This window comes from Pholis gunnellus, assembly GCF_910591455.1.
Source record: "Pholis gunnellus genome assembly, chromosome: 18".
Classification (NCBI taxonomy): Eukaryota; Metazoa; Chordata; class Actinopteri; order Perciformes; family Pholidae; genus Pholis; species Pholis gunnellus.
Genome location: NC_136545.1, coordinates 9,641,060 through 9,767,640, shown reverse-complemented (window position 1 = coordinate 9,767,640; position 126,581 = coordinate 9,641,060). Strand labels below are relative to the sequence as shown.

Sequence of the window (126,581 nt, the reverse complement as noted above, 5' to 3'; positions counted from 1 at the left end):
CTGGCTCCTGACAGCCTTCATGTCGTGGCTGGGCTGGAGCAACTGAATCCATCATCCCTCTCCAACTCTGCTGCTGCGGCTCTCTGATCAATGATACCACTAATAATAACTGCCACGCTGTCACCTCTGTCTCATCATCCCAACTGGCACTGCCAGGGGCAGCTCTCTGCAGATTGCCTCTACAGATTAGGACTCCATTAGAGAAGCTATTTACCCACCTTTCCTCCCCTCGGGCTCCCCTTCACATTGTTTGCCCACCAAAAGACCCCATACAGGACATGATAACCTTTTTCACAGTGAGAAATAGCTGCTTTGTGTATATTGCTCCAGAGGTCTTATAAAATCTTGACTCTGGAGTTCTGTTTCAAGGTACCGCTACAGTGAGGATCGTATTAAAGTATCAACTTTGGGGCTTATGGCACCCGGCATTTCTCTCTGTGAGCGCCATTCATCATTTTGCCATCACACACCTCCATGGCATCACCCACGCGCTCAGTTAAAGGTTAGCTTGGAACAAGGCCTCCCAGCTCCCTTTTCTCTCTGCGATAAATATTCAGAATCACCCTTTGGTTTTCAGGACATTTTAATATACATAGATATAGATCTTGGGTAAATAAATATTTTTTTCTTAAAGGTATTACGAAATAATGGCTGAACTCACCCCTCCAGGCTTCTCCAATGTCATGACGACCGGAGGGAGTCCCGTAAATCACCGGCCCCGGCACCACAGCCCATTACAGCACTCACTTAAACCAATCATTAGAAAAAGAAGACCCATTGCAGCCTTGCCCTCCTCTGCCATTACCTCCCCCATATTAATCATCCACTTCTCTGCAGAAGGAGCAAAGAAGAACAAAGGTCCTCATTTACCCCCAAAACAACAGAACAGAGATGTTTTGGCCTTTTATCTGCATGAGTAAGCAAGTTGGAGCCGTGGAGCTGCAAAGCACTGCTGCTCAGAATATAAACTGATGTATTATGTTACTGTGGAACCTAAATATGAGCGGACATATGTAACTTTGGGAACGATGAAGGCTCCCACTGGCTGCTTTAATTAAGCGCAATGAGCCTTGTAAATCCAATATTCATCCAATAGGGAATGATTTGTGGAAGAATGGCTTCCATTACACAATAGAGAAATAGGTATTTAAGCAGAGGCACATGATCTATTATGATAATGTTACTCCCCTGTCTCTCAAATTTCTCAAAAGGGAGGAAAAGTTTTCAATGCCAATCTGCCCTTACGAGCAGAGAGAAATTACTAGAGTGAATCTCGTCTCTGGCAGTCCATTATCGGACCAGCTTCTCTCCAGGTAATTTCACTGGCAAGCGACTACTCCCGATAGACGGAATGGAAAAGAAAAATGTCATATTTCCTCCACCACTCTTTAATTCATGAGTCCTCTGCCTTATCAGACGACTGGAGTCCTGACCTGTTTTACTTTCTGCTGGCGTCCATTGTGTGTGTGGGTGTCCTTCCCCCCCAAAGACTTCCATTTTTCCCTTCCCCAACACTGTGCAGGCCAAAGTTCCCTTGCTTCCCCCAAGGGACTGATAACACTTCACATATACTGAGTCAAGGGGATGGGGTGGGATAAGGCTTTCAGAATTCAGAATTGGCTTTCCTAAAATTTGATTAGCATTTCATGGTGCTCCATTTTCTCGCTGTGCACCAAGGGCAAGCAGTGGGATTATGCAGTCTGCTTCACACGTGCCAGATGTGCATAAAAATAGCATTAAGAAAAATACTTAGCATTCATTTTAAACTGATGTGGGCCCTGTAAGGTGGTGTCATCCACACCAGACCACATAAGGAGTACTAGACCGCTTGACTTAAAAGGAAATTTCGGTTTATTACGACTTGATCTCAATTGCGCATGTTTTGGTCGTCATTTCTATTGGCAATAAAAACATTGTACATCTTGTACAGTTTAGTCTGCGGGGAAAGAAACAATAGCAGTCAGACCATCATGTAGGTTTAAATGATCATGGGGAGCCAACGATATTTGGAACAGAAGCATGATAAAATACAACCCAAACTGTACTTTGTAAACATCCATGCCATTGCTGTGCCGTACCGTCAGATTTTCTGACTTCTCTGTCCTACATAATGTCTCCAATCACCCAAATGACACAAAGCGGGTTTGTGTTAATGAATCTCCATGTAAAGATATTATCCCTGTCTTTGATTGGGTTAATTGCACTGTGATTGAACCTAATCAAATAAGAGCAGAGCCGTTGAAAGATAATTAAGAAGAGGATTAGATTGTGGATGGGCTTTTAGTTAAACCCATAAGTCACGAAATTGATCAGGGAGGAAGAGAAAAGACGCCGACTGCCAAGGAAAGGAATGATAGATCACAGGTCTGACTGATCACTCTGTGTTGCAGTCATATCCACTTCAATGCAATCAAAACTTGTGGACTTGTCATTACTTTTGACATGTTGGTAAATGGATCTAGTTGTCAATGTGAATCAGTAGAGGAGCGAGAACCTTCAGTTTACATCAGTTTTAATATAGAGGGAGCAATATTACAATTTGTGTTATTCATTCTGACAGAAACATGCAGTCGAATTGTGCAGGTAGGGCAGGTTAGATATCTCACCATAATCGATTACTGCTTGTGTGGAATATGGCACGAGTGGGGTATTACCTGAATACAGCTATCCATCTATTATAGCAGGCAGACTAATGTTTTAAATATAGGGAGGCACAGCTGACAATACTGCACCCATCTGTCTTGTCCTTCCTTACGGTCGTTCTCTATTAGCATTGATTGGCTACAGAAAATGAATGCGAGCGGTGAGAGGAAGGATTTACGAAAACAAATAGTGAAAAAAGATTGAGATTGTGTGTTTGTGTGTGAGGGGGTAAAGGAGAGATGGGGAAGAGACAAAGGCAGACAGAGGTTAGAAAAACGAGAGCTCGCAGTAATAGAGGGGAAAGACAGACAAGCAAAGGCATGTCAGGATTGGGAAAAAAACAAAAGAGAAAGACAAAGTCAGAGTTTCGGAGTGAAAGAGAAACAAACACGCACTTGCAGCCAGATAATGATCCAGGTTAAGCACAGGTTTGGCCCTCGTCCAGCAGCTCCTGGTCACAGGGAGGTCAAGCAGGCCACATCCATCAGGAAGGAAGCTCAGGATAGACTCTGAAATGACTTGGTTCCTCCCCTTCCAGCCACTACAGAGTGATGACGGCCTTGTCTGAGATAAAGGCCGATCCATTGGTCTGATTTGTGGCCAGTGGGGCAATTTCAATACCCGTCTTTGGCCTGATAGATGAGGCCCCTGCTTGATAAAGGGCCAATTTGCTACGGGGCCAATAGGGATAAAATTGCAGCAGTCGCCTTTATTTTGTCCTCTCCTCAATCCAGAGCAAAACAGTTCTGGAGGGAAAGAACCCCATAATGCAAAGCAGGCACAGTGAAAACAGCTGGGTGGAATATTGCTCTTCAGACTAGTGGCAGAGACTGAGGCTGTCTTTGGTCATGAGCATGCATCCTGTTTCTTTGAAGAGCAGCAGTCGGATTTTAGCAATGTTAGAAAATAACAAATCTTTGGCGGAAGGACCAGGCAGCTCAACAGTACACATGGAATATTAACTATCCCGATCGATAGGCCCAATTCCGCTGCAGAAAAGCACCAGGAAAGGAAAAACACAAATAAGAACCACCTCAGCCGCCTGTCGATCCTCCCTCCAGACTGAAGCTCACACAGGATAACTGTTCATAACAAATGGGGAGAAGCGTCACACTCAGGCTGCCAATCAGAAATCTGCAGATTTGATGTCTAGTCCATTGGAATTGTAAGGTGCGTGATGGAGAGGGTACCCGCCATTACTGCTGAAGTACATGGATCAAGCTCCCTGATTCTGAACTTCACAAAAGGCACCGGCACACCGGCTGGAATCTCTGGAGAAATATACTTCAGAGGCTGCGTATGTATCTTTTCAATTTCAAGAAGTCAAGCACCCAAAATTGCCAAAAAGCCTTCGGGAGCACTATCTTCTTCTTTGCGCAGTCCCAGAACGTCTTCATAGTAATTAGGACCATGTGTGCTTTAGCTGGCAGAATTGAGGACAAGGAAAACCTAGCAAACCGTAAAGTAAAAACTTTCTCTCACCTTTTGAGTTTTTCTTTTTTTTGCTCCACCTACGCCACATCAAAATATGTAAATCATATTTTGGTGCATGCATTCATCTTGCTCTTGATGGTACAAAGATATAGGCTGTCAAGGTTTTGAAATGTGAGTTAGTGTACACACTTGATGTGGGGGACAGGGTTCATGTGGAGTCTCTGCCTGCATTAAAAACACAAAGTTGTCGATACCCAGGAAGCGTATTCTAGACTCAGGGAAATTTGTGACTTTGCAGGTGATATATGATGATTGGTTTTAATGGGAAAAGAGGGAAGCAAACAGGTTAGTTAATTGATTTTTCGATAAAAAAAAACGCACCTCTTGGAGTTGCTGAAGTTGAATGTTTCAACCATTTATCCATTACTTGAAGCTAACTCTTCCAACTGTTTATTCATTCATTTTACGTATACATGAACCATAACTTTTGGCTAAATACTTCCACTGTTTATCCATACACTTTTAGCCACGCTACCTCTAATTATTTTATCTCATTGAATCATGTATCCATTGCTTCCACTGCTCCTTTGCTATCTTCTTGTCACGCACTCTTTGTGTCCAGGTGTTGTAGCTGACTCAATGTGTGGACATATTGTTTTGATCAAATCATAGTTTTATCAAATAAGTTGATCTACTTTACAATCTTTCCCACGTACCCGCTGGCAACTACATAAGTACCCCCTGTTTAGGGATCACTGTTTTACATGATTTGGGATTAACCACACCAAAAGATGGGATTAAAATGATTGGATAAATTGCATATAAAAGGCAAATGTAATGACTGTGTGTGAACAACCACACATCTTAGAATACAGTGAAAGGCCACAGAGATATAAAAGGCATGTGAGAAGTATCAAAAACAGTACAGGTGTCAAATGGGAATAGAAATTTCTAGTTTACTTTCGATATAAAAATGTGTGATTTTCGTCGGATTTGGACAAACCTTGAGAATACATTGAATACAGACATATTGCAAGAGGCAAAAACGCAATTACACCAACCATTGTTCTGATTGCACCACCTGTGTTCACTGCAGTCATGTCGCGGAGCAATAAATCAAAATTCTGCTCCTCAGACAGAGGTCATCAGTAACCTTGTTTCTGCCTCTTGTGTCTCATTGTACTTGAGAATTCCGCTTGTGTGCACCCACAAAACATCGATGGTAAATTCATTTTAGGAGTTGGTCATTGAGCCTATTTGGAAGCAAATAACTCTTTAGGACACGCAGAGAATGGCTTTGCACCAAAGAAAACAAAATACATTGAAGTGCTTCGGAGCAATCATTACCCACTGAGACAAATGTCTACTAAACGTCCTATATCATCTTCTCCGTTAACAGGGATTTGATTTAAAACACTGGAGCTGGAAGAAATTGTACTCCCATTCAAAAACAATGGCACTTGAATGTGCACGTCAGATCAAAAGCTTTCCTCCTCAAAACCAGATGTGATCTCAAATAATCACACTTTCCCCAAAAGTAGATTAAAGTGTAATGGAGGGTATTAAAACTAATTTTACACAGCCAGCCTGTTTGCGTGCATGAGTGATCTCTGCTGGATGTTGCGTTATCCAGGCCAATCTTGTTTTCGTCCTGTAATCTTGTTAATCAATTCTGTTTTCCTCTGTGTCATGGCTTGTTGTGTTATCCGTATATGTGAAGAAATAGGAACATTGATGAACATTGAACACATGAAGCCTCTTGTTCACGGCCACCAACTGAGAGGACAATCAGGACAGCTATTCCTGGTCATGAGCCTGAGGGGGCCCTCTGCCTATTACTTTACTAACTAGACTCGGTGATAGGGCAATTGGTTTTTATAAGCACAAAGCAGGATGTATTGTCCCAGTTTTCCACTCTATGTACTTACAGTGGCGGTTTTAAAGGTCCTGCACTGAAATGTCAACAGGCAACAAAAAAAACACAGCAGAGGTCTAATTTGCATACAAAGTGTATTCATTTGTTTTCCCCGGGTATTGTGTGTCATATTTACCTATAATCGATCATTTATCTTAAATCAAAAAGTCAAACATCAGATATGATTTTTATTTCTTCACAAGCTAGACTCAGCAGAAATGGTGTACAATGTTTGGCTGGTAACAGCTTAAAATGAAGCTCAGGTCACATTCAATCCTACTCAGATTGGTTCAATGGAAGAGACCAAAAGATTTTCGCAAGAAAAATGTGGCGATTTTCGTAACAGAAGTCTTTTGTCTTACCCCTTTGGGTAAAAAAACAATCTTGCCTCTGACAGATGCTTTTCTTTGAAGATATTTGTGAATATTAGGGAAACCATTGCACACATCGTTTATAACTCTGCCCTTATACGAACAGGCAGGGGGATGTTGGAACCCCGACTGGGTTGTGTCAGCTCTACATTGACAAAATCAGATTTACTTACCAGCTATTTATTAATCATTTTGACCGGCCCACTAATTTCCGGCAGAACCAGGGGACTTCAGTGATGTTTGTGAGGGATGAGTGCATTTAAATCAAAGCAGGATGTAATCAGCCATGCAGGGTGTTGAACTGTCCCCGGGGGATTTAATACTCCATTATTTAAAGCAGGGCGTATCAATGTGCAAATAAAACACACACTGGCAAAAAACTGTCAAAACATTAAAACTAAAGTCTCTGAATTTGTGATTTCACCAATTCTGTTGAGGTTCGTTTCAATTGTCTCGTTCAAACACTTTGTTTTAGATATTGTCCTATAGGTACAACTAGAAATCAATAATTTCATCATAAAAATGATTGTCCTTCCAAACTTTTCGTTTTCTCTTATCTCAAAATGCATCTTTTACTCACTGATCCTTTTTATGAATGCCTTTTCTAAAGCTGTGACAACAGAATTTACCCAGAAAACTGCACATTTTCACAGTTTCAGCCTAAAGAAAGGCTGTACGCATAGACATCCAGTCTAAAACTCTGCTGTTGCTCCCTCTAGAGTTGCCATACACATAGTGAATAATTGTTGTCTGTCGGAAGATAATGAGCCTGTAAGCCCTGACCTTTGGTGAATCATCCTAATGTACGTTTTCAGAATAACGGGAGAGTCTATGTCCTGGAAAAGCCATTGTGCAACTGCAAGATAGCTGGTGCAGGTCCCCAGATGATCAGGAAGGATGTTAGACTGGCAAAGTGATGTTCTTATCTTACACATTTACTTTACAGGAATCACTGCTGCTCTCTGGTGCATTTGTCTTGCAAGATTGTAGAGAAAATTGCATGCTCAGCAACTTTCTCTGGATAGAAAAAAATAGATAAATAGGTAAACTGTCAAAAAACAAACAAACAAGTCAAACCACCAAAGTTGCAGGATGTAATCTTAAACTCATCCACATTTGAAGCCTTCTATTTAAAATGTGGGTCACACTGCCATCTATTGAAAGGTAACGTCTACCTACAGTGCATATGCTGCACTGGACCTTTTGAAGTGAAAATGAATCTATTTGTCGTTCAACTCCTCATTCTCTTGTTCTTCTTATTCGTCTATATATAATGGCAATTCTACATACAACAGTATAATTTGTATTAATCACCCTTTTCTTTTGAAGTCAATTCTGAGGCAACTACAGATATGATTATAAAAAAAACATGACCGTTGCTTATTCCCAGACATATTTATTTTCTTTGCTGGCAGTTGAGTGGCGAGATGGGCTACATGCAGTCCCCTATAATCAATGCAATAATGAATTTGACATTTGCAGTATTTCTAATTTCCCATAAGGAAATTAAATTCCTCAAATCAGCCCACTTTAGAAACTAGAAACAGCAAATGAGCCAATTTGCTGTTGTTGGAGACATGTGTTTTATTAATATTTCATAAAGATGATGGTGTGTACAGCTGGATTAATGGATGCTATATTTGTAGCTCTAATAAAGTCTATATGTAGCTTATATTATATTAAGTATTATGTTAAATAAGATCTCTTGGGAATGATGAAAATAATTTGGTAATACTTTTATATTAATACGACTTTTTGTCAATATCATGTTCACTAGTTTTTCTAAACATTTCACGATTATAATACCTTTTTTTGGATAGATGTGAAATCGACTGTACGCCCGTCAGTTATTGAGTGAAATAATGATATTTCATGAGCGTATTGTATTGATTGTATATTATAGAAAATAAAGTGAAAGAGGAGGTCGTTAAGTCAAAGCTGCATGTCTCTCTCCATGGTGCTGAACCATTCAAACACTTCTGCAGTATACATTGAAATAGTTCAGGTTCAAATTCAAGCATTTGCATTCTAAACAGAGGCCACTGGTTCAATATAGTCTGTTAAATTTAGCTAAATTTCATGAACAATGGCAGAGGAAATAGTCTACATTAATCACCTTATTCTAGAAATGTAGCTTTATGGATACTGAAACATACTTTAATCACGTTGTTCTCATTGGCTGGCCAGAAACGGCCAAGCCATTAATTGGGACTCCTGAGCAAAGAAATTGCAGCACTTGTGGACGTACTTAACAAACACTGCTCGAGGAAAAAGTCAAAGAGTCACTCAAATCAATAGTTTTCATTCTGCTGCTGCTTGAATGTGTGCTGCAAATTGCATGGCGATAGTTCTGACATAATGTGCGTCACGGATTGAAAGAAAACCAAAACAGATAGAGATGAGCGTACAATCTCTTTTCCTCTGAGGTTTTAATCTATTAATTACTTCACTTGGTTTCTTAAATAATAAGGTGCACAAAGAAAAAAAAACACTGTTGATGCCAGGCTGCAAATAGTTGTGACCCTTTTTACAACTGTCACAGTCCCAAGAGAGCCAATAAGCCCACTAGCTCTCAGTTCAATGGTAACAACTTTCTGCTAATTGCTTTAGCACCATGACAATAGCTTTCTACCACCTTGCTATTTTGCAGTTTCATGACTAGCAGAACATATCGCCAATATAAATCATCAAACATTATAGTATCAGCTGAAGCAATAGCATCTTTCCACACACCCAGATTCCACACATACATCAAATCAACACCTTGAGCAACAGACTGCGTTAAACAAGAGTTTGCAGGACAAGAAGGAATGAGTATGTATGACTGACTGCTGTCGGCATGAACAAACTTAACTTGAAACAAGCCATCGGGCGCATGTGGACAGGGTTTTGTTAATTAAATTCACTCTAAAACAAAGCAGACACGGTCAAATGCACAGGTGAGACCATAGTTTCTGCACAACCTTGAGAATGTAGTTAAGCTCTGATCAGGTTTTCACATTGAGTAGCAAATGAGTCAGCGAATGCTGGTCCACCTGGACTATATTTTATAAACAGCAGTGCCCAAGGCTCAAACTTGTGTTGGCCTTAAATTCCTTACAACATTACAGCATTACTCGCTGAGTTCAGAGAGCCCAGCTCTCCACGAGCATCAGACTATAGGTGAAAAGAAGACATACCGATTGTAGAGGTCTGGGATCATAACAGCATTAAGTAGTCTGTGTGATAAGTCCAATACCCAAGCATATAGGAGAGTATGTGAAATGTAGCTCCATGCTGTTCAAGTTACACATGCCTAACCAAAATGTTGTTGTTTTTTTAGCTAGTAATGAATGACCCTATAGTTCTGACAAGAGCTATCTTTAACCAGGTTGAAACAAACATTAATAATTCATTTGATTTCTCAGTCACAATCTCCCACTTGATCTTTTTTCTCATCAGCCCTTTATGACATTTTAGAGAAAATACGGTGATTACATATCTCATTTCCAGGTTTCTGGCTTCTAAAGGTGCAATTCAATCACAGGTTAGTGTGCACTTTTTCAAGACACTTTCTGAAGGGGTCTAATCTTCCATTTCATGGTTAATTCTGAAGGAAAGAGTTGCGTGTCAGACTTATTCCCTTTCTCATCTTAAAGAGTATCAATCGCATACTCCAATGTGGTTTCGACCTCAGAATGGCAATGAGACAGCTCTAATCAATGGAACAAATTACCTGCTTTTAGCCACTGGCCAGGGCTCTGTATCTTTTTCCTTCTCTGGGTTTCAGTGCTTTAGTCACACAGAGGCAAATGCATGCAGCTTTTTTAAACATCAATGTGCTACTGCACTGCTTAATGATTTACGCAGCATTTAATAGCATCATTGCGTTGTACAAATGAGACACCCCAGGGTCTCCTACTAGTTGAACGTGCCTGTAAAACCGCCAAAGCGAAGGTGACCAGAACTGCTCGATGCCACCTCAACTTCCTGTGGATGTCTGAGCTTCTTACCCTATTTCTAAGGGGGAGGCCAGCCACCCTCCTGAAGAAACTAATTTAACCTGCTTGTATCCGCAATCTCATTCTTCCGGTTACTACCCAAAGCTCATGGCCAAAGGTAAAGGTTTGTAACCTCCCCTCCCGAAGATAAATATGTGTTTTTAATGTGTTTTCATTAGCATTTTGCTTATCGCTCCATCTGACAATTTGTAAAAGCTTTGGTTCTGTTAACATTTTATAGATAGTGTCAACTACTGTGTATGCCTCATGTTTACCAAATAGAAGATTGTATACACCTACGTTTGTCCTCTTTCAAATGTTGACAGTTTCTGTAGTCTGCAGGGATGGAAGATGATGGGGGCGACGTGGCAAGGATCATATGCAAAGAAGGCTTTTTGAGAAACGTCGGGTGACAGCAGGATCTGTCACCCTACCCTGCTGTGCGTGGAAATACCACCCTCAAGACCCAAGTAGAAACTCCCCCTGATACATATTTGATTAGAACACTCTCTTTTCTCCACATTTATCATGAGTGCCTGTGGGCAAAAAACAACGTCAGTCAGTAAAAGACCTGAGGTGACTGCAATGCCGGTTGAAGCAACAGAGAAGTTCCCCGGAGGAGTCGGAGGCGTAGTAGAGGAGTTACACAGATATATATGAAGGAAATGCAGACGGCTTTGTCAGGGGACATAAGAAGAGGCACGTGATGACGTCAGTGAGGATACAAATGAGTTCAAGACGATGACACAGTGTGGGTATGTTATCTACATTGCAGAAATTAAAAGATCTGTTGATATTTCTGAGGATGAACTGGTTCTTTTACAGTGTTGTTGCACCGTGTTATGGAGGAAGGTAACTTGTGATAATGCAGATGGTGAAATGAATAACATCCAGACAGCTGCGAGAATATCCAGTAGAATACATAGTGGTAAGAGGTTAAGAAAGGTGGCCGGAAAACTATAATTTAATATCTTACATTGTTGGTGGCTGTAAAACGTGAGTAGTTAAAGCATTGTTGGTTAAAGATGGGTATTAAAATACAAGTATTATAAGATGGGGAGAAAACTAACATATTTCCAGGAAAGTCTGAACTCGTGGGGATATATTAAGGGCTGAGGAGGAGGAGGAGTAAAATGCCTGATAAATTAGGAAAGCTCCAAACCATTGCTGGAGAAACAGAATGGGTCAATATGAAGCTGGATCATTAAAGTAAAAACGACCTTAAACAATGGGATGTTTGAGAGACTGGATGATGTAGTGTTCAATGTCAAGGGGATACATTGCAATTTTTACCATTTTAAAACCAGGAAAGGATGTCACATGAGCTGGCAACTGTTATGTTTAAGCTCATGCAGAGGGTAGTGAATGTTTACAAGCTGGAGAAGCAGGTTGGATCGGAAAGATTATGTGCGGTTTAATTTCTCCACCAGTATGTGTTGAAACATGCAGGAGACCGGACAAGCTATAAAAGACAGATGTGAGAGTATAAAACACCAATATGTGACTCCTATGCCATTCACAAAGACCATAAGCCTGCATGTTATATATTTGAAGTACTATTAAGGCATATGAGAACAGGTGTAAGGAGTCAAGATGTACAACATGAGCCTGAGGTTCACCGAGAGAAACCAAAAATAAAGAAGAAAAGGGCAGCTCTGTGAGCACAACATGTACTGTACTGTGTATACAGGTATTTTCTTCAGCAGATGCACTGACAGCACTGCTAGGGGATGATCTTTGGACAAGTCTGCATCGATTTAGAGCTTTTGTATTTTTCGAGATTGGAGCACGAGTAGGCTATGATGTTGTGGATGTGGCAGGTGAAGAATAGAGTGAGATGATGTGGCTTTGAAGCTGCCTTAGAGAGATCTGAAAGCAGTAAATACGGAGATGGCAGATGGAGTGAGGGAAGGAGAGTATAGGGCATGCTGGTGTTTCAGCAGGGGACACATTTCTGTAGGCAATAAAGATCATTAAGACTCAGACACTGTTTTATAAGCTGCATAGAGTTGAGCTCAGGGATTTGCTCCCATTTAGCCACAAGAGCAGTGTGAGCTCAAGCACTGCTGTTGGTCAATAACACCTGGGTTTTAGTTGGCTTTCCAATTCATAACAAAGTTGTTTGGTAGAGTTGAAGTCAGATCTCTCAGCCATAGCCATACATTTCTAAAAAAATTGATTTTGCATTCATTTGATTTATTCAGTTTACTGTTCAACATATTTTCTGTAAGGTTCATTTCCCATCATGAGGATGCAAAGGCTGTTAAAGCCCACTTCACCATGACAGAGTTATAACTGAGGTGGGGAAAAACGGAATAATTTCACAATATTTTTAACTTCTGGTCCCTTGGTGTTGCATCTTCTATACAGGGGTGCAAAACGAGAACATGTAGTATTCATTACAAACGGTTAGAGGCAGTAATGCACCAATGGAAGCATTGTCTGCTGCTAAAACACACGAAGAAGAACATTTAACACAAGCGTATAATAATGCCCTGAGTTTTACCTGAGAGGCGACACATTGTACGCTGTGTGAGCAATAACTTCTAAATCATTTGCCAAAATGAACTGCTGTGTGTATCATCCATGACCCTTTGTGTAATATTAAGTCAAAATGAATAAGTGAAACTCATAGAGGACCGAACAAACCCTGGAAGAAAGGCCTGCCTGACAGGTTATACAAAGGGGAAAAAAATCCCTATTGCTATATCACCATTTTTATTTTTTGTGGCTCCTGTTATTTATTGGTCTTGACCACAGAGGCAATAGAGAAAACGTGGACGGTGTTAGCTACATTCTCTCCCCAATGTTGAATTCAACCGTGTTGACGGTTTGACAGTTAGTTGGCGTTGATCGATACAAGTGACGGAGTCGGGAAATATAACGTTGTAGCTATAAAATGACGGAACGGTCCTCGTTGTTGTTACGTAAACAATTAGCAGGTAAGTTCGCTAACTGTCGCTACCGGACCGTATTTCAACTGTACATGACGTTACAGTCCCACCATTAGTTCGTTAGTGAACGTGTTGTTTGATTAGCTTGTGTTCTTACGTACATATACAGCTGGTGGCACGCAGGTGTAACGTTACAGACAGCTGTTAGAGAGGATCTGACTAAGGCTAGTTGTTGCTCAATAACCAGGGAAGGGATTTCAAAATCACCACACACACGCACTACGCACTACTGCGCGTGCTTGGATACTCGGCTACCAGCTAAGCATTGCTAGGTGTCTTTTCAGTATATCAGCTAATTTGATCAACGTACTCCTCGTGTTGATAAACCTTGATGTCAAACCTGTTTAAGATAACATTACATCAGACTAATTGTGACTTTACATTTCCAGAGCTCAACAAGAACCCAGTGGAAGGCTTTTCTGCGGGTCTCATAGATGATGATGACATCTATCAGTGGGAAGTGGTGGTCATTGGACCTCAAGACACGTTATTGTGAGCGAAATCATTAACCAGTGGACTTACTTTCCCCTCATAATCTCTATTCATGATATTAACACCATCCTCTTTGTGATCTGTAGTGAAGGAGGTTTCTTCAAAGTCGCCTTAACCTTCCCCCGTGACTATCCTCTGAGGCCTCCCAAGATGAAGTTCGTCACAGAAATCTGGCATCCAAATGGTAAAAACTAACTAGAAATATAGGCGTAAATGGCCTCATTTCAGGGGAATGGACTGCATACTCTGTGTTGGTATTTTAATATTTAGACAGGCTACTAGTTGCTGTGAGTGTATTAGTGGTAATGGTGTTACGATATTATTTATGGTAAAGATGCCTCGACAAGAGCCTCTTACTGTAACTGTAATTCAATCTGTTGGGTTTGACTTTTGCCGAGTGCAGAGCTGCAGCATGGAACCTGATCTTCTGCTTTAGTACAAGCGTGTCAGTAAGGCCGGGCAATATGGCCAAAATCTACAATCCTGTTATCGGTATTTTCAAATTGAATTAAGAACTAAATAAATCCAGAGTAATCAGATGAAGACAATAGTTTTGATTTAACTACACTGGGGTATTCTTGTGATCCTGATCGATTCAGGTTTTCATAAAAATGTGCTTGTTATCAATTTAGAAGACGGAATTGTGTACCACGGCATCTCCTGTATTGATTTCATCACGACATGAGTCCATTGAAAGACGATCAAATGGTCAAATTTGAATTATCGTGCAGCCCGACGTGTCTGTAATCTCTGTGTGTGTTCCCGTTTTTCTACCAGTGGCAAAAAATGGAGACGTCTGCATCTCCATCCTGCACGAACCTGGCGAGGACAAGTACGGCTATGAGAAGCCCGAGGAGCGCTGGCTGCCCATCCACACAGTTGAGACCATCATGATCAGCGTTATCTCCATGTTGGCGGACCCCAATGGAGACTCTCCTGCCAACGTAGACGCAGCTGTAAGTGCCCACTGTCTCCCCTAAGAGCGCTCTCGAGCTGGGGTCAGTTTGCAGTTGTGCTTACTGTACTTTCCAGACTTGATTTGAACCCGAGTAGTCACAGCCTGACGAGGCCAAGTGGAGTCTTTGTTGGTTTAAAAGGTGTTCTCTCTTCATTCAGAGGGGCTGCCTTGAGACAGAAACAGGCAGCAGTTCAAACTCGAGTAAAAATATTTGATGTTCAGCTGTTTTGGGACCTTTTTTGTGCAAAATGTTGTGGCCAAGAATTAGGTAGAAAGAAAGGACAAGGGGAAGTCACGGTCAATTGTTGATGAGTTTGTGTTGTATCCTGCAGAAAGAGTGGCGGGAGGATCCTAAAGGAGTTTTTAAGAAAAAGGTGGCACGCTGTGTGCGGAGGAGTCAAGAGATGGCTTACGACTAGGGCCTTTCTGCAGCCATCAACACAGTAAGTACCACCAGCTGTCGGCATTCATCGCACTGCGATCGCACACAGTTGCGTTATTATGTGCCGCAGGTTTACACAACATTAACGCAACAGTGACGACCAAACCTAGATGTTCATTTCTGTTTCAGATTGGAACTGCACAGGGGATTTGACAACTGGTGAAGTGGGCTAGATGACCGCGGGGCCCTCGGCTAGTCACCCAAACAAGAACAAGACCCATATTTCTCTACTAATTTGTTTTCTTGCCGTTTGAGGGTTGATATTTATTAATTATGCTGAACGGCAGAGGCTGCCAAAAGTAAAACATTTCCACCATCAATTGCACCAGACACATTCTGGTCAAGCATCCACAATTCACTCAGAGGAAGATTGATGATACAGCCGGAGACTCTCTCTAATGTACATACTCGTCAGATTTGAGGAGAAATCCCCTTTTGATAAATGCATGTTCTTTAGTTTACATTTATATTGACCTATTTATTTAGAGTGAGGCTGTTTTAAGATAGCATATCATCCGTTTATGGAGTTTTTTTTTTCTTTTCTTTTTTCAACCTGCCACACTGAGCCATCCAGTCCACAGCTATTTTAATCAAATATGCAATTTTGCAGTATTTGCGGTCACACTGGCTCTCATATCCCTGCACACCCTAAGTGTTCTGCAGAGAAAGTGGTCCTTCTCTCCCTGACGGGCAAACTCATCACCCAGCGCTGCCTTAACGTTGACTGCCAGCAAAGGAAACGCATCTTCAACAAGGACTGCAACTGAAGGCCTGTTTAGAATCCAAAGAGAATACACCAATAAATATATATATTTTAACAAACATGCTGCTTTTTTTTATTTTTTTTACTCGTGTAAATACAAACGGTGTTTGTCCTTGTTTTGATAAACTGTCAATACGCTTTTGAACACTGCATGTGTAGAGAAAATGCATTCACCTTGCCTAAGGGAGAGGTGGTATGTTGGTGTACAGTAGTGCTTAAACATTGACCTTTTTACAGAAGACATTGAGATGCACAGGTGTATATAATGAAATGAATAGTGGCTGAATTCCATTCAGCTGCTCTAGTTTCAGGGTCCACTCAATTTCACTGTAGATTTATATTTTTTTAGAGGCACTTGAACAAAGTTTAGCCACTTCAATGTCAGTAACATTCTATTAAGTCAGGATGTCTACTGTAGTAAAGGCTTATACCAACAACATGATCTGCTGATCAAGTGACTTAATAGAGCTAAACAGTAATAACCGCACTTTGTATGCTTAGTATGGCCATCACTTGAACAACAGGTATGCAGTGGCACCAACTTAATGAACTTTACATTGTGAAAACTAGTGATAAACCTTATTGTGGACATGTGAGTGATTGGTGAAATTCTTCTACGTCTTCATCTTAAATGAACAGATTTATCTACAGGGTCACTAAAATCTAACTTTTCAGATAACTTCACTTCATTCAGAGCTACTGTTAATCACGACTCTGAATATGGGCACCGTTTTAAATGTGAGGTGCAATATAAAGAGAACACAGTACCACATCATTATCCAATCTCCATGATTGCTTTATTGAATTAAGCACCAGCTCAATATGGTCAACATCCAAACAAGTGATATCCTTAAACTCGAAGATTATAAAATCATTTTAGTAACAGAAGCAGACCCCCCCCCCCCCCCTCAAAGAAAAACCCTTCCATCTTGCAGGTGTAGAATAGAAACGGAGTCCTGAGTCGCTCACTGTCCAGGAGCAGACAGACTTTTGTTCATGAACTGCCTTTTGACAAAGCACACCCACCACTGGAAAGAAAGAAGAAAAACACATGTTAAGAAAGGTATCTGAAGCTTCTCCACTCAAAGTACCTGGAGAAATCCATTAGTCACAAAACAACAGGCTACAGATATATTGATAAACGCTCCATCAACCACATCTGGACGTACTCACAGGCTGCTGTTGAGCCTTGAGGAACAGCTATAGCTTTCCTATATTATCCCCCCCCCTCGTATAACGATGTGCATTTAAAGCTGTACTGTAATACTGGACTCACCTTGCTGGGTTTGTCTGTCTGGGGATCGAACACGCGATCACATAGCCTCAAGCCGGTCTCCTGGCGGATCTGCTGGAGGTACGCCCTCATAGTCTCTGGAAAAGGTTGCGCAGACAGTATTATCATCACACTACTACTACGGAGAAATGTCACGATAACAAAGCATTTCATTTGTTACTGCTACATCTAAACTGGGAAAGAGGACCGTAGGATGTAATTGTTGACCTCCCACCTTTAATATTTTAATATCGTAACAGAAAAAACAAGCCAGTGTTTATATTCAGGAGTAAAGGGTAAAATAGTTGTGACGATGCTCAATGCAAAGTCAGCATGGAAGTTGTGTTGATACAGCATTTAAACCTCAGATCTTTAAAGATGACGGGGCTCTGGTCAACATTGCTATTATATTACTTCAGACTGGGTGTTAAATTAAATATGAGAAGGGTACAAAGATGCGGTCTCTGTACTGGAGAACAGGGAAGTGAAACAACAGAAGAGCTGCTTGATGGTGCTGGTTTCTTACCGTCCTCTTGCTTGTTTGCAGGTTTAACATACATAGCATTGAGAGGGAAGCCAGGTTCTCCAGGAATGGGGAAGTTAGTGATGCCCAGAGTGTACATCTCCTTCTCTCCCTGGCTCCTGGAGCTGCACTGTAAACCACAGCCAAACACACCAATGCAAAGGGTTAGATAGGTCACCTGTCTGAAGGAAGTAACACCCATTTCAACAGGCATTCAAGCAGCTAATTCCTCCTCCCTGTGTGTAAGGAAAACAATACACATTATACTACTTTAATGACCCCTTAAAATCCCTTTGGTAGATCTTTAGCCTTTGGTTGAGAACCCTGAGTAACACAAAATATGCAATTTACCTTCTGTAGCCTCTTCAGGCATTCAGAGATGTACAGTGTGACATAGATCAGCGTCCTGTCTGCTTCATTCTGAAAACAACAACAGCACACACACAAACAAAATAAGTATCTTTTCTAAAGCATGAATGTTATTAAAATTAGTACAGCTCCAGCCAGGTCAGAACAGTAAAAAGGTAACTCAGTTTAAATCCAGAGCAAATATGCATTGCTGAAGGGGAACGGGAAGAAGCAAGTTGGGGCATGTTGAAGAATCAACATGCACAGCTGGTACGAGGCCGAGAGAGACGGAAGAGAGAACACAGGAACAGCCGTACTAAAACAATTTTAAACTTTGTGGTTTGATTTAGCTCTGTCGAATATCTGCAAGCAACACGGTTCTGAAGTTTTGTGTACACAAATGTTAACGTTTGACATATTTGTTTACCTTAAATGAGGGGTAAATACAAGTGACAGTACATGACTTACCTTGATTTCGTAGTTCTTAAAGAAAACATTGGCCTTGAAGTAGTAGATGGCCTCGTCAATGATGTCAGAATCTATACCTGAAATGGAAAAAAGGGGTTTCAGTGACTAAAAAGGCTCTCAAATCAATTCATAATGATGAAGTGTTGTCAAGCTGTTTATCAATGCAGACAGTCTCTTCCTGTTTCGGGCAGCACATTTCCTTTTTTGTTACGTGGTTAAGCTCTATTTTGGATTTGTGATGACAAACTACTTTAAGAAACAAAGAATTTCCTGACAAATGGCATAACTTGGCACTTATAATTTCTCTATGGTGAACATCAATTCATGAGCCCACCACAGACACTGACGAGCTGGAAACGGACCGTCAGAAGACACGAATGAAGAAGTTGAACTCTTCAGGCCATATATGGAGGTGAAGCTGATCGTCTCACAACAAGGTAACACACTCAATAACGCCAATAACGTTCAAACTAAACGTAGCGTGTGTGTTTCTGTAATCTTTGTGTTGATTAGCCTTACCGTCTCCTCTAGCAGGTCCCTTGAACTGGGTTTTAAGAGGAAGCAAAGCCATGTTCCCCACCAGCCTGGTGTCGGGGACCATCAGCCCTGAGTGATACGCCTTTTAAAAAAAAAAAAAAGAGAGAAGAAGAAGTTGCTTTAGTAATATTTACCAGGTAACGTTACATTTCTGGCAGTTAGCATGAGTGACATTTCAACTACAGCACCATCCGCTCGGACGACGATGCTATCACAATACCAGTGTGTTTTATAGACACTAAACAACGATTTTGCAGAAAAGTCACAACGGGGAATTTAAGATTTCTGACATGTAAAAAAAACATCACTTCATCGCGAGCAAATGCTAACACAGCTAGCTCACGAGACTCGTCATCACAGCTAACGTTCCCTCGGAGGCCCTTGTGTCAACCAGTGGAGTTTATATGCATTTATGTTTGCTCGACGCCGCACATTGGAAGCTTCAGCTTGTCAATAATCGTGTAGAATGTACTCACCGGCATGTTGAGTGATAAATATCAGTCCAACTGCACTGCGAGAGAAAAATACTAGCACGGCAGGACCCAGCTTCCGCCTGTCCCACCCTTCAGCTTTACAGGAAGTGGCCACGTGTAATGTAGCGTACCATCCACAAGGCGGCACTAGAACACCAGTTTATTTTCACACAGGAAGTCAAGTTTTATGTAATATTTTATTTAAAAAAATATAGCATTAATAAAGGTATTTACCATCGACTCTTAAAAATTAAACATGACCCAGAAATAATGAAACATGTATGGGTTAAAATCCCAAATATCTTCAAAAAGGACAAAAACGTATGAGCATAAACGATACAAGGTATTCATGATCTTCTGTCAGTCTTTTCTCCACATGTCCATTTTTTGTCGTCCTTGCAGTTCCATGCTATTCTCCATCTGGAGTTGATAAAGTCTATCCTGATTTTTTTTTCCAGCTCAAGTCTGTTTTTTGCAGAATTCCTTGAGTCACTCTACTCCTTAGCCGTCTTGAAAAGCCTCATCGTAATTTAGGTTATCAGGATCTTCATCAACCTCCTGTAGAAAAGGTAAGGATGGGAATAACAACAAATGAATAGTAAATCATATTACAATAATGGCTACATGCATTGTAATTACACCACATTTTTTAATTATATTTCATTGTGTTTTTTTTGTTTCTTCACCTTTGGCTCCTTAAATTCCAGGTCCTCTCCATACTGTATTGAGAAGTCAATATTTTGCAGTACTATGTTCATACCTTCCTCATCTGTGCGGTCAAAAGGCAGGAATCTCACCATACTGTAGTCATCAACCTGGACACACACACACACACACACACACACACACACACACACACACACACACACACACACACACACACACACACACACACACACACACACACACACACACACACACACACACACACTTTAAAAATCTGATCCAAAATTAAATGCAGTATCAAATGAAGGCCTTCACCTACCAGACCACAGATGGCTTTAGTCAGATTCTTGAACTTTTTGCTTCTGATGTTATCCGAGTTGTCTTCCATCATTGAGTACATGTCTGGGTCCAGGTATCTAGTGGAAGAACAAAGCAAAACACAATGAATGCTGCTTCCACGTGAAAAACTTGTAAACCTTTATTTTTTTACTAGCTTTAGGTTTTGAAAAAATTAGGTTCGGACAATTCTGTAAAAGTAACATTGAAGTCACAGCAACCCTTAATATATTTGTGCCTTAGTTCCAACATTAAGGGTGATGATTAGTGAAGTTTCACGTGAACTGAAGACACAGCATAGCAGTGTTGTTTTGTACTCCGATAGCACTTACTTCTCAATCTCCTTCTTGGCTTTGGGACTAAGCAGGTCCATTTTCGTCATGATGTTGATTTGAGGGATCTCTAATAACACCATGGCACTCAGGGCAGCCATGACTCCTGAGATGAACTGTATGTGGAGAGGAGGGAAGCTGTGAGACTCCATGTTTGCTTTCATTACCACATTAAGTGCACCCCAGTGCAGACATAAGGTGTGTTCAGGCACAAACAGGAACCAAATGAACAGATGAAGCCACTCAAAGAGATTGTCTGTTACCTTAAAAGACTCCACCATGAACTGGGAGTCTACCAGAAAGACCCCACACACCCGAAACTCCCGCTGCTGGAGCTGCTCCACCAGCTGCTTCATTACAGGGAGGTGTGTGTAAAGTTCAATCTGACCTGCGAAAGAAGCCACATGTCAAAACTGTGCTAGAGCTGTAAAAATAGCTGCAATACTGTATCTATACAGTGCTGACAGTAATTCATAATCACATGCTGTAAAGGAAACCATGACAAATCTCATTTTAGTATATCCCGTTCCCTTTTTTTATTGTTACTGTAGTTATTACAATGTCCGTTAACAGAACACATGTCATCCCATCTCACCACCATTTCCTTTCAACTCTTAACATACTGGGCCGGCACAAGCAAAGTGGGTGAATCCGCCTTGCTCTGGCTTCAGCGGGCGTCTTGCCAAGAGGTTTACCTGGGCAGTCGAACAGTATGTAGTCATCCTCTACATGACCCAGGCTCTCGTCTAGCCAGTCAAAGTTGTTGGCGAAGTACTCCATGCAGAAGACCAGGCCTCCGTTCGGGCCAAATCTGAGAGACGGGTCCTCCATGACGTCATCCACCTGGATGAGCTCTCGGATGTCTGCGGACACAGAAACAGTGAGATTGTCGTGTCGAACGAAAGAGCACCTGCTGTAAGTGTACTAAATATAATAGCAAGTAACAAATATTAGCATGTGAATCACAACACATATGTCGTAACATTGAGCTGTGGTATTGTTTTGTACTTCTTTTGTCTTGTTAAAATTGACCATTATTAAGCCACATCTCAATGTTTTCACTGTAAAGCTTGGTTAGCCCTAAAACACTATCTAAACCCAATATAGGCATGTAATAAATCAACACAACTCTTGAATCTCTTCTTACAATTGTGTCTTTATTGTGTAACCCCTTTGTTCTGGGTTACATACGGCTAAGATGTTCTCTTTGTAATGTAATAATGTTATACAACATGCTGTATTCACCTGCCATGACAGGGTAGTCAAAGTGCTCAGCTGCTGGGTCCAGATTGACCACATGAGCTGAGCGGTTAAGGGACCCCAAATGCTGGACCATGGTGGAGCAGTAGGTACTCTGAAATGAAAAATAAAACTCCAACAATGAAAAAATTAAAAGGCAGACACGACTTCAACGTCATCTATGTGGATGTGGTGATAACACAGCCTCATGCCTTAGCACATCGCTTTAGCCGCGTAGCATAACAAGGCATTTCAGCACGTGTGACCAAAGGACTGATGGCTTACCTTACCGCTCCCCGCCGGGCCCATCACTAGCTGCGCGTAACGAGGCATTTTGCCTCAATGAGAATGTGTTGTGGTCAAGTTAAATAGCTTTTTTTCGCTAACTATGGCTAGCTATGTTGTGTACTGATGCCGAAGTACTTCTTCTTCTTCAGGGACATTCACGCCGGTCGTGAGACTCACTACTGCCACCTACTGGCTCTAGACAGTACGACTAGAGGCGTTGATAAGAGCAGAAACAGAACAGCAGAAGAAGAACAGGGCGAAGAGGAGGAGGAAGCAACAAACTGACACCAGCGTGCAGGACTGCTGCAAACTTGCTTCTTATATACAAACCGAAACTGCTGCAAAACTAAACTCGTTACCAAACCGTCTTCTTATACACCGCAGTCACGGCAACGGTGCTGCTACTAGCTAGCTAAAAGACAATGTCTCGAGGCTGAATGGAGTTGGCATAACAGGACTCATTGGTAGGTCCTCGTCACACTCCGTGTTGCACTCATATATTGCACCCTCGCAGGTCACGTAGACTATATTTGCTCGATTGTGCTCTTGAGTTCTGTACTTTGACTCTTTAGCTGCTAACCGCAGTGTTTAGACCCAAGTTAAGCATCGGTTTAACCAGGCAGCAGAGTAGCGTTAAGCTATGATTATGATTTAACTACGAGCGACACTTGACAGGTTGAGCTCGGATTTAGAAGACCAGCCATTTGTCTTTCATTGGTGTGTAACAATAACTATCTGACGCTACTGTCCAGCTGTGGGTGTGCTTTCAAACGTTGGCTATCAGCGTTAGCAATATTTATTTATTTCAACGTGTTACGAGCAAATCATGGCTACTCTACGCTAACGCTAAACTTAGCTAGCAGTGCGACTACAGTGACTTAATTCTAAGCTTAAGGCAGACAGTGCTATCTGATAATCTCAGGAAAGTGAACAACAGCTTCCCTAGATAAACAAAGTTACTACTACTACTTAACATTAGACATCGTGATACTTCAATAACGTTGTATTATTAATGCACAATGTTTTCTTTTACTCTTAGATAGATAAGGATCAGAAACAGAAGACTGTCCAGAGAAATGCTAACCTCTTTTTGTTGTTGTGCCTCTCTTTGTTTTGTAGTGTGTAGTGTGGCTATGAGTGTGGGTGATGGAGGACAGTCAATGTGAGGACTTGGACTACCTGATCCAAGATGAGGATACTCTCATTGAAGGCATTAGCAACCAGGTCTTATTTGTTGTGGTGCTAAGCATCACCTTCCTTGCAGGCCTCCTCACTTTGCTCTGCAGGTAAATTCAAGTAGTTCAAATGAAAGTGGCCTGTACGGCAAGCTTTAGTTTAGCCTTTTCTTTGCCAGGTGTGTCACCTTTCCAAATAATTCAAGTGAAACTTGTCCCGTCAGTGTGCATAGCTTCATGTGCTGTTATGTGTCTATAATGTCTGCCTTTTCCACCTTCTCGCAGACAAGATTCGCAGAACATTCATCCTGAGAATCAGGAGCACGTTCGAGCCGTCCGACAACAGCTCCAAACCGAGCAGGTACGCAGGCAGACGCAACACTAGCCTCTCCGCCAATATATGGTTAACAAAGCAGACAGACATTAAAATGTATGAGATACACTTCTTATTTAACCATGAACACGTTCTACAAATTTCAAAGACATTTGTACTCGCCTGATTGATGACCGGTTTTTATTTTTCATACATTTGTTTAATGTATTTTTTTTCAATCAGGAGATACATTTCAAAATTGTGTGCTCCACGATGACTCACATATTCAACTTTCATACGTGTTTTTGATTTTTATGCATTTTTCTTTGTCAGGATGAAAATCCTCAGGCGGAGGCCAGGCAGCAGTACTACACAGACATGTCTTGTCCTGTGTGTTTACAGCAGGCTGTTCTGCCTGTGGAAACCAACTGTGGACATCTTTTCTGTGGTAGGACAGTTTCTAGTAATGTAAACTGAGCAAAACTTTACATTAGAGAGAAAAAAATGAAGCAAATCTGTCATTTGTACTACTTGTTTACTTAGCTGTATTCTGTTAGCACATGCTGACATATCTTTAGATAATACGCAGAAGTACCAATGACTATAGAATCCAGTTGCAGAAGTTAAAAAGAATAGTTTTAGTTACATTATTTGTGTTTATGCTATTCATGTTGTAAAGCCATGTCTTTTTTTCCTGCATAGGATCCTGCATTGTAGCCTACTGGAGGTATGGCACATGGCTGGGTGCTATTAACTGCCCCATCTGCAGACAAATGGTGAGACGTAATACATGTTGGATGTAGAATGATTTAACCTGAGCGATCAAATTACAATTTCTAGATACCAGACTTGCAGGTAGCTGTTAACATTGCTATCTTCCAAATGTACCCATAGAGATGAATGCTAAATTCTAATCTCTTAAGACTTGTACTCGCGTTTGTCTCCGGTTTAAATATTTAATTTTCAATCTAATTGTTTTCTGTTAGTTATTGTCAAAATCACGGGTACACAGTGTTGCTCTCAACTCAGTCAAATATTTGTATTCATGTAGGTGACACACAGATTGGCATCAGTATTGCCATGTGCTAAGTGTTCCTCCCCCTTTGCCCCAGGTGACGTTGCTGTTCCCACTGTTTCATGAGCACACCACTCCTGAGAGGGTCCAGGATGGGGCGGCAGAGCCTCAGCTGATACTAACGGACATCATCGATTACAACCGCAGGTTCTCAGGCCAGCCGAGATCTGTGAGTATAGCACAGCGACAATACCCGTATGAGATACTAGTACGCATATGACCTTCTCATAACATATTTTGTCTCCTCTGTTGTCTCAGTATATGGACAGGCTGCGAGATGTGCCCACCCTGCTTCGTCATGCCTTCAGGGAGATGTTCTCTGTGGGTGGCCTCTTCTGGATGTTCAGGATTCGGATTCTTCTCTGCCTCGTGGGAGCAATCACCTACCTGGCCTCGCCGCTCGACATCCTCCCCGAGGCTCTTTTCGGTCTGCTGGGATTCATGGACGATTTCTTTGTGATCCTGCTCCTCTTTGTGTACATCTCTATCATGTACAGGGAGGTGGTTACACAGAGACTTAACGGCTAGAGGTTCACTCATAAGAGGCTTGCATCACTGGGGGCTCGGGGAGGAGCGAGCGCAGCATCCGAGGTGGACATTGTAAAGACGGAATGAATGAACGAACACAGTCGAGAGGTTTATTTTGAAGCCTGGGATCTTAGTTCGTCACTGGAGAGGGGTCAGCAAAAGAATGAGCTGTGAATATTCACTCTGGAGATGGAATTCACCATTAATGGTTCATAGATTGAATGAGATCAAGGGGAACAACAATACTGCATAAGACCTATTAGACTCTGCGGTAAGCCAGGGAAATCGTTTTGGTCCATTAAATGACTTGACGGGCAACCCCCCTAACTGAACACTTAACAGCCAACTCTGTGTCAGCATTGCCAGTTATTTGGTTAATGTGCATGAACTTAATGAAGACAACTGTGTAACATAACGTGATCTTGAATGTACTCTATAAACGGCACTGTCTTGATTATATGCATTTAAAGTTGGCTGTCTGCGTTGAGATTGAGTGTTGAAACCGTCTTCTTGTGACTATTGCAGCCGGTTTGGTCAATTAAACATGACGATGCATTTATTTAATTAACCTGTGACTATGCATATTCATGATGACAGCTTTTCGTGCTTGTGAGAAAATCATTTTTGCTTCCAACAGTTTACATTTATTGCTCAGATCTGAACCTCTCTGCATGTATCCACGTGAACTGAGGATGCACGGGACAACCAGACTGTTGTATAATAACTTTTCAATTGGCAGATTTTCAGTCTTTTGATCATCAGAAGAAGGCAAACCAAAGGTATCGGGGATTAATGATACGTCACGTTGAATGTTAGCCTTGCCACATAAAGATAATTGTGTGTTGAGAGTCGGTGGGTGAACCACAAAGCTTTTCAGATTCAGCACTAAATGTTTTGGAACAATCGGTGTCCTAATTTGTAACCTGTTAGTAAATTAAAAAAGTTTATCAAATATTTCAAAGTGAAATTAACATGCTATATGTGATTCATTTATTGTTTTTGGTAAATATTTTGCCATGGATTGCTGGACTTCTGCTGGCTCCCTAAAATGTAGTTCTCGTTCTCAACCTTTTTTACCTTGTGGCCCCTTAAATTCGTATAAATATGTATTTTTCTGTTCCTGTTGAGCTTTGCTTGGCACCCTAAAGTCACTGCGAGTCCAATCCTGATCCTCTGAAAACGGCGGCTTCAGAGTGGCGACTGAAACTATCCAGGCCATTTGCTGAGCAAGCACTGGCCTTCATGTTCATGAAAAGAAGAAGAAATATACTGCGGTTAGGGCTAATGTGGCGGAATAACCGTGAAATGTAAAACACATTCATTGTATTTGACAGCTTAAGTTCCCTCTTGGAAATGTCATGGTTTAAGGTGTGGCACATGCCGAGCTTTGTCATTCCTTTCCCCGGCCCTTACTGATGAGCATGTCTACCCGTTTGTCTCTGGGGTGTTTGAGCAACCTCCACCCTTCTTGTTTTTGACAGCCAAACAGAAGCAGCATGTGTTGTAAAAGCTGCTGCTCATCTCCAGCAGAGAACCGGTTAGGGGAGTGTCTAAGGTGGGAAAATACTGTAGCTGCTGGAGGAGTCAGTGCTTCGGCGCAAACTGCATCACAATTTCCCCCCAAAAAATATAATAATAAATATCACACATACAAGTAATTTCTATCTTACACACACAAACTCTCTTCGCCTTCTTCAAGATCAACGGTTTTCCATTTAAAATGCTCCAGTGTGACTGAGACTATGAAACAATATCATCGTCCTCTTCGATGGATTCCATAACGAAGTGTCAGTCAGGATACTTGCCATGACAATCACCATTTATTGAGTTTGGTGGTAATATGATGCTCCAGACCATTCTGTCCAAGCGTTACACAGACTTGTCTCCGAGCACAGCCCCCAATATTCCTTCAGAAGGGAGGGGGGGAGAGACGAGACAGCTATTAATACCATAGGCCACTTCCGTTCTTTGCTATAAGTCTATGATGTTATTTTAGAAACCTGAAGAGGTAAAATTATCCAGTAATTCTTTGGCTATGGTTTTTTGCTTTCCTATGTTGGTAATCCTCTCACAACCATCCCTATTTAGCTTGGTTGGGAACCACCACCTGACATTACCAGTTTTGCACCCACTGAATGCATTTTCTTTGACAAGCAAGGCTGGGTTACCTACAGGGCCTTGGGCCAAAGGTGTCTGCATGGCAATTACTTTATGCATATTCAATACATTACAAATGTGTTTGGTATTGCACCAGTAAAGCACAATAAACCGAAACTGGCCCAAAGGTAATTTCCACATTTTACCAAAACTTTAGCCAATAGCTAATTTTTGCTCGGGGTCCCAGCAGGTTCATCCCAAAAAAAGCTAAAAAGTCCTTGTTTTTGACTTTGAAAGTGGCCGTAAATGCAACTTCAACACACAGCTTCATATTTGTGTTACCAAGCTTCAAATTGTTGGGCTCCATGCCATTGCCATTCCTGTCCCAAAGCAACATTTCAATATTTTAGTGTTTTTTTTCTTGATATGCACTGGAGACTCCGCCCACCCAGCCCTCCCCCGGCAGACGCCGGACTTGCGAAGCAGCGAACCCAACTATTGGCCGACGTGACTGAGAGGTATCGGGAGTAACGTTACATGAAGCCGACTGTTAACTTCAGGCTCTGTACACCACGCAAAGTCGGTTTACGTTAGTTAACGATGACTACATCGGGGTCCTTGGATCGAATGGAGCTCTGTGAAAGCCTCTTGACATGGGTAGGTGATCAAACATGAAGTTCGGGGGTTTATTTCCACTGACAGACTACTCTGTCTGCTAGCTAGCATACGAGGCTACCCCTAGCTCGATGAGCTAGCGGCGGTAACGTTAGCAGGCTAGAGGAAAATGACACACAGGCTCACGTTGGTTACGTATGCAGGCCAGCTGTTTGCTGCTTTAGCTGCTGATGTGTTGTCTGCTAGCTGCCAGGAATACCTTCTACCCAGCCATGAACATACCTTTGGTTCTAGCCCTGTACAGTTGGGTGTTTAGCTAGCTCAACTTTATAATGCTCTGTCTGTGTGTTGTAACGGGGTGGATTTAACGTCAGAAACGTTGGCCTTGTTATGGTTTATCGCTTTCTTAGCAACGTCTTTTTCCTCTGGATGGAGAACACAACGTAACAGCTCGGTGTCTGAATTCCTGCCATTGTTGACCAATGTATAATTATGTCCGATCTCCCTTCCCCGTTGCTCCTGATACAAAATGTGAAATACAGGCTCGCATCCCGGGCTTGGCTTTGTAACGATACCCTAAATCTTTGTACGGATTTGTAAGCAACCAAGTGGAAAAGGGGCATCAGATCAGGATCACATTATACGGATTGTTAGCATGTTTGCATTGTTGACACAACACACACGCATCTGAAGAAAAGTCCACATTATCTTAACTGTAATGTTGACTGTTGGACAGGGAAAAGGCAATACTAACACTGCCTACAGCCTTTGTGATGCTTCAACCTTCATCACACACATTACCCAGATGTGCACAGAACTGTGAATGGATCGGCTGACATATCATTTGATGGTGTTTTCCACCATACACTACTGGCTCAAATGACAGTAGTGCATGCTGAAAACATGCATGTAGGGCTGGTTTTAGTTAGAGCTCAGTACACACAAGTCATGTTGTCCCATAATCATACTTGAAATCAATTTGTGAGATTGAGACATCAGAGCTTGTGGGTTTATTGAATGCGACATGTACATTCATCTCTGTTGCCTCCGCCTCTTGTCGTCATAGCTTGTCTTAGATGTAGCAACTCAGAGTTTCCTTTCTTCATGCTCCTCGTGGTGATGTCGCTGGCAAACATTCCTCACGTACCTGTTAACTGTGAAGTCACAGCACAGAGTGTGACCGATTGTTGCTGACGCGCGTGATGCTGTACCTCCTTTACGAAATAGCAGTGGAGAGATGTCAAGGCAACTGTCTCTGCTCTGGGGTTCCCCTCAAGTATTTACCGTGGTACCAGTGTGGAAAATATAACCAGATGTCAGCCAAGTGACGGTTTATCTTTGACTTTAGTGTCTGCTGTCAGCCATGCTATTCAGCTGATGGCTCTTGTCTGTCAAATAAACCGGTTTGTCTTATGAGATAATGTTAGTCAAGTGATAAAATGATCTCTCGTGACATTGTAGTCACTTGGCAAAACATGATGCCTCATTTTTTCCCTTTTTTTTACCACATAAACCTCTGTGGAATATATGTATATTCGGTAAAGAAAATGTATTTCAATTAAGCAGAGCTCTTCATGTGGCCCTAGCTGCATCAGATATCTTGTAATTTCAGTTATCAATACACATGCTAATGTTTTTCACCAGATGTATTAATAACTGTATTTAAGCATTACCTACAAATGTGCCCTATAACTTTAGCAACCAGATAGAGTAAAGCAGCACTGCTGAAAAAAGAATCATGTCTGACATTTACACAGAAATGATGCACTGGATCGCACATCACCAAAGAAACTAAGTGCCTTGCTTGTATTTTATTGTCTCTTGGCTGTTAAACCCCCTTCAACTGGCACCACAGGCACGTTCGTTTACTGTTACCGTCAAAATTGTCCATAGTTGGCATGTGTGGCGTTTGTATGCTAGTCTTCCTTTTGGACGCATTAAAATCAAAACAAAAGAGCTGACTGATATGCTGTATGATGAGACCTAATGTGGACATTATAGTTGAGAGGGGAAAGTATCTGCTTCCCTTTGATCACTCGTCCTAGTCATGTGACACAGTTTTCCAAAACTAGACTCTTTTCCAACTGTTTCTAATAGATAAGAAATTCAGTTATGTTCCCCATGTTTATTTTCTATGTCATGGCCCTTTTGCGTGCTACCACGAAGTTGTTGTCATTACAGCAGTTATTGTGCATGTGACTCAGAAAGCTGAAAGGGTATTATAGGAAATGCGGCTTTTGGTGAAGCTTTTCCTGTGTGAAATTGTTTAGGTCTCATACACTGTCAGACATGAACTTCTTTCAGCTAAACTCAACTTAGCCCTCTTATCTTCCCTTTTAAGCAGATTGCTATGGATGATGTGATCAAAGCGGACTGGATGTAATCTGGGAACATGAACCAGAACCTCAAAATCCCCTCCGATCACACGACGCTTTGTATCCAAATTCATTGGTTTTCAATCATCACATTGCAGCTCACACACAAAGAGTGTGCATTAACAGGACCCTAAGACACCGTGCAGATAAAACAATACAATATGTTATGTGGTGTATGCTGCTTTATAATTGAAACAGAGCTGGCAAAAGGGGGCTTCTTTCACAGATAGCCGGTGCCGGCACAATGTCCTACACACAGCATAAAGGAAGTCACCAGCACTGCTCCACTGTGGCTTTTCAGGAGACATCACATGGGCATACATTCTGTTTAAAGGCTTTGTATTCCAGTACAGCATGTACAGCACAGGTTTGTTGACCGAACATGCAGTCAAGCATGGGGGGGAGCTGTGGCAATGCGAACCTATTTCTGCTTGGGACAATAGTGTAGGGTGTAAAAATAGAGCTCTGTCAAAGGGGGATGCAATACTGTTAGTATGCAACAGATCTGGATGTGTTGGACCTCAACACATGCCTCGGTTTGATTTAATTTAATTTAACAGTGTTGCTTACTTATTATTGTGTTAGTATCCAGGAAGTCAGCATGTAACCCACTCTACAAGACAACTTAGCACCACAGGAAGGGTGTAGACTTGAGTGTGATGTGCCGTAATACATTTTAGATTGTAGTTTTAATTCGGCCGGGTAATTGGAGTGGGTCAGGTTTTCTTCAGACTCTCATTGGTAACCCGTGTTATGTAATCGGGGGGGATTGTTTTGTGTTGGCTTTAGCCGCTAGCTGTCTACTGATACACAGAGAAGCTATCTTATTGCTGCTTGGCTACCTGGAAAAAAAAAACAGTGATAGCTAGTTAGTGGAAATATGAATAATAATACAGATGTTTTTAGATCAGGTGCACGAGGGTGTCCTCTTGTTGACGAGTCAGTCATTTGAAAGCTCTCACAGTCATTCAGGAGCAGTACAACTCTGAGAGGAGGTTCCTAGGAGTCGATCTTAACCACTTTAGGATATTTTAAACGTTTTTGTTGTTGTTGGGTCAGTTTACTCCGTGGTTAAAAGTGGAAGGGCAACATTTCTTAAGGTTCACAGCTAAGCACTTGATGCCCAGTGGAGAATCTAAATGAAACATTTAGGTTGTCTGAACTCATCAACTGATTGTGTGTATTGTTTTGTGTCATGTTGACCTCATGCCATGTGAAGTGTGTCCTTGATTGTATACATACAGTGTCGAATGTCTTCGTGTTTACAGACCTCTGGCTCTGCTAATAAGGGATATTATCGGGCACTCTGAAGTGTTGCTGCTCAGATTACGGCCACACAGTCATTGGAGACGTTCTTGCATCATCTTTTATTTCAAGAAGACATGTTCTACAGCCAGTAGTTTAATATTAGTGGACACAACACCAAGCAAATGGCCTACCCAACGCTTGCAGCTGCTTTTCACAGTGAAATATTTCTACTAGTTTAACAATGACGAGCTGAAAATGTGTCCGGATGCATTAACGTCCAGCTTGAGTCTCGCTTAAAGCCCTCTGCTCAGTTCATTTCCACCCAATCGTCAGGGTTCAACCTGTGTTGATCTGTGTTGATCTCTCAGACAGTTTTGGGCTGAAGGCCTTGTTTGTCGCCCTCTGCTCTCGGTGAGTCTGTGACTCGGGGCTCGAGAGCTGCATGTTGAGCCACGTAATGAAAAGTGAGACCGACGGAACGACGTGCAGGCAGAATTGAAACCTCGTCATTTTCCTTCTGTCAGAATTCCAACATTCCTGCTCTCAATTTCCCCTCCTTTTGGCACGTGGACAGAAAAATATGAACTTGTGTGTCTGGGCAACAGACTTTAAGCCTGGAGGAAAAGTGACGAAGAAGGACATAAAGGACGGAAAGGGAACAATGACTTGCCAAGCGAGAATAAAAGGATCGGGGAAAAAAAGAGATGGAAATGGAGCAAGAAGGACAGGCAAAGTTGTGAGAAATTTAGCAGGACCCAGCACTCAACACGCGTTTGTCTGTTTGTTGTTTAGATCCAGACTTTTGGAGTGGAGGCTCCATGCAAGACAGTAGACGACTTGACGGGCGGTATCGTCATGGCCCAAGCTCTGCAGAAAATGTAAGTTCGGTGAATGAGAAAATGCATCTTTCTCAAAAATACTTCTCTTTTTGTGGTATTTTACATTGTCGGTGGCATGTTGTGTCATTGCTGAGCAGACTGAATTATATGTGAAAAGAACATATACCAGAATGTGCAGTAAACATAATAAACGTATTGAAACATTCAGTAAGAGTCTGTCACTCTCAGCCCTTTTTCTCACTCAACTTCCCTTAAGCCCTGTTCTCTTGTCCATCTGAATTTTATAGAGATGTAGTGTATTTCAACGACGCTTGGATTAGTAGAATCAAACCAGAGGTTGGGGACAACTGGAGGTTAAAGGTAAGAATACGTTTTAGTAGTGTGTGTGTGTGTGTGTGTGTGTGTGTGTGTGTGTGTGTGTGTGTGTGTGTGTGTGTGTGTGTGTGTGTGTGTGTGTGTGTGTGTGTGTGTGTGTGTGTGTGTGTGTGTGTGTGTGGGTGGTTTATGTTTTGTGAGGCCAGTTTCTTCTTTTCCCCATCAGCGAATGACATAGCAGACTTTTCCAAGTTTAAATGAAACGTCTACATAAGCTCTCTCTTGTTTCAGATCAGCAATCTCAAGAAAGTTCTGAAAGGCGTCCTAGACTATAACCAGGAGGTAAGAACAACCTACTGTATTCATTGTGATTTGATCAGTACCCAGCATTACATAAGCCCATGTGTTGCTAGTCGGGACTAGTTGTGACTGCAGGCACTCCCCTTAAAACCTTTAGCACAACACAGGCCATAATAATCCAGTTCTGATTGTTTAAATGCCTTTTTGTCTCCTGTCTAGATCTTAGGCCAGCACATCAACGACTTCACGCTACCAGATGTCAACCTTATTGGGGAGCACGCTGACGCGGCGGAGCTTGGGAGGATGCTTCAGCTTATTCTGGGCTGTGCTGTCAACTGTGAGCAGAAACAAGGTGCGCGTCCCGTCAGCGATGTGTGCGATATGTCGTTTAGAAAACAATGTTCGGCGATATCACAATGCATCACCAACTGACTCGGAGGCTTGAATTTCTCCCCCACAATTATTTTGTCCTATTTCCCTAGAATACATCCAGACCATAATGATGATGGAGGAGTCGGTGCAGCATGTTGTCATGACGGCCATCCAAGAGGTGAACTATCACGCTTTATGGGATGGCAGACTGTACTCCTGCGGGTGTCGGCAGGCTGGTTGTCATCATTACTGAACCGAAGGCGTAGCAAGTTTGCTGCTGTGTACACGTAACTTCTTCCGACCCGTAACCTGTTTCTGTGTGTTCCTGCAGCTGATGAGTAACGAGACTCCAGTGATGGGAGGAAATGACTCGTATGTGGATCTAGACAGACAGGTATGGAGACTATAAAACCTCACCGTGGTGCTTTTTATCGCACGTCTGTTTTCTAACGGGGCCATCAAAATGCTCTCAGATTAGACAGATTACAAAGTTTGAATGTAACTTTCAAGGTAAAATATTGAACATTCACACGTCAAAGTCTTTAAACTCGCACACAGACTCCCTCCAGTATCTGGATTTTCCACTGAAACCTCAACACCAATGCCATTACACACTACCGATGTTGTCCCCCTCCTCCTTTTTGGCCACAGACCTGTAAAACAGCTGGGTGTTTCAACAAGCCATCCTCAGCAGAAGCAGTCTGCTGTTGTGCAATCATTACTGCCTAAATGTTTGTTTAGTCCTTGATCCAACATCTCCTTGAGGTTATACATGTTTGTTCCTGTAGTCTCATCCAAGTAGACAATGCATTGTGTGTGCAAATGAAACACAATCTGCAGGGTTTTTATTGTTTTGTTTTTCTTCTTTCGTTTCTCAGCTGAAGAAGACGGCAGAGGAGCTGAATGACGCTTTGTCTACCAAGGAAGAGATCGCCCAGAGGTGTCGTGAGCTTGACATGCAGGTTGGTGTGTTAAAAATATTGGTATTGTTAGGAAAATACAGCTGTGGTGAAGCGTTTCATTATAGCTGTTGACTGTCAGGCTTTACTCATTAGCCTTGACCAATTATAACCGTGCAATGATGATGCAATGTGAAACTGAAAAGATGAATGAGCGCTTGTGTTCAGTAACTGTGTATTTAGCAGGAACATACTCAAAGTATACATACAAATAACTAACTTTAAATCACATTTCTTTGCTTTATTTTGTTACTCTTTTTACGATCTAACTGATTGTTCATACTTAACAGCTATTTTTTGGTTGCACTTTAAAAGCAGCTCCCTTTTTTTTGCATGATTACACTGTAACACATGTTTCCTCTACTTACGTGATAACATGTTGCAAAAAGAGATTAACTCACTTTATGTCTCTGTCTTCATAGCAGATGATCATAACGAACATATTTATGTCCATTTACTTACTAAAGACACATATTGCAGGAAGAATGGAGCTGCGCTTTAAAGGGTTACCTGCTCTCCTGTCTTGAATCGGTTTCCTCTGATTTCCTCACTATTTCATCACTGTGTGCCTTGCTTTAAAGGCCCTCCGTGTCCAAGAGGAGCGTGATAGACTGAGGTTAGAGTGTAATGAGCTAGAAGAGAGGGTAAATCCAAACTTTCTTTTCTTTCTGTTTCTTTTTTCCATCCATGATGATGATGATGTGGGTGTGTGTGTGTGGTGTGTCTAATAGTCCTGGTTTTTTTCAGTCTGCTTGCGACAGCATCCCCCTGTGGACTCCAGATCCCCGTCCTACTAATTATCTGTGCATGTGTGTGTGTGTGTGTGTGTGTGTGTGTGCACACATATACACATGGTTCTCATGGGGCACACCAGCCACAACTGCAGTTTGGTGTGGGTGTGTCAGTTGTCCCCCCTTCACTAATTATCCTTTGTCTTCTTACCCTTGTGTGTTTCATTGCTCTCCCACAGCAATAGTAGACAGCGGGGGGGAAACCCAGGAAGGAGTCTTTTCTTGTCAAATATGTCAAATATTACAAATATCACACATACTGTATATTATTGTTATGTGACGTTACCATTTTTTCCCCCCGAATTCAAAAAAGTGCACATCAAGAACCTTTTTATCAAAATAAAAAAAAGGACTGTTGTTGACTTGACCCTGATTATTTATACCAGGTTGAGAAATTAAAATATGTGGTAATTGCTTAATCTTTTCATGGCCAGGCAATTAACATTGAAAATAGCAAATATGTTTCTATTGCCTCTTAACAAAAACATTAAGATCAGTTCCTGTGTTTTGAGATGCAACAGGCTTAGTCATGAATTTCTATCATTCGTGGCACATTTAAAATCACAGATCAGCTTCTGCTTTGCTTCGTGTGGAGTTTGATGCCCTGTCTGATCACGCTGAGAAGGCAACATCAAACCATCTGTAGCCCTCTTTGGAGTCTGTTGGTTTGCCCCCGTTGAAGTGTTTTTTGGTGTGTGCTTGCGTTATTACCAGAAGCGATGCTGCAGTATAATAACCTAATGGATTGAATGCCGTAAAGAAAATGCTGCGTTCACATATAAAGTAGTTTGAGAGACACAATTTGAAGAACTAACTTATTTCCCTTCTCTGCTTCTCTTCTCTTCAACATTCCATCCCTCTATCCTCCATTCCACCCCTTTTTTTTCACCTTTCCTGTTATCCAAATCCCTGTCTATCTCACTACTGGACTCATGTCTTTCTGCCCTTTCTGGTTTCTCTTTTTGCATTCCCATTCCTTGCCCTCCTTTTTCGCTCGCGTCCTTTCCACAGGTGGCAGCCCTGCAAGAGGAGAAGAGCAGTTTACTCGCAGAAAACCAGGTCATGATGGAGAGACTTAACCAGTCCGACTCCATAGAGGACATAAACAGCCCTGCGGGACGCAGACACCTCCAGCTGCAGACACAACTGGAGCAACTACAGGAAGAAACGTTCAGGTGTGGAGTTGATGGAAGGAGGGAGAGAGAGAGAGAGAGAGAGTTGAATTGACTGATGCTGGCGTCAAAATCTGATTTTTAAAGATGATTGCCGCTAATTCTGTGTAGGTTGGAGGCATCAAAAGACGATTACCGGATCCGTTGTGAAGAGCTTGAAAAGGAACTTGTGGATGTGAAGTCACAGAATGAAGAGCTTGCGTCTCTGGCTGATGAAGCGCAGTCTCTCAAGGACGAGATGGATGTCCTCAGGTAAGAAGGGGAAGCAAACTCCTGGCTGAAGAAAGACAAACCCTGTTATTTCAGACTTGTCTCCTTTCTTTCTAAATGTAACATCGCAAAATGAAAGAGCCTGTTGTTTCCCTCCCCAGGCATTCATCGGACAAAGTGTCAAAGCTGGAGGGCACGGTGGAACACTACAAGAAGAAGCTGGAGGACATGGGACTTCTCAGGAGACAGGTACACAGACGGCAGCAATAACTTAATGCCTCTCACTCAGTGTCCATATCGTATTTCTTTTACTAATCGCCGAGTGTTGTTCCGACAACTGGCAGCATTTCTAAGTCCGAGTTACAAACAAATACAGTTTACGCGGCTGTCGCTCTTTTCCAGAATAAGCTTTTGGAGGAGAAGAACACGGTGCTGATGCAGAGCAACGTCGGTTTGGAAGAAGAGCTACGAAAGGCGAACGCCACCAAGGGCCAGCTGGAGACATACAAGAGACAGGTAAGCAACCAGCGGCCACGTGGACTCGCGTGGAATAATCGGTACTTGCATGGCCTCCGGCTTGGCGATGTACCCCAACTTGTGAAGCTGTTATTATATAATACTCACACGTGTATATTTTAAGAGATAATGTGTTTCCATTGTCTGCCCTTTTCTCTGCACAGGTGGTTGAACTTCAGAACAGACTGTCAGAAGAGTCTAAAAAGGCCGACAAGTTGGAGTTTGAATACAAACGCGTCAAAGAGAAAGTGGACTCTCTACAAAAAGAAAAAGATGTACGTACAATTCATTGTATTAATATAATCTTTTGGCTTCATTGCACACCCTGCACTATTTCTCATCATATTTTCTGCATAACGTCTTCCCACGTGTTTCTCTCCGTCTGTAGCGTATGCGTACGGAGAGAGACTCTCTGAAGGAGACTATTGAGGAGCTCCATTGTGTCCAAGCCCAGGAGGGACAGCTCACATCAGGTAAAATGAAATGTGGCTAAATATGAATAGCTGAGCTGAGCTATGATGTGCGAGGTCAAGCCTAAATATTTGGTCTCACCCTGTACTCATCTGTTTGTTACAGGCTTGTTCCCGTTGGTCGGCAACGACGGCTCGGACTCACTGGCTGCTGAGATCACCACCCCAGAGATCCGGTATGCCACTGAAGTGATTTTAAATGGAGATGGTGGTGCTATAGAAATGTTGACGGGAGTACAAATATCAGATCATGTCATGCATTTATATTCAGTAGGTCACAGAGGAAGAAATATGACATCAAAGTATTTGTATTTGCTCTATTAAGAAATGTATTTAAAACGTTTTTGGAAACAGTTTATGGCACCCAGTGTTGCAACTTGCGTGCTAGACACACATCAGACTGTGTGTGTGTGTGTGTGTGTGTTTGTGTGTGTGTGTGTTCACTCTGTAGCCAGATGGTTTCTGGGCGGCTCTCTCTTTAGCTCTCTCTGCTGTTTTTAAGTGGATGATTTTGGCTTTAAGAGAACCGTCTCTGTAGCGAGTTATGTAATAGTTGTGTGTGAGTTACATCAGCCTGACTGCTGCTTTCCAGGAGGGCCGGCGTTTCTGCCGGCAGCATATTGTGCCTGAATCTTCTTCATCGTGTGTTAACCAAAACACATATGGATTTACTTTGAAATCCTCTTAAAGCTGCGAATGTAAAAAAAACAAAACAGTACTTGAGTTAACCCAGTCCAGACTAATTATTACTCTCCGGAGGTAAAAGTAAGATTAAACTGTTGTGGCCTGAGGTGATGTCATATCCTGCAAGCTTGCAGAGGTGGAAGTTAAATGTTGCAATAGCAGTGTTTCATGTGAGATATCTAAAGAGAATAACTGTGGTTGAAATACAAAATTGATGATTCATGCTCACTTGTGATTGTCAGTTCAGCACCCAACAGGGAGTGTGAAGACTGAACCAGGATGTGCCTTTATGACAGAAAAGCGTCCCGGGCTCAGTTTCCTCTAAACTATAAAACAGCATGAACAACAGCTGGAATTTAGTTAGTCTCTCACTTTGCTGCAGGGTAGGATTCGAAACTCGACCGGTCCTGTCGCTGTAATATTTTCCCAATAAGCTGTTTTGGAACCTCTTCTCTAGTCTTCCTTTGCCTTCCCTGGCCTGACTTTTGCTAGCCAGCGGCTGTGAGTTCATCTGGAAACATTCAGTAAGTTACTTTACTTGGAAAGGAAGCAGCAGCCACGCCCTAAGAAACACAGGAACCAGGAGACAGACTTGTGCTCAACACTATCAAAATACAGATCCGAGACACAACACATCTTATCTGTTTGAGGGAAAAGTATCTCAAATACCTCTGCCCGTCTTTCCACCTAACAGTTAAAGGAACAGAGAAAGAGTGGGCATCTCAAAGTGTATATATTTATATTTTCAGAGGATGCACTGTTGGTCAGTCTGACGGCTCACCACAATATTACAGCAGCAGTACGGTAGTCTTGTTGCTGCAAATGTTTTAGTCTTAACCAGTAGTCTTTGTTTAGGTAAATATTTTGTATACTGTACAGGTATAACAATCAATACTGGTTGTTTCAACTTTGTTCGATCAGTGGTGTTTGGAATTAATACTTGCTTCGGTCCCGATGTGTTTTTCCCAGAGAACATCTGATTCATCTTCAGCATGAGAACAAGATGCTGAAACTGGCCCAGGAGGGATCCGACAATGAGAAGATTGCGCTGTTGCAGAGTCTGCTGGAGGATGCCAACAGAAGAAAGAATGAGCTGGAGACAGAGAACAGGTCAGCAGAGGGCAGAGAATGGCAACCGGGGAGCATTAGCAGCGACGGCAAACAAACTGGAGGCTGAATCATTTTTCTATTTGCGTATGAAAACACAAATGCATTTTCTCCTTCTGTGCTCACTATCTTATTTTGGAAGGGTGATTGTGTTTCCCTGTGTTGGTTTTATTTATTTAATTTGTCTATACTGGAATTTCAGTCACTGACCTTTTAGTCAGCAGCTTCTCTGTGCATTGCCGTGTTAAAACTTGTTTGTCAAACTGGTCTTTTGTGCTTTTTTTTTTTTTATCTAGGTTAATCAATCAGCGCCTGATGGAGGAACAGGGTCAGGTAGAGGAGCTACACAAGAATCTCGAAGAACAGGGTTCCAAAGCAGATGATGTAAGTAACGATATGTTTGTTCTGCTTTGTGGAGGCATAACTCTGATACCAGTTGAAATGTTGGCAACAGCCACAAATTCCCATCGAAACGCACATAAACAAAGATGTTTGACAAGACTGCAGTACACCGCTCCTCTTGAAGGCTCACGGTTTTGATATTTTATTTAAAGAAGTAACATTAAAAAGAGAAAAGCTCAAATTATGTATAATTAACATAATTAACCATCTGTCTTTTTTACACTTATTTGAAGTATTTTGACTACCGGTACTTACTTTCAGTGTTTTTAGAAGCAGTACAGTTTATAAAAACAAGTAAGCAATATGCAGAGAATATACATAAATACATATATATCACAATTATGGAGGAATAATCTAGGAAGACCTTTTATTTAAGTACATTTTTAAGTACAAATGAGCTGGTGTGTCAAACGTCGGGTGCAAATATGGGAACCTTGACAGATTATTTGGGTGATTATTGCCTCTCGGTGAAATACTTGTGCGTTTTCTTTTCAAATAATGCTTCCACTCACAGACTATAGTAAGTATAACTTTGTGATTCCTGACAAGTTCCCTCTCTTAAGACTTTGTTCTTTCAAGATGTCAGCTGTTTGACTTCATGTAACAACTCACAATGTAACACATTTGCATATGTTATAGAATGACTTCATGCATTTGTTTCACTGAGTTGTTGCACAGAAGGAGTAGATACGTTTTTTGCTAGCTCGGTTGTTTTGGATTCTGCATTCTTCTCTTTCCTGTTAGAAGTAGAGCGGCGTCTGTAGTCAGTTCTTTGGTGTCTTCTTTGTGTCTCTCTAGAAACCCAACTTTCCTCTTTCCTCCACGCTGTTTGAATTCTTGTTTAGAGATACTCTGCAGGTTTCTGCTCTCTCGTGATTTTGCTGCACACCACATACAGACTCAAAGAACATCCAAAATGAACCAGAACAATCCTCGAATTGTAAACATTCTTTGTCATCATCCCATCCTGGGAAACCACTTCATCGCCCAGCCCAAAGTATTGGTTTGGGGGTCTGTTGGTTGCCTCATTTACTGAAATTCTAGATGTATTAATGTAGTTTTAATACCACATGGCAACATTACCCACACATGTTGTGTTCCACACTTCCCTCTGTTGGATGAGAAGGGACATGTGCAGGGTTTTCTTACATTGTGGTGCCTTTTAATATCAACTGTAAAAGGTCCTTTTCAACTAAGCGAGAGAACAAGCCTGGCACACACGTGTGGCTGCAGGTATAAAGATGGAGAAGACTAGAGTTTGCAACTGCTGCATTTATCCAACAGAGTGTCTTTAAATGTTCCTAGTTTTTTATTAAATTATTTCAAGTTGTATCTTTGGGTTGTGTAGGTTGGAATATAATGTTATAAAAGTTGTCCTTTATTTGTTTTTCCTTTCATTCAGTCTTCCATCCTGAAGAAGAAATATGAGCAGCACATGTGAGTTCCCGTTTTACAAACCCAGAAATATGTTTACATATAAACAAAATCGAAGTAAATAGATTTGAAATGTCCTCTTCATTCACTTCTGGGACGCTTAATATGAAATAATCGTCAAAACCGGGCCTGAAAAACATTTTTTGACGTTGGTGCTTTGTACTCTTCATCAGGGAGAAGCTACGAGAGTTGAACAATGAGTTACTGAAGAAGAACGCCTTCATCGACGAAATGGAGCCGAAATACAACACCAGCTGTGAGTTTGAATTCTGAATGTGTGAAGTGCAGCTGAAGCCCGTTGACCTCCATCCTCTCTGACCACCTGTTCTTATCCTTTTTAGAATTTTAAATGATTTAATGTATGATGTGCGACAGCTCAGTGCATTCTCGTAGCAAAGGACAAATAAACTAAACTAAAAAGAAACTAAAAACTTTTATGTTGTTGCCTCTCAGCCCAACGAGTGGAGGAGCTGGAAGACGCCTTGAAGAAGAAAGATGAAGACATGAAGCAGATGGAGGAGAGATATAAGAAATACCTGGAAAAGGCCAAGAGTGTGAGTATATTCATGGGTGACCTATCTTTTGCACGGTGCATTGGAAACCAGGGAGGCTTGCTGTGGGTGACGTGATTTGAATGTGTTTCTGCTCCAGGTGATCCGGACCCTGGACCCCAAGCAGAACCAGGGTTCAGGTCCAGAAGTCCAGGCCCTTAAGAACCAGCTGCAGGAGAAGGACAGGATGCTGCACTCATTGGAGGTAATCAAGTATTAGAAGTTGGATGATCCGGTAAGGGAAGCGGTGGACTCAACTGGGTTAACCGGTCACGTTTATAGATGAGCAGTGACTGGAGAAGGACGCATGATTTAAGTGTGTGAAAACATAAAAAAAGTACCTGCATTGCTTATTCTTTTGTGTGTTTGTTGTGTTTTCTCCAAACAGAAAGAGATGGACAAGACAAAAACCCAGAGAGATTACGAGGAGAAGCTGATCGTGTCAGCCTGGTACAATATGGTGAGAAGGACCTTCACAGCCTATGACACAGTTTGTTGACGAGTGTCCTTTTTATATTGTGGCACGCACTAATGCACAGCTGGGGTTTGTTCCCAAGAAGAGTTAAAATTCATAATACACAGAAGTCCAGCCCTTCTCTCTCTCTCTATCTCCCTCCTTCTGTCTCTCTTTCTATCTGTCATTAATAATATGAGTTATATCTGTGAGTAATATAGAACCTGAAGCCATTTTCATGTGGAAATGCATAAACAGTTGATAGTACCAGCTTCTCAAAAGTCAGAATTCCCCACTTTTATTATAGAGACTTAAGTATCTTGAGGTTTTGGACTCCTGATGGGACAAAAAAATACATTTTATTAAGTTATATTGTGCTCTTGGACAGTGATGGGCATTTTTCACATGTATAATTTAACAAATATCTACTTATAAATAAAAAATATTATTTATTTTCAACTCGTAATAATACATAGCTCACCCAAGGATAGTTATTAGCAATAACACATCAAATGAGGCACTGACAAACAGACACAATATTTCAAAATAATTGTCCAGAAATCATTTGCTGTCAGTTATTCCTTTGGTAGACTAAACATCACACTTTTTTCTTACACATATCATTCCACCCACATGTATTTATGAATTTGAATGCCTTTAATGTTGTTTTTTTTGTAATACCCTCTTGTAGTGTCGGCCAAGTATTGCATGAAATGGTGTCATTATTTATAAGTCATGCAAGAAGGCGTTTCAACCACCAGAGGGCAGCATTGCTCTTCTATAGTTGTAAAAAAGAAGGAAAAAAAAACATTTCCTCCCTTAAACATTTGATCGATAGCTGGTGTTAATGTTCATGAGTGGTTAAATAGGAACTGATATTGTGTTTAAGGTAATTTGCTTCACGATTATTGCACTGCTGGTAGCTGATTCTGTGTGTTGTGCTCCTGCAAAAAGCTCTGGCTGAGACGCTGCTATTGATTCTCCATCTACTCGCTGTTATGTTCCCTGATGAAGACCATTAAAGGGCACTAATGAGACTTCCTCCGTATCTTTTCTCAGGGTATGTCTCTGCAGAAGAAGGCGGCTGAAGACAGACTTGCCAACACGGGTTCTGGTCAGTCCTTCCTGGCCCGGCAGAGACAAGCCACCAGCACACGTCGCTCCTATCCAGGCCACGGCCAGCCAGCTACCGCAAGGTAGATGGGGACAGCAGGGCAGAAAAATAACACGACAAACCACCGTACAAATCCCCTGAACTTACACACTATAGACGTGCCCTTTTTTTTTTTGAGGCACGCTATTTGCATTCATTTCTAATGGGACGTTCTTGTTTTCCTATTGCCTATTGATTTTCCTTTTTTTTTCTTCTTGATCAGATCCATGAGGTAGAGATGCCAGGCAAGGCTGCCCAAAATTTCGCACCACTTTTCTTTTCTTTTTTTTTTCTCACAAAGCATATTTTTTAACCCTGACTCCTGTGATGCCAGGCTCCAACCCTTTTAACACCCCAGCATATTCCACAGGGTCTGACTAATCACCCCCAAAACCTCCGCTCTTCCTCCCTCTCGACCCCTGACCTTCCTCGACCCGTACTCTGTGGCAAACCTTTGTCCGGCGGGTCATTTTTACCCACGAAAGGCAGAGAAGAAAATCGCACCTTCTTGACAAGTTACAAGAAGGTTACGCACATCTCTACCGGTCACGGCGTTTTAAGGTCCACCGGGTTTCTCTCTGTCCTGCGATATCTGTTTAAACTCTTACCATGTAGCTTTTCAGCAGGCGGCAGCAATCCTCAATGTGTTCAACGTTTGAATTTTGTTTCTCAAATGGAGATACGTTGCTCTCCTGCCGTGTAATGTTATGTTTGTTTTTTTTTAATTTAGATGCACAATTGAGCAACAAATACATAGGAAGATGTGTAGTCATCTCATGTAAATGTTCCATTTGCTTGCTAAATGGTCTTAATGATCTCTAATAGGACTTCATGATTTGGGAAAAAAACAGGTAACAGTGCAGCAATAATTGTGAATTTTAATTTCTCCTGAGGGAAAAAACGTAAAGTTACTGCTTCAGCTGTTGAGGTTTTTATCAGAAGTTGCATTCCTCAGTGAGGTAGATTGTGGCAAAGCTTTCTACATAACTGCGTTGACTGGCTTTCATTATCTTTCTTAAGGAGCCACCGTCACGCAAACTGTAGTTTCAGCTTCACCAGCATTTACCAGGTTGTCTCAGACGACACCGTACGTGCCATAGTGTGACATTTCAATACGTGTGCCGCCGTATTTTGGTCGACAGCGCTCAAGGAAGATCTAGTCGTGAGATAGTTTTAGATCCTGGGATTGAGACTTGGTTCGCAGATCGCCCCTTTCTGCTAATAAGTCGACAACGAGAAGGTGTGTTTAACTGTGTAGCTCAGTTCTTTTCCATATCATTTAAGAATCCATTGATTGCTATCATAGTGAAACGGTTGTTCAAGGTGAGCTTCCCATGTCACTTTAAACAGAAATCTTGTGTAGGTATGCTTGTTGCAGCTGTCCTTTTTCTTTTAACCCATTTATTGTTCCACTCTGTTTTCATCGTCACTGTTTTTAATCCGCATCGTGAACGATCTCTTATTAACACGACGGACTTTCAGGAGCCTTGGAATTGAGCCTGTTCGTTTGCTTGTGTATGTGTTTAGATCAACCGTAAGCTAACAAAACCGTCTCTCTTTCCTCCCTCAACAGCAATGTCACTGCATGACTGGCACACCAGTGAGCTGGCCAAGCCTTGAGCGGCCCGGCCCGGCCCGGCCCGGCCCGTCCCCCGGGCAGGGCTAGACTGAGGCACGCGATGCATGAACTCCCTGCCTGCCTACTGTTTGCATGACTTTGCATTGACTCAAGTCTGCGAATAACCGGCGCACCAGTAACAGCACGAGCACTAACAACCCTCTGCAGTGTCATGCGTTGTAACCCCCAGACAAGCTCAAGGAGGCCAGAAACTAAACTCCTCTCCCCACCCTTCCAGCCCCTTGCTCCTCATGTTCTCCTGCTCTCTCCCTGTTCCCCTTCTCTCCTCTCCTCTCCTCTCCATCTCTCCTCCCGCCACTCTCTCTTCGTGGACATGCCTGCTTGTGCTTCCACACCGCATCAAGTCTGTTACACTTCAATGTATGTTAACACCAAGGACGGGGGCAGAGTATAGCAGCGTAGTCTGCCAATCAAGCAGTTGATCTACAAACAGGCCTTTTGCTGTCATGTCTAACTTGACGTTGGCCGGCTGCCTCAGGATACCTCGATGTCATATTTCCACATATCTGTTTGTAGCCTGCAAATCTCCATAACACAAAACCGCTACCCTTTAAACTTGGTTCTGCCCAGCCTCTCCTCGACATGTTGCTAGATGGCATCTTTAGAAGTGGTTTTACCTCAAGTATTAGTTGGTACAACAAGGAGAGCGGACAGGGCATTACCGGGACGTCCTGGAGGCTTTTTGGGCAGATTGCAGTCGGAGCATAGGATGGCAAAATAAGTGTTTTTTTAAAATGAATAACATTGTTACAGATATGCTTTTAATACGGGATAAAAGCCCCCATTAAGTCTACCTACAACTTTTTCTTTCAATGGAATTCAATGTCCGCATAGCATCTGTTTTTACTGTGTTCTCTGCTACTCGTGTCTAATTGAGCCAAAAGCAAGAGGCTCTGCGGACGGTGCATTTTGTCACACGTTTTATATACATTTTTACCATAAAACATGAATGCTAATTTAATAGAATGATATCCTGACAAAAATCAGCGAATGAAACCGCACATTAGCTCACGCAGGCTAATGTGCGGTGCATTCAATTTGTTGCCGGGAAAGCGCTTACTATTTTAAAAAAACGTAGAAAGGGAAACCACTGCGACAGTCTCAAAGGATCCTGTTAATGCAACTTAACGGTAAATATGTGATTTTGGCGTTGCGAGTGCTGACACGTGCAGTTTACAGAATGAGTTCTACGAGACACAAGTGATAGTACCAGTAATAAGGAACCTGAACTTGGTGTTGCTGCAAGACATACTGTACACTGTGTGTAGCTTTATTTTAAATACGTGTCTTATTTAAATTTTATTTTCAGAGCGTAGTATAGGTATGTTGACAATTAGGATGAGAGAGACTTAAAACAAAAACACACACTTGGAGCTCAGGATTTATGCATATTATAGGCATAAGTGCATACATTTTTCACAAGAGAGAGATGGTTGAATCCTCCAATTTTAATGCCTTTGTTTAAAATATGATATTTAAAAAAAAAAAAAGACAAGACTGGCTGGTCTTTATATGACTAAAGACCGCAAGGCATACTACCTTTTTAAAGACCATTTTTATTGTGTTATTTGAAAAAAGAAAGTTTTTAATCTCATATACATACATTAAGGAGGCTTAATGAGGGCTTTTCTTCTCTGTACTTATGACCTATTTTACTCATAAATGTGTTATTGTGTAACCTTGGTTTAATTCATGCCGTGCATTTTTATCTTAATGGCTTATTTATTCTTTCGGCGCTTGTACAGCAGTGTTGTTACATTTTGTTTTTTACATCAGTAGTATTATTCTATCGCCACTTGTACTGTTACAATGGAGTTGGAAGTTTCCGTACCACATCGAGATACTGTTACATACTTGTCTTATGCAACGGACGGAGGAGATGGTTTGAAACAGTGTCGTGTTTGTCTCCATCTAATGAAAATGACACAAACGGTTATTATATTAACAGTGTCATCTGAGTCTGCGGAAAATGGAGAAAACTGCGCAAGGTTCCGTTTACCTCCAGTCTTTTCAGGAAGAGGAGTTTCTTAGAAAACGTGTCACGTTTGAAACAGAATGTTTTCTCATCAACAGAAGAAAGCACATTTTTACACGTTACTGTGACCCAACCCTACAAACCATCATTAGTGTTTTCTAGCGACGGCAACAAAGACGGGGGGTGGCGGGCGGGTCTGCGGGAAAAGGCTCATTAGCTGTTAGGCATGCACGTGTAATTGCATTCAAAATGAAGTCCGCTCAGATGTTTGATTAACTTATCTTCATCAAATTAGATTCGACGTTCGGGCATCAAATAGATTAGTGTTCCGGGAGGGAGCGGCGACGCAGTATGCAGTTTCAGTATAAATGTAGTTGCAAAGTAAAAGGCGTGATGTTTTGTCTTGTTCTCTACTTGTTTCTGTCCAAGTCTGTGTTTAGGAAACCACTTGCCATTAACATCCAGCTGTAAGTTATATTACACAGAACTCTTTTTTTAACCGTCCATCCTCATGAGTCATTGGTTTGGTAAGAAATCTGTATATAATGGAACACATCCACATTGTGGTTGACCTGTTTAAAATCATATCAGGGATGTTAGGGAAGACATTTTCTGTTGCGTAATATCCCCGAAGAGAAAGCATATAATGTTGTCCTCTTTAGCCCCCCCCCCCCCCCCATCAAGTCAGCCACTGTAATTTGTCATTATACGTCTCTGTGTAAATAAATAGTGTTACTGGCGAATAATGAGATACCGGGGGAAAGATCATCACAGTAATATAACCTGAGAAAACCAGCTAGTTTGCGACATTCTCTGACCTTATTTATGCCAAGTTCTCCTCAATAAAGATGGAAAGGTGACATCTTGATGTACTGTTCAATGCTATAACCCCAAATCCTTTCCAAATATTCATTTTTGAGAACAAAATAACGATTGCAGTATTCTTTACAAAGCCCGGTCATAACGTTGTGTATTACTTACATGCCGAAGCTAAAAACGAGTACCCGGTTTTCCCCCTTAGTGTTACCTGACTGCTAATTGCACCGTCAAACGTGATGTATTAGAGGGGACGAAACAAACAAACACAAGGCTGTTAACAGGTCCGAATCGCATCACTACGCGCGCAATGTTTGCTGTATTTTTTTACTCATTGAAAAACTTTTCTTTACTTATTGAAGTAGCAAATAACCTTCCATTTGCCAAGTTTTATATTGCTTGTATACAAACACACTATGTACATACTAAATGTGGCAGTGCTAGAGGAGGTGTCTGGCTATTTGAGAATGAGAATATAAAACTCATGTCAAGTTGGACGGATTTCATTTAGCATCTGTCCGATCAGGACCTATTGATGAAAATGTGCTTCCTACACTGCAAAACTTGGAAATTACATTGTAAATAAAGCTTGTATAAAACGGGCTGCTTGTCTTGTTTTTCTTATTTGTGCAAATCATGCAATCTGATACCACACACATCCAGAGTGTAATGTATCGAATGACAATGTGGGGGCGTAGCGATGAACCGACAGAGAGTTAGCGCCTGAATCTGCAGCTCCCCTCGGCTTCATGGCGCTTTAGCTGACCGGCCCGAAGCACCAATATGTGCTTCTCATGTAGGAAACTGTATTAGCTCACATTCTGTTCTTCAAACCTCTGGATGAAAATAAATATATCATCTGCTGAATGATGAAAAAAAAGAAATATTTTTCCAAAGCTACACCTGTTTAGGAATCACAAGAAAGATGGCCGCTCGCCAGCTACTTGGATAAGAAACGGTTTATTGTTTTAGTCTCCTCTCACCGAGCCACTCGTTTCCCTCAGGAAAGACGTCCATAAGGCCAGGTAGACAGAAGTACGAGGTGATGAGTCAATGTTGTGCACCTCTCTGACCCCAAGTGGCCAAAAAAAAAAAGAAATCATTTAATGGAGGTACGATGTGCTGATGAGCCAGATCCAGTTCCCATGGCCTGCTGTTGGAGATCCGGCCACACATTCAGGAAGCGATCAGGACAAAAAAGGTTGGGGTATGACACACACACACACACAATCCTTAGGTTGCAAAGACCACAAAAGACAAAAACAGTCAAGTTTAGGCCTGTAGTTAATTTGAATCCTTTCTTCAGCTTCTTCTTGAAAACGCCTTCCAGCAGTGCGTCTTTGCTTTCATTAGATCATCTGACAGATGTGACAGTATCCAAGTCGGGCATTCTCTTATTTATAATTCCCTCATAATAACTTGCCTTACCCGCCATCCTAACTGTGGCCTCGGTGCGATAACCACTTTGGTTAATACAGAACAAATGTTGTCACAGTTTTGCTTGAGCTCTGAGTCACGGTGAACTCTGATTTCCGGTATCTGCTTCGCGTATGAATTGAATCTGTGCACACAAACGCATCCCTGCCTGGGAAGTGAAGCCCGCATGCCCCTCGAGGCTGCGGACGCAGGAACTTCCCCGTATCGGTGTCGCGTTCCTCATTCCTGAGAGCTTCTTTTTCTCTCTCCGACCTCAGCCTCTGGGGTGCTTCCTCCTGACATTTCGCAGGCCGAGGGTCCAGAGTCCATACAAATACACTCCTCTGGTTTCTCACTCACTTCCATCATGACGGGTCTGATTGAAAGGAGGGGAGAGGATGGTTAAAGTCCAGTGTTGGAGTCACTTTCCATCCCTGGGTCAAGTCACGTGCGCTGATGGTGAATTTCATCCCAGTTAGGTACCAAAAACAAATGGCTGAAAGTTTAGACGGTAACAGGCGGTTGTCCCTATTTAGTCCACTGTTTACTTTGACTTGGTGATGTTGGTGATACTTTATAATGTAACGTACAGTCCCGTGTCCTGGCAAAAACAATCATCAGAAAATGACACTTTGTCTGCCTTGTAGTCAATGTAATAGTTTCAAAAAAACATCTCCGGGATCTTGTTAAGTGTCCATTCAACCTTGAAATGACACGCTCCCACCTCACACGTTGACAGGTATTTACTGTGTGTTTTAGCTCCAGTTTGCTCCATTTTGTCATCAGGATTTGAAGAAATCACCACAGGCAGACAGTGAGTCATGAACATTATGAATAGGGTGGACAAGCAGCAGCACTGACACCATTCCACTCGTGTGGTCCAGACACAAGCTCACAATTCTTCTACTGTTATTTGAAACATGACGACAAAGTTGTCTGATTCATTAATATTCCATTTTGGTTGGACATTCCCTCAAATATAACATGATTGATACAACTATATATAATTGAACTTGAGATGCAATAACAGCATCCGTATTCATGAGAATTTCAATTTGTACGGCTCGGATATATTTTCTTTGGGGGGAAAAGTTCGACACCTTTAATGCTTCGACACTATGTCAGCTAAATGGCAATGCTGAAGGTGCAAAGATTGTACAGTAACACCCATTTCACTGAACATTGTTGCTCTTACCAGCGAATGCTGCCAGAGTCAGAACATTGTTTCTAATATCCAAAGAAAATGTTGTCATTGATCCCAGATGTTTTTTGTTTTTTTTCTCTTTTTCGACTCTCAATATTGAAGTAATTACGGAAACATTCCACCGGGAGGAAAATCAGAGCAAACGAGAGCTGTCATTTCCCTAATGAAAGAGCCTGTTATTATTCCTCATAACTTAACGTCTGGCTGACAATATGGGCTTTATGACACTTTCAATTTCCATTTCAATCACACTAGTGGGAGGGGGGGGGGGGGAGGCCTGATAACACAAGGCTCTCATTGATGCACACACTCCAACACGCACACACAATCGGACACACACAGATCAGGTGGTGTGTCGGCGCTTTGGTTCGGAGCCCGGCGGATACCTGACCTGAGGTTTTAACACGGACGTGCACACAGAAAGCACACAGGGTCCAACACACACACACACACACACACACACACACACACACACACACACAGGGCACTTTCACCGTCAGCCAAGACACAGGCAACCACTCCACTTCTACATGATCTATTTTGGCACGACTTCAGTGAGATGCAGGTGAGAAGTGCACTGGCGAAACTGAAACCTCATGCTCGGCCTGTTGACACAGTCAGAGAGTCAAAGGAAGGCAGAGTGCCTCTTTGGATTGTATTGACCCCTGTGAGCAGTGGAGAGTTTGAGGGGAGCTGTTTGACTGACGGCCGCTGTGATGTATTTCGTTTGAGACACAAATCTCTTTTCATTTAACATGAAGATGTGTTTATTCCTGCCAGTTTTTACTCATTTTGTTCCTGCTCTCAGGCTTGTTATGTTGTTAAAACACCTCTCGTTGAGCGACAGATTACCGAGGTCTCTAGTAGAACAGAGCTGGCTTGCCGCCATGTTGCATCCCCTCTGATATAGCCGACTGACGGGTTCACCATCAGAATCCGTGACGTCAAAATTAGTCCAATAATCAGGAGTGCTTTCTATTTTTCCACAATTTCTGGGTTCATGATTTTGCTTTTTTAGCCTCACGTCCAACCAGATTTTCTTTTTTCCCTTTTGAACCCCATTGTCCTCGGGACACAAAGAGGCCATACTTGTTGCTTAAAAACCACTTGAATTTGTTTGCTCATGAGCAGACTCCCCATTAAAATATACTCAAGTGGAAGTGGTACATTTAATTAACAGTCCTTCATCAGGTACTTGACACCATCAAAACAACAACTGACTGCAATGGGCTTTTCTGTACATGTGTTTAAAACACAGTGGAATCTCAAATAAATCAAGGTCGCTTCACTTCACATAGATTATTTATAAGACTTTATAAGGTGGCCCCCCGGTGGATGGGCCAAACAAACGCAGGACTGTTACTCGGGAGACAGGCACTCGTGTCTCATGTGAAACCGGAAGTGTTTTTTACTGACGACACCACTGAGTCACGTGACGTTACGTCCGTAGCTTGCGTTGCGTCACAAGAGTACTTATTTTAAGCCAAACCATGACGTAATCCTTACCAAGTAGTTTTATTGCCTGAACCAACCGTTTCACAAAATTAACCATTTGTTACAAGTCAGCTACAATTGTTTCACAACGTTAACAAAGCACGGACCTTCTGCGTCGTCAAGACACTACGCACAATTGCTGAGTAGATGAGATCACGTTTCACACTATTCAATTGGTGCTGATGTGAAACACTGCAATGCCCCGGCAAAGGCGGGGAAGGAGAAGAAGACTACTATAGCAGGTAAATGTGAATGTAAACAATGCAGGCTTCAAATGTATTAACTTGGCAAATGTTTTATCAGAAAGTAAATGCCTTCGACATGTGTGTCAGGCCTCATACACACAGTGGGTTTCAGTGAGAATTACTCAATTTGTTTGTTTAGAAGAAAAGTCCACAGGGCAATTTATAATGTGTCACTCATAAAAAAAGGTTACTCTTGTCTCTCTTTCAAACACGCACACACACGTACATGCACACAGAGTCCCGACAGAGCAGAAAACCTTCGGACCAGAGGGATGAACGGGGATCTCCACGGTGTTTGAGCCAGAGTGACTCACGCTGGGCTCCGTGACCACTAAATCAAAGAGGTGTTTGAACAGCTGCATTCCTTCATACCCCTTCATCCTCCCTCCCTCTCTCTCTCTCTCTCTCGCACTCTCTCTGGCTCTCTGGCTCTCTAACTCTCGGAGTGCAGAAGTGAGGTAAGTCATCCTTTCACTGTGGACAGGTGTCTATTAGAGGTCGAGCGTAAAGATGAGACAGAGAAACTCTGTGAGGCTTCACAGCAGCAACTGCAGCTGATTTATGGACCCATGACAGCCCCGAGTGAGTCATTATGCAGCTTCCATTTCTTTTCTCACATACAGCTGCCCTCCTCCCGAGTCACATACTGTTGGGCCATTAGTTTTCAGTGACAGGCACGATAATTGCAATTGTATGGACGAACTCAGCGCTGAATTTGTTCCTTTGACTGAAACACAAAGTTGTGTTGATTCTCTGAACTGCCACCCTTGATTTAATTCATTCTTTAACCATTGTATTAGTACAGTGGACTTCATCTAAAATAATAGCAATACAAATGCATTGATATCGGTGGATGTTTTAACAGATTGACAATAAAATGAAAGCGAGACAAGCACGGAAACTCACAAGTCAGGGTCAATATCAGAACAGTCAATCTCTTTTTTTTCTTCTTTGAAAGTGGAAATAAATGTTGCTTTTGAACACGTTTGAGCCTCTGGCAGTGACAGATAACTGAGACATCAATTTAAGCATGTCATCATGAAACTTAATGATGTGAATACACATGCACACTGCACATCAGAGAGGGAAAGAGAGTCTTCATGGAACGGGCTGGAAGTCAAGGGTGGAGTTGGACCTCAACTGGGGACAATCTTTGGAAAAGCAACACGATAGATTTCAATTGGATTTTGTTTTCAGTCCATTAAAGGAACAAAACTGAGCATGTGACTGTCTTAAGCTCATCACGATGCAGCGTGATACAAAGTTACTGAGAAGACACAGTTGTGTTGATTTTTACAATTTAACTGTTTTTTCATAAATATTGTTTGGTTATTGTTTATGGTATGTCCTTTGTAATGGACATCAGGACATCATTTTGGAACTTAATGAAATACAATACAATATATTTAAATTATGATATTTTGGCAGATGTATATACATAAAATAATGTAAAAATAAACTCGGTCTACAGACAAGTTAATGGAGACACTGTTTCTAAATGACCTCCAACCCTCGAATATACAGTCTATGCCTCGATGACATTTCTTTACTGTCATTTCCAAATACTTATTGGCCGACATATACGCTGACAGTGATCGGCCATAAGCTAATGTTCACCAATATTTAGGCCCTGACAATTTATTGGGCTGTACGCATCATACATTGGTTGCCAGTTGTTACAACTTCTTGCATTGTCCTCTAACTTAGTCCACCTGCTCAAGAGTAGATCAGAATCTAAGGTGAAAAGAAAAGAAAAGTGGGGAAACAATTTATTTTAATTGTATGGCTTTATGTTGAAAATAGTATTATTATTAATATTAGTAGCAGTAGTAGTAGTATTAGTGGAATGTCCTAATAAATAGAGAGGACAGTGGTAGTGGTGGTTGGTAATTAAGTGAGCTGGAGCAGACATTTGGATCTAGTGTACGCGGTGTGTGTGTGTGTGTGTGTGTGTGTGTGTGTGTGTGTGTGTGTGTGTGTGTGTGTGTGTGTGTGTGTGTGTGTGTGTGTGTGTGTGTGTGTGTGTGTGTGTGTGTGTGTGTGTGTGTGTGTGTGCGTGCGACCACAGAGCCGCCAGGACTCCCTGGATTCCAGTAAATGTTTTTTACCATGAACACCATTTTCTCTTTGATGCTGTGACTAAAGGCTCGGTCACTCGACCACTTCCATCACAACTTGCCGTGCAGTCATGCCTTCTCTGTCTGCGTGTCGCTTGGAGTTAATGTCATGTTTGTTTTTGAAATCTGAAACTAAAGCTGTTTACAAGAAGCGGATAATTGAATGTGTTGTGAATATCAAACACAGCAATCATGTGGTTTGTGTCGCCGCTAAAACTAGAAAGTCAGTGTATGAAACGTACTGATGTTGAGTTATCTGGAAGGTTTGCTTGCTCGCGTTGGGAAGTCATCGATCAGAATAGATGGGATTACTGTAAACGGCACAAAAACACCATTTAGATCACCAGTGCGGTCAAGTCAGATTATCTATTCAAAGGGGCACATCTCCTTTTTGTCAGTGAATGACTCTGGCAGTGTTGCTGTTAAATCCTGATCAGGGATTCATAGGCCTAACCACCACAATGTATCTGACTCCACGCAGGAAACTGAAGGAAGTCACTGTTTACTGAGATTACAAGGATCAAGATTTGTCTCTAGGCCATAACACATTCTGTTCAAGGTAGCTTTTATGTTTTACGTAAACATTAAAATGTCTGAGTCATTGTTGTGGTTGCGAGGGATTACCGAAACGTCCCTCAGCAGGAAGCCACCCGATGAAAGACCTTCACCATTAGACATCAGACACTAACGTTTCTGTCCTGGGCATCTCTTTAGTAATAATGCACGCTGTTAGTGAGCTTTTTGTAAAGTCCTCTGATGTTTAAAATGAATATACAACAGGAAAACAGATTATTTTAATGTTACAATTGTGTTGCATCTGCATCAGTGAAGTAGTCAATATGGTGCTGAAGTCAGGAGAAACTCTCAGGTGCTTATTGAGGTTATTCAAGTGTGGCTGGTACCTTTTTATGACACAATCCCAAATGACACTTTCTGCAGGTGAAGACAAATGCGCCACTCTAATGTTTGTCCATTAAATACGAATCTGCAGGCAGCAGACAGATAGCCTAGTTAGCATAAAGCAGAGGCTCGCTGATTAACGAGCTGTATCTTGTTTTGTTTCGTCTGTAGAAATCAGCTAGATTGAGCCATCTCTGCCCCCCCAGATACACCAAGCTAAACTAAGCTAAGCTACTGTCTGCTGGTTGTATATTTATGCCAGCTACAACTAAGTTTAGCAATATGCTACTGCACAATTACCAATAACATAAAAATAACAATAAGTGTAGCGGCAGCATGAACAAATAGAAGGGCTCTCGCAGAACGCAGACCTCCACTGAGGCCAAATGCCAGATACTCAGTCATTCTGTTGCATGCAGTGAGACACTCAGTACACACACATGCACTCAGAATTGCAGATACTAGTGCCAGGCCTTTTCAATCAGAGTTTAATGGGGTGTAAAGGAAGTAAACCATGGTCGATATGAATGACCATCTGTAAAAAGACTGAGTCATATGAACTCAAGCTATTACTGGAAGGCTTACACTGCTTCTCCTCTCTTCTCATGTGGAACATGAATGGTTACATCTGTCCAGGAGTCTGCTAACTGACAGTCATGTCTTCTGTGGTCGATTTTTTTCGGATTATAAGAACATCAGGAATGCGTAAACCAAGTGTGCACGCACAGATACAAATACTGTATACTGTAGATAGCAATCTAGAAGCACTTGCAAGTTTGCATACACACACATTTGCACTCTTTGTTTATTGCTATTTGTGTTTTGTCCATCTTTACGTTCGGTGTGACCAATCAGATATCAGGGTTGCGTTATGAAGAAAAGTATAAAAAACAAATAATCTAGTCGTTTTACTCTTCCGAAGAGACAGTCCGGGTTGTATGTGTCACCTGACAGGATCAAATACATCCACCTCCCAGTCTTTATAAAATGAAACATATGTGGTGATTTCCATATTGTCACATCCTTTTGAAGATCTCTCTAAAGAGGCAGAATCAGATGTTTGCTCGGAAACCCTCAGTAGACCCCAGCGCTGTTTGATCTTCACAAACGCAGCCACTTTAAAGTGGAAATGTACAGATGTGCCGTAGTATCAGTATCGACAGGGGTCACTGAAGTCCATAACAGGCTTCAAACAGACTCCCCTTTCATAGAATAAAAGAATTAATACTTTTGAAATACATTAAATGTTGGAGTTTGTTGGTTACGGATCACTCTGAATTTCAACGGTTTCATTCTTTAAAAGATAATGTTATATGTTTTGAGTGAGTTATTACACAGCATGTAAAGGGTTGTACAAATACTGAATTTAGTTAACATTTGAATTAATTAATTAATTCATATTAAAACATCAAAAGCAAGAAGTGGACTTTTTACGATTGTTGAATCTTATTTGAAAAAAAGCAAATGTCCAATTTGTTACCTGAAAAATAAATGATTTCAACTCATATGATGGGACCAGTTTTTACTCATCACCCCCCCACACACACACACACACGCTAGTGTGTCATATGGTTTTAAGTTATGAAAACACTTTGCTCATGAACCGCAGACTTCATCCCACATTTAGTATGAGAGAAGAGCTGAAATATGTGGCTTCACTTAACAGCAGTTAACAGGTCCTTTGCCTCAGACATACATAGCCTAATGCTGCACAGAGAGAGGATGATGTATGTTGGATGAGTATCCATAAAGAATACCCTCTGTGGGGGTTGTGGGCAATGGAGGTAAAGGAAGTGTATGTGTGTGTGTGTGTGTGTGTGTGTGTGTGTGTGTGTGTGTGTGGCTGCAAACAGATGTCCCTCTACAAATTGCATGTTCTCCACCTTTTCGGACATTAAAGAGGAAGCAGCTGCAGGTGTTCTTTTTACATTTCTACAGATGCACAACAAAGATGAGCACACCCTCGCACGCACACACAAGCACACACAAACACACATACACACACACAGGCATCGCATACGTTTTGCCTCTTTCATTGTGATCTGGCAGCCCCTTGAACGGATTTCCTTCAGACAAAAGTAATTTCAAGTAGGCTGTGTGAGAATGGTGGCCATATATTCACTACTCAAACGACATGTTTGGACAAATTCACTTTTTTTTCACGGACTGTCACTGGTCAATTTTCAAATTCAAAATAAGTGGAATCTGAATTTGGATACATTCAAAGTAATGTAGGGCCATGCATCTGCAGTGTTCTTCAATTTGACATTTGCACGCCATCTTTTAATAGTTTTTTAAAATTTGCAGTTAAAACTTGTAGTTAGATTCTCTGAGAAGGCTAGTGAGAGTAGAGCCTGGAACTGTATGCTGCTGTATTTCTTCAAGGTTACCCTTTTTTTCTGTCTGCGAATGAAATAGAATGAGGAAAAAAGGGTCAACAAGTTTAAATTGAATGAGACATTCAGGAGAACCAGCCACATCCGGAAGTCTTTAGTGTGGATGCTGGAGAGACATCACTCACAAAGTCTGTATCTATAACTGTGTCTGCTTCTTTTCTGCTTTCTTGTCTGTGTTTTGTCCTTGCACCCTCCATCCTCGCTATATCTTTCTGCCTCCTCTTTCTCGTTCAGTGTTTCAAATTGCAACTCAGCACAGAGATGTTACAGCTGTAATGTTTAAAGACAGAGAATGAGCAGAGAATCGCACATCTGGTTAAAAAAAAGTAAGTTTGTCCACTAGGGGGAGCGTGAACAGGGCCCCGTTAAAACCATGAGTCCTAATTACTCAAGTGGACAGAAACACTGTAGAACTGGCCAATAAAAATGGATATTTTAAGACGCTGACATTTAAATGTAGCCTAAAGACACCTGTATTGCACTTTCCTATTTTCATTTCCATGTTAAACTGGGTAAATGTTGTTCTCCCCATCTCACCAAAGACATTTATTAAACTATTAATTAATACAATTTTCCCCGTCACTGACTTCACAGCTGTGAGGTCGTCCTGGACTGCTGATATCCGTCTTTCCAGACATCCCGGCCTCATCACCACTTTTCCAGCCTGTTCTTTTGTCCGCAAACACTAAGCCCTGAAGTCGTTCTTTGCGTCAACAAGCCGTCCTGTATTTACTCAGACGTCTGACAACACCAACATGTGTTCTCTGCCCCCGTGTGAACCAGGATTTTGACGGCACCGGAGCATAGAATCGGAGCGCATAGATCCGCCTTCAACTGCAAAATCAAGGGTCAGAGATTCTGGTTTGAAGCCTTCCACACTGGTATCCAAGTTTCACTAGATGCACTTTTATAATTTAGTGTATTTTTTGGTTCATCCTTGTGGGTTTATTGCACGTAATTAATGACAATAATATACAAAACAATAATATAACAACAAATACAATTACTTTAACCTCCCACTTTTCAAACAAACACAACTAAATCCAAAACCAATCTTTTACCCAAATAATGTGCACAAAATGTTGATTTTTGAATTATTTGCCACCAAAACATAATTGGGCTTATTTATAGGCTACCATTTTCTTTATTGAGCCTAAATATGAATGAGCAGTGCTTGCTCCTGTCATGGCTCCATGAGGGTCACCAAACTATTGAGTCTGCGCTTTATGCTTCCTAATACATGCATGTGAATTATCAGGGGGGCTATGTTTGGTTATGTTGAGTGGCTGCCGCATGAAGTCTGCGGATCTTCATGAAAAGATGGAGCTCTGTGGCCTCCGTGTCTGTGCTGTGATGAAACGCAGAGTAAAGCGCTGTTATTGCGGGGTTTTCTCATGCAAATGCCAGTTTGTCAGGCATTAACTACCAGGGCAGCATAATCTATCCACGGGATCTCCACTGGCACCCTTGATTGCCCGCAGGCCTCCTATGGGGTGGCAACAGGAGACCACATTTTGGTCTGTGAAACTGAAAATAAAAAGGCCGCTGCGTATTGAAATCAGGGCTACATAACATGATTTATCGGTCTATTCATAATAATAATAAAAATAATGATAAACGGGCTATTGGCGTTATAGTTGTAATGGTCTGCAGGACTCCACACCTTTATTGACATGAATGAGGTGAATGGAGACTTGCTCATCGCGGGCGGGGTGGTTTTTAATCAGATTACTGCTGTGTGTGCGTGCATGTGTGCGCGCGCGTGTGTGTATGGGGGAGAGAGAAAGAGAGAGAGGGAGAGAGAGAGAGAGAGAGAGAGAGAGAGAGAGAGAGAGAGAGAGAAAGAGAGAAAGAGAGAGCAGATACAAACAGTGAGGTCTTGGCAGACAGACTGAGCATGTGTGCAGAGAACTTTGGATTTTTAAAGTCCAACTCGGCGATGCAGTTTGTTCATTCACACCAGACTCATCTTCACCAACCACACAACTAATCTTTTTTTTAATCTTACTTTTTATTTACTCTATTCTGTCTCCCGGTACGTTGACTCGTGCGCTGCCGGAACAGTCTGGCTTGAAACCTTAAAAACTTTTTTTTTGGATAAAACTCGTGCACACTTTTGCCAAACATCGCGGAAAAAAGAGGCAGTGCAGAGAGAGAGAGAGAGAGAGAGAGAGAGAGAGAGAGAGAGAGAGAGAGAGAGAGAGAGAGAGAGAGCAGTCCGACCGGCAGTGCGGAGGGTAATGTGACCCTGCGTAAACTCCGGTGACCACCTCTCCCTCTCCCTCGCTCTCAAACACACGTGAAAACAGCGACAGCGCGTCCATGCCCGGGGCTCTGGCCAGCATGACTCTGCCCGGCGGTTTGTCGGATGCTTGTCAGCTCATTTTACGCGACCGCATGGAGCCGGAGCTGTGGATGTAGGCAAGCCTATACTTCATTCACGCTTTCCGGTGGAATAGCTGCTGCTGCTGCTGCTGCAACACGTTGCGAAGCGAACACAAGCTGCCGCGCACACTTTTGGAGAGAGCTACGATGCGGGGCACTTTGGGCGCATTCATTCAGTCCTGTGTGATACTGCTGGTCCGAGCAGACCAGTGGAGGTTGAGGGACTCCGACAACTGCGAGCTTAACAAGAAAGTAAGTCATGTTGATGCCACAATTAATAAGTAATCACACTATAAGCTGTAATATCAGCCGTAAACTATTATCTGGACCTCTGAAACCTGCCACATTGTTTTATATTTTGCAGTATAAAGTGTCACTAAAGGAGCCATAAAGTGCCATTTCTTCTCTCCCTGCTGTTTGACATGTCTACAACTTCTTATTATTGAGTTGCCCCATACTGTGATTTACTTGTCTGTGAAGGTGGTTCCCCCTTTGTAGTGATGAAGGGTAATGAAATGGTCAAATACACCTTGTCTGTTGAAGCCCGTATGTTTTAATTAGGTCTGCAACTAATGACTGAATTCATTACTGATTTATTATTTGTATCATATTCCCTTAAACTAATCATTTAACTCTTTAGTCCGTAACAAGTGGAAAAGCAGTATAAAATGCCCATCAAAAGTTCCCACATCCCAATATGTTGTCTTCAAATAATTGTAATTCTGACCAGCAGTCCAAAACCCAAAGAAGCTCAATAAATAGTCATATAATGATAATTAATTACGTCATTAAAAGCTGGCAGTAGTGCATTTTGTTGTGGTTGATAAATAACATAAGGTTAATCAGTTATACAAATGAATAATGATTCATTTTCTGTCAATCGACCAATTGCAAAATCAACTCATCGTTCCAGCAGTGCATGGTTTTGTGCATTGGCTTTTAGTAACAGGTCTTTACACACTCTAGGTGTGTGTATTTGGGAAAGTGGCATCCGTTCAAGACTAACTCCTAGTCCTTTTGTATTGTATTATCCACAAATGGCTCAGATTACTGAGCCTCCCTTTTATTGATTACCCTGCAGTCTCAGTCAGTCATGTCCTTTAAACTCTCGCAGAGTGTCTCAGGTCAGATCCAGCAGAAACAGGAAGGTAAAACACGCTGGGCTCACAGTCTGACAATCACTGACTTGTGTATTGTTTGTTGGCACTTGGGTCCTAAGTGGCCTGTTAATAAGTCATTATCAGTCTGTTAGCAGCCCGTCTAATAAACAGACTCTCACAGACAGAGTTTGCTGACTGGTGCCAGACAGGCCCAGTGTTGGCTCATGTAAAGTAAATAGCATGAAGCACCTTAAGTATAAAGCACAGTTTCGCTGTTTTTGTGAATTCACCGCTCGTTTCTTGATTTCTCTCTCCCCTATATGCCAATCATTTGGTTCCGACTTACTAAAATGTACGGTTAAAATTAAACCATTTTTACAATGAAGCATTCACTGATCAGCTTTGAAATGTGAGAACTTCTGTGTTTCACATCACTGTAAGGAATTATTTTGGTCACATGAACAAGCAATTTGAAGGCAACTCCTTGGGCATATTTAACTTTTTTTTGCCATCTATGAAGGCATTAATCTGAATAAAATCATACTGAAATTAATTGTTCGTTGCTTCCTATCTCCCCCCTAGCAAACCGACCTAAACTCCTTCCTGTGGACGATCAAACGTGACCCTCCCTCATATTTCTATGGTACAATCCACGTTCCCTACACGCGCGTTTGGGACTTCATCCCTGAAAACTCCAAGCAGGCCTTCCAGGAGAGCAACATCGTCTACTTTGAGCTGGACCTGACGGACCCTTACACCATCTCAGCCCTGACCAGCTGCCAGCTGCTCCCTCAGGGCGAGAACCTGCAGGATGTCCTGCCCAGAGACATCTATCGGAGACTCAAAAGACACCTAGAGTATGTAAAACTCATGATGCCTTCGTGGATGACCCCGGATCAGAGAGGGAAGGGGCTCTACGCTGATTACCTCTTCAACGCCATCGCCGGGAACTGGGAGAGGAAGCGGCCCGTTTGGGTGATGCTGATGGTGAATTCGTTAACTGAGGCAGATATCAAGACACGTGGGGTGCCGGTGCTTGACTTGTACCTGGCCCAGGAGGCGGAGAGGATGAGAAAGAGGACGGGGGCTGTCGAGAAGGTGGAGGAGCAGTGCCATCCACTCAACGGGCTCAACTTCTCCCAGGTGAGTTTGAAACTGTACTGACTGTTTTACCATTTCAACCGGTCAGCAGTGTAGAAATGCATGATTCAGTCGGTCCGTCTGACACTTGAAAACTTATGGCTGCTTTTTCTTCATCTATTTCACTCACCGGCATTGTCAAGATTATGCGTCATTGCAGTTTAACAGTCCAGAAACTGTTTCGTTCGAGGGATAATCCATTCAGTCATTATTGTGGTCTTTTGGTTAAAGCTTTAAAGGGGAAAATCATGAATCACTTTTCTGATTCGAATCACAATGTCCATTTTAGTTCAAAGATTTGCTGTCAGTGACAATGTAGTGTCAATGTCCGGAAGCTAAATGGTTAAATGGCCTCATACGGCTGCGACGTTCAGCGCTGATTCAGAGCTACTGATTTGTTCTGTGACACTGGTGATTCGTATCAGTTCAGCCTCAAGATTCGTTGTCAAAGATTTGTTTGTTTATGTGCTGAACACTTCTAGTGAAGCTGCTGATTTGTACTATGCCACTTCCTGCATGCATGTGCTTCACAATAACGGCATTTTAACGGGAATGCAGTGGTAGTCTTTTACTGTGAAACCGTAAGTTTTGACATTGACGGCAAATATGTGTGTTACATATATTAGACGCGTTGCACATATTGATGTGTTTGCCAATATATGGTGGATGCATTGGAATCATGCAATATCCTTTATTTGGATCTCAATTAGCTTCCACAAATAGGCCCTTGTCTTCCTGGGTCCATTTTACATCAACGGAAGGTTCCAAAACAGCAATTACTAAACTAGCATCCATTGAGAATCATACATTTTTTTTAGATACTTTCTGAAAGAAAATCTACTTTTGACCACCAACTTTTGATGTTGGTATTCCAGGCAGAAGAAGCCTTACAAAGAACAGTTGTCAATATGTAATTTGTTCATAGACATGAAACAGTTGCAATCCTATCAGTTAAAATGTTGTCCTCCTGCGCTGTTTTTCAATGTAGTGCAGCAGTAATCCATCAATTCCCTGCTTTCAATTCAGTATGTTGCTTTCATAAAACCCCAGGCTATAATTAACATTTGAACAAGTCTGAAAAGGATCTTTCGGTTTGTGAATTTATGTGTAGCTACATCTTTACATTAGCTTTCACATATCTTACCCCCACTTCCACACAGAGAGGGTAACAGATTTTACATTTGGGAAAAAAGAGCACTGATCAGATTGCTACCTGGTATTGGCTGATTTTGATCATTGGAATTGGTAAAGTGATAGAAGCATTGGTGCAACCCTTCGTGCAGCTAGTGTGTGTGTTACAGGTGTCAGGGTTGCTATGTGACTTTTTAATTTGTTTCGGTCAACTCAATGCCAAATGTACTCGGCTTCACATTTCCTAAAATTCCCCAGCACTAAGATGTGTAATACAAATGACCAGATGTATAGATTTACGTTCATTTTATTTTCATAACAGAGGCCTTTAGTTTGGTCTTTTCCGCTCTATGCCGTAGCGTAGTCCAGTGGAGAAAGGTGTGGTGTTAATAATCAGCTGTACAAACATTCAGCCGTGCTCCGCCGCGTTCTTTGTTATTAAAGAAAAATGGATCCTAATGACTCAAGTCTGAAATTACCAGAAAAAAAGGGAACCAGCACACTTAAGTCCCCTTGTCTGCCTGTCTGTCTGCGCCCCTCTATGACCCTTTCAGTATTACAAACATTTCTTAACGGCAGCAGTCGCTATGAAATCATGTTGTGTATTATTGAGGAATTTCTGTTAATGCTGGTCAGGAGCTAAGGGGATTACACTTGACCACTTACCCTAACACCCAGAAGCTTTGAGTGTTGTTATTTTAAAGCAGGCCTTGTTGGCCCTTCAGGCATAAAGTCTCTGCCAAAAACCACCCAGCTGCACTTTTATTAGCAATCTTTTGAGTCGTAGATGAAGAATGGGGCAATGTTTATGTCATGATAAACACAAGGAGTGAAGATTTTATTCTCTGTCTTTGAGATGATACAATTTAGCTTGCACACTCAACTTCTGCTGAGGAAGCATATTCACACGCTGAACAGTGAAGTAATTATTGCGCATTATCCTCGCACACTTTTCTCATTTATGGCAGATCAGATGCAACAATTTCTTGTGTTATTTTAATTCAGTCGAGGTTTCCTGGATGAGATTGTCGTCACCAGAAATACTACAACCTCTTTCTTTGGTTGTGCAAAAGAGGACTTTTCTTTCTCAGAAGCAAACGCAGGTGATGTTGTTATAGAACGCATCTGACTGTGACATTTGAGAGCAGGGTTTGCATCACGTTTTCTTTGTTGGTTTCTTCTGAAGCTGGATTTATGCTAATAGATTCCCAACATAGGTACCTATGGCACAGGTTGTAATTTGTAGTCCAGATTCCATCCATTGATATAATCCCCATCGTAACTGTTTGACTTCACTTTGCGGGCTACACATGTAGGCACAAATTGCATCCTGGTAACTTTTGCCTTATCTGGTCACTAATTAGGAGACTGCTCCCGTGACTTGTAGGAGAAAACACAAGTTGCCAATCACAGTTCTGGAGGTCCCCATGTGGTACCTCTGTAGCCCCCGTACGTCAGCTATAGCATACCTACAGAGCCTATGCACATAGCAGCCATAGCTACAGTCAGGGTGACCACTAACCTAAAGTAGGAGGCCATCATGAATCATTTTCATAATGGTCATATTGGTCTCTTGGAAGACATTGTCGAACCTTTCTGGTGTTTAAACATGGGGTCCAGTTGTTTATGGATATCACAGAAAGAAAGTCGGCGACTGAAATTGGGTTTGTCAACAGGTCTGTAAAGAGAGAGAAACCTCCCATCATCACAGCTTTCATTGAATTATATCCACAAAAGCCTCCAGAGGGCTCAACAATGGAATCTAGTGTCCCAGAAACCACCTACCCTGACACTGGACCAGCACAGCACACAGCCTGGCACTCCATAATGTCCACACTCGGTTTCAATCCAATCAACAGTAGCTTGATGGATGCCTCAACCGGGCTGGCTTGAAGCAGACCGGTTGATATTTCAGTCAACATTTTCTTTCACAGTTCTCATTTAAAGCCTTTTAGCTCAACTCAAGTGTAAACTGTCCAGATAGAGTGTGATGAGTGAGATACGCTCTTGGTGAAACAAAGCCGCCGCCTCAGACGTCATTCTTGACTGAAAATACTGTTTAATGAGGCTACAACAAGAGAACCATATCTACGGTCTGTAATAGTCTCTGTAATGTTTTCACTGGCCATTTACATCTGGCATGAAACAGACTTTAGAGGAGAGTGGAAGGCAAATGGAAAATTTTATATTTCATGTATTAAAATTTGGGAAAACATTCTCTCCTTGCCTGCCTTTGGTAAAGTGTACAGCTGATTGGATGAATGTTCTTTAAGTATGATTTCCACAGCGGAGAATCGTGGTGGCTGTTCTGGTGCCATATGGCAGTCTAGTTCTGAAGAAGTTTGAGGTGATAATATTACCTCTATAGCACAGTTTGAATAGTCGTCCGTGAGGTTTAGGAGTTGCCGAAGGACACTTTTGAGCTCACAGAGGCATTTGAGAAATTGGTCAGCAGAGTTGAGCCTCCAGCTTGTTAATATAAACCTAAAATTCAGTCTGATGGTTCAAACGATTGCCACGCTCATTTCATATTTGGTCTTTAGTGTAAGATGTAATTCGCATTTTCTCTAAAACTTAATAAGCCTAATATGTTTCATTAATGTGTAATCATTTCCTCTGACAATAGCAGAGCGCCTACACTATAAAATATATATATATATATAAATAATATAATAATATTCATTATGTTCATCTCTACTATGATTAAAATGCAATTAAATAAAGATCGGCTGAACTGATTATTGTTATATGTTGATACTTAAGTGCCTAACATCTGTTTATTATAACTATAAGAAAGCTTAATGCGTTTAAAAAATGAGGTGCTGTTTTTTCATCTTTTAAGTGATGTGTCCAGTTTTGCCTGCCACTATAAATTAAGCCCATTGAGCTCATTATTTTCAAACCACAATGAATTATACTTTCTAAACTCAGATCCCTAATCTGGCTAAGCATGACTGCTCTTATTCTTGCACGGTGCCCCTCGTCTTTTGAAGAGCAGGCTCAGCCTTGCCCATTACACTAAGTGAGCTTGTTGAGGACAACAATGGCCGCATGAAGGCCGGCTTTCTCTGTCACTGTTGTTGGAAACCCGCGGGACATTCCACACCTCAGTGGAGCAGACCTGCTAATGAAAGTGTTGTTTCTTTCCTCCCATCACTGGGAGTAATGGTGCATGGAGAGGTGATGAATGCAGGTCTCAGTGTACGTCTATGAGAACAGGGAAGGAATGTTTGAAGCCCATTTGGTTCATTCATGACGAGGAGGGCCTGCAACAGGGAGAGTTGAGATGTAGACTGAGATCAGTAGAAGAGCCATTAAGGAAGGAAGGCGTGACTCCGTCTCCATTAAAGGTATCATGACGTTACCTTTGTTTGACAGCCTTGTAACTTCAGTTGTGATGTTTCCTTCGACTACAGGTCTCTGGCTTTGCTGGGCTTCAAGAGGTCTGATGTAATCCAAACAAAAGCCACTTCTATAACCTTATCTTAACAGAGTTATCATATTTTCCCGCCTGTCAAATCTAGACATTTCCAAACCCAGTTTCAGAAAAAAAAGGCTCCTCTTTAAATGTGGCTATAACAAGCACATCAAGGCCATATCAAACTTGAACTTCAGTTCACATCTCCTTACATAACACCTTTCAAGATTTGGGGTTAAAGGTTTTTCTTTAACAGATCCTCTTGTGCAAATAATATACTGTGAACCCAGGGAAATTAAGTCTGTTCTCAGTTAAAGCAGAGCTCTCTTGGTTAGTGGACGTAAACTTTAAATTGAAAAAATCAAAGTACGGTTTGTCCTTGAATCAGTAGATTTGTGGGAAAATGTCTCGTACCATAAATCCGGTCTGAGAGGTCACTTGAGAGCACACGGTTCACTCTGTACCAAAGCTCATTGGACAGGACAGACGATGTCACAAAGTGTGAGCATCCCAAAACTCCCACACCCTGCGCTCTCCCGATGGTTAAGACTGCTAAGTGTGTTGGTTATACGTACACGCTCGACTTCCTGGACAGTACAATGGCTGTCCTTATTTTCCAGCCCGACATGGGCAGCGCTTTGGGCAAGCTGCCACTGAGGAAAATCTGTCTCAATCACCTCTGTAATAAGATTAGACGGCAAAATGAGAATGATGATGATAATGATGATTAGTAGGAGTGGGAAGCCTTGGGAATACTACCATTTGATTATATTCTGATTCCTGGTGTCACAATTACATCCAGAAGTGATTATACTTTCAAAACCTGATTCTCAAATACAAAGAGGTGCATTATTTTTCAGTCTCTTACTCTACAGACATGCATTCACAAAATGCTGCACTTGCGTCATGCACAGCTAATTATAAGGTCATTTTATTCCAAATGCGCTCCAACAATTGCACTGAGTCATAGACTGTACATAAGAAGTGGATGTAGTCATGACGTCACCCATTGGTTTGTGGACGGCCGTTTTGAAGCCTCGAGTTTAGCGTTTTGGCCGTCGCCATCTTGGATTTTTGCAACCAATGAACAGAAGTTACCATATTTGGACTGACGTGGAGACGCCGTATTTATCTCTAGTAGTAGTAGCGACCTGTCAATCACAGTAAGCTCCGCTTTATGGTCTATTTTACTCTAAATTGGACCATAATGTGCGAAATGAACATCATGCTGTATTGAAGAAGACTTGAAGCTGTCGATTCAGACCATAAACTCATGTTTACAATGTTTACAAAGGTAATAAATCAAGTGAGAAGTAGAGTCATTTTCTCATAGACTTCTATACAATCAGACTTCTCTTTGCAACCAGAGGAGTCTCCCCCTGCTGTTCAGTAGAGTGAATGCAAGTTTTAAGACACTTCAGCATTGCTTTCATGCTTCAGAACCGGAGGTTTCTGCCCGCATGTTGAGTTCTACTACCCCCCCCCCCCCCCCCCCCTCCCACTTCCCCCCCGTTTTTTTCACATAACATACAAAAATAGATTTTGGCATTTGTAAAGCGATTTGTGAATCACAGACTTAAGATTCCCTATTGTTAAGTGAACTGAACTGTGTGTGTGTGCATGTGTGTTTGCATATGCATGTATGTTGAATGAAAAAAAACAACACCAACTTATATCGGTTAGGATGATTCTTAAAAGAATAGTTCAACATTTTGGGAATGTTTGTTGGGTCTGCACAGTAAATATATATAATATAATATATAGCTATAGCCGCCACTTAACTTAACAACAAAGACTGGAAACAAGTGGAAAGAGCTAGTCTTGTCCTTCACTGCAACTGGCCAAGAAGTAGTCCCTCACACAACCCCCCTCAAAGCCACATATCATCACTGTCAGTACGCTTTGGTTTTTGTACGTATTAACAATACAGTATATAACGTGTTGATTGGCTAGCTTTTAGCGGTTCTGCTAGGTGGATTTTGCTAGCTGTTTCCTCCTAATTCCAGGAGCTTTATTTACCACACAGCTATACAGTAAGAGTGGTATCAATCTTCTTATCTAATCCTTGGCAAGAAAGAAAATGTGTGTGTTAGTGTGTGTAAGGGAGAGAAAGAGAGAACGCATGCTGGCATGATGACAGTATTGCACAGCAATACCCTGGCAGCAAATCTGATTAAATCTCATTTGTCCCACTGGAAAGAACCAATTGATTCAGGGATCACTAGAGCAGAAGGGCCTGCAGTGATGAAATGTATACATGTGCTCACATGGGTAGACACAGCCAAAAAAAATGCAATAAATCTTATCCTGGGCTTGAGTATATTAAGCTCATTAAGGTATGTTTTGGTTTAAAAAATATTCATTTGTTATTTAGACAAATTATAAATCATCTGGACATTTCTAAATAACCAATGAAACAGTTATTCCAAGTAAATGTCATTATATGAGATATTAATAGGAAACAAATGCAATGTAATTTCTTAAAACCAGAAACAAAGTAGATTTTGGTGCAATAAGTCAGATTAAAGTGAAATATGTTGTCCTGTAACATAAATACACCTGCTAAGATGCTCACTTTTTTCACATTTATTCTCAATTACGTTGCAGGAAGCAATTTGTTTCACAAGTTGTTTATTTCTTTTCTTTGTTCCCTCTACTTTGATCAAAGGGAGTAAACTTTCCATGCTCAGTTGCAGTGTTGTGTGTGTGTGTGTCCACTGTGTATTTGATCATATAATTGCTTGCATCCGTTTATTATTGTTTGCGTCTGCGTGTGCTGTTCACATCTGCGTTTCTCTGCATTTATGCAAGAGTTCATGTTCGTGCATGAATGGGCATTTGTGTGTGTGCATTCACATCTATGGTTGAATTTCCAACATGTCCTCACAGCTATCTTCAAGTCCCTGGTTTCATGTGGCACTGAGGTGCTTGATTTCTTCCCCACTGTTGACCAAACAGTCCCATATTAGATTTCTGACATTATCTGTCCATCTGTCTGGATACACGACACCGGAGACAAAGACGCTGAGCTCATCTCACTTTCAAAACCCCTTTTTCCCCCAAAAAAGCTTGATTGAAGCACAAGGTTTGTCAACAAGTGACCACAAGGAAAAGTGACAAAAAAAGCCCCATTAGTGTGATTTGTTTGCTGCATGGACTATTGATAGAGATTAATGCCATTGAGTTTGTATTGATTATAAGATGATTTGAACCGTACTTCTATTTTAGGAACGGGTATGTTCGTTTTCCAGTCAACACTTTTTACATAATCTTGAGTAAATCCCCCCTCTTTGCTGCTGTCATATCAAGGTACAATCATTTCACAAATTTTATTTTCCATGTGCATGTCCACCCATTTGCAACGTTTTGTTTTTCAAGTATATTTGATTGAAAGTGGATCGGATGCAGCTGGATGGTGCCAACCGTGTGCCAAGAAAAAGATTGTAGGTCCTTGAAAGTGTATAGAGTAATACACTCCAGCGGAGGAGAGTCTGACTTCTGGAGACTGCTGCAGGCTTTTCCTGGTTGTGTAACGCAGGCTTCTGCAGCTCAAATGGGGCTTTAATAGCTTGTCTCTCTGACTTAACACCGGGGTCAGGAAAACTTGTGGAGGTTTGGCGAGCCTTGTAGCATGATCATTGCTCTGCACCCATGCTATTGGTCGACACCTCAAAAAAAAATCTAGTGTTTGTTACCTAATGCTTATCGTGTATTACCTGCACTTTCCAAAGACATGTTGAGGCCTTTACATCCACCTGGCAGTACATTATATACCTTGCTGGTAATGCTTTAGTTGGCCAAATAGGTCCAAGGCAACGCTCAAGTTTAACATGGTTCATTTCATTACAATTAATTAATCAATGACGAGATTTACTCCAAAGATGAATGTGTAATGACTCAAGTGAAACAATTAGAGATAACTCTGAATGTTATTACAGATGAAGTCACACACATCACTGCCACTGATTTGTTTTTTGCCGGCTGTTTTCCAGTCACTGTTCCAAATTGTGAAAGCTTGCAGAGGGCAAGCAGCCCACGGAGAAACACTGAAACACATTTGCCATTCTGCCGTCTCGCAGTGTGTGACTCCTCCACCTTAATTTAAGTAAGAAAAGCTCAGCATCTACAAATGTACTTAACACTCACTAACAGCAACCTCCTCACATTAAAAGATAATGTAAGTTATACGTAAGAGCAATTACAGTCATTAATATGCTAATTTAAATTTGTTTGGCGCCCATCACTCCTTCTATTGTTGTGTAAGTTAAATTATTTGCTGTCCCGGTACCCCAGGGTCATTGTTATTACTAAAGTATGACCAGTGAATCAGCACTCAATTAGCATGTGACTGATACAAATAAAGGAATTATATACATGCTCTTTTTAGGGAAAAGGGTAAATTATATTAATTTGTTTGTATTGAAAAAAATAAAAATTTTATTTGCTTAATGTTAGCTACAGTATTAAAATACTTAAGTTGTAAAAAGGTTTGCAGATATCAGTTAATCCTTCATTCAGAACATTCATAAAGCACCAACTGTAGAGTTTCCATTGTTTTAACACAGAGGGCACAACTTAAATTGACTTTTCCCTACAATTCATACCAAATCCATACTTTATTTTTTTATTCATCACTTTCCTGTGGTTTACACTGTCACTTGTTAATTAAACTTGTTAAATAACATTAGCATTCACTTGACTAATAGCTGTCAGTAGTTGCTTTCCCACATGCAGCATTTTGCTATTGACACTTACTCTTGTTACTTATTTACTTTTTCCATTAAAGGAGTAATAAACTGATATTGTATTGTTGGGACATTGTATCAGTTGCAGTAATTTGTTTAATCAACATGCAGTTGCATTACCGCAAAATTTCCATACTACCACATGTAAAAGTCTTAGGGGCACCAAAAACTTCAACATCACACTTCTATTTTCCTGTAACCATTAAAACAATGTTGTCTATGTGCGAACAGCGTGTCGACGGCTACATGTTAACAGGAAAAAGGTGGTCGCGGTGGAGGAGTTATCAGATAAAATGGGAATATTTATCTTCTCTACAGTGTGGATCAGTAGGGAAAAGCGTAATGCCTGTTTTCACAGTCTAATGTTAAATTAGTCAGACGACTGCTGATGTTAAAATCGTACTCTCATATAGGCAATTTTTATTTCCATTAATAGAAAATATTAAACAAAAAAAAATAAAATTTAAAAAAAAAGTACTTTGTTTCTGTAGCCTGTCATTGTTTCTTCACAAAAATTATAATGCAAATAAATGAAATACAAAGATACTTTTTAAGATAGGGGTGTAGTTAGTTTCATATGAGCGTTTACTTCTCACAGTTTAACATGAAGTCTTATAAATTGCCACTGGTATACTAATGCTTTCTCTGTACGGGCCAGGTTTGTGGCTGGTGTGCATTAAATCAGTGCCTGTAGAAATGAGCCAAACCTGGCTGGACTTCAGCCGAGCAATACGATGCCAAAGCTGTCCGCATGCTCCAACACAGAGGATTAATAGTTTCTGCTTCCTCGCAGAGTGTCACCTGGAACCTGTGGAAAGGTTTTGTGCAGCAGCCACTTTGTGATTCGGGATTAAATTAATTTGTTTTTTTGTGACTGCAAAAAAAGGAGAAAGGATTCATTATTCTGCTATTTGCTTTGAGGCAACCTTTTTGCATAGAAATGTTGAAACTTAAGACTCTTTGGGTGGTTATTTTATAGAGTTTGTCCAAGAATGCTTTTAATAACTAATACTTCAAACCAAGTGATACAAATGAATAGAAACTGTTGTGATTTCACATGGATATACGGATGCTGATGAAGCATTTTTAAGCCTACAAGATTTTAACTACAGTCAGAAGGACCACATAGTTTCTGAGGTACCATAAATCCACTTGTCTTTTTGGCTCCAGTCCACATTTTTGGTGGCTTTAGTGGAATTTCACAGGTGAGCACCACACATGAGCGTTTTGTGAGACTTTGCTGTTCTCCACAGATGTTTTGACCAGACTTAGACTCAAACAAGCAAATGTCTAGACAATGTCACATTTCTTCACACGTCCTGGGAGTAAGATGAAGGAGCGTCTTTCACAGAGGAATTTTTCAACCAGCACTGCAAAGTTGCTCTCTGACATGCATGCGATTGTTAAGTTAGTGTTCTTAGCGTTAGCTTCTTAATGATACGAGGTTGTTGAATTATTGCCAGACCTGTGCTTGTAAGATATTTCCCTGGATAGTAGTTTCTACAAATTGGCTGAAAAGTCAAATGTAATGTCCTGCAGTAGGCAAATTATTCAGCGCGAAAGTTCTGCATAGAGTTAAACTGTGGTGAACTTGACAGACAAATTCACACCGTTGAAACACATTGAGCACCAACCACTCCTAACTTTCATGCATGTTGTGCAGAGGCGATCAGCCAGGAAGGAACAGAAGCGGATGTCCAGTATCAGGAATATCAACAAATGTGTTGCCTGGAGCGTCTTTGATGTTGTCAAACTGTGTTCGTCTTTCCTTGGGGGTCTCGTGAGGCGTCCTGAATGTTAGAATTTGTTTTTGAGTTGTCCTTCTTGATGCTCGTCTTTGTTCCAGACGCCATTATTTGCCACCTTTGCAAAACAGCAGTGGATTAAATTGGAGATTTTGATATCACGTGATCAACAGACGGTTCCCCTCCAGCATGTCAAAACGGGTTCAAACAGTGCAGCCAGCTCTAACGGCCAGTAGTTGTAGCTTCTAGATAAGATCTTTTTCAGTGGAGCACATTTTTGATTTTGATTGATAGTTGTTGCGTCTTGGATGACAGATATTGGCCTGAACACAACTGGAAATGTGATGGTCCGCTGCTCTGACTTCTTTTGCACCCTTAAAGGAGAGAAAAGGGAGTGATGTTGTATAAACCTGCAGTGTGTGGTTGTGTTTTTATCGGAGGAGTATTTCTATGAAGCAAGTAGCAGATAATGTTTCTGACTTCTAATTTTTTTTTTTTGTAATATTCTTTCATGTTCCCCACCACTGCAGATAAGCATTCAATTAACTACGTTGTGTTAAATTAAATATTTTAAAAATTCAAAAAACACAGTGATTCCATGGCTAGGATCAAAGACAGTGTTGGGACGTGATACGCACAGACACACGGGGCAGAGACACATAATTAAGATCACATAGAGGTGTATGTAAGCTATTATATGCACACATGTTTTTAAGTATTCGTGCAAGCATCCACACATGTCAGACCAACACATACATAAACATGTGTGTCGGATTCCTCCCGCCACCCAGAGTCAGTTCCACGCTGTGGATGAAGGTTTTCAGGGTTGTTGCGACCCAGAGACTGTTTATGTTTTGGGGGTTTGTCTGAGCTGCGGCTGACATCATAAAACCTGTGAGAGCTTAACAGCAACGCCACTGTTTGGCCTCCCAGCTCATTTCACGACACTGTTTCACGCTCTCTCTGTGTGTGTCTGTCTTCTCCGTCTCAGTCCCTTTACAAAGGTTTAAACAACCTTGGTGTTATTTCCATAACTTCGGACACCATTCTGGATACGCAAACTTTTAAAACTTTTCTAGCTGCGTGGCACTAGGGGATGGCAATGTCGGCCTGGCAGAAATATCCAAACTTTAAGATTTGGTACAGACATTCATGGTCCCCAGAGGATGAATCACACTGACTTTTGGTGGTCCCCTGACTTTTTATCTAGCGCCACCTTGAGGGGGACAATGTGCAGGGAAAGGTCCAGACAGCTATGGGATGGATAGCCATGAAATGTGGTACAGACAAACAATGACTAAGGTGATCCTGTGACCTGAGCTAGAAGCACTAGCGTAACTGTAGACTCTTAATGTTATTTAACAGATTTGTGTTTATTTATTTGAGTCCTTTAAAATTGTAGGATGTTTTTGTATCATTGTGAATTAAGTATCTTTGGGTTTTAGGGGACGGTTGGTTGGACGAGCAATTTTAAGAAATCTCAATACACTGTAGGACATTCTAATGTGAATTTTGGAGACTAAATGATTCATTAGTTACTTATTAATTGCTTCATGGACATATGATGAACGAAGTGTTACTGAGCATGTGTCACTATAGCCACACTACAGATACCTGGTTTGATTTTGAAGCATACTTTGCAGCTACATCCCCAAATCGACATCTGAAGTCCGATGCAAACCACCCTCTGTCCCTGTGTCTCTAAGTGTTTGTCTTTCACTCGTCTCTCCTCCCACTGCACTTCTTCCCCTGATCTAAAATTAGTGGAATTTTTTTTTTTTTTATGTATCTCAGACCGTTTTTGTAGCTTTGACAGTTGTTATTCTGGTCACAATCTCACATGATTGTGAGCATGTTTATTTGTGTACCATCCTCAGTAAATGCAAAGGGACACTTTTCTGGAAACTGAACTCCCAACACATTTAGGATGTTTGGATGATTTTCATATTTTCTTGGCCGTTTATACGTATGTGGTTCTGAGGCTGTGGGTCGCGGCAGATGTCTGCACAACAACAACTATCTCTCCCTTTCTTCTGTCTCTCTCTCTCTCTTCTTCCATCTTTCCACCTATGTCTCTCTATCACGTTCTCTTTTTTCTTTCCTACAAGCGTTTTCTCTCTATCCTCCCACTGTCTGTTTCTAAATATTGTTTCCGCCTTCTGTTTATCTCTCTCAATCCTTCTGTCTCCACTATTGATCAGTCTTTCACCACAATAAACAGACGCGTTTCTCAGATGGTTTGGAAGCTATACCCTATTTTCCATGACAGAGACTCATCCTGCCTGTGTGAGGTTAAGGATTTGCACTGGTGTTAAAGGTCTCGGGCAATGTGCTTTGAGTATGTGTTTTTGTTTAGAACAAGGGAATTGATGCAAGCTGACGGAAAGTGTTTACGTGCATATTAATGTGAACATGCATGGCTGTGTGCTGGTGTGTGTGCGTGGCTGGTTCCGTGTGGTTTGCCAGCGGTGCTTTGGTGCCGAGTCCGGGCCAGTGGTTTAAGAAATTGCAGTGCTGTGTGTTTTTTTTTAAATTTCAGCTGTCTCTCTCTATCGGACTTCTGCAGAGTCAAAAGTTGGAGATTTATTTCTGGCACAGATGCCTGCTGTGTTTGTTGTCCAGTTGCTGGGAACATGTTGTCTTAACAACATTTTTTTCCATCATCCTGCACAGTTGGAGAGCTGGTGTCTTTAAGCCCAAATGCAGGGTTTTGCAAAGGAGCTGAATCATCAGACACGTCTTCAAATAAATTGTAATCCTGATATCTGAACACCTACATTTAAGACATGCAATGTTAATCCAACAAATATTATGTAATAATAAGACACAGATGCAAATGAATCAATGGTTTAATTCTTACAATTCAACACCTTTCAAACTTCCAAACTGTCAATGTCCTGTAAAAACCACGTGTCTCCAAAAAGTTATCTTCTTTAAGCTAAATAAACAGCCCGGTTCTAACTCACACAGGCTCTACTGGACTCCAAAGTTAATTCTCTCCTCCAATCACAAGCATGCATTTGCCTGCTGCAAATTTGCATAACCGAAGCCGGCCAATCATAATGTTTGCAGGCCTTAGCTGAATGACTTATGTATGTGCAAACTGGTCAGTTGGAGCAAATGTTAAATAAACGAAAGCTAAATAAAAGTAACAATTAGGCAAAGTATGACCAATTCCATGAAAGTATTTGGGCCACAGCTGGATAAAAAGCTGAGATTTTGTCTTTGTTTTTGACATCGCAGAGGTTCTAATATTTTGTCATTGAAAATAATAACACAATAAAATAAAAAAATAAATGCGTTAAAGTTATTTACACAACTCTGAGTTAGTCCAACGAATTAACTGTTTCCCTCCATTGAGGTTGATGTGGTTTAAGCAATGTTGTTTATGTGACCGTAGTAATGGAGCGATCAGTGTAGGAAGTCCATTAGTGACCTTTAGAGTCTTGAAGAGGTCAAACTGTCTGACCTCAGCAGAAGCTGTATGTGTGTGATTGTGTGTGTGTGTGTGTGTGTGTGCGTGTGTGTGTGTGTGTGTGAATCTGTGCTGTCCTGATATATGAAGCATGCTAATAGAACTCCCAAAAGTATGAATACCTGATTCTGTTTTATTGCTGGAGATTGACAGCTGAGGGATTGAAAGAGAGCCTCAAACAATAGATTAACATACAGTAAGATTATATTTGTACATATATTGATGTGCTGCTCCATCGACACACACAGAACAAAACTATTAAAGTGACACTGAAGAGCAGTTTGCGGGTGATGATGGATCTTTTAGGGCTGTCACCGGTTGCAACGTGGCTACTTTCTTACTACGTGAACGCAGATAATCTTGATCTTGTTTACTCCTCTCTCACGACACGAACACAATGTGAATACTCGGATGGTCAGTGTGTATCCACGCTAAGTGCTCACAGCTGCATTGGTTTGAATCTCGGCTTGAAACAGTGTTGTTCTTGACTCGCGCCGTCCTGAAGATTAACGGCGTTCCTTCAGTCGACAGACAAGTCATGGAGATTGATGGCTGTTTTCCTTGTGGCTCGCTGTGTTTTCAAGACGCTCGTGTTGTTTCTTAGTGGACTGATGGGCTGAGTGGCTGGCTGGCTGCTCTGTGGGGTTTTGTATGTGTGTGTGTGTGTGTGTGTGTGTGTGTAAGAGAGAGAAAGGAAGAGTGACGTACAGAAAGACAGAGACACTGTGAACAGTGGATGTCTGTGGTGTCTTGAAATGTTGAATTGAAAAAGAAAAAGTTCTAAGCGTGACAACACACAGGGTTGTCACGCTTAGAACTTTTTCTTTTTCAATTCATAATCGGACGATTCCATCGATTGAGATTAGTGCATATTTATATTGATTATATTGTATTTATTACAGATTAATCTATCAGTAACTTTTCTTTGATTTATTGTTTCCGGCTGTAAAATGTCAAGCAGCTCAAAGAGCACAAGGTGGCATCTTTGAACTGCTTGTTTTGTCCAAGACACGGACATACACAATGATGTAAAGCAGCAACATGCACGTTTGAGAAGATGGAACCACCAAATATTCAATATTTCATCAATTGTTGGCTATTTATTTTCCGTTTCTTTCAATTTTCATACATTTTTCATTCAGTGTTTTATTGTGATGGTTACTGTACACGTGCAGTGTTGGCATGTGTGTGTCTGAGGATCTGTTGGTTGGGACTCATGTACAGCTTGTTTAGGGTGTAGTGAAGCAGGATAGAGTAGAGGGTATGAGAAGTTGACATTTCAATCTCCACAATCCCCAGTACACACACACACGCACACACACACACACACACACACACACACACACACACACACACACACGCACGCACAGACAAACACAGAGCTGCAGCCATTTGGTTTGAGGTTGATTCTCTGTGACAGCCTAAATATTTGGCTGCGTCCGGGCACCAAGGTAAATGCACCCCACAATGTTTTTACAGAGGGGAGAGAGAGAGAGAGAGAGAGAGAGAGAGAGAGAGAGAGAGAGAGAGAGAGAGAGCGAGAGAGAGAGAGAGAGAGAGCGAGAGAGAGCAAGCAGGGGAGGGAGGTTTTTGGACAGAGATAAAGAGAGAAAAACAGGGAACACACAGAAAGAAAGAGAAGAATTGTATTCACCGCTACATTTACATGTGGTTTGTGTGCCGGCCATTAGTGTGATCTACATGGATCAAATGTAAGAGACCTCCCCTCATTTAGTATTCATAGGCACTATACACTGTAATATATATAAGCAGATATAAATTATGTATTCATGTATTTGCCAACATTAAGGCTGGTTTATAAATAGATAATAATTGACAGTTAAATACAGTTGTAAAGATAGAAAATGTGTTTTTAGATAAGAGGAGAAGTTCTATTTGTTGACAAATACTGTAGAGTAATAACAACTAATACATCTCTATAGATGCTTAGAACTACATTATTTATTATCATATATGTAATGAATAATGCCTAATTATAAAATGTTATATAGTGCCAATAATTGCTAGACTAAATAAAGGTCATATCCCATTGGTGGACTGTTGAAAATGAATCAACAATACATTTGATAATCAATTGATATTTTCCTTTCAACGTTACTGTCCTCAAAGGGAGATGTGTATTCCAGACATGGTGCAACATAGCATGCACGCAGACTTGAACATTGGACACATAAAGCAATAAATCATCTGGCAATTTCATGGCATGGATACAAAAATCATTTCCCACCCTGTCAAACCTTTGGTAAAGTCATCATCAGGTTAAAAATGTTGTTACTTAATGCAAATTGATTATCTTTTGGTTGTTGACACCGTCTTCTTTTTACGGTTTATGTATTAAAAGATAAATGTAGTTATCAGAAAAAGAATTGACTGAGTAATCAATGAAAATACTCATTAGTTGTAACCATTGCAGAGCTGAAAATACATTGTCCATTTGAGAATAAACCCCTCTTTGATTTATCGCATACAGTAGAAAACATTTTTCATGCACATTTAGAAGAGACAGAAACTTTCATGTGTGCACACTGACCTCAGCTGTCTGGCTCGGCAGAGAGCTGCTCATGTCAGCGTTCATTGATTGAACTGTTCAAGATCAAAAGGAATAGGATATATCAATTATACCGGAGGGTGGATTTTCCTTTCAAAATGAGAAGGGGGGGGGGGAGAACAATTTTCGGTCATCATTATTGTCAAAGATGTAGGCCTGGGGATTTTTCTCTGTGTGGCTTGGCAATGAAATCATCATCCCTCTTTTTGTCTTTTCGCTCCATCTTCTCTCTTTCTCTCCTGCGTTGGAAATCAAGGCCCCGTATTTCCTTTCTTTTGTCTTATATTTGAGAAGGAATAAAGCTATCCTCAAAGGTCTGCTTTGAGCCCTGCAGAGGCTGCGGTAATCCACGATGATGAAGCATTTAAACACACACACACACACACACACATGCTCATGTATACACGGACAGACACATACATGTACATACAAATACACAGAGAAACGCCCTAATCTCGCACAGGTGTATACACTCTTACATGCACGAAAACACACACACACACACACACACACACACATGCAGCGAGGAGATCATGTGTGACCTGAGGAATGCAGGGGTCAAATCTTTTAAAGACCTGGCTGATAGAGGGGATGTATAGGATCAAAGGAGAGAGAACAGGAGGGAGAGATGGATGGAAGGAGGCATATGAGGAGAGGAAGGGAGGGAATGTACAGGATCAAAGAGAAGAGGAAGGGAGGAATGAAATGATGGGAGGATGAATGGACGAGAGAGAGAGAGAGAGCGAAGGTGTAGGCAAGAGGGGAGAAAAGTATCAGAAAGTGTGCTCACGGGGGAGATGGAAGGACTGAAGGAGAGAAAAGGGGGAGATCGGGGAGGAAAAAGATGTAGATGAGGAAGGTTAGAGGACGTAAAAACAATACAGATAACTCAAACTGACAGGTGTGTGTGTGTTTAAATGGTGTGGTTTCAGCCAGAAAGTGAAAGCTCACTTGTGCAGTGGTGAAAGATTTATGCATGTGCAGATGTGTGTGTGTGTGTGTGTGTGTGTGTGTGAATGGGGAATCTCAGTGAATACCTGTTGAATGAGGCTGTGACCATTTGTTGCAGCTGCAGTACCCATTAGCTACTCTTGACAGCCGTTTCTTTATAAACGTGGATACATTTGAAAATACATTTATTTTTCACATCACTCAATAAGCAACATTTTCCACCACCCAAATACGTTTTTTTAAGAATTTAAGAAAAGAGAGAAAAAAAAGTCCTTCTACGTCAGTTATGCTCATAATACTCCACCAGAAATGTTGAATTAAACATTGTCACCACTTGTGGGCTTGAAATGTGACTGGAAATTGTTTGAGCTCACTTCTTTTAGGGGACGGCTGCTGTAGGCAGCTTCACAGAGCTGACCCAATGTCATGGCAAAACGTTCCAAATGTATAGAAATGTCATCAATGAAAAATACTGCAAATTGGTATTGAATGCCAGATTGGTAATCTGATTTATTGATTTGATAGTTGCTGATTTTGATCTGAATTTTGCCAATTTTAGACTTTTTTGGGGGGCAAAGTTATTTGTGTTTTGACAACATTATCTATTCGAGACCTTTGCAAACTTTAAGAAACCAGAACAAATATTTAAAGTGTGACATTATGACCTATGCCTCTTCATATATTGGGTCCCATGCGATTTGTTACAATCAGCCCTAAAATCTGCTGCTAAAATCCATCCCTTACCCCACCTTGTCTGGAAGATGAAATAAAGGACACGTTACTTCCTGCAGTTAAACAAACCCCCACTGTAAATAACCAGGTGTTGGCGTTTAAATGTGGAACTATAGTTCAGAGTCTCTTTAAAACCCTGGCAGTGCTGCTGTGCTCCTGATAGGTCTTGTTTGAAGGCCGACTGCTCCGACTAACATTTCACTGATAACATCACTCATAAGTAACTCAGAACCCTTTTCTCTGTCTTCTTCTGTCTGCCTCCGTGCTCTCCTCCTCTGACATTTCACTGATAACATCAGTGCTGAGAGTCCATTTCTCTCATTATCTCCGTCTCTTTCTTTCTGTCTGTCCTTCGCTCCCCTCTTACCCCTCTCTTACCCTTCTATGTGTGCGTAATATGTATGACAGAGCGAGTCAGAGTCGCATTAATCTGATAGCATCGGCGAGTTAGGAAACAAGACGAGCTGTTGGAAGTCTTCATTTATATTTGGGAGATAGCCAGGGCTGCAAGTGCTGTGTGTTTGTGTGTGTGTGTGGCTGTATGAGCACATGGTTTGTCAACACAGCGTGGACCGGCTACTTTTTGAAACTCAACCCGGAGAGACGTGCTTCTCTGCTCACACACGCAAACACGCACACAAGTCGGAAAAAACAAGAGGAAACACATCGATAGAACAATAGCTGCATGCAGGCGCACACATGCTTCTCTTTAGTGTCTTATCAAAATTAAATAGGAAATGAAGTTACTGAAAACATTCTCCAACTCCTTTGCCAGCACTTACAATCAGAATAATTTACCATACAAGGAGTTTATCTCTGTGTTTATACGCTGCTCCCATTGCACCAGATTCATACAGTGACAGGACCTCAGGGACAGTTTACGTTCACCATACATGCAGGCAAAATGTGTTGCTGACACACCGATATTAAATGCCTCACGCTATCTTATCTTCACTGATAACTCGTGGTTATGCCGAATACGACGGCAGTGTTGAAATGTACCGGGGAGGGAACTGAAGTAGCACGAAAGCAGCCGTGTGTTGAACTGCGTTCGAGCGGTGCAGGCTGTCGTGCCGTCACCCTGTCCTGCTGTTAAAAGATGGGCTTTGTGCTCAATAGTGCTGTCGGTTTTAAAGCAAACTAGTTGGAATGAATTGAACAACTAAAACAAACTGTAAAAAGTTCAGATTTTGTCCCTCATATTTCATCCTCGATTTCTCAACTGGTTTGCCAGATTGACGTTTGTTCTGCTACTTCTGCTACTTCTGCCTCACTCGTATTTGACGAGTGACGGCTCAGATTTGTTGCCGTTGCAATGGAAATGTTCAGACTACTTGATATCAGCTCGATGATAGCAGAATGATGTGGACATTTGTGCGACCTCAGTGGAGTAGAAAAATGAATTCAAAATGAAATCTGAATTTGACTCGATCACAAGATGTTCAAATAACGATTTTCAAATAATAAGGGAGAGCGCTACTACTCACTATGCTGCAGGTGCTTGTGTTCAGTGTGTAGTCGGCTTTTGTGGAACTGTGTGAAACTTCTAATGATGCCGCTGCTGGAAAATTGATATTAGGCCCTAGTGCGTACAGTTGATGATAGGTTGATGAATTGATATTACTGTTCTCAACTGGCTAATGTTTTTTGGAAATTGATCAACCATTTCATGAATGCGATTAATGCATCCTCCTCTCAAAGATATTCCCCAAAGCACGCTCGCTACTTCTCTTGCAAATCTCCAACGAAGGCAACGTGCTGCAGAGCGAGAGCAGTGAGAGTTTTTTTTTTTTTTTCAGCCGAGCCGCCCGAACACTTCAAATCTCCACATGTGGGAATCCGACTGTGATGATGTTTGCTCTGGATGCACACACCCACCCCACTCCACCTCAACAAGGGGCGGCATTTCCATGACAAAGGACAATTATTGACTTTCATTGGCTCCGCTTGCTTTGATATCAGCGAGGGGTGTGTCTGTGTGTCTGTGTGTCTGTGTGTGCGTGCTGGAGGGGGCGGGATGGGGGGCGGGGGGGGTGGGGGGGGGGGGGTGGAGGAGAAGAAGAAACAGGGGGACCTGATGAAAGGAGCCGAGTGGGAAAATGCACCCGCTGACCCACAGTGCACTAACAGAAGAGGAGGATCACAGTGGAAAGAAAGAAATCATTCATTAAGGTTTTCTTTCTTTCTCTCCGCTCCTGTTTTCTGTATCCTCCCTCACTTTCTCGCTTGTGTTTTCTTCCTGTCTATCTCTTAACATACCTTAACCTCCCCCTTTTTTTTTTTAAAACTCTCTTTCTTTTTAACCGGCTATGACTGATCCCCCCCCCCCTCTCTCTCACTCTCCCCCTGCTCTCCCTCCTCCTCCCTCAGCAGCCATAATTTAAGGGGCTGAAAGGCACGGCGAGCGGAGAAAGAGGAGAGGAGAGAGCTGAGAAAAAAGGGGAGACCTTGCAGATGAGGGCCTTCCTTCACGGACGTGGCACAGATGTGAGGGTGTTTTTTCTGAAATGAGTCGGGGAGGGGCGCGATAGGCTAATTTGCGTGGCATAAAGACGGGGCCCTTTTCATATGCAGAGCGCTACTTTGATGCGCGGCCGATGAAAGCTGGAGGGAGCGCAGGGGAGACGAGAAGAGAGGGTGACGGAGGGGTTCTTTGTCCCCTGACAAGAAGGCATCTGCTCCAGGCTGCCCTCATCTCCTCCTCTCCTCTGCTGCACCGAGGCTCCCACAATGGGCCAAGCCGACAGAGAAAAGTGTCATCAGAGCACCTTAGAAAGCAGAACATGAACAAAAAAAAAACCAGCCGCTTGGGTTGGCGTACGGGTATGCATATCAATACAGAATTCATTTGGCAAAGATCTGAAAGTGCACACGCGCGCACACAGACAAATACGTACACACATGCACACTGAATTGTAAAAACATGCGGACGTACTGTAGAGACATTTACATAGTTCCACAGCTGACAAAACACATCTTCACTTTGACTGATTGCTCCCATTGAGAAACAAATAAGCCATACAAACTTTCCTCTTTTATGGGGCTCAAGATCAATGGCTTGCAGGGTGAAAGGTGTGCGTGTGCGTGTGTGTTTGTGTGTGTGTGTGTGTGTGTGTGTGTTTGTGTATGGCGGGGAGATCAGAGGGGAGAGCATGTGCTGAGGTGAGTGGCGGTGGTTCCTTTGTGTGTCCGTCTCAGTCTGCCTATGCGCAGACCATAGGACCTTCAGAGTGTGTATGTGTTCACGTGTATTTGTGTGCATTTATGCATATGTGTGTCCTCGCGGTACTGATCATAGGCGGCAGGCTCACCAGGGCCCTCTCACCAAACACTGGCTGATTTCACGCTCGCACAATAGCCGAGTCCCTGCAGCAGAGCACAGAGGGGTTCGGCGGGGAAAACTCAAACTGTCTCCTTTGCTATATAGTTCAGTAAAGTATTTCACTCTGTTAACCACCTGTTTTGGGTTTTAGATCACATCAAGGTTTCTGTCACTCGAGAAGGTGTAACAAAAAGATATGTGCGAGATGCACGTGTGGATTATGGCCATGCTAGCCGCGTGGCTCTCGGGATGGAAATGTCGGTTTGTTGGTCGGTCAGTCAGTTGACGGCCCAGACTGAAATATCTCAATAACTATTCCACGGATTCCTGGTCCCCAGATGATTAACAACAATTCGGCCAACATGGCACGGGACTGTTGGTCTTGTTTGGATAGGTTTGCATCTGTGATCAACTGTAACAGAGGAAACAAATCTTGTTGAATTGAAACCAATTTTTCTTCATTTTTGTCAGTTAATATCACAGCTTCCTTCTATAATCCCCGTTCAAGTGCCAGAACATGAGCAACATTACTTCCTTGAGTAGTAGGACGTTTTTTTTAACTTGAGTGAACATATTCATAATTGTATGAGTTTTAGAGGTGAAAAGTCGTGCATTATTAATTATAATTTTTGAACATACACATACATTTACTTGCTTTCGCTGCATCAATATACAACCATGAGACCAGAGAGTCTTTGGGGGTTCCATCGGGGGTAAAAAATATATAAACTAATTGCCAGTGTCTCATTCTAGGTGATCTTTGCCCTGAACCAGACGTTATTACAGCAGGAGTCTTTAAGGGCAGGAAGCCTGCAGGTCCCGTACACCACCGAAGACCTCATCAGACACTACAACTGTGGAGATCTCAACTCCATCATCTTCAATCAAGACACCTCACAGGTCAGTCTCATCTCATCTTATCTTCTTTTTTCTTATGTAGCAGTGAACTTTAACTACTTTCAATGTAGTTAATAAGCTAAGAGTAATTTTGACCCCTTGACCTTTTGGAGTGTCCCAGTGACACGACCCTTGACCTTTTACCTTCACCCCTAACCCTCTGACCACCTTTCATCCCCCACACCTCCTCCTACGCCGTCCCTTCTATCAGCTTCTCTATTGCCAATTTACTTCTTCTGTGCTTCCTTCCATTATCCGTGCCTTGTCTTTCTCTCTATTATGTTTGCCATTCTTCCGCCTAACAATCCCAGTTCACCTTGGTCAGTTTGAATAACACATTTTAATGTGTTTTCAGAGTTTCTTTTACTGTGTGAAAATGGAATGAAAAGCGCTGGGAAACACAAAACAAAAGAAGTCTCCTCTCCCTCTTCTCCTTTTTCACCTTTGTGGGCTTGACTGAACCATCACCCCTGCACCCTCTAGGTCCCTAACTTCAATAATGTGACACTGCCACCCAGCGAGCAGGTGACCGCCCAGGAGATCGACAGCTACTTTCGACAGGAACTCATCTACAAGAGGAATGAGAGGATGGGGAAGAGGGTCAAGGCACTGCTCGAGGAACACCCCGACAAGAGCTTCTTTTTCGCCTTTGGAGCAGGTTGGTGCTAACGAAGTACTAGAAATGAACTGGAAAAGGGAAATAGAAACAAAGTATAATATTTCAGTGGTATTAAATGATTATCTCCAGAGATGCCAGTGTTTCAGGCTAAAATGTCAGACTAAAAAGAAGGTATTTTAGGTCTTTGTTTAGTCTCCGTTCATCAAAGCACTCAATAAGATTACTTTTATCTCTCCAACAAAATGACTTAAATTCCTCTTTTTGTTACGAGAGCACTTCTGCAAAGGACAGCTTAACAAACTGAGCAGCTTAACAAAACTCTTGTAGACAAAGAGACAACAAGAAAAAGGGGACAGAAATCCCAGTTGATCAGGGAGAGAGGTGGAACTCACTGATTAGCTTTCTCTCTCTAATCTGCGAGGCTCCTTTCCGATTAAAAATTATATTATTTAATTGTATATAAAAAAACAACCATCAACAACACACAACAACATTTCCACAATCCTTCTTTTCTGTATTGGATGTGACTATTGCAATGTTCTGTTTCCCTAAACATTTTACTTACTTTTTATGACAAATACACATTTGCCTCTTCTGTTGAAAAGCAGCTCAGCAACTGATCAGCGGCGTAGCTGACTTTGCTAAACTGGACTAGACGAAACCATTGATCTACCGCTTTATCAGCTGAGTGTCCAAATGAAACAGTGTTGTGTTTGGGTGTTTCTCTTAAGCAGAGGCTCAATAAAACATCCTTTTATCAGTTCAGGACTGACCAGAAACAGACATCTGGTCCGATTGAGTCCTTTCAGAGTTTTAGAAATGTCACTTCAATTCTTTGAATTCCTCTATAACTATGCAGCAACCTCATAAGAGCCTGATAAGAGACTTGACTTAAAACAGGGAGTATAAAGGGACCAGATAACAGCAAAGACGATTCCACTAAGTTGTCTACTGAAGCACGGATGAATCTTTGTGTGTGTATGTGTGTGTGTGTGTGTGTGTGTGTGTATAATCATGTTTCTTGGTTGGACAATTTATATCTAAGGCAGACAGTCTTTGTTCTGGGGAAATCTGTTGGTTTGTTCGGCCTTTGGTTGTTTAATCAAAGCATTGTTCTTATAGACAAGAATAAGAAGACAGGGCTATTTTGCAATTTTTGTTTTTTTAATCAAATTAATTATTATTTACTCCACACAAGATAGCGCTTTACATTGAACGTCAAAAATGTAACAGTTTTCAAGCAGACATAAAACCAAAAGCCAAAGGTAAGACATCTTTCAGTGCAGAAGTTCAAAATAATTATGCACTGAATAGCAGAAGAAAGAATACAAAGGCCGCAAACCTAAAGATATATACATACATGCAAATGACATCTGCAGGTAAATTACAATGTCATTGAAAAAGTAGTTTGAAATTTTGTGGCCAGGTTTCTCCAAACTTTACTATGTTTCTAGAAGGGTACCTGCACCAAGAAGTAGACATTCAGTCAGATAGTGCTGCAACTGACAATTATTTTCTCAATTATTCAATAAATCCTTTTGTCTATCTGAAAATGTCTACAGACTTAACCGATGTACTGAAATTGTTTGTTTTATTTGAACAACATACCAAAGTGCAAAGTAATTTAGTTTTCTGTCAAATATGACACAAATAACTAAACGTATCACTTTTCTTACGATTAATCAGTTATCAATATAGTTGCTATTTTACTTATTGATTTATTCGTAATTTTTCCTGTTTTGTAAATAATGACTTAACATGACTTCCACTCAAGGTAATATATATTCAAGTGTTCATAACTTTATTTATTACACTTTCAATGCAAAACTGAAATATTTAACGAATAAACAATTATCGTTACATTATACAATGTACCAAAGAAAGGGAAAATTAAACAGAAATCCAGGACAAATGTCACCGTTCATCATAAATCTCTCATCGGATGTAAAGAAATAATTGTGTCACCATTGTAATTTGATTAAAACGTACCACAGCTTAACGCTTGAACTATAATGTCCATTTGGCAGTCATGGATTTGTAGTTCATCACACTCACTCATTAATGGCACAATATGGACTTTTAGTTGACGTGTCAATGGAACCTTAAAAGCCTTAAGAAAATGTGTGATATTTTTACAGTGAAGGGCGCATACACATTGGAAAGAATCTGCTCGCCCCAAATTAGATCTAGCTTGTTATGGGATATGTATGGAGGACAGGGGATCACATTTTAGTGCGATCAATTTCACAGTCAGATTTTCCCTGTGATGACATCGTCAGAAACATCCTCCACCAACGTTTCTTCGGTCATTTAGAAGCAGAGACGCTGCAAAGTTGGAGCAGAGAGAGAGAGGCCTTCACAGTCTGTTGGTCTCAGAGCTGACAGGAAACAGCTGAGGAAAAGCAGACACACACACACACACACACACACACACACACACACACACACACACAAACCCTAACAAGGAGTACATTTCACGACGCGTCCCTGAGGAGGTGCCTTTACAAGGGCTTGGTCTAAAAAGGTGTGTGCCTCTGTGTGTATTCATGTGTGTGTGTGTGTCTGTGTGTGTGTGTGTGTGTGTGTGTGTGTGTGTGTGTGTGTGTGTGTGTGTGTGTGTGTGTGTGTGTGTGTGTGAGCCGGTGAGTGAAAGTGATACGGGCAATCAGCCCAGAAGCACTAGTCTTAGACATACGGAGGGCAGGTTGGATCGGCATGTTCAAGGAACTGGATGGGGCACATTAGGGTGCACGCACATGTGCATATGCATGAACACACAAACACAAAAATGTACACACACACACACACACACTCCCCAGCCCCCAAGACAGATCGGAGAAAAATATGTCCCTAATTATCCCTGGAGGGGTCAGAGGACACACACACACACACACACACACACACACACACACACACACACACTACAAAGAAGCCCATTATGTCGGCGTACTCAACTTCCATGTTGCAGTCAGGTGTGAGAGCAGTCTTATCAGTGACCATCTCATGTCTCTCTGAATCTTTGCAAAAGGACGTCTTGACAGATTCAGGATGTGATTATTGAGCTTTTTGTATTTTTTTTAGTTAATTATTTACTGAAGTGTCAGTCTGAGATGTTGCAGTGACCAGAAACAAACATAACATTGTAATGCTGCAAGCTTTAGTTAAATTATGATTACTTGAAATTCATCCAGGCTTCAAACTAAACCAGATTCAGAGGAAAAAGCCACATATTTATCATACTTCTCTTCTGGAGTAATGATCCCATTAGCCTGCAGGGCTTGGCCTGCAGATTCCCGACTGACCTACAGTATGTGGAAAATCGTTGAGGGTTTCTATTTTCCCCCATGATAAGTTTTATTGCCACAACAAGTTAACAAAACAGTTTGCACACCATAATTTATTCCCCGTCAACTTGCCTGGTTGGATGCAGATTGCGCTTCAATGAAGGAAACTATACTCCCAGAGATTTAGTGTTTGTGGAAGTCTCATTCATGTTTGTTTGTCAGGATTGATTGAAAAAAGTACACTGCAACAACTTTTGATGATGAACCTGCATCATTCATCTTTTTTTTTTTTTAAATGAATGATCTTGTGCTGCAGTAAAACACAACGCTCCTCGTGTAGATCACCACTCTTGACCTGTAGTTGAATCATATCTTGCCATATGAAGCAGACATGTTATCAAATTCTAATTGAAAGAAGCTGAACTCCACAACAATATGATCACGGAGCATTAAAAGTATAACAATAGTGAAGAAAAATGGATACATGTTTTTAATGCTTGTCTGTGTCTGTGGGGAAATAAATATTGAGTGAATTTGTTTGTGTGGAAATTGTTTACGGAGAAAGCATTAATGGTCGACTGTCGCACACTGCCAAACCAGAGCTAACATTTTCTAACCCTAAATGATTTCTCATGTGCTTACAGCATAACACACAGCACACACACAGAGCCATGCACTCAGTCTCCCACTGTCTTGTTTTTTCTATCTTAGTGCACTTTGTGGACCATGTCTCAAGTCATCCAAAGACGAGAAAAATACATATTCTTTTGTCATATCATAGAGAAATTTAGTAGCGTTTGTTTGTGAGAAACTATTTAAGAGATTTTCCAATTAAAATTAAGTATTCAATTAGTCAGACAAATCTTCTAACTATAATCAGTCCTCCTATACATAACTTCATATCAATTCTAAGTTATAGGTTATTTGGTTGTATCCAGACTCACCAGAATGACCCGTTTTGCATCCCAGCCCTCGCTGTTGGAGAAACGTTGTTCTTGCAGCGGTCTGGTCAGAGTAGTGGTCAGAGAGGCAACAGTCAAACAAACAGAAGTGGTCACTGGTCAGCCCAGAGGAACACACACATCTTTCTATGCCTCGCTCGTCTCTCTCGTCGCTGCACACTTGCTGTTTGGTGTGTCTGTCTTAAGTTCTGTCTGCATCTCACGCATTTTGCAGACTGCATTTTTAGCTTAATTTCACTGAACAGTGAGACAAGAACAAAGAGAAAGAGAGACTGACTGGGAGGTGATAAGAGCTGCTTACACCAGTGTTGTGTTTATGTAGCGCACGCCCATGATGACCACCCAGTAGTTTATTTACTATTATGTAGGCGTTGTGAGACTAATAGAGTAAGAAACATAGCATGTAACACTAAGTTCCTTATACCATTTTTCCCTGAATAGCCTTCAGCCGCTGTGCTAGATTAAACTAAAAGGGGTCAGTAGGGTAACACAACGGTTGCCTCGACTTTTACTGACATCCACACACAAATATTGTTGATCAAAAAGGCCCTGACAGCAGTTTGGGAATTTGGCAAGCTTTCGGGCGCTGGTGGTTTTTGATAAGCAACAAAACTTGCTTGCTGGCTGAAGTAGTATTTATGACAGATGAGACTTGCCAGTTCTTACACTCTGTCAGGAAGCATTTGAATCTCAGCAGGCCTGCAGTATTGTTGGAGGAGTGACTTAACATAAAGTTAACTCTAGTTGTATCCATAGCGGCAGAAATTAAGGTTTTTTCCAGTGTTCCGATGTATAACTAAACCGCTGCCCGCCCTTACCCTGCTCTGACTTTAGGGTATTGTCATGCCTCACTATACTTTACTGTACTGTAAGTAAATACCTCCTGGAAATTTGTCTCCCCACCCCCCCCCATATCTGTTTGTCTGAAATACCACGGCCATCACTCAACGTAAAGGATGATGTTTAAAAAAGCGCCATATGTTCAGGCTGGCATATGGAAGCGGTTATTGCTGCGCTCTATAGGTACAGTAACCCAATCCATGTATACAATCTCAACCCATGTTCCCTGTATAATCTCTGCCATACCCTGGCACTCTTGACTTTAATAAAATGATATGTTTACATATCGCTGATGGCTGAGGCCTTCATTTCGGCCGGCTCTTCTTGACTTTTTCCCCCCCTCCAGGCTGAACTTGAATGCATCAATGTTTCTCAACCCCAAGCTGCTTAGCACATCATGATTCCCCTCAAACTCTGCTCCAAAACCACAAATTTAAATATTTGTGGTGGTGTAATTGCCAGTGTGGTTGACAGGCTCTGACGGTTACTGTACTTTGACATGTTTGACTCTTTTCACAGACAATTACGGTTCACCTTTGGGTCTTTTGCTATTTAGGTTGGTAGGGCCACGCTAAAGTGAATACCCCTCGGTTAGTGAGCTGTTTAGTGTGGTGGGTAGACTGTAATAAATGGAGCTGCGGCTCATGACAGAGGTTGACATGAACTCATAACTCACACAAAGCACCTTGACTTGTCAGTGTGTGGGTAGCTGTCGGTACTGGAGCGGGGAAATAGTCACTTAATACTCTACTGCAGTTTAAGAGTCAGCACCGTGTACTGACTGAACCACATTTATATTTATATGTGTAATACTAAAAAGTGTTAAAGGTGGTATTTTTAAGTTCTTTCTGGTGCACAGTCCCCTTAAGCATCTGATCCTATATATTTTCTGAGAAAAAAGAGCAAACAAAGAGACAACAGCAGTTGTTCACGTTTTCATTATTATACTGTCATCACTGGTGACCCATGCCCAGGTGGCACGCAGTGCAGCCAAACTTTGTTCAAACCCACAGACTTTTATTTTGAAATCTAGTGGAGATCTCAAAGTTTCTAAAGCTCACACATGTGCCATATATGTTGGAGAATGTGTCTAAAATGTTGCACAAGACATCTAGAATATTTCCATTGGACTGAATGGTGCAGCCAAAAAAACACATCTTATATCTCCAATAGAGAGCTGGAACAAACTGGTGCAGAATATACAGTACATTATACGGTCAGACAGTTTGGAATAAGATGATTTAAATGTATTTAGCAAGCAGTCATAAGAGAATTTAGAAAACTTTAAATACATAAACCATGCTTTAACTACCCCTGTGTACATAAGATTTTAGGCTCAGAGTTATAGCTGATTGACTGGACATTCCTATTTAAATCCCCAGGCTAATTCTTACACATACCTGGCCAACATCCCTCCCTCAGTTTTCACACTGAGCACTACATCACTGCGGTTGCTGCCCTCTTTTGCTTTTTTTTTTTCTTCCCCAGATGGTGTGAAAGTCAAGAAACGTGGTGCTTTTTTCACAGCACCTCGCCCTCATAAACAGCCAGTTTACAACTGTTTGGGGCAGTCGCTGACATGAGTACACACATGTCATACAGCGCCATTAAAATCCAGACCAGACCTACCACACACTTGGTAGGGAGGTGAGCAGGCAGGGGCGAAACGTCTGCCAAACCTGGATTAAGTCCTGGATTTAAATTTGCATGACACCTTTTTGCTTAAAAAAAAAAAAGGTTTTTAATGTAACATCTTGTAGAATAATTTTGTTTCTGGAATAGAGACAAACATCCTAACAGCCAAAAATCAGATGAGAAAAACAGGGATTTGTTCAGTGTTCATTCACATTTTTAAAGGCACTGACAAATAATGTCCCGCCAATAGGGGTATTTGAACAGAAAATGCTCAATGAAAAAACAACACAAAGTATTTGTTTTTTTGTTTTGCGTCCTCTAGCAATTCTAAAGTATATGCGTCATTTGGGTGCAAAAAAGCTCACACGAACGTCAGCTTACAGAAATGTCCCGTATTCCTCAACCTTTCAACCAAGAATGGCAGCGAATTGAGCAGACAACAATGTCGGGGAGTTCCTTACCCTCCGGATAGAGAACCTCAACACTCAGTTCACCTGCCATTATTTCTTTTAGGATGCAAGTCGCTACCCGTTGTTTGGTTCAGAGCGCCCGTTCCGCCGTGCCGGCTGTCCCTTCCACACAGACATCTTATCGGCTATGTGAGAATACCTCTGCTGCCAGCTCAGTGACTGAACAACTCTGCCCCCCCCCCCCCCCTCCTGCCTCCATACAGTTCATACAGAACAGCGAGGCGGAATAACGGTGCGACAGTCCCGCCTTGAGCAGGCTGTGTGAAAGGGGGAACTGATTCCTTGCTTTATAGTAAGATAATCTAATAGACTGTATATAAGAAGTAGACAGAGACATTGTGACGTCACCCATTGGTTTGGGAAGTGCAGTTTTGAAGCCTTGAGTTCTGCGATTTGTCCGTCACCATCTTGGATTATGGCTGCCGCCATCTTGGCTTTTTGCAACCAGAAAAATTAAAGTTACCATATTTGTAATGCGGAGGAGTGACGTAGAGACGCCGTATACGGCTCTGGTCGACCTTTAAGCCCGCCCTAAAGCATACTCCGCTTCATGGCCTTTTTTTTTTTACTGTAAATGGGACCATCATTTACTAAATGAACATCATGCTGTAGTGAGGAAGATTTGAAACTAGAGATTGAGAAACTCATGTTTACCATGTTTACTGAGGTAATAAATCAAGTGTGAAGTAGAGTCATTTTCTCATAGACCTCCATACAACCAGACTTATTTTTGCAATCAGAGGAGTTGTCCCTTGCTTTCCAGCAGAGCGAAAGCAAGTTTTAAGACACTTTTGCATTGGCTTCTCTAGTCAGAATAGGACTATGCTGCCTGGATAATCCTCAAGATTTAAACGGGGATAAAGAAGTCAGTCAATAATCACATTGTTTCGCCAGTTGAATGCCTTTAATGCAAACTAGTAAAAAAATGCTTGGTTTGCATTAGTAGTAATTTAACTTGATACGACCGTGGGAGACTTGAGATAGAATTACAACGGTCATGCCGGATTGCATCATGTACGCATCGTTTCCTAGGAATCACTCCTGCAGGCAAATAAATAGATATTACATACATATTCTGATCTATATCTTGATATTACATGTAGCTCATATTACATATTACACAGTTCATTTACTAAAACTAAAATCTAATCAGTGACAGTACAATTCTTCATCTTTTATGGGATGTGAAACACTGAATAACTGACCATGTGTCCCTGTTTTTTCTAGTCCGTCTGTATAGAGTTTCCTCTTGATCTCCTTCCTCTTCAGAAGTGAAATATTATCTTACATATTTACAATCCTAAATACATCCCATACACCCATGAAACACATTTTACCAGCGGGATGTTAACATGTCAGGAGCATCTGCAATGTATCAGGCGGTACATCTCAGTCTGTTCTTAAATTGGAGGATAAACCTGTCAGCCGCTCTGAAAAACTAACTGGCCGTTAAGCTGCTGAGTGAAAGGCACCTAAACACATACATTTTGTTGCACTCATCGGGTCAAAGGCCTCCATCGCTGCACTTGAAAGACATATTTCATACAGCCCACACTTCTCTCCCAGTCATAGCAGGGAATCGCTTGTCACAACAGCTTGTTTTGATTTATTGAAAGAGTTGAACTCCTCACCCCTGACCCCATTCAAACTCAGCAGTATTTCCTTATACACCTGGAACTGGCTCTTAACAGGCCTGCCCAGGGGCGCAAATACCTCACTTCTATATGAAAGGAAAAGGGTAAGGGAAATGACATACGTAACTAGCAAGCAGCAGTGCATCTATTGATTGATTCTGAGTGGGAATTGTTATGCAGGCGCTGTCCCGTTTCATTTTGGAGGTAAAACATAAAGGAGAGCAACAAACTGCCCAGAGGGGATGAAGATATGAAGAGACAGAGGAAAACATGACTTGTGTGATTAGTGGCTTCCACTCTCTCCCCTCTCTCCCCTCTCTCCCCGGAGTTATTGAATACTGTTTTGTTTCACTGGAGTGGGGAGTTTTCTGGTTCGCTCTATGGATAAGCCGGTGTCGTTGGCCGTGCACGGCTCATGTGCATCGTCACACAAGCCGCGTGAATGCATGCAGGATTCTGGGATGCCAAAGAGCATATATAAATATAACTTTTATATATTGCATAAGACTCCTGGAATGTATTATTTCACTCTAATGATCTGTCACTCAGTCAATTTCTTTGTCCATATATCTTTCACATGTGTAGTTTTTATAGTTTCATTGGTCTGAAGTCCTAAAAGGTATTAAGCAAATTAAAGCAAAAATAGAGCTTTGTGTAATTGTGTGATGCCACGTCGATGCAGCAATAGCAATATAATCAGCTGCATTCAACACGAACAGGCTCAGTTTTGATTAGCTCATGTAGAAATTACTGTAGTAGGTTTTATAATTTAATTTTACAAAAATAAAGGTCTGGAGCAAATGAGAGGGTGTAATTAAAGAAATATGATTTTCCATTTTTGTTCAGGCTGTTTCAGATGATGAAGTTGGCACAGATGTAAAAGTTGGCCATGCGGCAAGAGACTCGTTGGACAGCTTAGCTCACTCTCACTGTTCTATCCAGAACTAGTTAACTAGCAAGTGAGCGATAGAGGACAGAATGATTCGGGAGGAAATGGGATGAATGGAGGTTTGGTAATTGACAAAGAGAGACACATGTTTCTGTCATAGTAACTAAATCTGCCAGGAAAGGAGGATAAAAAGAAAAAAAAAAGACTTAAACAGCGACATAGGGGGAGATCGGGTAAGATAACACAGCCAGAAACAGAGCCTTTGGATCTGCTCTTAGTTATAATCTAGACATAGATCACAGATGATCTGCAGGCCTCATTTGACATCAACAAGATCTCTGGCAGATTACTCAAATTAAATAGGCACAAAATTGCCCCCTAAGCCACGTGTTCTCGATGGAAGCTCTGTGAGAAAACATCTGAGAAAAACTACGACGTGGAAAGCTTTTTAAAAAGTGAGCTTGCGTCCGACTCCCCATTGGTATTTTCTTTCTGCACTGAGATAAATGAAGGGCTGAGCAGAGACTCGCAGCGGGAAGCGAGGCCGGCCGGGATCATGTGTTATAAGTGGAGGCCGCAAAATGCAAACCGAAGGAATACATTTTGGAAGGTTGGGACGAGCAAAAGCACACGTTTGAGGAAAAGAAACACTTTTCTGTCTCTGAACTCCTGCTGGTTGAACGAGCTGAAAGATTGTGATCAAACCTCCAGTGCATAACAGTCTGCAATTGATTTAAATATAACACAGCTGGTTGTGTTGCTTGGTGGAAACCGTTCTCAATTTCCTAGATAAATTCACTTCGGATTAATTCAAAACTTGTTGGTGCTGTTTTAGAGTAATGGTTTTACTGATGCCAATCTAATCCTTTTGAACCCACAATGCGTCCTTCAACTCTGCAGTGTGTGAAGCCTCAGTCAGTCAGTACGGTCTATCACAGGGCTTCGCAACTTTATTTTGGGCTTGTAACCCCTCTCTCTACTTATCACAAATTGCATTATGTGTGGTGGCCGTTGCAACCAAAGACTGAGATCATTTTATTTGAGCATAACTGTGGACAATTATCTAGTAATTCGTGAGCAAAATGCAAAGATTAGAAAAAATAATCTGAAAATAAATTACATTTTGTGCTGCAAAAATTGTCTTTCTGCTTTCCTATCCTGTTAACCATCTCACAGCCCCTCAGATGTATCTTGTGGGCCAATAGTTAAACATATCCATCATATCTATTCCAAATGTAGTGAAGAGAATTCAAACACTCAAAGGACTTTTCCTAAAATGGATCTGATCAGTGGTGCATAGTACATTTACACAAGTACTGTATACTTAAGTACAATTTTGAAGAGTTTTACTTTTATAAAACTTTATATTCATACTAGACAATGTCAGTGTAATATTGTGCTTTTTACATCACTACATTTATGTTACACCTACAGTTAGTGTGCAAATTGAGATTTTACACACAAACGATTTTATAGAGTCAATATAAAGGTCCCCCCGCCTCTCTTAAACTGCTTTTAAAATCTCCTTTCACTTTCTTTTATCATACGAATACTCTCTGAGACAGTATTTATAGGTGAAAAGGAGACATTCAGTGGCAGGGACATTCAGAGCTAGCAGTGCTCTGGTTTACTTTGTTAAAAACTACTCAGTTTTACTGAATTTTCGAACTTTGATCACCGTTTCATATGACCACAGTGAATGAGCTGGTGTGTGCTCAAGCGCCATCATTTCTTGGCAGAAAGAGCAAAACTGAGGAGAGTGTAGAGACTATTGCAGTCTGACAGATGTAAACCCTAACACGGCTCCAGAGTGCTGTGTGCCACCACAAATTTTGAATGTGAGTTTATTTAAAAAACAACCTCACACCACAGGCCTCTTATGTGCTCTGTTTCTCATTTATTTTCAGCATAAATTCAAAGCTGAAGCTGCTCAGCACGCTCTCAAGAGAACTTGTGCAGACAATTTTCCTGCTTTTACCCTGACGATAAACACGGCGAAACATCATTCATGTAAAAGAAAAGACAAAGTGACTAAAAAGTGAACATAAAGCTGCAAATTATACATTTTTTTCTTTGCAATTTTACTCATGACGATTTCTTTGTAAGCTAAACAAACCACCTCTCCCATCATTCTGGGCACATCCCCCAAACCCGAATACATTTAACTTTTTTTAACAGAACATCAGTCATCAACATTTGTCTGCGGCAGGGACATTAGTTCCAGAAACTTTGAGATGATTCTACTTAATACTAATACAGTTGCCCAGATAAACAAGGTGTCCTGATATGGGGAAACTTACAGATGAGGTGGAGGTGAAGAATACAACGACTCACATTTCCTCTGCTACAATAACAACTGTGTTTAAAGTTTTATGATTTAGGACTTTTAGAGGTGAGAAGTTCTGACTCTTTTAACCTTTTGATCCCGAGCGGAGCCCAACATTCTTTTCACTTTTTTGTATCTCTTCAAAGATAATTTTCTAGACCCAGTCTCCATGGTTTTGCTTTGGAAAACCTGCATGCCAAACTAAGATATCACTTCAAGCCGCCCCGGCTCCACTACTGTTTTGTATAGCAGACTTTACATGGGCACTGTGTCAAGATACAGTCTACACAGTCTCGATAGAGAGGTGTTTAAGCCCTAAACCGAAGGCCTTACAGGATGCTCTTATCCTCAGCCATCGCAGTCTGGCATCTGACGACTTAACATTCCTGTGTTGTTTTGCATGCCTTTTCTCTTTGTCTCTATTCCTCTTCTTCTTTCCATGTTAAATTCAACCATTGGCATCAGCCCTCATTCCTTTTGTCTGTCTTGAACTGTTTGTTTTTTTTGTCTTTTTTGTCTGAGTCCCGATGTTGTTTTTGCATCAACTTGTTTTTCGTCTTCCCTCCACGTCTCTCTTTCAACAGCCTCTGTCTGTTTACGAAATAGAGATCGTATCAATTTGACAATAAAGGAGCGACCTATTGAATTCAGCCTGTTTCTGAACTGTGCGTCTCACTATGGCTGAGAGAAACCGAAAGAGAAATGTTTTGGTGGTGGTTGAGATGTTAGCATTCTTCGGCTTGACTTAAGAACGGCTTATTTCGTGGAACAGAGTTGTGTTTGTGTTCTCTGCTTGCTGTTTTGGGTCTTTCAAATTCATACAACCATATCACCGCTGTGTTCACAGCTTTCTCATATCACTGGTATCTTACACTCAGGAAGTCATAACAGATTGTGAAATGCATTTCATTTTGGCAATTTATGAGGTATAATTTAGCAGTTGACACAAAATACAAACCTTCACTTATACTTAATCATATTTTCTTTTAAATGGTATCAATGAAACTTCCAGTATCAAAAATGAAGATGGATATGCCCGAACTAATTTGAATAAATCCCATAAAAATATGATTTAACCCGAAGGAGTAATCTCTGAATACACTGAGTATGTTTTTATTTCTAGTACCATAACTTTATTTATATATATTGTATAGAGACAAGCTGAAAGCAGTTGATAGTGCTGATGTGGGCTTTCATGTAGTATCTGCATTTATTTCTGCAGACCACAAAAACGTTTTTTGAAAGGAAATCTAAAAACATAATTATTAATTTATTCGGTGAATTAGAATGGCACAGATAGACTTTCAATAAAAGAGGAACAAAGACGAGTTGGGATAAATTCACTTTACTTGTAATAAGGCTATATTATAGTTTTATATCTTAAATGTCTCTTCTGTATTTTTGTGCATGGATAGTGAAACAATATTTTTGACAACCTTGAACCGTTTTAAGAGTTGTGATTATCATATAAAAACATGAACATTTTTATAGGTTCTGTCATTTTGTATTGTGTTTTGGGTCCCTGGCATCAAATTAGCAAAATGGCAACGTCAGACAATTGAGTTTGTGCTGAAAAAAATATACCATGCATGTTGGGTGAAGACGGTTTAAATGATGCAAGACAAAGACAAAAAGGAATGCACATAAAGTCATCAAAAATAACCAAAATCAACCAGAACTGAATGTTAACACACATCTATAGATAGATGAGATATTTAGCCATGCTAACACTCTAGCTATTCATTTGCAGCTACTGCAAATGACCAAAGTGTATTGTCTAAGGGTGTGCTCAGAAATGTAGATTGAAAATGTTCATTTGACTTGAGGAAATGATGACATCATGCTCAGAAACAAGGTCCATACGGTAGGTCATTAACGGCCGAGCAGCAGAAGCACTAAAACAACACGTGGAGGTTTAGTTTGGCTCAGTCAGTAGTTTCAACCTAAAACTGGACTTCACTCTTTCTTCATCAATCCCAAGTTTTTTTAAATGCACAAAACTACCATTTATTTTTATGAGATAGAATACAGAGAAGGGAGGATTGAGAGATGCAACAGATTGGAGGTAAAATTGAGTCTGCTGTAGGTTTTGCAGTGGTTAAAACCAATGACAGTGCAAGATTGTTTGCAGACACATTTAACCTAACATATCTTGGTTTTGGCTACCGACTTTCTCTCCTATGCTATTATACTAAGCAAATCCTTATCCTGCAGAGTTTGGATCAAAATGACAACATATAGTTGCAAGTAACATCATCCTAAATTGATTCCAGGCGAAAACATCCATTTTTGAAACCGTTTTTTGCAGGGCCCATCCAGTGGTAAAGAATCTTGGTGCCTGCTAGGATGAATATTATATTAACATTAAGAGGCTCTTAGGTCTCAACACCACAAGTTGGCTACGTTACATAAATTACCAAAGTCTGAAAATACAACATTAACTGCTGCTATCCAGTAATTGAATTGCGGTTAAGATATGTTAACATAAAGCACTCAGTGCTTCTCTGCTTGATTCCTGTATTCCTGTCGCCATCTAACATTTTAGCGGCTCTGTGTGGCTCTGGGGATGCCAATGTCAGTTGGTCGGGGGGGTTTACCACTTCCATACTGTCCCACGTCCATACTGAAACATCGAAACAACTTTTTAACAGATTACAATTGTGTACGTTCATGGTCCCAATAGGATGAATCCAAAGGACTTTGGTAATCCCATGACTACTCTAGTGCTGCCAAGAGCTTATTTCAATGAAAGTACAAAAATACAGTTTGTTCAACTGAATGCTACCAAACATTTGATGTATTTTACCAAAAATGATGAAAGAATGAAGTAAAGACTGATAGATTACATTATACCTCATAATGACTCAACCAGCTTGACAGTATTTTATCATATTGTCCTGTTCCTTTCAAGAAAAGTGCACTTGCCTGCTAATAGATGAGGTTGGAATTTTAATAGAGGGGTGAACAGACTGTCCATCAAAGACTTAAAACAGTATGATTTAAGCAGGGAGAAGAAGAAGTGCTATCTAAGCAGAGCCTGTTTTTCCAGACATTTGATATGAGCGTTAATATAACTGCAAAACAGGAGGTTGGCTGTGTGATCTTTATGCCAGTGGAAAACCAATAATTTTTCTGTTACTTCTTTTTGACATGTCTGTCACTTTTATGGATGGCTTCGTCTCCTTGACTGTTGAAGACCCTGAGCTTTTGCCCGACGGTTAGCTACTCGCTGAGCCAATACAATGATTTTCCAATAAAAATCTTTGGCTGGTTAGTACATCCGATGTCCTAGAAACGTCAAATCCTAAACGTCAAGTCTATTATTTCGTTTTGATAATAGTTTGAGTAGCTTAACTCTCTTTTTTTGACAGCTCTCTTCCTGCCTGTGTAATTTATGTTCCTAAAACCACGGCAGTGTCAAATATCTACACAAGAATAGAAAGCCTTTAAAATCGGCCAGTGGCAAGGCGTATTCAAGCCAAACGTTTGTGGCTTTATGTTATTGGCAACTAAAACACAGCACTCTATAGACTAAAGCAAGTACCAGACACCTCACTGTCATCTTCGTTCAGGTCTTAGTCGTAGTGATAATAGCACACTAGCGGGGAATATGCTAGCAATGGCTATGCGGGTTCAGAATGGCCTCAGTACTGCCTGTAGCGTTTGTTTATCCAACATGCTGTAATGTTATGAGAACTGCTGCTTGGGCAGTGGTTACAAGTTGTAATGTAAATATCGATGTGTATGGAAAAGGAACGCTATTTAAGACTTACCATATGTTCTAATAATGTGAGCCGCTGATTGTGGAGACTGGATGTCTTTCTAAGGACGGATGCTGTTGTGGTTCTCATCTGGTCTTCCCCTTACTAAGTACAGGTGTGCAGAAAGGTTTGTGTTTAACTTGAAGGAAACCTTTCCGTACACCGATAATGAGATCATTTCACTTTACTTACAACATAAGTGATCTGTTTTCTAACTTACAATTCCATTTCTTTCAACTGTTTTTTTTTTTACATGTAAATCTTATATTGTAAGTCAAGTGACATCATCTCATGCTAAAACACATTTATAAAAAGTCTAAAAACAAAGCCAGCATCATCAATTCCAGATGTGATATAGAATAAGTAGACTTATTTCAATTATCAACCCCTGTCTCCAAGAAATACATTAACAACAACTTTGCTTCGGCAAGTGTGTGGCAAGTCTTTGTCACTGTACAACAGGGTTGCAAAGTGCAATTTGTTGACAAAAAAACAACTGTTATATGTGAAGGGTGGAGAATGAATTTAGTACAGTATCTGCAAAATGTCAGTTTTTTGCAAAAAAAAATTGGTTATTTTAAGTAAAACAATTTTCCCGCAACAGTAACCAAATGTTTTAGAATCCTTAAGCTAATAACATATGGAGCACAGGACATGAACCCTGGTGTCTGGTGTAAAAGTTGTGTGCTTTGTACATGTAGCCCTTAAACTCCTACAGTACCTTCACCTCCCACAACTTCTGTGCCCAGAAGTCCCACTTCCTGGATCGAGGCAGCAATTGTGTTTCCTCCAAATAGTAGACACTTATAGACTGTTATAAAAGCTGTCACTTCATAGAAAAGTTCAGTACCACACATACCAACTCTGTACGTTTCTATAACCATGACATGAGCTAATCTGTGACTCAGTGGTGCCGTATATGAATGTCGCTGCGCGTAGGGAGTTAGCTGTGAATGAGAGCTTTCAGGTCTGTCCTTGGTCATTATCTCTGCCATCTCCCTGCCCCTGGAAAGACATACAGTCTACATATTGTGCATTGATGTACATATTTTTGGCCCATTTTATAGTTTTAAAATGTATGAAATTGGCCTAAATAAATAATCTGTGGAAATATATGTCAGATGTCACTCCAGAAGTGGGCTTCTTAACTAGGGGGTTGGGCCTCAACTATGGGCTGCAGGCCTGTTTCTAGTTTCTAGTAGGAGCCTGAACGGATATGACTCCTACTATTTCTTATGTAGGGAACCTAAAGCAACAATGACACATTTTGGGCCTTAACTTGGAAAACTGTAATAATGTCCAAATCAAATCAATTTGAATGATTTTATTGACGTTATGTAGTGTGGAGAGGGAAGTTATACTCAGCAATAACATCAAATGTTTATAGCTGGAGTACAAAGAAACATTTTTATTTAGATTTGCCATGTGGAAACCAATAACCAGAAAATATGTCTGTTATACTTTGATTTTCCTTGAAACCAGCGTGGCAGAACTAAACTTAACACTGCATGGAAGAATGCAACTTTATGTACGAGTTAGCGCCACAACGTTAGCATTTTTTCATTTACCATGTTTGTTTTGTTTTGAAGCAAATGTAGAAGTATTAGAATACAAATAAAATATGGAAGTTTTGCCATGTGCAGTGAGTCACTGTGTGACTCCCAAAGATCTAAACATGTCCTCATTAACCCAGCAGTGATGCTTGCTGTGTCGCTGTAGGAATCTTTCTTTGGCAAAGGAGGCGCAGGTGTTTTGACCACACAGAGATTATTTAGATAGTGTTTTTTTTGTATTCTGCAGAAAAAAATGAATGACCTTCTATAGGCTGAGGAACAATATTCATCCAGGATTGCATGAGGTTTCTTTCTTTCTTTCTGACAGAAACACAGACTAATGTATTACTTGGTACCAATTATTAGCAGTATGAGAGAGAAACAGAGAGATGTAGTTGTCACGAATCACCTGGCATATTTAGGCCCCAAAGTTCAGGTCAGTTACCAAAGGCTACATCATACACAAGGCCTAGTTTCAGGAAAATGCAGTCCTTCTAAAACGTAATTTTCTGTTCCTACTTTCTGCCTTTTTCCGTGGCATCAATCATTTTTAATCAAAGGTGTCTGAATTTCGTTGTTGTTTTTCATTACGTGACATCAGTGCAAAGGTTCTGCCTTTTTTTTTTCAAGTATAAAACTTTTTTTTGTTAAGGTGGACTGCTGGTCATAACAAATTACCTCCATTAAAGTCATCCTTTATTCTTTTGTTCATCAAATTTCCATCAAATTTCTCCCAAAAAAAACAGTGTCATTTTTGATCTCCTTAAAAAAAGCTTCTTCCAATTATTAGAATTGGGGTTTGGACTTGTTTTGGCAATTCATCAGACCCCTTATAACCGTTTTGTTTGTTTTTTGTTTTGTGCCGAAGGGTTATTTAAATATCTCCTTCTCTTGTCTCAAGCATATAATAGCAGAGAGGTTTTTTTCCAGACTCGGTCCCCAAAAACACATTGAATCCTTTGGGGGCACATCAGCTTTGATGGTTTACCTCCTATTAAAATTTGCGTGTGTATACGAATTTGTATGTGTGTGTCCCTTTGAAGTTTTGAATTCCGCCCACCCTTCTGTGGCCCTACATTGTGCCGAACAGCTTCATTTGTCCCACCTTAATCCTCTGAAGTAAACTCACATAAATCACACTGAGTTGTTTCTAAACGTGGGCAGGCTGGGAAACTCTGTCTCTCTGTCTGGTTTCCAAGTCCCATGGAGAGTTTAAAAGATGCTGGTTATTCATTTAACTGACCACCTGTATTGATACTGATTTCAGCTTGAAGTAGAAAATAAATGCACGTCTCTTTTGCACGGTAGCTGCTGGTTAACCTCCCCCAGGAGCTCTTAGATGATTTAGAGAGGTGTCCAAATTAGATTAGCGCACTTACTCCAAAAACATGATAAAACATGACTTCAGAAACAGACCAAATACAAAGTTAACGCAAGTAAAAAAATGATCAGGTTTTAAAGGGTCGATCAGACTTTATTATTTTTGGACAGTGTTCCTCGAGTTGCTAAGCAGACAAAAAACACTTGCATTTACCAAAAATACTAGTTATAAAGAGGTTATTACACTTCGTCAAATGTTGATATTGCACTTTTCAGTAGTACCCCCTCAGCCCTCTTCCATGGTTATTACACATTGGGACATAGTTTTAGCCAACACTTATTAGTTCTAGAGATGAGGCAGCATTATGGCACCCATAGTGAATCGAGGCCAACCTCTCTCTATCGATGGCTCTGGGCCAGATTAAAGTGCCGGGGCTCATTGTTTACACAGCTCTGTGGTGCCACGGCCGAGCAGGCCCAAACAATGGGCCCCTGCTCCCCCTTGTCAGAGTGAGGGTAAGAATGGAGACCTCTTGACATGGCAACCTGAAGCCTCAATGCCCCCACTTCTCGTAGCTGAGAGGGTCAGGAGCGAGGAAGAGGGGAAGTTAGAGATAAGGAAGACGGAGAATGGAGAGATGAAAATGGAGGAGGGAGAAAAAATGGCTGACATAAGGGCGGATGAAGAATCATCAAGAGAAATGAAACAAAGGATAGTCTATGAAACAAGAGTAGCAGGGGAAAAAGCTGAAGAGAGGTGGTGCTGAATGGAAAGGGTGTAAATAAGCAGGTGTAAAAGTAGGAAATAGACTGGAAAGAAAAGTCAGGCACTTAATTGTTTAGGAGACAGCACAAGTATGAAAGGATGCAAGAGGAAATAAATAGTTTTTGGGAAATAACCTGATTTACCTCCTTGCCAAGATTTAGACGAGAAGATCGATAATGCGCCATAAGGTGGTTAGCATAGCTTAGCATAAAGACTAAAAGCCGGGGAAACAACAAGCCTGGCTCTGTCTACAGTCCAAAAATATATGTATTGACAACTGTAAAACTCAAATGTCATGTTTCAATTTGCTTGCAGTACCTAATCATTAGCATTCGGAAGGGGAGGTCATCACTTTTCTTTTTTTTGGTCGCAGGTCACTTTCTTGGCAACAATACAGTCATTGAAGTGCTTCGTCGCCAGGGATACGATGTGGAGCACACCCCTGCTGGGAAACCCGTAAACAGGTAAATTTACTGCTAAAATGCCCTTAATCCCCCCCCCCCACACCTCTCTCACACACACACACACACACACACAGGTATCTCTAGCAACACATTTAACGGCCTGCATTTTGTGATTTATCATGGCAATACATGTGCATATTTAACTAATCGCTATCTAACTTTACTTAACAAAATGACTGCAATGTATCCTCCTGAAATCAAAGTATTAGTTTTCTGTGCGTGAGTTAAAATGCTAAAAATCTTAACATTGTAGAATAGTTTTTGAAATGGAAAAAACTTTAGTTTCACTAATGATGGGGAAGGGTAAATTGCTGGTAAGCCAGATTTAGGTACAAATTCGGACATGAGACAAACCTTAAATTGTACACAAAATCAACATTACTTATAATGATTGATGATGAAAGAATATTGGATTAAATGATTAGTTTTCTCAGGGCCATTTCTGTTCCAGCAATTTTTTTTAAAATGAAAAACCTTCATAAAAAGCAGAAGAAATGAATGTAACAAGAAATGACAGGAGAGACTGAGAAAGTGAGAAATACTGAGATCACAGATGGAAAACTAGGCAGAAAATATCATGTTTCACCATAGCTGTTGCACATGATGATTTCTTCTGAAAACATGATTCTGTAAAAGTCCAAGGCCCATACTTTATCACTTAAATCGGTGTAAGGTTTCATTTCCATGCCACATTTTACAGGGCAACCACTGTCTCATGGCCCTGACATGAATATATTCCTTTCAACTTTTTCACTGGATTTCAAATGGGAAATCATTCTCCCAGTAAGCACAACTCCATAGTTGGTCTGTGTTCATTCGCAGACCTGAAACAGATGTTCAGGTTCTGCTTCGGCCCTTGTGAGAAATGCGTTGTCTGCAAATAAGGAAAAACTGCGCTCAGTAGTTATCCATTGAGGGATTCTCACTTTCTCCAAGTGTTCCTGAACATCAGTATTATTTTACCGTCTCATCATAATGTATTACTTTACCTGTGCTATTGACAATGGAGAGTTGGCAATGAACCACTGATCTATTTATCACATAAAGGGCTCATTTTGGTGTTGAAGTTGGTGATCAAAGAAAAGAAAAGAAATAGTAAGATTCAGAGCACTGTTGTTTTTACGGTTGATACAAAAGACCTTCATTGCCTTTTAAACTTTCAGCACGAGAATTATAAACTTAACTGTAATTATATTACCAACAATGAGCTTTACAGGAATTAGCTATTTGTTGTTCCCATTGGTTTAAACTATTGTATCATTGTTAGTCTTAAAAAGGGAAGCTGTTAACTCAATGAGCTTTAAAGTTATAATCTTTAGGATTTTCATGGAATCAAACCCTGTTTTTGATACTATTTATCATATCATATTATCGTATTTTCCATTGTAACAGGCGGAGTCTGCCATTCCTGCACTCAAATCCAATTGCTCTGAAATACGTGAGGGATTTACAAGAAACGATGCATTGTTTGCTGTTCACTGTCCCAAGGCTGTATCAGAGCTGTATTAAGTTACTGCTAATGCATACCAAATGCATACTGCTTTACATGAAAAGCATTCAACTGGCGAAACATGGGCTGGCTTTGACTGTGAAGCAATAAAACAATGCGGTTGTCACAGCAATAAGAGCTGACCACGATCATTCATCAAAACAAAGGTTACAATATTGTAACCCTAGTTCTATATGCACAGGTTGAGCCCTATAGTGGACTCTATGTGTAATATTTCTCCAATCACGAGCATGCATTCACCCACTGGAAATTTGCATAAGAGTAGCCGTAGAATCAGGCAGCACACCCAGCTGTCTGCCATCCTACACCCTCTTCAGTTAGAGACGTAGGAGCGACAGGTCCCCCTTGGTCGAGGGCTCTGCTTTTGCTTATAGAACTAGGGTTACAATACTGTTACATCTATTCTAACTCACACAGGCTCTGTCCTCAACTGGACTCTATGGGCACAGTGGGAAGAGCCCGATTAATGCACGCCCTGCTGCAACATACCAGAGACCCAACCACACTAATCTAGACCAGCTAGATGTGAGTCATCGCAGTCCTTCTTCTTTATAACCTAGGCCAACACAGCAGAAAAGCAGAGGGCCCCAACCAACTCAGGTAGTATGCAAATTAAGGTAGAGCCATGGCCTAACCTTTCAGGAGACAGCAGACATCCTGCTGCCTGGATAGTCCAGGCCCCCTCAGCCTATCCTTCTCAGGAACAAAGCCTGGAGAGGATGTCCCAGAGTGGGCAACATGCCTATCGCACCAGCCTCCTGAGACAGAACACCCCAGAACTGGGGGATGGTCCAGGGCTGGCCCACCATTATCTGAGTAATTTGTGCATACCACGATGCAGAGTGGCTAGCTTGGACACCTGCTCTTGCCTCACTTTCTCCAACATGTAAGGGATGAGTCGGAGAAAGGCGGGGAAAGTGGCTTTCTTGGCCATGGCACTGTGGTGCAAATGTGTCCACCCTCAGGAGTGGATCAGAATTTTCCTGAACCATGTCCAAATCTGCTTCACCACCTTGGTGGGAAGCCTCCACTCATCTGGTAGGGTTCCGCCTCTGGACATGAGGTGGGCACCCCTGTTCTCCAGTCAAGGAATGTGGAGAGCCTTCAGAGACAACGAGTGCTCTGTGGCCCACAACAACAGGCTCCGCCCTGCCCTGTGCAGGCCACCACGGTGCAGTTGTTGGTCCTCATCATCACGTGTTTCCCCCATATAAGGGGCCTGAAGTGGTGGAGGACCAAGAACACTGCCTGTAGCTCACCACCTGGTGAGCAGCCGCGTCTGCATGATGGTCAATACAGTCATCATCACACAGTTTGCCAAATGTTTGCTGCGGGGCTGTTTATCTGTGTTCCGATAGAGTGGACCGCAACCTGCACACATTGAACACAACCCCCAGCCACCTGTTGGAGTGGCTGGGGGTTGTTGTGCTCTGCTTCCAGTTGACGGCAAACCTCAACTGGAGTAAGACCAATTGACTCTTGTGTGAACATATCGCATTCTCTGGGCTTGGCCATGATGATGAGTTCTTCAAGATAAAAGAAGACACTCATGCCACGGTCGTGCAGTGTCTGCAGTGTCACATCCACACATCTGCTGAAGGTGCGGAGAGCCAACAGTATAGCTGAACAGCAGCCTGTTGTACCGGTAGGCTATTCCCTGGAAAGTGAAAGACGCAAGAATTTCCTTTATTTTGACATGAAAGTATGCGTCCTTTAAGTCGACTGTGGTGAACCAACTCTCCGGCAGGCAAATGTGCTCATTGAGAAATGTAATTCGTTTACATCAAAAACATTCTTTTTCAACATGAACATGACCAACATCGGCTTTATTAACAACATCAATAGGAAGAACGGATCAGGTGGATCTCCCCGTCCAGACATTTAAAACACTGAGTGAATGATATAATTGTATACATTTTCTGCAAGCAGTAATTGGTAAGAAAATAATCTTTTGCATTGTCTAAAATGTTAGATTAAATAACTAAACATTTTCTAATTATTTGGTGTTATAGATATTGTCAAAATGTATCTGACTATGAAACTGCAGATCTCAAACATTTATCATGAACCAAGCTTAAGAATGTTGTAAAAGGTAGTCGGGGATGCAGCACATTATGTAATTGACTATGTGGAGTCAAAGAGTGCGCTGTGGTGGTCGGATAGCTGTAGAGATCTCCTATTTAGATTCTTCAGTTTAAGGAAAAGAAATATGCTCAGTGATGTTCCTTATTCACTGGGGCTGTCTATTTTTTTCCACTATGTAGATTGTAACGCAGATAAATCTGACAAACTCCCCACCAGCCACCAAAGAAGTGTTGTTGAAAAGGCCAACCTAAGCAGAGCTTATACCTCCTGCTGTGAAGCATGTAGTGCAGTCTACCATAGCAGACTCCGCGGGTGGCTATCTCATTGCAGATCTGTGTTCTTGTGTGTGCGTGTGTGTGTGTGTGTATGTGAAAATGAATATATAAGTGTGAGTTCGTCACAGCACAAAATGTATCACAAAATCCATAGAAAACACTTCTGCAGCACAATCAATTTCTCCACCATTTCTCCATTTGTTCAGGAACCAATACTTGCAGAGAAGATTTTTGGCTTTGGTGGTGGATTCCACCTGAAGTGGCTTAGCTGGTCTCTCCAAACCAAACGTAATTTTGTATTGCCATGATTTCTGCCCATATTGGAATTGTGCAAACTTTTACCTACCATCCAGCCAACTGACAGGGACATGCATAGAAAAGACTAGAGGACAACAAGCATTCCTGAGACTCACATTTGTTCGGCATAATTTGCATGCAAACAACACAAATCTACAGTCTTTGCTGAACAAAGCATCCGCAAATCCTAGTACCAACTAAAAGCACTATTCTACCCATCATATAGCTTTACTCCAGAAGTATTGATAATATTGTGTGGGACAGATAGGTCACATACCACATAAGCTGACATTAAAGGTCATATTTAAGCGTAAACGGCATATTCTGTGACTAAGTTCTTTCAAAAGTATCTTATGTTCCTGTGATTTGCACCCACTAGGAGATCATCATCCAGACCTGACTCGCCAGAGTCAGAAGACTACCATGATGAGCCCCCTCTTCTAGAGCCTTTCCTCCATGAGCTCCCCCACAAAGAGGACGATCAGGGGCATCCCCTGGAGGACGACCTGTTACCCCACATGCTTCTGCCGCCGGACAGCCTGGAGCTGCTTGAGAAAGCAGAGAGAAGAATGCTGAAGAAAAAGAGGAGGAACAAGCAGAAGAAACAGCGGCACCGGCATTTTAATGACCTTTGGGTTCGCATTGAGGAGAGGTAAGAGGACAGGGAGAGGGGTGAACAGATGAACGTGCATGGGATCTTGTTTCGGATACACGTCTGTCATTAATGACTTGTCTGCCTCCTTTGCTGTGAAAAAGGGATGAGGAGAAATGTAGAAAAAGTGAGGCGGTCACAGGTGTTGACAATAGAAAAGAAAAGAGCATAACGGTAAAAGCTCAGAGAAGAAAGACGGAGAGGATGTGAGAGGAGGGAGGGGAAATTGGAAATGTGTAATGCAGCCTTTCCACCTGTCTATAGAATAGAACTGACACTTCCTGGTGTGATGCCGCAGGCTCAAACAGCCACCATATCACATCACCATACTCTTCATGCAATCTGTACAGATATCACCACATGCACACACACACGCACTCTCCATGCAGCGTAGTATGAGTCCAGACTAGTTCCTAGATGGTATAAGTGTCTTAGATGGAAAAATAGCAGCCTGGGAATTCCTGCTAAGTATCCGGTTTTGTTCTCACAGTAGCTCCGGGCAGGGATCTATGACCGGACAACAAAACAAGCTCACCTTTCAGACAAAACGGAGACCTTTGCACAAGGTGTGGTCTGCCGTGTTGAAAGTTGTTTTAGTTTTGTTGTAATGGCAAAATGTTGTCCTGAATATAATTGTGCACGTGGGCAGGAAGCAAAAGAGGTTTATTTGACCTGACATCCATTTTCTACACCAGTTTATGCTGCTCAGGGTTGGAGGACATCACAAGTTCATAACATATACTTTATAGTCAGACAACCACATTCATTCACACCTAGGGACAATTACGTAAGAGATTCCAGTTCACCTGACTTGCACATTTTTGGACTGTGGGAGAAAACATTACTCGTCGCATGTTTCGTAGTGTGAAAACAATATAAAGGTGCAAAATCAAATTGAATCTTTTTAGTATCATTTCTTTCTTTTATCTGACTCCTGAGTGCGCATGTGTTTGCAGTCAACCCTCCCAGACTTCTAATTTGTGTGGAACATAGTGCTTGTTTTCTATAGATAGTAACAACATTATACAGATGGAAACTGTTTATGCAGGAACATAAACTCTGGTCCTGCCGAAGCCATAGGCTACCATTAACCATGTCATTTCAGTTCAATATTTGAAGTCTGTTTTTTCCCCCGACTCTTCCTCTTCCTTTGTTAATACAAAGCTGCGAATTCTCTTTACATTACATTTTCCTTTGTTTGCTACAGTTTACTTCAACAGTCCAAAGACATGCAGGTTATCGTGATTGGGAGAATGTGAATTGTCCATTGGTGTGGGCATGTTTCTCTGCATGTTTAAATCTGATTATGGGATGTTGGGATAAACTCAACAGTTCTGCTGTAGGTTAAGCAGATCTGAGTCTTTTATGTTTCCTGTTGTAGCAGATAACAAGTTGCATAATAACAGTGCAGTGTACTGTGGGTCCTGCACTGGGGGCGGAACACGTGAAAGGAACAAGATAAATGAGAAAAAAGAGAAGATAAAGTGTCTTTTTATCTAAAATTGAACCTGGAAAGGCTACAATTTATTCAAGTGATTTCAAAATTGCAGCTCACTGGTGGGTAAGGGTTTGCAAAACTGGACCTGTGCAGGACTCTGCTCTCAAGCATGTAGATATATTTTACCTCCATATCCCTATGTATTTTTCCATGTACAGTATACAGAATTCCAAAATTCTTTACAGAAAGAAATGTCCAACCATGTAGCGTCTGTTCTTCACGGGAACAGAGGGGGTTTGTGAACGTTTGTGTACATTATGTCTGCAGAAATGTTTTCTCTCTTTCTGAGAGCCCGTGTATTTTGAACGGAAAGGAAACAGACTGTTTGTGTACATATGTTAGTGTACACGGTGCACATCTTTGTATATTTTAACGTCTGAAAAGGTGGACGATTGAGAAAGGGAGAGAGTTAGTCCGAAAAACTGAACTATAGCGCCACAGTTCTCTGTTGTGTTTGATGCATGACACCTCTCGTTGCCCTCAAATCTAAATAAACCTGCTCCATAACTCCAAAAAAAAAATGTTTGCTCTGGACTTTTAAATAGCTGCTTTAATAATTTACAGACACTTTAAAATAAATAAATCTAAAAACGGGTACCAGTTAAGAGTTCTGCCCCTTGTTTGGTCTGAAATAATCGTCCATACTAAAATGCATTTAATAACTAAAGCCTAAAGCTGCAGGCTGTACAGTCTTTAGACAACACTAATCAATGCAAAGCTTATATCATAATATAATTAATATTATCTCCCAAGTATCTGTGAGTAATGAAATCAGTCATGGTTGATTTTGTGAGGGAAATATTTGGACATTTGTAATCTCAGCATTTCAAACTATCCAGCACCAAAAAGATTGTAATCTGCGAAACGGCTTCTGTTTGATTCTAGAGAGGATTGTTACTGCTCTGGCTCTGTCACTGTGATCTATGTGCTTTTGCCTATTTGGGTGTTTTTTTCTATCATCTATCACTGATTCTAACACTGCATATTTTAGCCATCTGAATTCCACTGGCGCTTAACTCACCAAACAAAAATTTGTCCACAACAATCCCCTCTAAATGTAGTCTCGTGTGTCTGCAGTCAGAATAGCGACCAATGATAGGTTAGGGCTGGGACGTAATTTAATTCCTCTTTTTTTTTGCAATGGTGATAGACACACTTTTCTTTCCAAACTGCTGTTGCAGCCCACTGCTATGAGGGGATTCCGACTTCAGGAACGTGGGTGTTTGTTTTGCCTGGCCTCGTCCCAGTCCAAACCACACACGCTCTGCAGTCTCTGCATCAAACAGCAGATCAGAAATGATTTAATTGCCAGACTTGTTGAAAAGAGGACAGATACAGACAGCAAGACAGGATATATAATATTGGGAGAAGAAGAAACAGAGAAAGCGAGAGAGAGAGAAGCATGCGGGTTGATTGGCTGTTGGTTTATAGCCATACGCTGATCAATGGGTTGCAAGCCTAGGAGTTTTGTATTTGCTAAATCTTTGCTGATTGCCTGTGGATTCCTTTGTTGAGAATGTTTCCTGTGTAGCCCTCACCATCATTAATATTTCCATTGTTTTTTTCCCCTGCAGTCTGCATATTTTCTCTTGAATTGTGGACACTATGGGGATGTAGAGAGTCAGGTTCTTCTGCAGATTATTATGATTTTCTATTCAATCCCAAAGAACAGTATAGCGGCTAAGCAGTGTAAAGATAGGGTTTAGAAAATAAATAAATAGGATAATTAGTCTGGAAATAACAAGGTCTTACCCAAACCTTTTGAGCAACACATTCTTGCAAAGAAAAACCTGCTTTTGAATTGTTATTCTCACAACGTACACTAGAGGCCCCCGCCAACTTGGTTTCATATTTGAACTATTTTCTATTATATTTAATAGCCATGAGTAAGAAAACCAACAATCAAATTTAAAGCATCCTTTGCTATTAGTTACCAAGCTGCTTCATGAGGAATGTGTGTTCATGAGGATTTGATCACATTTGACTGACGGCAGCCTGGCAACACGAGCACACAACCCCTTAACTGCTGATACATGTTGCTAAACCCTGATTGGTTCATGGCAGTATGTAACATCAAATACATTTTCCAACTGAACTCCGTCCTTCTCAAACCTAAATAAGCAAAGCTGTTCTAACTGTAGGACCCCATCGTTCATCGTAAAAAGCTGATTTAGAAAATTGGTTTAGGGGCCTTTAAAAGAAAAAGAAAGATTTTGATCATCTAATTTGTCTGTTCTACTCTCTTGTCTTCTCTCCGCAGCTCTATGGTCCAGTCTCCACCTCCCCCGCTGGTTCGCATCATCAACGGTTACATCACAGTGCAGCCACCTGACAGAGTCCACAGCCACCACCATCACATATCTTCAGCATGGACCGCCTCCCCGCCCTCCCCATCTTTACTTGTCTTCCTCTGCACATTGCTTACAGTGATCCCACAGGCATGGACTGCGTTTCTCTAGTGGAGCATTTAGTTAGTTGGGACTCTATAAAAGCAGCCAGCCCTTCACGAGGATGAACTCTCACATGTGGTGGTTTCCTGTATCGGCTCATGTGAAGCGAGATCTGATCGTGCGTCATAAGACCTAGAGGAAGCTGGAAAAGAGAGCGGTGAGTCGCAGAGGCGGAAAAACAGCATGGAGAGAGGATGTGATATCAGCTGTAGCTGTACGGTAACAATACACTCCATGGATGTTGGGTTAGATAAACTTTGTGTTGAATGGTAAATCATATAGAGCACGCCTCTTACAAATTGAGGCCTTCACGGGCATGTAAGTTCATACAACGTTAGGACTCTTGAAACATAAATGTTTTATAAGGTTTCAGTTATTTTACACACACACACACATACACATACACATACACACGCAAACACACACAGCAGGAGCGAGTACACAGAACGCAGCAGGACAGAAAAGCGAAAGCTCACAAACGGGAAGTGTTATCGGACATCTCGCTGACATTGCACAGCATGTCAGTTCCCTTAGTGTTACAATAGAGTCTAAATATTCAACATTCAAGCCTCGGAGAATATAAGTTCTCATCTGTTCACTGAATGAACCTGAGAACTTCGCCGAAACTATTGCTGAATATCAATTACCTTCAGTAAGTACAACTGGAACCATATGTCATTCGTCTGTGTGTGTGTGTGTATGTGTGCGTGTGTGTGTGTGAAAGAGAGAGAGAGAAAGAGAGAGAGAGAGAGAGAGAGAGAGAGAGAGAGTGTGTGTGTGACAAGCAAAGTCTATCGGCTCTTAAACCCCCCTGGCCTTACAAACAGAAGTGTTTCTCCTAAGACCTTAATTTATTCTTCAATTTTAGAAGAATTTGTTGCATAAAAGCCTGTTCGGGGGGGTTAATTGTACATATTGTTTCTAAATATTATAGATGTATTTTAGAATTATAAAAAAAAAATTTAAAATGATCAAAAGTTGTGTTGTTGTTTATATAAATATATAAATAGATATGCAGTATATTTTTGAAAACAAAATCAGGAACTAACCACCATAGCCCGTGTCAAGTGTCTCACTGACATGACATTTTTTGGAAGGGGTATTGTACTTTATGTATCAGTGTTATCACTTGCTTTGCTGTATGCGTCTGTTGAAAGGATTCACGTTATGTGTGTGTTTTTTTTTTCACATAGAGATCATTTGTTTAATTTATTTAACTACTATAGTTATACTGTAGGCCATATCAAACATTCCCAATGTTTGTTTGTGTTTTTCAAATGTGTCATGATTTCCAAATGTATTAATTTCAAATGTGTTCAAGTATGATTTCAAATGCATATGATAGTAATAATCATAATTCAGTTTTAAATATGTAAATCTGTCTACACAGATAGACCCCACACAGCATAGCGTTCTAGGTCTTTCACATTTCACTTACGGCATGAGCTGATTGTAATAGTATTACTATGACAACAATAAAATATTTATCTACATTAAAATCAGATTTTATTGCTCCATTTCTTTCTGTCTACCACTGGACGTTGCCAAAATACATATCGCCATCATAAAGAGGTTCAGAGCTGCTTTGATCAATATGTTCATATTAACAATGAATACAATGACTAAGAGCTGTGTGAGAGGGAGTGCTCTTCATGAAAAAACAGCAATTCAGTAGCCTCTGACTCTGCGTTTCCCCTCAGCGCTACAGAGGTTATTTGAATTTTTTGTGGCATTTTTGCCTCCATTTGACAGAGGACAGCATATAATTGATGTAAAGTGTTTTTACTTTGAACTTGTAAGAAAGGTCTTACTCGGAAATTCACTACATCAGGCAATCGGGTGTCTCTCCAAAATGCCCAAGTACATGTTTACATCATGGGAGGTTAAATAGGTGAAATGCAGTAAGACGTAATATACCTCAAGGTACTTTAAGACATATTACTAATTATTGATACAAATCAGTAATCTGGTATCACGACGGCATTACACTGATCGTGTGTTCTGGCTGTTTCTGAACAAATGTGTGGGTGAGTATACACACACATGCTGCCCTCCTGCCCTGACCCGAGGTTCATGGCATGTTTATGTGAGGTTAATGTGCTGTGATAAGGCCGCTATTAGAAGCTGTTTGATGTGTGCATGTGGTCCGCCACAAACAAGGCAGCTGCTTTTTCCAGCGCATGTCGATCCTGCAGGAAACAAACAGGAAAAACAGACTCTTTAGATGTACAGGAAATGAGAGTTAATTGATGTGTTGTATCAACAGGAAAAGAAAGCTAATTGAGTTGTTAGTTTGTGCTTGCACTGTGTGCTAGAGGAGGTCATAGAGGTCTGCCTATGTATAACTGATTAATGTTAAGACACAAGATATTCAGGTATATATGAGGTATGTGAGGTAATTGATTCAATCCACGAAGTTCTTACTGAGCTTTTGTCTGATTTGTTTGATTTCCTGCATTACAACAACACTGTTTCTATGTTTTTCCTCCACTGAGAAGGAGCAGTTTCTGCTCATGGCTGCATGCAGAGTCCAGGCCATTCCTTTGTAGAAAGGCATGCTGGGAAGTAGAGTAAAATCCCTAATTGAGTTTGATGGTAAAAGCTGACCTGACACAGGGGTAACATCTGGGATGGAAAGGCCATCCCACACTGATCATTTATGACACAAACAGCATCTGGATTCCCCCTCTTTACTTTGATTAAGGTAGGTGGCATTTTTAATCTGTCTCTCTAACACGTTATGCCTCTGACGTTGATCCTATGTGTAATAATGTGGCACATCTATGCGCGCTAGAAAGAAAATGGGCAGTGAAGGGCCAGCTTTCTATTTCATAACCGTGTATATAACCAACGCAAACTGCTAAAATAAACCCCATTAAACTCACATCATGTTCAAAAAAAAAAAAGAATGTGGCTCTAAACAAGATCTTTCTTCGGCTCCGTGTAACACTAAACTTTAAAAACAACAGACTAAGTCACTCAGTCACTCCATAAAAGAATAAACAAACAGAGGTGCAGGTCACCCCTCTAATTGCCTCCCGTTGAGCACTTTTAATGGCTGATGTTACAGCTCAGCATGAAGAATACCAGCAGAGTACCAAACGAGCTCACTGAAGGCAAGAGAAATGGTCTCAAGACATGAAACCATGATTAGTAAACAGTTACTCTGAATACATTGTGAGTTGTGTTTTTTTGTGGTGTTTTACCTTCCTGGTTGTAACTGTGTTCAATGTGTAATTTAAGCTTGTAAAGCCTGTATGTCGATATCAGTTCAGCATAATAGCAAGCTCAAACCCAACATGATGGACATGAATTAGCTGCAGGGTAGCATTTCAACCAGCATATAAAGCATTATCTAGATAGGTGGATCTTAGTTAAATTGGTTCTATCACGTAAAGGAACATTTTTTAGCGTCTGTTACTACACCAGTGTGGGCTCATTATCCCCTCTTTCATCACGTTCATATGAAATAAATATGCTCTTGACAGACATCTACCCCCTTAAAACACAATCAAATAAGAAAATGGGTCTTATGAAAACACGCCACACTGGGCTGGAGGTGGGGTTGCCAGATTGGAAAAAGTAAAACCTGTAGAAATTGAAAGCAGATGTCCATGCAGACGTCTGTTTCCTGTGGAGCAGAAAAGGTACAAAATAAAGACACGGCATTGAAAATCGGAGGCAGTTTATGTCCTGGAAACACGGGAATCGTACGCTATTTATTGGCGCTTGCCGGTATAGCTAAAGACCTCGTTAAAAATAACACATCCCTCGTGAAGAAATGGGAAAATCACACCTTGCGATGCACAACTGGACTTAACGACGGACAGAACGTATGCGCTGTAGAATGACTGGTTTTGTTTTCTTGAATGATTTTAAAAAGAAATAATAAAAAACAAGTAAATAATTATGGCAGAGAGAAGAAATGTGTTGTATGAATCTGTTCACTATGACTTTGGTATCTTCCTGCCATTGATCCAGATTAATCAGTACTTCTCATGTTCTTATTTGCAAGGACATGGATACTTATTTCACCCATTATTGCCAATCCTTTGAAGCATTCATCCACCCGATTATGCGTTCGTACAGCCGTCTAGATAACGAGTCTCTGTACATTTTGAGCCACAAGGTCAAATCCTTTTCCCATTATTAAAACAAGCCCAACATGTTATTGTTTATTTGATGTAGCACTGGTCAATCCCTCACAGTCTTGCTGTGGCTATTGTTACTGCATCAGACTAAGAGTCATTGCAGTGTGTTAACTGAGAGCCATGGTAATAAGTGTTCTGGTGAGTCCTCTGTATATTTATTTTGTAAATCTCCTCGGGGTTATATGTAATATGTTTTCAGTGCAGTTAAGAGCTTTGGCCATGGGGAGTTCATCGTGTAAATAACAGGATCTCTGTATATCAGAGAACACTCTATTCTTGGATTGTCTATCAACATTTGAACACAGGGGAGAACAAAAGGAGAAATGATGTATGTTTTGTCACTGCTCCATCTTTTATTTGATCTTTTGTTCAGTCTCTGCCTGTCTTTTTACTCTCATATCTATTTCTGCTAACTGTTGCAGTTAATGATCATTTTCCCTATAGACAGTATATCAGCAATTTGTTTTTAGTAATCCATGGTTTAACCTATAGGATGTCTAAAACAAAGTGCAAGCGTCATAACACATTCTCAGATGCTTATATAAATGCATACAACAAATGTATTATGCTTATAGTCAAAGAAAAGTCCAAGTAAGCTGTAGGTACTTATGAACTTGAGTTTTCTTAATAAGGAGGCCGTTTTATGGTAGTTTTATTTAAAACAAAAATGTTTCCACACATGCCCCAACTCGACATAATACATTTTTCTGCCTTATTCGTGAAGTGTTGGTATACACACAGGGGACAGTCCCCCATGAGTTTCAGACACCATTACCTTTAAAAGTCGTGCTACATCCCCAGCGTTTTCCCAAAGGCTTTTGGGGTTGAAAAAAATCCTAATGCTTGCCTCCTCTGTGTGAAACTAATCCCTGAAATACTGAAAACTTCAGCAACCTATTAGTTTCAATGAATTCAAAGCAGTTCTACAGACAATGGAAGATGCACGTATTGGAAATATTCAGGGCCTAGATTATGTCTCCCTCTATGCTTTGTTCTTTTCCATGATTTTTTTTTATTCAGATTTATTATTATTAATTACAACAACCCATTCGAAGGACTGGGACTCGTGTTTTTGAATTCTAGGGGTTTACTCTAGAGGGTCCATTTACATACCAATTCTTCATCGTGAATAACTGAATGGAGAAACAGTGAAGTTGACACATAGTCCCCCTGAAATTGTTACTGATCGCTGGCAACACATTGATATTATTCAAAAAGTGACCTGACTAGAAACATGTCCACCTTGCTTGTGCTCAGTTATGCAAAGCCAATAAAGCCTTTCAATGGGAGAATGACTAGAATCCTGCTGAACTCCAATGAAATAATAAAAGATTGAAAATCGAATTAGCCACCCTGTCTCTATGTGCGAGTTGTTTTTTTTTTTACGTGGCTTTAATAAAAGAAGGATTCATCTAATTGTCAGGTCCTTTTCACAGGAGACATTTCGACATGGCACAATAGAAAAGGCACAGATTTAAATAATACATTTTATTGGTTAAATTCCATTTAGCTGCTTCAGTTTCACAGTCCTATTGTTCATGCAGGCACACAGTAATGGCTTATTGGAACACCTGGATAGAACACAGCGATTACTAATGTTATTGGTAACACCTGTGCTTTTCCTACAATGACAAAATATCTTCCGTAAAAAGAGTCTATTTCTACAAGGAAGTGAGATTCCATAGATCCTTCCTTACGCGCAAATTAGACTTCCTCATCAACATCTACAACATTTAAGAATTATTCGTTTTCTATCCTGATGAAAAGGTGGCGTTAAGTCTCCACCATGCTTCCATTATAAGACGCTAATAGACATACTTTTGTTTAGTGATAGTCTAAATGACATGCATTGTATATTGACTCTTCAAATATGAACATCTGCTGTTTTTGTCTTTAAATTTGAATGTTACCACAGAAGATAATGCAATGTAATCGCAACTAATCAGTTTATTTTCCCTTGGCAAAAGCTAAGATAAACAGGCCTCTTCCTAATGCTCAAATTAATTATCAAAGCAGCTATTTAAGCTAAACCTCGTTGCACTTATTGTCACATTTACTGTTCGGTAGGAGTTTTAGAGCAAAACCTTTGCTTATGTCTGTCAGTGCCTCTCAGGGTCGGCCTACCTGTGATTGTCAGCTTATAAACAAATGGACCATTTGTGAGCTGGTGCTACACCACAGGGTGTCACTCAGTTACAGCCAGGGTCAATAGATCCCATTCACAGGGAACCATTTTTTGGGGTGCGTTATTGATAAAAGGAAGCCCACACTGGGAGCTCGAACTTGGAGCCATAACACACACACACACACACACACACACACACACACACACACACACACACACACACACACACACACACACACACACACACACACCATACCACCATTGTACACACTTATGTAACACACACATAGTCTAAATGGTTCTGAGAGGGTTTGGTTGATATCCATTTTCACTCTCAATAAACTCTAACTCAAACTAAGAGTTACCCCCCGTCAGAGGTTCTCAGATTCAGCTTGAGGAATGTGTGCTCCGGGTCACTGCAGTCACTGGGAGGGAGAGAGCTGAAGCTAAAAGGTCATGATGGGTAACTGAAGGGAGTGGAGTTGACTTTCCTCTCACCTGTGTCTCTCAAAGTCAGACAGTGCTAAGTCAGCATTATTAGCAGATTGTATTGCTTTGCATTGTAATACATATTTCCAGAGTCTAGCTTTTGCATTTTGCACCAAAGGTGTGGCAGTAGTGGGTTCAGGCACTTTCGTCCTCTTACATTCGAAACATTTAATTTTAAAAGAATAATGGCTTAATGTTAATGTTAGTGAATTCAAGCTATTGTTGACCAACTGAATCTAGCACCACAGAATGGCCGTCACTAATGTCGAATTCGACTGTCAAACCTGTTGAACAATGAAGACAATTGTGTCACATAAATATGCTAAATAAAAAAACTATGGTCGAGATTTGTTTGTTTTTTTGCGTGTGAACCATTCATTTTATAGTACAATCTGGAAAGTCAGTATAATAATACAGAAGTATGTTTCTTTCCACTTATAGAAGAAAACTGCAACCATACCAATCATTATGATGTGTCAAATAAAACAGAAAGGGACTGGTTGACACCTCTTTGAAGGTTTATGTAAATCACTCTGCAGCAAAACGGTGTGCAATGCTGCCTGCTGCCTGTGAGCTGAGGTACTGAGGTACTGTGTTTCAGTTGATGGACAACTCTCCATCAGCCCATTCAGCAGATACATAGATCACATACTGAGTTATGTAACAAGTGATATCCACATGATTCAGCCCATCAGGCAGGTGTCATCTCTGGGTTTGTGTTGTATTTTTTCGTACAGCTCTTGACAGCTGTGGAGCTGCTGCAGGCTTCTGGGTGACATCCATCGCTGATCCTGGAACCGAGCCAGAGGAAGAGAGAGACGAGCTTTAGAGGACTTTTTTGACCACATGGAAATAGGAAGGTAATTTGAATGAAAAGAAAAACCCGATAAGCTTATTGAGTATTCAGACAAAGACTGTTACATGTTGAAGAACAATGGTAACACAACAATTGTGTTAAATGGGTCAATACATTTGGCAGCCTGCAAGCTATTAAAAAAGCTTTGTTATTATAGTGCTATTTCTACAGTTATCTTGCATTTCTGCATTTTCCACGCCTCACTAAGTTATTTCTGCATTTTCCACGCCTCACTAAGTTATTCATTTTGTGATGTGTTTCATCCTTATTGTCCCCATGTGTTGGAAGTTGTAGTAGTAGTAGTAGTAGTAGTAGTAGTAGTACAGCAAATGTTACATAAAAAAACAAATAAAGGGGAACTATGAGACACAAAAAAGAAGAAAAACTTTAATAAAACTATAAAACCATAAAAAAATGCATTGTGTTCAGTATAACAAGTATATATGAAATACATATCTTTGAATAAATTAAAACCTACTTCAGCAGTAATATCAGATAAAGGCTATTATCTTACAAAGAACAGCTAAGAGAAAATAAAGATTCACTAAAGAAAGTGGGCCCCAAGAGGTCAAAACGTATTGTAACTCAGAAGAGCTAAAGAAAAAAAGGTGTTGTTGTTAAAAGCAACCAGAGGGTAACATCTGAAAGATTTGAGCTGGAGTGATGGACAAACAGTTTCAGCCACACAAGATACTCATCCACATAGTACAATATGACTTTTTAATTACTCTTTTACACTATAACATGACTTTGTTTGACGTACCTTACTATGACTTTTGGCGACGTACTATACTACGATTTTTTGACATACTATTCAATTACTTTTCTTAGTCATACTATGCCACACATTTTTCAACATAATACACACAATACACAATGAATTTTTTTTGTTTTTTGTTGGATGATAGTGCTGCTTTATTCACACTCAACTGGGTTACCTTGACAGAAAAGTCATCAATGCATCTTTGAATGGATGGTACTGTAGTTATGTTCTGCTGCAGCAGTGGAATTCTCCACACAAATTGTTACACATAACTTCTAGTATTCAGTATAGTCCTTAATACAGTCCTTTAGAGGGTGAAATACAAGTTTTCAAGGAAATACCTGTAATCTTGGGGGAGTAGATCATCTAACAAATAGAGGCTTAGCAGATAGGCTTATGTTTGATCCTATACAGGAAATATTAGAACTCAACAAATAGATCCCTTTTTCTAATCAATAAAGACTAATTGTATTTCAGATTTTAATATATATATATATATATATATATATATATATATATATATATATAAATCTGCGGCCTCTCTCTTTCTGTTATTTTCCCTCGTAGTACCTCCTACCATAAGAAGTTCTCCACCAACACACACAAAAGCTCCCAGACAAACACACTTGCCTCTCTGCCTTTCCCGTCCCCCGTACCTGCCGACCACCCTTACACTGATTCTCCAGTCGTGTTTTTAAATGACTAGCTATTAAATTGCCATTATAAGAAATAGGGAATGATGTTGTCCCTGACAGGAGTTTATTGGAGAGTAAATGTACGCTCCCACACATGGAACATCTCATTAACTGGGTGGGTGTTTACAGCCTTGCAGAATGGAGGCATGGGCAAGGATTGAGGCCTTGCTCATCTTGTCTCAGCTGAAAAAACTAACTCTTCTCCTATTCATACATGCACTATTAATCGGACCTACTCTACCACGAGTGACCTTTATTGATTCCTGCAGGGTGGCTGCCTTTTGCTCAAACCCCCCAGAGAAACAGGACATAAACCGCCACAGAAGAGCACAGCTGGAGGGATTAACTGCCGTGCTCAAGGGCACTTCAGACTCCTCCACTGACTGGCACAGGCTTCTATAGTCACTGATTTTAACCAATATGATTACCAAGAAATGTACAAACTAAAAAAGCAACAGCAGGTATGGAGCATTATCTTTAGAACAGTGGCAGAAAAGCAACACCCTGCTCCTTTGTGTGTTGGGCAGGATGGGGGTCATACATTCATGATATCTCATTAGAAAATGTTCTTTTATTTATACAGCTGTCCAACTGGCCGGTTATTGTTTTCACTTTGAAATATTTGATCATAGAAAAAGTTATCTTGAGCGGGTAATCACAATGAGAATCTCTTACAGCGGGAGACTTATTGGATATACAGTACTCCCTCAACTCCTTGTCCATAGTTTAAATGAAGACTTTGATCTTAAGCCTTTCTTGTAGACATATCAAATTAATATGGCCTATTCAGAATATTTGTTTTATGTGCCTCTGACATATATAATCACAGCCAAGGTGTATTTCTTTTTCTTTTTTCTGATTCTATGCACTCTTGGCATGAATAACAATCTGTATATAAAGAATATTTGTGATGTTTTCTTTTCCTTCTAGGCCTTTTATAATCCTTGCGGAACACAGGCCACTGACGAAAATGTTCTACCCTTATTTTTGATATTACACAGGTCCATTTATATAAATAGTTTTTTCACAGTTATAAATATTTGACACAATATCTATGCTTTTCAGTACTTTTGTTGACCCCTAGTGTCTTGTTTAATCATGACAACCACCACAATTGAAATGAAGGTTTGATATGTTTATTGTATTGTTGAATTGTATTGCATGGGAAACCATTTTTTGACAGTATTGCCAATCCACCACCTCACTATCCGAAAATAAAAAAATGAAATAAAGAAATGTTGAAAAAAATTCAAAAGAATGAGAATGAATGAGCGAGAATGAGCAACAATTATAATTTGACGGGACAATTTAAACAAGGTGGCTTATCTGCCAACGTTTTTCAAAGTGAATTCGTTGTTGTCCTTTAGCTGAACATAACACCCTTCATTAAGTTGTCTGTCACTCTAGTTTACTGCATGTTTTGTCATCTGGATTGTGGAGTAGCAAGCAGAATACTGCCTGTCGCCTAAGAATCAAGTGTCAAAACCTCTACGGTATAGCTTTTCTCAAGACATTTCAGCCTCTTTCCTTTAAGCTGAATCCATCACCTTTTTGAAAGACGGATGGTAGTGCTACCAGCCCCTCTGAAAATTCCAAACCATTCTTTCCTCCTCTCAAATGTTAGTGTGAAGTCTCATAAAGTTCCCTGTCTACCCACCTTGGGTTCTTTCCGAGCAACTGGAGATAACGTTATTGAATATAAAGCACCCGGGACCGGCTCCTCACCCTGCCAAGATCAATTTCAAGTCAGACGCTATAAGAAAGTAGCAGAAAACTCACTGAAATGAGAATGTGAAATATCATCAAAAAACTGCAAATATAAGGGTTCCTGCTGAAAAGTCTCACATAATAACATTCATTTGTAAAGATATTAGAGGTTAGGTTAGTACATTCAGACTAAATCATCGCGCCCCCCCATCATTCAGTGTCCAGGTGAGCTCATCAGAAGCTGCGCATCTCGTCCAAATCTCCAGAATTCTTTTCATCCTTGTCACCATCACCAGTGTCGAGACTCCACCGGCCTTTTCCTTATTCTACTTACGGCTTCATCACCCCCTTATGTGATGTAATCGCCAAAGACTATTCACATTTCTCATCCTGTTGTGAACATGTCAATAAAGTAAAGTATATATATACACACATATATATTCATATATATATATATATATATATATATATATATATATATATATAAATCATTGTGAGAGGTGAACATTTGTAAGTGTGTTTCAGCTCCCCAAAAATTAACATATCTTGCACTCTCCTTTCTCAACCGTCTCAGATTTTCACACTAATTTCTGTTAAAATGAGAGTCTGGGCTGTCATCTAACCAGGCCGCCACTGTTTTATTACATTTCTTAATAAGCTGCCTGCACTGCCCCATGTTAATAACTCATGATTGCATCTCCCATTGCCATGTCACACATTCATTAGACACAAAAGAACATTGTTTTTGCGCTATCAACTTGGTTGCAGAGGGACAGGACAGGAACACACTCCGTGTACAGTTCTTTTGTCCGTCCAGGGTAATCATGATCAGATCTCATCAAGTCTTCATGGGAATCCAAAAATCACGTTGAGGGAAATTTTCATCACAATGCAGCATGACAATTTAAAAGTCCCAACCAACAAATAGCTGCCAAAATAAATCCAGAGGAGGATCGTAAATAGTGGAACGGAGAGATGTAACCTATGTTGGACTAGTTTGCTTCCAAAGACTGCTGGAAACTTTGGTTAGCAACTGTGTATGTGGCAAAACTCATAGTCAGAAATAAAATATATTCTTTTGGGGAAGTAATTTGTTGTATAAT

General features: G+C 41.1%; 6 protein-coding genes across 9 annotated transcripts; 4 read left to right on the top strand and 2 right to left on the bottom strand.

Moving 5' to 3' along the window:
• Positions 1 to 13,096: 13,096 nt before the first annotated feature.
• Positions 13,097 to 16,006, top strand: ube2g1b (ubiquitin-conjugating enzyme E2G 1b). Its single transcript, XM_079178927.1, has 6 exons — positions 13,097 to 13,285; positions 13,687 to 13,789; positions 13,876 to 13,973; positions 14,567 to 14,745; positions 15,080 to 15,190; positions 15,319 to 16,006. The coding sequence occupies exons 1-5, from the start codon at positions 13,243 to 13,245 to the stop codon at positions 15,164 to 15,166; spliced, it is 510 nt and encodes a 169-aa protein (XP_079035053.1). The 5' UTR covers positions 13,097 to 13,242; the 3' UTR covers positions 15,167 to 15,190; positions 15,319 to 16,006.
• Positions 16,007 to 16,727: 721 nt separating this feature from the next.
• Positions 16,728 to 19,686, bottom strand: arpc3 (actin related protein 2/3 complex, subunit 3). The gene is made up of 7 exons (XM_079179461.1): positions 19,578 to 19,686; positions 19,084 to 19,183; positions 18,565 to 18,641; positions 18,100 to 18,168; positions 17,752 to 17,878; positions 17,229 to 17,323; positions 16,728 to 16,980 (listed from the first exon to the last, which is right to left on the bottom strand). The coding sequence occupies exons 1-7, from the start codon at positions 19,581 to 19,583 to the stop codon at positions 16,918 to 16,920; spliced, it is 537 nt and encodes a 178-aa protein (XP_079035587.1). The 5' UTR covers positions 19,584 to 19,686; the 3' UTR covers positions 16,728 to 16,917.
• Positions 19,687 to 19,752: 66 nt separating this feature from the next.
• gpn3 (GPN-loop GTPase 3) lies at positions 19,753 to 22,572 on the bottom strand. Its single transcript, XM_079179464.1, has 8 exons — positions 22,433 to 22,572; positions 22,154 to 22,262; positions 21,604 to 21,771; positions 21,172 to 21,296; positions 20,909 to 21,024; positions 20,560 to 20,656; positions 20,261 to 20,389; positions 19,753 to 20,132 (listed from the first exon to the last, which is right to left on the bottom strand). Exons 1-8 carry the CDS (start codon positions 22,478 to 22,480, stop codon positions 20,076 to 20,078), a joined length of 849 nt encoding a protein of 282 aa, XP_079035590.1. The 5' UTR covers positions 22,481 to 22,572; the 3' UTR covers positions 19,753 to 20,075.
• A 121-nt stretch (positions 22,573 to 22,693) lies between these two features.
• Positions 22,694 to 26,487, top strand: rnf170 (ring finger protein 170). Its single transcript, XM_079179040.1, has 7 exons — positions 22,694 to 22,899; positions 23,555 to 23,721; positions 23,896 to 23,971; positions 24,257 to 24,371; positions 24,626 to 24,699; positions 25,036 to 25,167; positions 25,257 to 26,487. Exons 2-7 carry the CDS (start codon positions 23,582 to 23,584, stop codon positions 25,524 to 25,526), a joined length of 807 nt encoding a protein of 268 aa, XP_079035166.1. The 5' UTR covers positions 22,694 to 22,899; positions 23,555 to 23,581; the 3' UTR covers positions 25,527 to 26,487.
• A 1,658-nt stretch (positions 26,488 to 28,145) lies between these two features.
• Positions 28,146 to 48,614, top strand: hook3 (hook microtubule-tethering protein 3). Of its 4 annotated transcripts, none has more exons than XM_079179070.1 (25): positions 28,146 to 28,280; positions 32,654 to 32,739; positions 32,988 to 33,060; positions 33,307 to 33,357; positions 33,535 to 33,667; positions 33,798 to 33,865; positions 34,019 to 34,081; positions 34,566 to 34,649; positions 35,228 to 35,290; positions 36,449 to 36,612; positions 36,721 to 36,861; positions 36,981 to 37,068; positions 37,222 to 37,335; positions 37,500 to 37,610; positions 37,724 to 37,808; positions 37,912 to 37,981; positions 39,459 to 39,599; positions 39,893 to 39,980; positions 41,401 to 41,435; positions 41,606 to 41,688; positions 41,886 to 41,986; positions 42,084 to 42,188; positions 42,372 to 42,443; positions 43,497 to 43,633; positions 45,164 to 48,614. In XM_079179070.1, the coding sequence occupies exons 1-25, from the start codon at positions 28,224 to 28,226 to the stop codon at positions 45,177 to 45,179; spliced, it is 2,229 nt and encodes a 742-aa protein (XP_079035196.1). In that variant the 5' UTR covers positions 28,146 to 28,223; the 3' UTR covers positions 45,180 to 48,614. The 4 variants fall into 4 exon arrangements, with proteins under 4 accessions (XP_079035196.1, XP_079035197.1, XP_079035198.1 ...); XM_079179071.1 differs by having other exon boundaries at positions 43,814 to 48,614; XM_079179072.1 differs by lacking the exon at positions 35,228 to 35,290.
• Positions 48,615 to 60,324: 11,710 nt separating this feature from the next.
• On the top strand, positions 60,325 to 114,701 carry trabd2a (TraB domain containing 2A; the record flags this gene model as incomplete). Its single annotated transcript, XM_079179220.1, has 7 exons — positions 60,325 to 60,429; positions 61,860 to 62,420; positions 85,259 to 85,405; positions 85,886 to 86,060; positions 105,835 to 105,925; positions 110,472 to 110,744; positions 114,503 to 114,701. 7 exons carry the CDS (start codon positions 60,325 to 60,327, stop codon positions 114,699 to 114,701), a joined length of 1,551 nt encoding a protein of 516 aa, XP_079035346.1.
• Between the last annotated feature and the right edge of the window lie 11,880 nt (positions 114,702 to 126,581).

Coding starts and splice junctions, on each gene's coding strand:
- rnf170 (XM_079179040.1), top strand. CDS start 23,582: ATGGAGGACAGTCAATGTGAGGACTTGGACTACCTGATCCAAGATGAG. Junction 23,722..23,895: donor CTCCTCACTTTGCTCTGCAG/GTAAATTCAAGT, acceptor ACCTTCTCGCAG/ACAAGATTCGCAGAACATTC. Junction 25,168..25,256: donor TCTCAGGCCAGCCGAGATCT/GTGAGTATAGCA, acceptor CTGTTGTCTCAG/TATATGGACAGGCTGCGAGA.
- gpn3 (XM_079179464.1), bottom strand. CDS start 22,480: ATGCCTCGTTACGCGCAGCTAGTGATGGGCCCGGCGGGGAGCGGTAAG. Junction 21,772..22,153: donor TGACTACCCTGTCATGGCAG/GTGAATACAGCA, acceptor CTGTGTCCGCAG/ACATCCGAGAGCTCATCCAG. Junction 21,025..21,171: donor TCATGGTGGAGTCTTTTAAG/GTAACAGACAAT, acceptor CTCCACATACAG/TTCATCTCAGGAGTCATGGC.
- hook3 (XM_079179070.1), top strand. CDS start 28,224: ATGACTACATCGGGGTCCTTGGATCGAATGGAGCTCTGTGAAAGCCTC. Junction 33,866..34,018: donor TCATGACGGCCATCCAAGAG/GTGAACTATCAC, acceptor GTGTTCCTGCAG/CTGATGAGTAACGAGACTCC. Junction 34,082..34,565: donor ATGTGGATCTAGACAGACAG/GTATGGAGACTA, acceptor TTCGTTTCTCAG/CTGAAGAAGACGGCAGAGGA.
- ube2g1b (XM_079178927.1), top strand. CDS start 13,243: ATGACGGAACGGTCCTCGTTGTTGTTACGTAAACAATTAGCAG. Junction 13,790..13,875: donor GGACCTCAAGACACGTTATT/GTGAGCGAAATC, acceptor TGTGATCTGTAG/TGAAGGAGGTTTCTTCAAAG. Junction 14,746..15,079: donor CTGCCAACGTAGACGCAGCT/GTAAGTGCCCAC, acceptor TGTATCCTGCAG/AAAGAGTGGCGGGAGGATCC.
- arpc3 (XM_079179461.1), bottom strand. Junction 18,169..18,564: donor TTAAGAACTACGAAATCAAG/GTAAGTCATGTA, acceptor TGTTGTTTTCAG/AATGAAGCAGACAGGACGCT. Junction 16,981..17,228: donor AGACAGACAAACCCAGCAAG/GTGAGTCCAGTA, acceptor CTTTCTTTCCAG/TGGTGGGTGTGCTTTGTCAA.